This window comes from Labrus bergylta, chromosome 2 (genome assembly GCF_963930695.1).
Source record: "Labrus bergylta chromosome 2, fLabBer1.1, whole genome shotgun sequence".
Classification (NCBI taxonomy): Eukaryota; Metazoa; Chordata; class Actinopteri; order Labriformes; family Labridae; genus Labrus; species Labrus bergylta.
The window spans coordinates 10,293,203-10,437,381 of NC_089196.1; the positions used below are offsets into that span (position 1 = coordinate 10,293,203).

Below are 144,179 nucleotides of genomic sequence, written 5' to 3' on the forward strand. Positions count from 1 at the left end.
CTTCATCTGACCGCCTGACAAAGCGGACCCCACTGGGCATGCATGGACTTGACTTGCTGCGTCTTTATGCCTCACATTTCTTGATTAAGAACAATGAGCAGGGAGGCTAGCCAAGCGTTGAGCTGCCCGTGTTGGGTGAGCCGTGCTCTGGGTGAAGGGGGGAGACCCCATGGGCAGCACAGAAGGAGGCTGGAGTTGAACCCCGAGGAAGTCATTAGCAGACCAGTGACCTCACTGGTTGCAGAGCTCAAAAAAGCTGCCCAGTGGCATGATGTCATACTTCACATGTCAACCCTCATCACAGCCATGCAGCTAAAGGTCTGAAACTGTAAAAACTACAGCAGGTACTTGGCAGCTTTACCTTTTATATGCAAACAGACGAGCTACTGTGGTGCTGTATCTAAAAACAAAGAATCAGCCAGTAGCAGAATGTAAAGTGTATTCAGTTTCTGAGGATGTATAAATACAATACATCAGATTTTATAGATGATATAAAGAAATCTGCCTGTTACTCAGCTATAAGCAATAGTACTAGGAAACAAATGTCCCTGTGTTTATAAACCTTACAAAGCTAAATCACTCCAGCTTCAGAATACTTTTAAAGGCCATTACATAGCTGATAGTCTTTATTTCAGGACCTCAGCCGTCTCTGTGGGAGTTATAAAAGTCTCCAGCCCTACAGAATAAATACAAACACATCCATAGCAGCAGGTGGATCTCAAAGGTGGCACTATATTCCAACTCCAGATTGGGCCTTTAATGACAACTTACACAGTGGAAGTGAATGGATGCACAATTTATCTCCCATATTCCCTCACCCTGTTGGACCAGGAGGACTGAGCGTGGAGACTAATGAACTGCAAACACTCCTCCAGGCTTCCCTTTGTAATGATGGAACTACTCAGGGTTTTCTCTTTTCTTTCTTTCTTTCTTTCTTTTTTTTAATTTGGTCCTTAAGAAAATAACAACCCTCCTCGGTCCTGCTCATTACTGCACGGCTGTGGTGACCATTAGGAAATGAAAATAACTTTGCTCATTTCGTGCAAAAAAAGAGGCCTCAAGGCTGAGGGTCTGAGTAAAGAATTGTTTTTCTAAATCTAACTTCAGTGCTCACAGGCTGCTTTGCTCTCGCATACAGACATAGTTTGATGGGCTAGTTTACAAGGAGCCGAAATTGCAAATAGAATAATTGTTTGGTGTAAGTGCAATGAATTAGAGATTTAAGTCTAAATAAAAAACAAAACGTTGTGCATTTCCTTGTTTCCCGTTCATGAATACAGCAAGCTTCTGTGCATGACTCTCCAAGCGGGAGGATAGGAAGGGGATAGGGATATGAAGCCTGGTGATCTGATCACTTATTTGTAGTCAATTGCAAATATGGCTTGCAGGCAGTGGGTAATTTTAACTCCAGTGTTTATGAAGGCAAGTTTCTTTATTTGGAACATTTCAGCAACAAGGCAATTCAAAGTGTTTCATAGCACTTGAATAACTTTGAGAGCGGTCAAGTCAAACATCAACGCAAGTCCTAGAATCCATTGGTCCTGATTCACGAAGAACAATTATGTTGTCTTATTTAAACAATGAAAAGCTCCCATGATCCTCAGTGCAAAGGATCCATGTAACATCAGTCTGTAGTGAAAGTCATTTTGCACGGACTTTAGAGCTCCAAAGTTTTATTGTGAAAGAAAAGTTTGGCATTATTTAGCACAAAGGGTACTCAGAACAGTTAACCAAAGCCAAAAAAAACAAAAAAAAAACATATCAACTTTTGTGGCTTGAAACTCAAGACATGCTCAGGCACTTGCTTTAACTTTCCAACTCTTTTGTATTTGTCTCTTCATTTGAAATCAAAACGTAACACACTTTTGTATCGAAGATAATCAATGTGTAGTCGTGCTGTATTCTAAGACTACTCATTTGCTAACAATGAAATAAGCTGGTAGTATGTAACCATTGCTGAACATGGGTAACTGTGAGTCCAAGCCTGCAGGGAAAAGACTAGTTCTACAACAGAGTGTAGATTTAGCCCACATAGAGATGAGTCAGCAGACTCATTTATTATTACTGATTACACATGTTGTTTGCAACCTTACCTTCATAATATAGTGCACCAGTGCTTGAGAAAGGTCTGGCTAAACCCTTGATAATTTTGCAGTAAGAGTGAAAAAACACACTGTTAGATATTTTGGTTCAAATATCCTTATAGGATGCCCTTTCAAAAAAAGTTGTCTATGAGAGAACTTGTTTAGAACGTGCCTTTACTTTTCTACTGTGCTTATCAGGTACAATTGCTACAGGAGGCTCATTTTTCAACAGAGCTGTCAATGATGACGATAACTTCTACGAAAAACCACATTAGAGTAGAACTAATTCAAGTTTTTTTTTTTCTTTTCTTTTTTTACAAATTACATGATATTACATGATATTCTGTGTTTTACAGTTGATTCCATTCTCATTGCCAATTTCTGTGATTCCCTCCATGTTACATATGGCCCTACTAAACTAGCAACAGCAGCAAGCATTAGCTAATTCTACCAACTGTACTCTCCTGCTAACAGAAGACAAAGTAATGCAAGTTCCAAAAATGTCCCTATATGCATCTAGTGAGCTGATGTGGGTTTGATTGCTTATATATTTGCTACATACGAGCATACAAATGAAAAGACTAAAACATGCAAAATGTGAAAAAAAAAAAGAGAAAGGGAGCAGGCATGTTCTGTAACGTTTGAATTCATTGGGTTTAACAGTGACACTACACTCAATCTGCTCTTGTCAATACATGTGCTGAGATTTGTTTCATACAGTGTTAAGGGAACATGGCACACAAGCAAAGAGTCTCAAGGCGCTCGTACTCCATCGATTCTCTCACTCCAAACACAAATGTGGAGGCAAGCCTGCTGCATTTGGCAGAGACCAATGTCCGGTGGTTACTGGATGAATGGGCCACAATATTGCACTGAGTGAGTGCACTCCCACACCGAGGCTGGACTGCTGTTTAAATCAAGCGGGCGGTCACACTCGATGTGTACATCACCACTGAGGCATGGTGAGCAATGAGACGCCTGTACAAGGCCCCTGCTGGCCTATTGCAGGGCTGGACTGCTGAGGCCCCTGGGCTGCCTAATCAAATCTGAAACCATCACATTCACAAGCTCTCAGGCAAGGATGCATGCAAAAAAGGAGGAAAAAAACTACAACGCCAATCATACCCCTCCCCCGATGCTCTTAAACGCCACTATTAGGAAGGCATTACAAAGGAATATGTAAGTAATGAAAGTACTTCATTTGTTTCTGTGATCTCCCATCAGAAAGAAGCTTTGTGGTCAAACAGCGGATGGAGGACTTTTTCTGTGCTGGTTGATCCAGCCAGTGAGAAACACTTGTGATGTATAGTACCGTATCTCTATCATCAGCCATAAGCAGCTGATAACAACAATCTCTAACTTTCCAGACCTATGAAATTGATGTGTTTATTTAGCGTGTCCAAGCCCAGGCAGAGCAGTAATAGGCTTGTCGAGGGGGTGAAGATGGAATCCCGTCGCTTTACCATCGATGTAGGATAATGGCTTCCTTTGATGGAGATTTGGGCCATCCAAACATAATTAGGCAAGCGTGAACAATGATCTCCATAAAGTGCAGAGTACTAATTAAAACAGTTCAGCTTTACAGCATTTCAAACATGACAATAAAAATAACAAGAGGACCCAAATGGATTACACACTGTGCCAATAGCTGCACAGAAAACACTGTATCAGATATTCAAAGGGCATTGAATTCACTCTAATGAAAATGTGGCTGAGCCGAAAAAAAAATGTAATTATAGAAGAATATGTGTATTGAATTAATTGTTCCTTAGCATTTTCTTTTTCTCTGTGATTCTCTAAGCAAGCTGTAAAACAAAAACAAATTGTTAGATTAAATCACACACAACACAGAAGTCAGCGTTTCATTTATTATGTCGTAGTCGGTTTTATGCGTGATATTAACGAAAGACCAAACTACTTTAGTTAGTGTATAGATTCAGATTGTATTTTTAGCTGTGACGTTTTTTGGACTTCAACTAGTCTAAAGTCAAATCAAATCAAAACATTTGAAAAACAGCCAAAATTGAGCACAATATATTTTACATGGATAAAGATTGAATCAAAGCTTCTGCAGGCATAACATTGTCAAATAGGTTTGTGTGCCTAACGTTATCAGTGTTAGCACCACGAGCGTTGCAGGTTAGCCTCCACGTGGCTGTGCTGGTTATGCATTGCTGCGGTTGATAGGTTATACTCAAGTTTTACCTAACAGAGCCAACAACTTTATCTCCATTTTCTCGCTCAACATAGTGCCAAACTGCTCCATGTTACAAGACGACATCCATCCACTGTGCTAGTTTACATCCAGGTATCAGAGCATTACGGCAGTGTAGCAGAAGGAATTAACCCTAGCCAGTATTAGGCCGCTGCTAAGGAACCATTCTTGATTGGCATTGCCGGCCTGAATAAATTAAAGTGAAAAAAGTGTTTAACCGTCTAGTAACTGGAGCTGACTAGTGAGGGTCACTCCGTTTAATTGTTTAGTCGCCTTTAAAGCCCAGAAGATCAGAATAATAACAAAATGAGATTTCCTTTGTGTGTGTGTGTGTGTGTGTGTGTGGGTGGGTGTGTGTGCTTGTGTTTGTGATTTAAGTAGCTGGTCTCATGAGAGGCGCATTGATTCCTAAATGAATGCAAGGCTAGAGAAAAATGGATTTCCTCCTTAAGATGTGACTTTATATCTCTTCTTTAAATCCCTGCAGCACTGTGTGCATTTGATTACACAGTGAGAAGGAGGAAATCTTTGCATCTTTATAAAATATTCATTGGAGTGGATGGGTTAGGCAGGGCTCTGTAGATGGTTGCTTGGTGATGGAGGAAATCTTTGGAAGTTCAAGAGGGATAAAAAAAGAATGTGGTGTCTGCTGTGTAAATCACATAAGTAGGTCAGACGTTTAAAAGACCAAAACAGCTGAAAAACGGTTTAAATTTTGTCCTTTCATCAAAGATTCGGTCCAAGGCATTAAACAAAGAGCCTTTTTTTTGTGCTTTAATAAATGGTGTGCATCAAGTAAATGAGCTGATCAAGTGATTTAGTGTTGTGAGATGGCTTTTGTTACAGCATCTTTCATCCATTTCACACTGACAAAAGATTGATTTAAGATATGATCGTGATTAAATTACAGCTGGATCTTTTATTACACACTTGCCAGTCTGTGATCTGTGGTGCTCAATAGTTGGGGCTTGCTTAAAATGCCCCGAGTATATTAAACCATGAAATTGCTGAAAGAATCACACATTTACAACAACTATCTATTATAACACGAGTGTATTTTACTTCTCTATTGTGAGCTTCATTTGAACCTGTATCAGTTTCACACTGAAAAAAATCAACAACCAAAAAACATAAGCAAATTGGGCTCTATACAGATTGTTGATCTGATAATTGGCAGACAAAATGAATGGTGAGTAATGAGGTTTTAAAACACAAACGCAAAGGCAATTAGCTGGTGTCCTCTCAGGAGTCCATGATGGTAATTGTTTTTTTGGCATGGATATGCAGCCTCAGTATATCTCTGCTCAAAACTGTAGGTATGCATCAAATCATTGCTTAAGCAAATTTTCATCATGCTATCCTTACCTATCAATAAAAGAACGATGGTCTTCATAAGAAGCTTAGCAATAATATCATTAACCATGAAGTGTTTCCTTTGTCCCAACAACCTGTAAAACTTTGTCAAAATGTTGATAGCCAGTTCATAGAGCATGACTACACTGCCAGTTATACCCCCTATGGACATAAATGAATCCCTCTCTGTTTTTAACTAGCCCATGAAGATTTTTTTAAATGACAAATAAAAATATGTGTTGCCAGTTATAAGTCTGGTTTTCTTTGATGAACTTAAAATAATTGCACTCCAATAAAATCAGAAATAATAGAAGTGTGCAAGTGGCTGATTGGGTTGTGTTTTGAACATGCTCCTTATTGATTTGTAGTCCTTACATATTTCCTTAAATACTGCATTATGTGATTCCAGAGTTTTTAAGATGAAATAGACAGATATTGAAATTTAGAATCCAGTCATATTTAAGTTTTCAAAGTGCCAGAAGGTGTCACTGTTTATGCAACACAGCAAAGCAGCCTCTGGAAACAGCTGAAGACTGCACAAGAACAGTTAAGAATATAACTATGATAGTTAAATACACTGCTTCGAGTTAAATGATTAGCCTTCTTAATGGTATGTTCAAATAAACTTACTTAACTTTTTAAGATGGTAAATGTCCAAATACATACTTTATGTGAAAATAAATATATCTTTTTAAGCTATCTTCAGATTTGATCTACAAACACAAAAGACATTGCATTAGTGTTGATATCCACATTCAGTGTGAGCTGACTAAAAGACAAAAATGTGACCTCAACAACAGCTCTAAAAGTTAAAAACAGAAAGAGCAGATTGAGCAGAAAGGCGGACACAACACACCACCAACCCACACACACGTTTCACATGCACACACACAAACTCAGATTGAGTGGAATGGCTTGTCAAACGACTAATACTCCTTGCTTGGTATCTTCAAAAGTGACTGGATGACAAACATGTCTGTCAGCGCTGTGCCAATATAGTTTAGGGCCTCTCGTGATGGGGCACACACCCAATGACAGAAGCAGGTCATTTCCGCTCGCTGGCATCATAAATCCACCGTCTGGCCCCTGTCCGGCTGCTGATGCTGCAGAACGCCACACACGGTGGACCTGTCGGAGCACAGTGAGCTACTGCGCTGTCCCCATGGCACATGGAAACACACACTCACAAAAACATGCATGCATACACACACACACACACACACACACACACACACACACACACACACACACACACACACACACACACACACACACACTCACACACACACACACACAAACACGCACACACTGAAAACAGAAGTGGTGGCCAGAAAACTGTCCCATCTGCTCTGCTAAGAAACCACAGGTGAGTAAATATATCTATATATGTGTCTATCCAGATCTCTCTCTCTCTCTCTCTCTCTCTCTCTCTCTTTCGATCTTTATCTATCTCTTTATCTGCTTTTCTCACTCACCCTTTCTCTCTCTATCTCTATGTTCTATCTCCAGTTCTGTCTTAACTATTTGTATGTATCTCTCCCTCTCTCTATTTATATTTTCCATCTCCATCCCTCAATTTTTCTCTCTATATTTTGATCTCTGTTTCAATCCATCTTTTTTAATCACAACTTTCCTTCTCTCTCTCTCTCTCTCTCTCTCTCTCCCATTTGCATTCCTGTCTCTTATAATCTCTCTGCTTCTTTCCCTCCATTTTTATATTTTTTTATCTACTCTATACCTCCAATCCATTTGTATCCCTCCTTGTTAACTGTCCCTCTATATATTCTATCTCTATCTCTTCATCTCCATATTTTAATCTATCTATCCTTCTCCGTCTCTCTCTGTTTCTCTTTCTCTATATCTCTATTTTCTCTCACTATCTCTATACATCTATTTTCCTTGTTTTATATACCTCTCTATTTCTATCTCTGTTCCTCTCTAACTCTTTCTATACTTTTTGTTATAGCTTACAGAGCATCTTTCAGGAGTTTCTCATGTCAGTGAAGAAAGCTAAGCTGTCATGCTGCGGTTCACCTGTCCTTTGTGTAGCACCTGACACCTCCTATTCCTGTCTGCACTAAAAACTGCTCTTAATATACAGTAGCAGAGCGAGAATACAGTGTGAGCACGTCAGTCGGGGGATGAGGGATACTGCACGTAATATATTCATGTTTGCTTAAATCAGGCTCAAGGTTAAAACAACACCTATTTCTCTTGGCCTCACATCTCTTTGGCAGAACACAGAGTTTGGACGTGCCAAACATGACACCTCCACTCACTAATACAAGAGAAATAAAGGCTGAATGATGAATAAGTCTGCATTTTTTTCCCAGCCTCTCTGCTCCACACCTCACCCTCCTGTTCTCCTCCTCTCCTAGACAGAAATGCAAATAGGTCATTGAGCTTCATCCCCCTTTTGCCCTAACATGCAATGACAGTCTTTAAATTCCCCTTTGAAGCCACTCTTCCCTAAGAAGAAAAATATAAGGAAAGTGTCCCATTTAGCATGAAAAGGTATTAATGTTCCCCTTCGTAAGGCTGGGGATCAAAATGTGTGCTTAAGGGAAGCCGTGACCGCTTTCAGGAAGCCATGACCGGGGTTGAGCAGAATGCTAAATGCCATACATCCTCAAGGTTATCTCCGAAGACGGAGCCCTTTTGGAATCTGCCTCTGCTTTATTTTCTTCAATGCATGCATCAAGTCAGCTGAACAGAAAAGATGAAGGTGACTCCTAGAGCAAGCCGAATGCTCTGTCTCCCTCTCTCTCTCTTTCATGCCGTACACCTTGCTGTGTTTGCAATGAATGGTTGTAATTCGGTGGGTCCATACCTGCCAGTATACACTCTCTCTGTGCAGGTTGTGTCTGTGGACTGGGATTAGGCAGGGGTACAGTAAAAGCCAGGGGCTAATACAAAGCACTTAAATGTGAAAAGTGTCATTTCCATCCCCAAGTCCCTGAATATTGAAATTAGGTCATCAGTGTAGCAGAGGCCAATTTTCACCCTCATACATCATGGCTGCCCCTGCACCCAAGGTCTCATTACACCATACATGGTCAATAAGCCATTAACATGCAGCAGACAATATAATGTTCAGACAAAGACAATGTCTACTGTACAGTAACAGTAGTGAGCCATACAATCATTCACAGCCAAGCACCCATTTTTACAACATGCAGACAAAGAACTGACTTAAAAGTGTCTTGGATTTTTTTTTTTTTTTTTTATGCCAGTTTTCGTTTGAAAAGAAACCAAAAAGATTTTGTATGCACAGTCCTTTTTTTTCCAACATCAGTTTGCCAGTGTGATATTCATTTGTTGGAAGCTGTGCTGCATAAACAAACAACGCCCAAGGCTACCACTGGCTGGTTAAACAACCACAGGCTGTTTTCTCTTTTCTCCACCAGAGCACATTGTAAATTCCTTGTTGGACCACAACATGCTCTGCTACGTTTATTCAACAAATAGCCTACATGGAATGAATATTTCACCTTTATAATATTTACACCTCAGAAGAGTGCTATGTTTGTTATTTTGTTTTTGAGTTTAAATAATTCATGAAAAATGGGGGGAAATAAAAAAAAATCTGTCGAGAATGATAGTGGGGTCGTTTGATTGAATGGTTCCACTCTAAGTTGTAAGAATAAAAATGTTCCTTTGTTTGTCGGCATCCTACATTTCTTCCTGCCATTACCCTGCAATAAACCCAAAGCATCAACATTCCTCTAACAAACCAAAGGCAGATTGGGGCCCCTGCCAGTGCTCTAACAAATGGGGCAAATCATTGTCACGAGCCATGTTTCTTTGTGCTTTAACGTGGTTACACGACTGTGCCGGGACATTTATGGACTGCCTGATCCACTGCTGGCAGATTAAAACAAAATCAAGCCAAACCAGTTTAAACCTCTTCTGTGACGAGACTGGCAGCATACTGTGCACCGAAAAACAAACATTTTATTAACAATAAAACATTGCTTTATTTCATTTTCTCGCTCTGATTCAATCTATTTCCCTCCACATTTTTTTCCAGAGTACCTTCTTCCTGCTTGTGAAAATGGGGTTTGTATTGATGAGCTAGGCCTAATATTGATTTCCCATCATTCCTGGTGTGGACATTTTCTGGTCTATTATACTACAGTCGCAGCATATTCCCCTAGCAGCCGTAAAGTGGATATATGGACAACCTGACCTTGGCAATATGGAGATAATGAAATATCCTTAATGACCCTTCCTGAAAGATTTTACAGGCTGGACTATAGACTGCCAACCCATGTACAATAATAGTTAGCGGAGGAGGATTTTAGAGGCCCAACTAAATCTAAAGCTCACTACACGTATTGGGAGGACTGTTAACTTGTCTGTTTTACTAGGTTAATGTAACCATTAAGGGCACACAGTTATATGATCACTAATATTACAGACTGGTTTATATCCGAGGGCAGTGTCAGCCATTACTCTCTGGCTTTAACCATTGTAGAGAAGAGGAAAAGCATTTTCTACTGTATGTTACTATGACATGAACTGTCATGGTACCAATGTTTGTTCCTCTATGATTCACGCTTTGGATAACAATTTTGATAAAATAATCTTTCTTTCTTGAAATGTTATTGTTTTAACAGCCAGTTAGTTCTATAAAGACATCGTTCATGGTTTAGTTTAAGTTGGAGTTAGTCATTTTCACATGACAGAACCTTTTAAGATAGTGTTACACTTGTTTAATCATACAGAATATAAAAGCAGAATAACATTTGTTTCATGATTTTAAAAAAATTATAATTTGGGACATTTTAATGCCTTTTCTTAGATAGACAGTGTCAGTGTACCTCAGTAAAACGTTGCTAAAAGTTAAAAATAAAAACTACAAATAAACTAAACGTAAACAACGGTCAAAGACCATTGTGTTACCGTAGCTCCACAGCTTCCAATCAAACAATCAATTCAGGACTGGCTGCATGCTATGGGCTTTAACCAATCAGCAGCGAGGGTAGACTGCAGTCTTAACAGTAATTGACTTGAATGAAGCATGCTGCACTGGTGTGAGCAGATCACACTCTGAAGTCAACAAAAGATCTCTACAACTCTCATGTATAAATGGCTCTACCAGACAGGACAGTGAAAAGAGCTGGAAATTGTGGAGAAAGCGGGGAATGACATGCAGGAAAAATGGCACAGGTCGGATTTGAACCCGGGCTGCCCGCTTTAAGGACTATGGCCTCACAGAGCGCACAAACTAACCACTGCGTAAAGTATTTAATTTAAGCAGTTTATTAAAAATTCCAACACATCAGCATGTACAATAAAACAGTTTTGCCACTAATACAAAGAGGCTCTTTAGAAATCTAAGCACGTTTTAAACTGTTTTTTAACTCTCCAGCAATCATAACCACTGTATAAAAACTGAATGCTTAATACAGTAGACAATATCATACAAACAACTGTATCAAATTGTTTCTACAGTTGTCTCTTCTTTTTCAACTTTTGAAAAACCTTTAAAATAGTTTGTAAGGCAAATAAATGTTTCTTTGAATTACTGATTTGTGATTGTGAAACCACCAAAAGTTAAATTCAGCTCCTTCATACCATTGCTTAGTGAAAGTAAGATCATCCATCCATCCACTTTCTCCAAGGAGCTTTTTAAAAGCTATTTTCAATATATTTAAAGAACACTTTGCACAAAAGGTTCCTCTTTGAGTGCTAATAGTAAACAGTTGATTTTATGTTACTTCTGGGCAATTAATCGAGTTTCAGTTTCGTACAGGATTTTGGCCTCCAACGATCGTGAAAACAAGATGATTGCTGTGCAGTTTGCCCGATCCGTTGGTTATCTTAATCATGTGTTAAAGCAAATCTCTTTATCGCTACACTCAGTGAATCTTCATCCAATAGAAAATCAATAATCACAATTAGACAGAATGTTTATAAAATATATGCATACTTACTATTATCTTATTTAACGGCGTGACAGTGTAATAAAACAATTATTTGTTCAAACAGCAGAATTAAAGCTACTTATAAAGGAACAACTAAACATGATATATGTGATAACTGTCACTTTGCTATGAAGCATTCACTGACTGTTTATGACTCAGTTATACATGTTTCAATGATGGAGTTATGATTACAGGACTATAAGGGTAACCCTAACCCTAACCCTAATAAACGCCCTTCCTTATATCTGCTCATTACTTGATTATAAAGTCTGTTATCCAGTAGTTGTTTATTACGCGCATGAGAACAAAGGAGAATGGATGTAATTCCAGTGGTTTTGAAGAATTGTCTCAAACTGCAGCCAAAGAAAAGACGAAGGAAACGATGTCTGAACTGTAGTAGTACTGTAGGTATTCAGGTGTCAGAGTCGGTTAGGCGTCAGCAGGTGAAAAAGGGAGATCATTATTCACATGTCACGCTGACAGTTGTTTCAGAGATTCACGCCGATAGCAGCTGATAATCATCCCCAGAGCGAAGCAACAATGAACTTGCCCTACCACTCCACTGTCTTCAGAACACTTCAAACATGCTCCACTTCAAACACAAAAGCAGCCGTCGCCTTTGATGTCATTGTCAAAAAATGAGTTTTGTTCCATCGCGTTTAAACTCCACCCCCTCGGCTGAAACCTAGACGGAGACGTGCGAGAAACAGATTTTTGAACATGAAAAGAGCAGCTGTGTTGTCTGATACGGCCCTTTATCCTCAGGCTGCCGTACATCTCCCCTCACCTCAACAGAATAGGAAGTACAGTCAGGGCTGTGCATTACCACTCCTGTTTATGTGAAGGATATTTACAGAATATACAACATACATTTTTATCAGTAATTCATTCAAATATTATGCCCCGACTAGAAAAATGAACGCTATACTGAGTAGTGTAGTTGAAAGATCCAGTGTTACATCGCTCCTTTACTAAACAGGAGCTGGTTGCAGAGGCAGCTGGCTGAGCATGTCGGCTCCTGATGAAATCTCAGCACAGACACAGCCGCTTCATAATGACTATAATCACAGCAGATAAGCAACTAGTGCATGGGAAGGAGGGTGCAGATCAGAGGGCGAGAGAAAAAGAAGGAGAGAAAAAGTAATTGAATCTTTTGGAGGCACATTCAGATGAAAGCCATTGGCTGTGTGGGAGATGCTTTTCAGGGAATGACATTTAGATTACAGAGGTGCCCTGTTCACCATCACGGTCAATACCTCCTTCTTCACAATAGCACTCCTAAGTCTCAGCAACACTGCTTTCAGAATAAAGGAGGGTTTTTTTTTTTACAGAGTGGACTGTGTGGATATTCTCAGGATTAAGTAGGGGAAACACTGCAGAGTTTCTCCTTTATCATTCCCTCCTGTAGCTAATCTGTTCTGATTGCTGATGTTAACTGCAGTGGGACATAATATCCATTTATAGCAATATATTGTCATCTGGACTCATGTGACACAAGAATGAAATTGCTGGTGCCAAAAATATCGATATATAAACAGTGTTGTTTTTTTATTCCGGGACTCTAAATAAATTTGTCTTCCAAATTTTTATCACCAAGTAACTAATTCTAATGGCAGCTAATGTGGTGTTTATGACATGAATGAAAGTAACTGGAGTTCATTGGCAAAAGAAGAAGACTGTGGGATAATATCAGACACCATTGAAAAGGAGATAGCATAGTTGCTGCACTTAATGTTGTATTCCTCAGTTAAATCTATATTGTGATGAATCATTATATGATTGTCTTGCAATACATCAATGTACTCAGAATCACTGATATTATCGTTATCGTGGGCCACATTCATATAGTGTGTTGCCTTGTGATTCCCACCCCTAATAATTATTATCTTTCTAATCCTGATATACCACCACAAACTGTCCATATTCTCTTCTTTGTATGGTCAGTTGAAATATTCATTGCACCTCCTTATCAAAATGTAACCCACAGAACCCCCCCACCCACTTTTATCCTCCCTATCTGCCGTATTGACACAGACCAGCATATTCCAAATATTAGAGGGATCACATATCGGCCCGGTGACACACTTCAAATGTATCTCAGATTAATGATATATCACGGCGAGGGATCTACAAAAACCATTAGTAAGCCTGACACTTTGACATCAGATTTTAAAAAATTTCCAAGTAATCTTTTTGATTTATTAAAGTGTGTCCAGGTTCATCGGGAGTGATTCCAGATTTATCACATCCTGGTTAGAATTATTAATGATTTTCAATTTGTAAATCTGATGCTGCCACGTTCGCAGGAGCTCTGCGGAATCACCAAAGGCTGATATCAGAGTCCGAGCTTTGCTCCTGAAGCGTGATTACTTTATCAAAATATTGCTACCTGTGACTTACATTTCACTTATTTTCCACTCTTGCAGAGGCTTTTTCCTCCGTCTCCTTCATTTCTCTCACCTCACGTATACGAGTGCCATGCACATTTTTCAAAGCCGGCTCCTAAACACCAGAGCAGCCACAGCTTATGTCGTTGCTTGGCTAATCTTCTGAAGTTAGACGTTGCACTATTAGTTCAGAGTTCCTGACACATGCACTTTTAAGGACCTACTGTGTCAACATGTCAAATAGGTGCAGCGTGCAGACAGCTGTACATTGCAATCTTTCTCAGCGTTGATGAGAGGCACAGCTAAGATCATCATCACTTTCCAAAGATAGCCAGCTATGTGTTGATGTTCGCTTTGATGTCATGTCAATGCATCAGTACGACTACTTTACTTCGACTTAGAGTGAGCCCTCAGTCACAAGACTCCACTCTGTGTGAGGTGTCCTTTGTGTGGCATATGCCCACTCAGACATGAATAAGAATGGCACTTTGCAACTAAGCACTATGACCACATAACAAGATGTATGGGGTGACTCCTTCTGCTGAAATGCACATTTCCACTTCAGCCCTTCAGAACAAACCAGTTGGCGAGGACAATAAATTCATCAAAAGCTCACAGCCATGTTTAGTGGGCACACCTTAGTAATTACTTTAAATGCATTATTCCATCAACTTTACAGGATGATCATTTTTCAAACATTTCTTGCTAGTTGCTGTTGCTGTTCTTACATTCGTATAAGTGTTCAGTGTGTGTGGATGGATGTGTGAAACTGTTGCTTACCCTCTTCGCTCCCTATCCTGTTCTTAGATAATACAGTCCTTCACCACATCACTGATTCATCGCTGGTAGTGCCAACTGGAATGTGTTGGCTATAGTTTGTCTTTTCTATTTAAAAGGCCAAACTGTGTTGTTTCATCAGCTGAATACAGCAGACATCATGCCAGTATGACTGCCTACTTAAAAACCATGTAGTGGAGGTTAGAAATGTAGGGAAAATGCTTATTCATACTCATGTTTGCTAAATAAATCAGCTAGCCTTGTGCTAAGCTAGTGTAAGCTAGGTTCTTAGTGTAACTTAGATTTGCTTTAAAAAAAAAAAATGTTTTTAAAAGTCTGAAAACAGGAGGAAATGGCTAGCTTGGCTTGGTGTTAATGTAAAAGGAATGAACCCCCCTCAAGGTTCACAATTTATCTTAATAGTCTGGCCACCAACCAAAATCTGCACAGTCCAAAACTCAGAAAAATAGCTTCTCCCAGAGAAAAAAAGGCTCCACACCCTAAAAAAACTTGAACATTTAATACTAAAAATATATAACATATTAATTAGTTGAGAAGCAGCTGCTAGGTTTTTTTTAACCTGTGGACGGAGCCAGGCTAGCTGTTTTATCTCGTTAGCTTTTTGCTAGGCTAAACCAACAAGCTGCTAGATCCAGCTAAATATGTGAGCTTGAAATCTTTGTATTGATCTAAGAAAGAGAACATGTTTTGAATGTGTAAATGATCTAGTATCTTTTTAAATAGCTTCTGTGGGACATTGTTCAAAACTAAAGCTGAAAAGTATCACCCAGCCCTCTCTCAAACAGTTTTTTATACCATCACAAAACTGTGGCAGGACATTATGCAGTTCCATGACTCCATTATGACCTGACATTTTTCACAACTCACAAACACAATTGTCATATTTTTTTAATAAACTGGACTGAAAATGTGAGGCCATAAGCGCTAACTTGTTAACAGACAACTTGGCATTCATTTCCCTTGCTACTGTGCTACTACAGCAAACCCAGCCAGAGCAGTGTGTGTTTCACATTGAAGCTGGACCAAATTCACTTACAGACCAAAGTACACAATATTCTCTGGATTAGTCCCCACGCTGCCTGCTGGGCAGCTGGCTGTGTTTTAAAATTATAGAAAACAATGAAGAAAATTCTGCCACAACCCAGGTCTCTGTGCTGTGATTTCACATGGCTGTTTGTCTGCTTGCTTTCATTGTTAAATCAAACCTGCTTGTATCCAGGTGAATTTGCTCCTCAAATTAAGCAAATCTTAAAAAGCTTTTGAATAAGGCAAACAATAATTCAACAAGTGAAGGCAGATACAACACTGAATTTGTAATATTGTTCAGGAAACCATTTTCTCTATAATCTAATAAATGCTTTGTGAGATTTTGAACACTGCAAGTCAGAGTGCCAAAATGTGTTGTGCTCTGTAAAAAATGAATCTCATCTTTTCTTTATGAAATTACCTAAATCTTAGACAAAACAGAACCCATAAAATGTGAACACACTGAATAATTTAAAACCAGCACTTGAGGAAACTGGGTATAAAAAAACATGATAATTGTCCTCCGCAGACTTTAGACTCGGTCACATGCCACATAAGATTGCTAATACATTGCGCAAGGAAAACGAAGGCACTTTGGTTAAAGAATGAACTTTGATATTAAGATGAAACTGCATAAGTGTTTTTATAAAAGTTAAAGGACCTTTTAATATACATTAAAACTATTCCCCCACAGAGATTTAAGAGACGATTGATGCCACACTCATGTTTATTTACAAGACTAGTTATCAGATACTTGCTTATTTCACTGGAGGAACCGCCCACCTGGTCCTGTCTGAAGGAGTACCCCTAAAATTTACCAACCTAATTGACACGTTTTATATTCCATCAATAGAAAAACTTCACTTTACCTTGTGCTCCTTTTTGTTCTGAGTTAATTTACACATCAGCTGCTCGTAGCCTCCTGTAGTCTGCAAACAGAGAGGGGTATCACTCTTTGTATCTAAATCCAGAAACAGAAGCTTGTGATCTCAAATATAACCGTATTGATTGAACAAACTGCTACCTACTATCCAGCGCCAACATTTTTATATTCATGACTCTTAAGATTAACAATACATTTTTTTCCTTTCAGCCAAATCGACATCACCTGTGAATCATCCTGACCATAAAAACCTGTTTCTGGCTCTGATTCTAAGAAGTTTAAATGTTAACATTCAGGTTGTTGTTGTTTCTTTATTTGGTTATTTTTATTCCTGTGTTTGTTTGCCAACTGGTGAAGCAGTGTGATGGACTGTTTATTATTTGTGTAGTATAAGCAAGACTTGATCCTCACCATCCTCCAAGTTTTTCTTCTCTGCTGCTTTTTTTTGGTGTTCTCTGAATGTTGTCATGGTGTGCAGACTATTTTTAGATCCCACAGGACTACACTGGTATTATTCTCATATAAGCATTCTTTGGTCAGAATATAGAGGGGGGTGTCATTTCCCATCCCTCTCATCCCATGTCAATTATGCCTGCTTGACTGAGGACATACAGATGTTAACCCTGAAGAGCTGCCCACAAGTGAGACCATTATGAGTGTTACTGTGTTTGTAAAGATGATCTACACAAGCTTAAGAGAATTAAGATATGCTCATTACTTCCTTTAAAAAATAATGTGTACCTCAATGTGTGCATTTTCTTTGGCAAAAAGCTTAATCACAACTCTTTTAGTAGCATTTAGCATTTTCACCCCTTATTCAGTTTTACTAGTTTAGCATCAAAGTTGCATTTAATTTGAATGACGCTGTGCTGTAAAAGCCAGATGCTCGGAGAAGAAACAGACAGGTTGATTCCTCCAGGGGGGGAGAAAAATGGAGAAGGAAATATGTTCTCGCTAAGAGTAAAACCCTGTTCTGAAACCGCATTGTGTCATTTGCACTGTGTAGAATTATATTGAGAGTATAAAATGTTTATGAGCGAAGAAAAAAAACACACGCTCTTGAGCTATATTTTAGATTCTTCCTCAGAGGAGTTTAGTGGGACTTGTAGGTGGGATCAGAGTGTGGAAATCGTGTCGCTCTTGCTCACTCTCCCAGCCCGTGCCGTCCTGACAGGTTGACAAAGGGAGCTGCGAGCTAACAGACTTGACAACAAGTGCCGGCGACAACCATACAAATTAAGGATGACTTATGATGAAGTATTGTGGTTAGAGAGGCAGGACGGAAAGTAGCAGGACTTCATTTGTGTCAGAGTAGCAGTGATGCTAATGAATTCATGCGGTTTGGTTGGACTCTGTGCCAAGGTTTTCAAATTCATGCAGTGAAGATCCTCCACGACTACACGGCTGATGCTTTCATTTCAAATATCTTTTATTCTTTGTCTTCTATATCATGTCTTTGATTTTATGTCATTTTCAATCTGGTAAACAACATGCTATATTTGTTTGCAGCTAGCTTTGACCACCACTTCCAAGGTCCCGTTTTCAGCGCTGAGGTTCTAAGGCAATGGAGGGTGATCATTTTATCCATATAGTAAATGACCTTTTATTGAGAATGTCAATCGGAGGATCTGGTTACCTATGTTGAGGCAGAGGGAGGAACTTAATTGCTCCCAGCGAGTGCAGTCTGAGGACTTGATTAGACCTTGAACCACTTCTCATGTTTTTCATTTGTGTGGTGACGACCTTCCTCCTGACTGAAATCAGCCTCGGCTCATTCCATGTCCGCCGCTCTCTGGAGATTCATGCCCCAGTGACTCCAACTGACTGCTGACTTCATTCTGAGGAGGAAAAAAAAAATCTGTACACTCTTTAGAAAGCATACACTTCATTATATCCAATCTGAAAAAATGATATATTGTATTTTTGAGCTCATAATCAGCAGTATACAAATACAATTTAAGTAAGACTGAGGGGTTTAAATTCGCTAAAATCATAATCCTGATTTCATAAAGCTTAGATTCTAATTTGGTATAAAAGACGTTATCATGAATCAAACAAACTGGTTCAATGAAATGTGTATGGCATTTGAAAACACTGAACTCTGAATGTTGACAGTTTGATTTTTGCTTTTATCTGAAAACACAATTGAATTTACAGATCCTCCCAATGATTTGGTGAAACGACAGCGTTAACATGTCTTTAAAAGCTGGCTCTGCTATTTTTATTAGATCAAGGAGCTACAGCCGCAAAAGAGAGGGAGAGGGGGGGGAGGGGAAGCGGAAATCACAATTATAGCGCTCAACTGACCCACCTGCCATTAGCAAGATGAATTAGCTGGGTCCATGCTAGTGACAACAGCAACAGAGGGAAAATGATCCTGGTGCCTCACAGACCTGGGCTCCCAGACACCACCAGGAAGCAGACAGGGGCCACACGGACCCCAGAGACCCTGAGAGAGAGAGGGGTGGGGGGGGGGGGGGTAAACAAGATAAACACATTTACTGAGGCTGGGCTTGTGTGGAAGAGTGATCAGGGTTTACTTCTCGTGCAATAAAATAAATTATGCAGCACAGTGGTGCAGATTGAAGCACAGATCAACATAGCAACCACTCCGGTTAAAATGCTTTCTGAGGTGATTCTTTAACAACTGTGAGGCTTATTGCAGAGGAATGTGAAAGGTCTCAAGAGGTTTTTTTATGAATGTATAAATGTACACAGGGATTGTTGCGTGTCACTTCCTGGTTTGCTATAAAGCTTACAATTATTCTCTCTCAGGTTGAATTAGGGAAAAGCCAAAGTCAAAAGAATTATGTTTATTCATTTACTACTGCAAATGAAGATGAACCTGAAGATAAAATGTGTACAAATCAAATGTACAGTTCATAAACAAATACATGTATAGGAAATTATTATTCTACTCTAAGTAAGTAATAGTTCACAGGAGGTTTTGGGCCAGTTCCCACATGAAATCCCTTGTCTCGTTGTAAACACTGGAAACTACACATCCCATGATGCAGCTGATGCATATCTTGCATTCCGCTTTTTGATTGCAGACGTCTTTTGAAATCCAATCAAAAAGTTATTTAAAGTAACAGTGTCAAAATCCCAGGAGAAAAAACCGAGATGATTTAATCAGAGTTACTTTATCAGACTTCTGCCAGCCTGTGTTTCCTTTAATGTGTTTACAGTCAGTTGTCTCTGTAAGCCTTCCCACCACGCCTTCACTCGAAGGTGATAAAAATAGCAGAATAAAATAGCAGCAGAATCAGGAGAATCATTGGAAGTATGAGGAAATTGAATCCAGATTTTTACTGTTAATAACACCACTGATGCCCAGCAAAGAAAGAAACAGGCAGGATTTATTACATGTCTACTGCTTTAACATGAACAGTTTGCCCCAAATGAAATAACTTTGTAAAAAAAAAAAAAACATACTTTTTTTTTTATTTTTTTAAGGTATGATCTTGAATGTTTACCAGCTTTTTATTTTGCCACACAGTATTTAAAACTACTTTTCATGCCTGTTACTTCTCTGACGTGTGTGAGAGATTGTTCTGAAGGCCAGATGTGCACTAACAGTGAGGTGGCGGATTATGCCCAAGGGGTTGTTTTTTTGCACATCACTGCATTAACAGTGACAAGAAGTCTAAAAGTCGTGATCGTAAATCTGTGGTAATGAAACAATAAACGCAAGCTTCATTTTAACACGTTTCCTCTTTGTGATCTCAAGTGGTCAATATCTTTATGCTTGTCAGCTTTGATGGCCAGGGGTGCCGGGATGACTGATGGCATGTTAAATATGACATCATGCCAGTGGGCAGCTTTTTTTGAGCGCTGCACCAGTGAGGTCACTGGTCTCCTAATGACTTCCTCGGGGTCCGGAGCCGGCCTGTTTTCTGTGCAGGCTGGAGTCTCTGCATCCTCCCAGTGCATGGCTGTCAACACTTAGCAACAGCCTCCCCCCTCTTTATGTGCTTAATCAATACCGCTATAATCAATAGAATACAAAATAGAAGTTAATATCTTTGAAGTAATACATTTTTCTCTTTAGATTCCAGAGTTTTTAGCACATAATCATAAATGAAATTTACCCTAACTATACATGGATGATACATCCCTTGGATTCTGGGAGATATAATTGAAGCTGCTTTTATGAGAAAACTGGGTGATGTTTTGGAGCCAAAAAAAAACTATGTCCTCGGTACAAGCGCCTCACATCTGTATTTGTTCTGCTCTGAATCATAGGTGGCCCAAAGCTGTCTTGATAAATAGCTACTCCAGGCAAGTATGGTGTATGCTCCCTGACACTATAGGTCACATAACCTTGTTGTCGGGACTAAGACTAATGCAATGTGAAGTGTCAAGTTATTATACTGAAACTAGACTGTGGAGCGGAACCTGAGCCACTGCCGTGATAGCAAGTAGGTGAAACAAGGCAAGGTGAATGTAAAAAGGTCATAAAAGAAGGAGATACCGAGCAAATGAGAGGGCGAGGGAGGGGAAATATGCGACACTAAGTGGGTCTTGTTGGTAGTGAAAAGGGGCACTGAGGTTCTTCTCCGTGGTCGTCGTAAATCATAATTGGTTGCTCAGAGCCGGAGCGATGCAACACAACACAATGCTGACGTGGTGTAGTCGCACATGATGCCAGAGAAGGGAATGTGTTTGTTTATTTCAGGAGAACTAAATAATGCAGTAATAATCCTCCTCGCCGTGTCTCCTGAGCAAATGCCTCAGCACCTGTCAAGAATGTGCAGTATGTTGTCTATTGAGAGAGCAGCAAGAAGAAAACATGTTATTATTACAAAGCCGAGTAAACTAAAGTAATTGTCTGCAGATGGCAAAAACAAGCCACAGCTGTTAATACAGTGTGAAACATAAGATATGAAATATAAATGCAGCAGCGAGGGACTGAGAACAAACTGCATCAGACCAAAAGCTAATGACTTCCCATTACACCGTGTAGCCTATAGCCACGCTGCAGCAGACAGTGCATGGAGGAGGGAGGATGGGCTGCAAAAATTATTTCAAGTGATACAAGATTACAAGAATCGAAGCAGCTGGGTGCTAAATTTGAGGTCTTGATGTTTACTGTTATAAACTACACTAACATGCAGTACATCAGCTTCATCATGTTTTTTTTTTAAACCATGTTGTATTCTCTGAGTTATCATAATGAACATGAGAGTGAATTTTGTTGATACAACTCTTATCTCTGCCTTCTTAAAGGAGAAATATGTAAGATATCTACTGAATGAAATCATTAAATGACCTTACTATATGATCACACTTTCACGAAACAAGTTAAGTTGAAGTGCTGTCCTGTCTGACAACAACGCAGCAGCCAGTGTATCCTCCTTATTAGTTTCGATTTTGGTCCAGAATTGTTTGTTTTATAGTTTTGAACAGAGAAAAGTAGGCTGTTATAAGGTACCCCAACACGGCCATTTTGGACACCCCTTGGTTTGCCAGATATGTGACCAGTTATCACGGCAAACTTACAGGTTTTACAGCGATGGAAACGGGCAAGAGAACTGGTTCAGATAGAACTGATTCTCCCCGACCTTAAAAAATGTTTCTAATAAGCTAAGAAATGTGGTTAAAGGATAAATATTGGAGATGATTTTTAAAAATGAAGAGAGGTTAGAAAGCAGGTTTCAAGACCTATGCAGAGCTGGCTAAACACTGAAGCTTCAGTATCTGCGTCATGGCAACCTGCACCCACATGGAATCTAGGGAGGAGGGGGCGGGGGGGAGACAACTCTCTGATGTTTTGAACTTGGACTGCAGTACCCATTTTAAACACTACGTGTCAGAGTTATACATTTCTCCTTTAAGTATAAAATCCACGCTCTTAATGCCAAACTACGCTGGCAATAGTTAGAATGCCTCAACACCTGACACATGCAACACACAAAAAAACAGTGAGCACATGCCGGACAGAACAAACGTTGTTTAGTCCCTGTGCATATTGAAATAGGCATTTAAATGAAAAAATAGCTGCTCAACCTGTCTGAAAGATATAAAGTTATTGAAGCAGTAAACACTGATGAGGGTTTTCATCCAGGTATATCTCTGACTGTAGACTTTCTTTAACTACTCTGAACACTCACAGAAGCTTCTGATAATCTTTCTAAGCATGTTGTCGTACTTCGAATCCTCCCACCTCCAGCGCAAGAAAATGTAGCAAATGATATTTAACAAGCCACTTTATGTTTAGTAAGAGAGAATAGAAAACATCAGAGGAATCTATTCACAAACATGTTGTCACTTTAGGGGGACCTGTCACTTTCTACCTTTTCTAAAGCCTGTAAATGAATTTCGACTCTTGTCTGGGATACTTATTCAATGACCCACTTGCCTAATCTTGGATAACAAATTGGTTCAGCCGCTTTATCTTTTTTCCAGAAGTTGACAACAGGATCATTTGTTTTTGGCTGTCGGGACATATATCCTGGAAAAGACAGGGAGACAGACGAGACACAGCAGGGGAGAGAGAAGAAGAAGAGAGGAGGCAGAATCCTGGATGGCTTTAGAAACCCAGGAGATTTCATTTACATGTTATACTTAAGATCTGTAAGTCACTTGGAGAGTAACATGTTTTTAATACAGGCCAGTAGTTTGAGTATCTTCTCCTAATAACAAACTGAAACTGAATCAGTCCATATAGGAAATATTGTAATCAAAAGCAGATGCAGCATTCTACAGATCAAATGAATTTTGAAGCTGTCACCACTATACGTTTTATATCACGGCACCTGAACCTTTAGGGCTTAAAACTCTGCTGCATACTAGAAGTAACATCTGATCTGCTTTAGTTGTCTCACTTGCATTGTTTGAATTGGCTCTGTTATGAAGTCTGCATGAGGAAGGCCCACATCATGAATAAATGCCCTAATTCATTTAGTAAAGTGAGATATAGATATTGATTTGTGTGCAGGTTTTTTATGAGTGAAAGAGAAGAATACAAATCTAAAGACATTTACCTGTGCTTTTGGCTCTTCTCTTTTTGTTTTCAGATTTGGTGTCAGTGTATTTGAGCAGCACAAAGGCAGCCCTTGCTTGCTGACACGCGTCTGCTAAGAGGTAAGGCAAAACATCTGTCTCCTGTCACAAGCCTTCACATGCCTGCTTCAGCACCATCGGTTCAGAGATGAGGCTGCATGGTGATCCTAAAGCAATCTACCTGAGCCAAAATGGGGGGGAAATGAAATTGAAAATGAACTTGTAAAGATGTTAGGAGAGCTAGGATCAAATGTTAATTAACTCCACTGTTTTAAGCTCAAAGGCCACTCAGGACTCATCTCTTAATAGAAGTGAGAGCTGCTGCAGAGATCAGTGCAGAAAGTCTCGGCTCCATTATACTCCTGCTCACTAAATCAAACTACTGTACTCTACTCTCGGGCTCAGGTCTGTGGCTTTATGAGCGTCTCATGCAGAGAGCTCTCACAAAGCAAAATCATAATCTGTACAGGACCAGACAGACGAAACAAAAGTTAATGCACCAGATCTGTTAAAATTTATGTTATATCTGTGAAAAGCCTTGACGAAGCTTATTACTGTAACATGTTTTACCTTCAGTTAGTTAGAAAAGCACATGATTGCAGATCAACATCATTTTCAAAGTATTTTTTTTTAACATCTAACCCTAAATCAGACACACTAAGATGAGAAACATTAAATCTTTGTGTTACTCATTTTACTGATTGTAGAAACTTAAAGGGACAGATCCACTCTGAGTGATTTATTTCACCTGTTTCCACTCGTTTCTTACTGCAGGATTACACCCATCATAAACCTTTTTTTATAAATGTATAATACATTCATAAACAGTAGTAAGCATTTAATAGTTTTATAATTATAAAACAAGCTAAAAAGTTTGTTTTTATTCAAAATCTTGTATTCTGTTTGTGCAGACATTACAGAGTGATGTGTCAAATACAGGTTCACCAGAGTGTTGCACAGAAGATGAGGTAAAATCAGACCTCCAAGCACATATCAAACTAACCCTCCCAGCTTCCCATGGTGGTTGTGGCAAACATGCTATATAGTTGTTATCAGTGTAAGCTGTTGTTTATAAATGTATTTTTCAAAATAAAACTCCTCCTCAATTATAGACAAGTGCTGGTGTATAGACAAATAACTAATTATTGTATCGTCAAACAAGGTTGCAAAAATAAACAGTTTCTCTCTCTCTATATATATATATATACTCAGCATTTTAGTATGTAAGAAAGCATTTTTTTAAACTTTAAAAGTGTGATAATGAATGCTAAATGGGGGTATTTAGATCAAAGGTAAGTAATATTTTAACACCTATTATCTACATCTACACTAAAGACCCATGTTGATCATGAAAGCATTATTGCACCATGTCTTGTCTCCAGACACATGCCACAAGCTTGTGTCTGAATGCTGATGTATTGAACCGAAACTCAAATTGATCCTATAGAACTAACTGAAACGTAAATAATGTTGCAACACTTCATCTTTGATTTTTTAAATGTTGTTATTATATACGTGTCTCAGTGGCTGTGGGCCTCTACATTTCTTCTTCGCATGGAATTGGTTTGATTTGTTTTTGGCATCTCAAGTACAGTTTGTGTTTTAGAGTCAGTAGAGTGATACTGGTCAGGATAGCTGTTTGCTACAGGCAAATACATCAAATCTTGAAGTGCAGATTTCATAATAGCCTGTTATCTGAAATATCTCCAAAATCACTTCTATGAACTCAAATCTATAAGGAACAAATTTGTCCTTGTGTAGTCCAAATCTTGAAACTGAGATTGAGGCTTGAACATTTTGCATGTCTTTGACTCCATTAATACTTTTGTTTTAAATGTTTATTTTTAGGCTTTTTATGCCTTATTTTAGGACAGTGGATAGTCATAAATCAAAGAGAGAGAGAGAGAGAGAGCAAGGAATAACATGCAGGGAAGTAGCCACAGGTCAGATTCGAACCTGGGCCGCCCACTTTGACGGCTTGAGTCTCTGTACGTGGGGTGCACGCACTAACCACTAGGCTACTATACCACTATATACTTATTTATTTAATTTGTTTGGGATTCACCTTTATGAGGCTTTTAAAAAGCAACAGTCAGTGAAACCATAACTGAAGAACAAAGTAGCTGCAGACACTGCTGATGATTTCAGGGGTTCATGCGTACATTATTGTAAACAGAGTCATATATAAGAATAAGAAACAGATACATACATGCGTATGATTTTCAGTTTAAACCTCCTTACCATTTAATTTAGCAGCTGTGTGATACTATTACAGCTTTATCCATTTTAATACAAACAATCTCTGTATTAAAATCCAGTAAAACTTAGTTCTGTGACCAACATGAGCTATAAATCAAACCGGGAAAAACAATTAGATTTTCTATTTAATTCAATATGAACTCTACCTTAATAATATAAATGATATCTCTCTCTAATTTAATTGGCACTAGCTGTGCACATATTGCTAATATAACACTGGATTTCCATATTTAATGATGCATGCTTTTCATGGTGAATTTTACTTAGAAAATGTCGTCCTTAATGAACCCTAGAAAAATCTGTAATAGGCGTAATCTCAGGAAATGTAACTTCTTTATTGAAGAGGTTCTCAGGCCAATTCTGCTGAGTGCAGTGCTTAAAAGCCAATAGTTGAAGTCTTGAGGAGGTAAATGTATCTATTTGTAAAGGTAGAGTGAGCAAGTGGATTTTAATCCAAATGGTAGAGGAGTGCAGTGCAGGGCTACTTTAAGTCCTGTTAGAGGAAAAAAGTATGCACATCCACATGCACAGTGCATCTTTATTCCAAAAGAATGGGCTTTAAAGCTTGTGCAGGTTCACTTTGTGTGAATTAAAAAAATATTTAAAATAGTTTAAAATAACCCTTAATTCTATTATAATTAATCATAACAACACACAGTAGTAAAAGGCTATGATACACTATTTTTTGTACTTAAAAATTCTGTGGAAAAAAATGTGCTATTCCATGCATGTGGGAGTATTTGGCACGAGTGTGTAATATCAGGATAAAGATATGATTAGCAGAGAAAGGTGTTCAATGAAGTTCTGCACTGGTTGAGTGGACAAATCTTCTCTCCGGAGACACCGTCTGTGCTTTGTGCTTGAATTCAACTTGTGCTCTGATGTTACATCTCTTTTCTGTTCTATTGTTATTCTATCTTCTATTCTCATTGTTGAAATCAAAACAATTAGCCCTCCAGATATGCAAACACACCACGAGTGGGGATACTATTCTCTATTGTTGCCTTCTGCTGATATTGTGTGTGTGTTAGTGTGTGTGTTGTGCGTGAGACACAACAGTGGACGTGAGCACAGGAGGAAGACAGAAATGAAGAACTCTGCAGAGAAAATGAGGATAAATGGATGTCAATCTCTGTGTGGAATTGGTAACCAATGATCCATTAAGGCAGCCTTTCCACAACAGACAGACCAAATAGCCTGAATTAGAAGTGCCTGACATTTCAGTTAATTGCACTAACCATGTCAGCATGGCAGTAGCTGCAAACCAGGTTAAGTCTTTACCTTCAGCAGTGTGAAACAGGAGCTTCGATGTGCAGAGATGAGTGCATGTAGGTGAACACGTATTTGAAATATAAGGGTGAATTTGTGCGTTATGAAGTTAGAAAAACTATGAAAACACAACATTTAAAATCACACGATGCAGACGTTTTGGTAAGAAGCAAACGTAAACACTTACAGTAGTGTGGAGAAAAAAAACAGAAAAAAACATCAATGAATAGAGGCGCAACCTGCTGTCATGAAAGCAAAAGGTTTATTCATGTTTGAAATCACACAACTACCACAAGGAAGACTTTTCAGTCCAGGGCGTAGTCTGGTTAGAAAGAAACACTAAACATCTTTAATACATTAGAATCACTGCCACAAATCATTTGTCATGACTTTTCCGTTTCAGAATCACATACAATAGAAAAAAGAGAAAAGAAGTTTTGCACCCTGTTGAACAGAGCTCAGAATGTACAGTTCTGAATACTGAAACCTCTATGCATTACACTTTTTATACTCAGTTTTTCTTTTCTTTTTTTGCATGATTTAGTAACAAGATGAGCAACATTCAAAATGTTTTTTTTCTTCTTCTTCTTCAGTATTTACAACAGTTTTACTGTTTGGTGTTAATTTATCAACAATGTTCATCGCAACCCCTCGTAAAAGCCACAAACCAACAACTTCCTCCCTCCCCTCCCCCTCCCTCTCCCCGTCCATTTCTCATGGTATTAATATTGTTATCATTTTCATTGTTTAATTTTTGTCATTTTTACGTCGCTGTGCGGCCACAGCATTTTATTAAAAGATTAAAATATACATTAGATTACATAGAGAATGAAGAGTTTACAGTGTTACGAGATGGAATCCAATGAACTTCATCAAAACAGGAAATTAGAGCAAAACAAAGTGTGGTGGTGATGCTGTTTAGAGGTAGTAAGTGAGCACTCTAAGCTACAGAAATGTTGGAAATAATGGGTGTATGAATTTGAATGAGGTAATAAAGCTGTGTATTGATTGGTTGGATGTATAATTACTCTTAAGCTATATTATGTACAACTTTTCCTGTGTAACGGGGGCCGGCTCCTGCGTGCGGTCGCTGACGGGATGATCTACTGTTCGGGGGGGGGGGGATTTGTTTGATAAGCAAGTACAAATAAAAAAAAATGTTTACATATGTACATTCTAAACATCAAATTATAAAATATGGAATGGTGTCATGTTAAAGTCAAGCAATCAATTACACTCCTTTATGTTCCAGACTTTGAATAGTGATTTCCTTCGACTAATGTATACAGCTGTAAGGCAAAAATAAATCTTGAAAGGAACTACAAAGCTGCCATGGAGCTGTCAGCGGTAGCATTGTTGAGTTGCTGGACAAGATTGCGAGCACATTACAGTCAAAGAAACAGCTGCTTGAATCTATGTATTGTATGATCTGAATGAGAACGCAATTATGAGAGTGGAAAGCGGTAATTAAACCAGAAATCACACAAATTAAAACGTCTTAAAAAGTGTTGAATAGATTGTAAAGTAGTATATAAAGTACACATCCTCAAAATGTACTGATCTGTTTGCACGTGTGTGTGCTTACCCCTACAACACACAAATAAGAGCATGATGATTCATGACGACAGAAAGAAACCACTGAACAATCAGGAAACACTTAATAATGGATGATGTCCAATTGCGTGGAATCTGCTTGACATTGGATGGAACAGGGAAACAAATCTGTCGTGAAAAGTCTTTTTTTTTTTTGTTTTCTTGTTCAAAGAGTCCATTTGCCCATCTGGAGGCGCAGATGCATTAATAGCAGATCAATTCGAGGTATCCGAGTGCACACTTCCTGGTCCTTCTGTTGGAGATATTACAGAAGACGGAGTTGTTGCATCTTGCCACCCTCCATTAGCCTGGGACACAAATAGGAAAAAGGGTTGAGATTACAATCTTGTACTCTGCAATATGATCTTGCTCCATTTTCACTCCCAAAATGTAACACAACTCTCCAAAGATGGAAACAAGACATAGACGCTGGTTGAGTCAGCTGCCATTAAAATGTTTCTCACACACACTGATGCTGTGTGATGAGTCCTTTGCATTACAGTAGCATCAGCAAAGACACTCTCAGGAAACAAATTTGTCTTGTGTCCCGACCAATGGGAGCTCTCCCTGAAATCAGCGTCTAAGCAGATTTCTGCAGCGGCCGACAGCTTGTCGCTACATATTCTGCTGTCAGTCAGGGAGAGGGAGGGCTCGGGCCGGGTGAGGTGGAGAGAGCTGAGTGGAAGTGACAGGGCAGGGCCTCTCCCAGAGAGCCAGTCTTAGCCAGCCTGACTTTGCTTCGCTCCAGGCGTGACCTAGCCTTTACTGGATCTTTCTACGTCACCGCCAACAAAGCTAAAGGTTAGGCTATGCTAATACATCTATAAAGCACATTCAGGGTTCTTGCAACGAAACACGAGCATTGGAATGAAGCAAAATGTGTTGGTACTGTCTTCCTCTTGTGTTCTGTTTCCCTCTCTTCATGTGTCGAGGCTGTTCAGTGCCGTCAGTTGCTGTTTTAGTGAGGATCATACTGAGCCGTGCTGAGCCACTGGGCACAGGTCTACACTGCGCATGGAAGTGAGAAACCTTGTGAGAAAGTGAAAAACACTTGATCCTGGTAGGAGCTGACATGTCTAAAGAGCTTATAGCAACACGGCTTCAGCAAAGCCAAAATGACACCAAAAGCAGTGAACGCTGGCATCAGCCCCCACCATTTGTTTACATAGAATGTGTTAATTTTCTCTGCAGAAAATCACTTTCTTGATTTCCAGTAACACTGCTGTGAATCTAACGCCTTATTTTTTTTATGCTAAAGCTTTAAATAATATTCGACTGTGAAGATGCGTGTATTATACCCAACAGGCATGACAATATGAAGAGAGCAAACACTGAGCTTCTGATACAGTGGAAGCTGTCTGATATTATTCCCCTCCCCTCGCTCCTCATCCTCTCTCATCAACCAAATTAATCTTTACCCTGATAGCTGCAGATTATGTGCTGCTTTACAAAAAGGCGCCATATCAAACCTCATCAAGGAAGATGGAATTCATGTCTGGAAAGAGCTGCAGGCGATCACATGTTCATATTTTATCATGGAGATAAGGCTATGGAAAATTCTGTGAAGCATTTCTAAACAGCTAAATGCAATAGATACCAAGCAGAGAGAAAAATCTGCTTTTTTCCCATCTTAAAGTTTGAGTCAAACCAAGTATTAAAATATGTTTATTTCAGTAAAGCTGGACATTGTTTTCACCTGACGTGTTAAAGATTAACACTTAAATTCATACTAAGTTATCTTTTCTCATTTGGCACGTGTGTGTGTAATGTTAAATAAAGCACTGCTTCTCATCACAGAAAAAACCAAGGAGCAGAATAACTTAATAACAGCCTTTGCCTCAACCTTTTCTAGACTGTAATGAATAAACATCTACTTACATTTAAGCCATGTGGACTGTACATGGTGTTTCCCCTCAGAGCATCATTGTATCCTGCCGTCTGACTGATAACATGGCGCAGGGTATCCACCTGAGGGGACAGACAAGGTGGACAAGGCGGTCAACTTGTTGTCTCCGAGGCCGGTCGACACTTAACTAACTGTGCAACATGCTCAGTGAAGCAACAGATACTGACTAGTGTGAAATCACAAAGGGAGTCCTGCAGCAAATGCACTAACACAGCTAACATACAGCTCCTAAAAAAAAATTATCAGACCACTTCAAAGGTTCCTTCAATCTCCGTCTTTATACATGTGGAAGCTAATATACTCAAGTGTTTGTTGAATTTCAACTTGCTCTACTTACGGAGGTACTGTTTATGTGATAACCTGATGATACATTGAGTAAAACTAAGCGTGGCCTTATATCACCAGACAGTATTGTGAAAGACTGGTGGAGAAAATGCCAAGAAGCATGGAAGCTGTATTTGAAAATCAAAGTTATTCCACCAAATATTGAATTCTAAACTATTCCTAATTTAAAACATTTTGATTCTGTTTGTAGCATCACTTGTCTGCTTTGTTATCTTAATCAGTTGTCATATTCTGAAAATAAAATACCTTCATGACAGTATTTCAGTTAAGAAATGTTTCATACAGTAAAAACAAAACTGTTCCTGTTTACTCAAACACAAACCTATAAAAAGAAGAACTGGAGAGAAACATTCTTGCAGTGGTCACTTAATTTTTTTCTGGTGCTGTATTTTCTAATACAAAGGCATACTGACTTTACTCACATGCTCAAATCCATTATTTATTTAGATTGTGTTTATGCATCAAATACACTTCCTGTTTTAAATTAGCATTATTTTTACATTAAAAATGACTAAGCATGTTTTTTTTTTCCTAAGTGCATGGTAGTGATTATGTGTCAGTTGTGCAGCTGCATTAAACTTACAAAATGGAAGACATCAACAACACACAATAACAAGATGAGACAGGAAGATTGCAATATAAAATACAGAAAAGAAGGGGGGAAAACACGGTACCAAAAACCCAATACCAACCCAAGAGTTCAAGTCAAAGCCAAATGCATTCACTAAATGGTTACTTTGAATGTTTGAGTAGAAACTAGGGGAATTGCTTTGTGGGGTGGGATTATATTTTGGCTGCCAAAATATTCCATCCAAAGCGAAATAGTCGGTAAACACTTGAGTCAATCGGAGGTTTTAGGCGGCCTCGTGATGTTATTTTGAACTGCCCTCGCATGAAGCAGCGTGTCTTTCTTATTGGTCTATTTTTGGATGTGCTTCAGACTGCACTGTGGATGGCTCAGTCAGTACACAGGCAAGACAAGGACAGCTCTCTGCACTGCTAGAGTCAGGGACTGTCCCCGATCGTGGATCCTACCTGTGACTGTACATTGGCTCCGACTTGTGCCCCTTGGTAAGAATCCCCATTCAGACTCTGCATGCTCAAGAACATGTCCCCAGAGTTTGGGAGGTTAAAAGAACCTGAAGAACCTGGAAAGGGAGGATGTAAGTAGCTGAATACATGAGAAAGGCTATAAAAGGGGAAAGCACAGACACACAGAGACACACACACACACCACGCACGCAGAAAAATACACGAAAGAAAGACTCCAATAAAGCAAGCAACTACAGGGGTGAAGGAAGGAAAGGGAAAAAGAACAAGATATGAGGGAGTCAAGAGGATCTATTTTTTTCTTTTTCTAAATGCGATGGACACAAATGAAATGAAAATCACATGACACAGAGGGGACCGGTTCTATATGCGGGTTTGGTCGCTTAAGCTCCCAATTGTTCCACATCACCTACTTCCAATCTAAGGTTTGGCAGGGAGGTATCACATGGTAAATGACAAGGACAATAAGAAGCTTATGAAAAGACCAGTACCAGTAAACATGTTGGTTAAAAGAGTGTTTTTGCTCTCGGCAGAATCCAGCTGAAACTCTTCATCTTTCATCTGGAATCCTGGGTGCAAGAAAAAGGGACCACTTCATAAGCTTACCACACTCCGACGCAGGTCAACCAAGTCCACACCCAGCATCACATTACTCAGAAAAAAGTGGACTAAACACGCCTTTTAAGGCTTCTTATCTCTATATGATTCTTATTCAATATAAACTGCACAAATGCCATCTTGATATTCTACTATTACTGTAGGTAAAATGCTCCCAGCCATTATGTTTCAGTTTATTTTGCAGAAAAACAACACTACTGTTCAGGGGGACTACATACCATTAGATTACAAATGACATATAGTTGACAGAAAGTCGAGGGGAAAACAAATCCCAAGGCATCTTTCTGATTTTTTTTTTATTTTGCCAAAAATACATATGTTCTCGGTTCACAAGTCAGGAACGCTCTCTTTATGCATGAGTTTGCTCGGCATCAACTGTCTTATAGACAGGAGACACTGTGATCCCCGAGCTGGGAGCAGAGCCTGTCACTCTTCTCTGTGTGAATGGTGCATGAGAGAGTGAGGCTGGTAGGCAGCAGGTTAACAGCTGAGGTAGAGGGCAGATCTTTTTTTTTTTTTCTCTGTATGCAGAAAGGCCTACCGGAGTTGGGTGTGGTAGGGGAGTTGGCCTGGCTCTGCACTGCAGCGGCTGCAGCGTGTGCCGCGTTTACGGCGGTCTTGGCGGCATACAGGTTGGCTTCTTCCTGAAACTTGCCGATATTTTTCTTGTACCGGATCCTTTTGTTGCCAAACCAGTTGGATACCTGTGTGCGAGAGCAGAGGGAGGAGGAGCAGAGGAGTCAGACGTCAAGCAGCCACAGCAGCGTGCACTCAGCAGTGTGATTGTTTCAAGATGTCATGTTTGGGTCCATCAAGTACCCAATTCCCAGCCCCTGCAGTAATGTCCGCCGGGTACACAAGCTAATTAAGCTGTAATCAGGAGCCACTTGTGTCTTCTCATGGATGGGAGCATGACATGCTCTCAGATGTGTCTCCTGACAAAACTAAAACACAAGGGGCTCCTACAGCACACACACTAAAGTCAATGTAATATATACAGAAGATCTCTCATATCAGGGCTGATTGTTAAAGATGCAAATCCCTCAGTGAAATATGCCAACGTTCATATTTTACACCCTGAGGAATTCTCACTGATTCCAGATCAGTGAGTCTGTGTGATTGACACTTTATGTAAATGTTGAATTATGAAATATTATTTTGAAAAAAAACAGCGTTTGAACAGCTGTTGAATTTTAAAATAACTCTAAAAAGTGTTTATATCTTACACAGATGAAAGCAGGCAGATCACCGTATAGTCAAAACAGTCATTATTTTGTCTGGCTTTGGCAGCTGTATATGAGTGCTTTACTGATACAGCTGTGAGACATTTGAATGTGTGTGAAAGCATGTTTAATAATTGACGGAGCAAATTGTGTTTATTCAACGTCTTAGAAGTGTACAGACCTGCAGACATCAGAAGTAGTAAACACAGGTGATTGGTGTGTTCGGTGTTAATTGATTTGTGAAATAAGGAGAATGATTTAAATATGGAACTCTAAAGGCACTCTGAACATAGTCCTGAGTTCAGTTTAATGTCTGAAAGTGGGTGTGTTCAGCTTTCGAGAAGCTGGAAATGCTAATTCTGTTGAATTGAAACGATGACATAGAGCATCAGTCAGACTGAAAAGTTGTACCGGACTGAACCTTATATGTGAATGCTGCCTCTGCAATAACTGTGGAATAATAATGAGGTGATGCTTGTTTTTAATGGTTCTATAAATTAGAGTGTCTTGTAGCTGGGCCACTGCCCCCTGTATCCCCCCCCACATACAGACCCTGCAGCCCTCGGCTGGACCAGCCAAAGAGCAGCTGCCCCTAATGACGCTTTATTTAATTTCCACCCATGTGCTTAAATTTTAATATCCCCAGCAGCCCGCTGATTCTGCGGCGTGAAAACTGACTGGATTTGCAGGACATCAGATCATTTCTATCCTGCACGTCTCTCTGCTCTAAATCTTTAATATCTAGGCAATTAAAATTAATGACCATTCAGGCGAGGCCCACTGTTGGCAGGGTTTCCTTGACATCAATTGTTTGATGGGTTTACCTAGAGGTTAAACTAACAAGCAAGGTTTAATTGGAAGCAATGAAAGCTCTGGCCATCATCCTTTTTACTTAACCTGCTTAGAGTGGATTGTGGAGCCTAAGAGCAGGCAATATTCTCCCACTTTTAGATAGCTCACAAAGCGCTGCACAGAAACTCTCGTCATAGAAACTGTTTTCTAAAGCTCCTCAGTCTGTTTAATTTAACAACATGTTTGTGCAAAAGTTATATTAAAGAGGACATCATTCATGTGTGTATCTGTTGATAAGTTTGATATCCAGACAGACATTGCAAATGAGCGTAGGCTTTAAATGCTGTAGTGTGGCAAAAGGTTACTAGATCCATACTTGTCCCTATTCATATAAGCGGTGTTTGTTGTTTGCACTTCATAACTTATTATCTTCAAGTTGGCAGTGGCTGATTAGTTAACTTTTTACGTCGCAGCTCTAAGGCCATGATGCATTTTGATCTAAAATGTGCTTGTAGAAGCTAGTAGAAGTGAAGTGTGTTATAAATGTATTCTACCACTACTTGGTGTTATAAGCCTTAACAGACTCTTTTGGCATGAAATTCTGGAAGTTACACCATTCTTCTCCGTCCTACACCCACATTTCTCTCCTGCCCACTGAACTCTGGCTTTAGTGATTCTGGGGTTCAGCTAAATATTGAACAAATGCACTGCTCTGGAAGGTGTGGAGCACAACCCAATCTACAGAACTAATTCCCTTTTATCTTGTGGCAGGCGATGCATTCAATTGACTCCTATGTGTGGTGAGAAGCAGGTTGTGAGATTGAATTACCTGACATCAGCAGCCTCAGAGGCAGCGATTGTATAATGACCATGCAGACTCTGTGCAAGAACACGATATCCGCTGCCTACACTGCTGCTGCCCACGAGAGAGGCCGCCGAGCTGTGGTTAATAATTCAAACTATTTCACCCTATTTCAGGTCAATACTGCTCGCTAGTCAGTGTAAGGCAATGCATGATCTGTGTATGATCTCAATATATTCGAGGTTACAATTCCCTGAGCCTTAAATACACATACAAAGGTGGTCTCACTGGCTGTGATACCATCAATTATACAGGTCACATTAATAATGAATGAGAACTCAAGTCTAAGCTTCTCTAAATTCACAATGTTCTGAAATATTGAAAAGTGTCACTCAGGAGAAAAATGTAAGGGATCGCTGCACTGGAACCTGCCGTAAATGTCGAACGTTTCACACAATCTATAACACATATGGCCTCTGTAAATACTGACACAAACCATCCAATCACAGGCCTTCATTTAAGAGTGCAGCACAGCGCATGTAAAGCAATGATTCAGACACACTGACATAGGCGTGGGGAATATAGATACAGCATAGTATGATAGTATTTTGTTTGGGAATATGTCAATACATGAATTTATCCTATAAATTATCAATAACACTTTTTGATACTAGAATATAAACAATTGGTAAAAAGGAGGCATCAGTTAACACTTCATTTAACAGTAACTAACTTTTAAATCCCACATTTTTTGAAGACATTGCACTTTTTTTTGCACAGTTTTCATAATGTAAATCTCCTCTAAGGCCATACAATCTTGCATTCAGTTACATTGCACAATATATATTTATATGTCACACGATCTCAGTTGGTCAAGTGATTATGACAGTGATTGTCAGTCTTTTTGCTTTACAATCTCAAATCGCTGCAATAAAACTGAAGTGAGATAAACACTCATTAGATAAATACATGTTAAGATTTCTTTCTTTGGGAGCTTAATTTGCTATTGAGAAAAGTTTTAGAAAATCAATATATTTCAATGACTGTCCTCAACGTACTTAACATCTCGCAAACATTTTAAAAATGCCATATTTATATATCTTGACTAAAGTATCACGACTGTACCGCAGCATCAGGCCACTAGCAATTTCCGCCCACATTCAGGAAATTGTTCAGCATAATTACTTTACAATTAAAATATAAATAAAAACTTGATTTGAACTATAAGAATCTCCTGATGTAGGGAGTTTTTTCTCTCAGGGAAGACGACATGTGCATCACTTGTATATTTTATGATCCCTTCTACTAAAATGATGCAGTGGGTTTCATCAACGATGATGTATTGAGTGTGGCTGCAGACTGATATTGGCATAACATTCACTTTTGATGGTTTATACTTAATGAACTGCCTGTGCAATAAACAAAGTCCACTCAAAAAAACTAGTTTGGGGTGTGTGTGAAAGATTACTTAGCCCAACCCTCAGAGTAGCTGTGTGTGAGTGTGAAGGGACCGTGGCCCTGATGAGGGATAACACACTTACGGCATCATGTCAAGCCTCCGACTATGTTACTCACTTAAAATGAGCCAAAGCACTAAGAATAAGTCAATAAGAATGTCTGCCTCCTCCGCCTCCGCTCGTCGAGGAGTACGCCACTAATGGGGCCTGAGATGAGTTCAAGTGAATTTTTTAAAAGCTCTCTAATTTCTGCCCAGACTGATTTGTTCTCATGGGAAATGGTACAGTGGCCATCAGAAAACAGAGTGGAGCTCCATTTGTGAGATTTGGTGGCCTTTTTTTGTGTGTGTTTTTTTTACTGCTAGAAAGCACACAGTGATCACAGGGCTGGATAGATTAACCCACAGTGCAGTTTACAGGTTGAACAGACCACACAATTAGTTACAGCTCTACAGCAAACAGAGACATAATCATGTAAACAATAGCCAAAAAGTCAAATTACACATTTGTACACACATAATATAGTGATAAAATGAGTTCAGTTTAAACATATGACATACCAATAATATTCTGTGTTCTGGTGTGACTTAAAGGTGGAATGTAAATGCTAAAAAAAGATTCACATCTCCTTTAAAAAAAACTTTAAATAAAAACTTTAAATTCTGCAATTAATGATAGCATTAGCATTGTTCCAGTAGTGTGAGGGAGGGAGGCTCTGTGCAGTGCAAAACTGTGAGGCTATTACATCATACAGAAACAAAAGTACAAAGAAAAAAAAAAAAAGAGAACAGTGGATCAGGAGAAGTTATGACATACCTGTGATACTGTGATGGTGCTTCCCACCCCCTGAAGGCAAAAAAGAATGGGCTTTTACAGTATCTGACTCTTCATGACTACACTCAATATAACCCCTCAACACCCCCCTCCCCACACAGAACAAAAAAACACTGCAGATTATTGTATAGATTCATGTTTCTCTCAAATCGTGTCTCATGAGGACAACCATAGAACAATAGAGTATGAAGGAAAAAATCTAGTCACAATCATAGCAAGAAAAAGAGAGCACAGGACAATAATGCTGTGGATCAGGGGGGGTTAGGTGTGAGAGATATTGCCTTCAGGTTAACTCAACAAGATAAGCTATTCCCTATATATTCATAAAAAGTGGGAGAGTCTCGTCTTTAAATCTAAAATATAACTGTGAATTAGCAGAGTCCCGCAAGGTCACTTGAACAGAAAACATCCTAATAAAAATCATCCAGTGTTTTTGAAGCAGCGGACTTTAACTGCTTTTCTTATAGTAATGGATGATGCCATTTTTCTTCCCAGCTTATGACCTGTGCGACTGACCAGGCACCACAGAGAGCACACATGGTGGATGGGAATGAGGGGGAAAAATGGCAGGGGACCCGTGTAAGGAAGGACAGCATGGTGCTTTGATTGAGGCCAAGATGATATAGGCCTCCCCTCCCTGTGGCCCTGCTCTGACTGACTGGGACCAGCCTTGACTGAAGCATCATTAGGCAGCCACAATGTCAAGGTTAGCTAAGGACATTGTGTCTTGTCGGCGGTGCGACCTACGGTAACTATCCCTCTAGGCTTTCCCACCCTGATTACCCACCAGCTACTGTTAGGAGGAGCAACTACCCACCTGGGAAACTGTGATGCTGCACTTCTTAGCCAGCTCCTCTTTGGCCTCCTCGCTCGGATATGGGTTGCTGAGGTGCGAGTAGAAATATTCGTTCAAAATTTCCGTCGCCTGCTTGCTAAAGTTTCTCCTTTTCCGCCTGGGTTGAGAGAGAAAACGAGAGAAAAGGCCAAGCGAGCCCTATTAGCAGGGACCAGCATTAACTCATCCATTTGGATCGCACAAATTGCACAATCAATCTCACACATAAATGGTAAAAATAATGAGGAATGGGCTCTGAGGGCCCTCAGGAGCAGGATATCGTGTCCTGTTCCAAGAGCCTCGTCAACACACGGAAGACCGACCAGACTCTGACCAATAACAAGCACACACACACACACACACACCATCACAAACAAACACACAGTCACTAAACACATACAATGTTTAATTTGGTCTGTTGGTCTGCAATCTCCAGTCCAAGCGTGTAATGTGCAGAGTTTAGTGCAGCGGATGGGTGGGCTTTGTGATGAAGCGCAAAGCCCAGTCGGAGTGCATCTCGGTACATTATAGAAATCATGGCATGCACAGTTGAGCATTGTTCCTGAAGTGCCACAGCCCCAGGGATCTGCAGCAGAAACAAGCAAACTCTAACTAGATCTGGGTCCCCTTCCCTCCCAAGGGCACTACTTATCATGTTGTTGAGCATTTGCTTATTTTGCCTTGTTTACCGCGCTTCACACAGGCAGCGGGCAGCCAATGTGCATCCACTTGGCTTGTTTGGCCCCCAACTTGTGCAGAGCTCCTCACTGCACCACGCTGTTAGTGATTAGATTAATCCCAAACACCTGCTGATGACCTCCCCTCCATCCATTACACCCAGCTCGCCCCCCTGTTTCATTTGGTCTTAACTGCTATCAGGTGTGGGGGCATGATTGTCTTGAAAATGGATAAGGGACAGAGCATGGACAGTTAAAATCAAGCATCCCTGCAGTACTCAAACTGTGTTTTGTGCCAGAAAACTGGGAGAGAAAAAAAAGTTCAGACCTACACACAATCCAACTCGCCCACTGGATTTTGCTTATATGGGTCATATGGAAGCAATACAAGTTTCTAGATACCAAACACACACACATATACACTATACACACACGATCCACTGACCTGGCATCAAGGAATCTGGAGCGCAGGATCATGACAGCCTCACAGGTGCTCTGTTTCAGCTGCATCTGGATGGAGCTGAACTTACGGTGGATGATTCCCACCATACGCTCGATCTCTTTGGGGGAGATGGGCCGCGTGCGAGACTGTTCCCTCAGCAGGTTCATCACATGGGTAGTAAATTCATTACATGCCTGCAAAGTGACGGCGAGACAAAAGCAGCCAAAGTGAGTGTCCCAAATCACAGCAAGGAGAATCTTACAACTTACAAGAGCTCTTCGAAAGACATTCTGAAGTTATGTATTTTTTATAAAAGAATTGAGCTAATTAAATGCAAGCTCTTTTAGTTAAAAGCTTCAACACAGTGTGCTTTTTGTATATTACTTTGATGACATAATCGGTGAAGTCATCTTTGAATATAAATGCAGATTTGCAATTTGGCCGGTCCCCTAATCTAGAGTGAATTTAAACAGCTTTTTCAGTAAACCAGTAGTTCATACATGATTAATTAGAATAACTCATTTACGTAGTGCACACTTTAGCTCATTACTCTGAGTAAAATTCGTTAAGTATTTACATTTAGATAATTAAAACCTGGAAACACCCTTAAGAAAGATGCATTTACTCCCGGGGAAGTGTTGTGTGCCCCAGCGTCCCCACCTCCTCTCTCGCAGAGCGGTGAGTAAATTAGACTAATTTACCTCAGCGGCTTGCTGAGGCATCACTGTTACACCTTCTATTTTCACCCATAATGCCTCTGTGTTTAATGGCAGGCTCAAAGTGCTAGGTGAGGAAGCTGATCATACTTTCATTTAACACAGATGACTAAGGTGCTGCACTGGATCTCTATAATCAACTTCAACACAGTGAATAATCCCACAATTTTTCTCCAACTTGCTAAGCATGCATGCTCTCTGCAATTTTCTTGCTCATGCACTGATTGAGCCATTCATGGTGTTTGAGAGCAAATAAAAGTATGATGTACTACTCAATAAAATGAAACTGAAAATAGCGGGTAGTAACCTGTGTTTAAAACCTTTTGATGTCTAAGAAAAAGAGTAAAACTTCTGTGATACTCCTTTTCTTAGATGTCAAGGAAAAGTGCATGAAGAGCCAAAAACGTGAATTCCAACTATTTTAACCAGCCTCACCTGCTCGTATTTCTCCAGCTCTGTGTGGTAGATCTGTCTGATCTGGGTGAGTTTGGCTCTGTAGTCGGAATGTTCAATGGAGTTGTCGCCTGCCGCTCCGGAGGCCGCGGCTGCAGCTGCTGCAGCGGCAGATCCGCCACCTTTCTCCGGTCCCGCCACGCCCTCTGCCAGTAGCATGTTGTCTAAGCGCATGAGCTGGGGGTCTGGGGGGTCCTCCTCCTGAGCTCCGCGGATGCTGAGACCTGCAGAAAACGCACACAGAGACAGATGGTCACCAAATGCCAAAAAATCCTCAAAACATCGAGAAGGAATGTGATCAAACAGGCCCAGAAAGAATTCTGAGGTGCCATTAGAAGCATTGTGTCTGCATAGTCTGCCATTGTGCAATGTTTTCCACCGCAGGTATGAACTGGGTGCCTCCTGTGCATGTGCTGTGTTTCTGTCGCCTGTGTCTATGCCTGTTCTCTTTTATTTACACACCGCGCCGCACACTGTGTGTACGGGAAGGCTGACATGACAGCAACATCCATAAACTGACAAATGCTCAATGGTGAAGTGGCACTTCTACTCTGTGAGAGGATGCTAAACAGAAAACTATACCTCGAGTAAGTGTCTCTGTCTTTGACATGCTGGGAGCTCCGAAAAGTGAGGGCTGCTTTCCTCGTTTCTACTAGCTTAGGAGTTTTACAATCCTGGTTTTGCAATGTTCTGAGAAGTGATAAAAACGTACTGGAGAAATAAATTGGTAAATGAGTTCAGAGTCGATTTCACATAAAGTCCTCATTTCTGTATCATCAGTTTTTGCTCTCGGACCCTGCTGTTTTTTTGTCTCACCAGTCTGTCAGCAGGTCGTAATCACCCAGCAGAAAGCGTACATGCACACCTTGATGCACTGACAATGCAAGCACAGGAAAACAAAAAAAATCCACACTGCGGGTCAGAATTCCAACAAAAACAAGCCAGAGCAATCCACTCTAATAAGTGGATATAAATGTGGCTCAATGGGCAGTAAATACTGAGTGGCTACTCAAACGTTATGATTACCAGAGTTGTTTCAATTCAATAATCCCTCCCGCAATTCAGGGATTTTCAACAGCTCATTACAGCTTCATTAAGATATGGCCAGCCTCTGGATTCTAAATAAGAAGATTAGTGGCTCTATTGTGTCAGCCAGTAGGCATGCAATCAGAGGAGCCCTTTTAGCACGCTTTGACCGACTGACCCTGCACACATCCACAGGAGTAAACACCAGAGAGGGAGAAAATACTCCTGAATAAAAACAAATTAGGAAGCACATCATATTGTAGCCGCCCCTCTGATGTTTTCGTCTCTGTTGGTGTTTTTGTTCGGCTGCAGAGCGGCTGAAAAACAAATTTGACTCTATTTATGGATGGGCTGGCTTTGAGTCTTTTAGGTGTAATGGTGTGAGAGGAGTGGATGAATGTGGCTATTTGTGTTGGAGACATTGAGATGCTGGACAAGGCTCCATCAGGCTTGCAGAGAGCCAAGCCCATCCATGTGGACAATATGCCACTGCTCCACTAACCCTTATCCACATCACGCTGCATCTGCACCCTTACTCCACCCAAAGCTCTCATTCTGGACCGGCTCGACTGTTTCTTTTCCAGTTTGTGCAGCGGGAAACAAAATCATTCAAATGTTGGCTGCCCAGACTCCTGGCTACATATCTCAATGTGCTCTGAGAGCAGGTAGTTTGTCTGCCACTTCGGTCCATTTTTTCCTAATTCACTATTTACTCCCACTCTCTGATTCCATGCAGGCTCAGCAGGCTGCACCTTCCTTTGGTCTGCAGGTGGTGGTAAGTAGGTAGGCATGTTTTTCATGTCAGGTATATTAAATATAACTCTGGGACGCAGCGTACATTTCCACACGAAACCCAGTTGTCACTTTCACTCCACTCACTCTGTATCCAGGGGAAATGCAGCTGGGGGAATTTACAGGGCTTTTCAGCTAAATGGGCATAAATCACCTGTTTCATTCAAACTAAATAATCACAGGCCATAAACAGCTACCAGTCTCTTACCATATATTACCACAAAGTTCCTGTGTGCAATAATGTGTCCATTCATGGCAAAAGGAAGAAACCAGAGCGAGATATTAGAAAGCGACATGTAATCCTGTTAGTCCGGTGACATGTGGAGTAGCCGTGACATTTTTATCATACGTGTCCATTTCTATTTGGGAAATCAGCGGGATAAAAATGATTACTGTGCTCCCAGAGAAGCAGGCGGCCCTGCAGGAGTCCACCAGGGTGTATTTGTGCCACAGCAGCCGCAGCTGGCCATTCATAACGCACATGTAGGGAGGGAAGACGAGTCTGTCTCGAACGGATAAATACTAAAAATTAAAGAATAAGAAAACAGCCAACAGAAGAAAAATAACAGGTGCAGTGTGTCTCCGTCTGGCTGTCTCTTTCCCTGCACCTTTGTTAGAGCGGCTAAAGATTGTGGATTCACTGTCTAAGCTCAGCATCATCACACAACTTCCACAAAATAGGCTCAGGCAAGATAATATCTTTAATTTGCTGTGTGGTTGACAAATCTGTATAGTAACTTGCAAAGCCACAGTCACATTCTAGCACTGCCATGCTGCTCGCCTGCTCAAATCCTTATCCTGTTTTTGTCTGATGATATGGGTATTAAAACAAGTTTGGGCACCCGAGTTTAGCTCTAATCCACCTCCACAGTCAAAGTGGGATTAATCTCAGTGCAAAGGGAGAGTGCGGGAGTTGTGTCACCTTGGTACAAACTGCAAGCAATGGGAACTTAAGAATGAAAAATCTATATGTGGTCTGGTTATTTCAAATGGCTCTGATGATGCTGGCTCACCTAATTGCCCGAATGTAATGATGTAAAAGGAGGAAAAAGTGAAATTGTGATAAAAATGGAACATGTCCTTAATCAGCCTCATTTGTCACTCAACAATACAGGTGGAGAAGCTGGGGAGAAAGCGCTTGTCTATATGATTGTTCCTCATTCCTCCTGTGTGACTGAGACAAAAGGAGACGCTGTGATTAATCCATCCCTATCAGTCAGGGGTGGTTCTTCTTTTCATTTTTTACAGGTTTCACCATCACTATCAGATTTGCGGAAGTAACAAATTTGACAGATAAAGACAATGTGGCCCCTTCTCTCTCATATACTCTCCCCTGTTCTCTGTTTATAATCATTTCCGGTCCTGGGCTGTTGTCTCGTACATCATTCCCTGCTTGAAGCCCTGACAGTGATCTGAGCACTGCCTCGGGCCGCTCTCCTTTTTCCTCCCACCTCTTTTCCCCCCTGTGCCCTCTTTTATTCTGTGGGCTTAGCTGACCTTTGGCCCGCTGCTTGTTTACTCTCATCACTGAAGTGTGAGCAGGAGAGCCATAAAGGCAGAGCCCTGCTGGGTTAATGTGGCCTGCTGAAGAGGGAAAGGCTGGCTCTGGGCTTCTGCAGCCCATTCTGCTGCACCGATGCCAGACAATACACAGGAAGAGTAACACTTTTTGCAGAGGAAATGTTAGTCTTTTTTGCATCAACTTAATGCTTCTCTGAGAATGTATCTGGGCTGAAGAATGTGCACTGCACCACAGCTACTGCAATTACTATTTTACCCTCCCAATAATGATTCTGATACCTAGATTGAAACCTTTGCTATTCCCATTGCTTTAAAGAATATAAGTATGTTATGTTGGTGGAAAAGCAGCGATTGTTGACATTTGACTTGCTTAATGCAATCTTTGCTAACATTGAATGCTGTTATTCCTCATTGACACATATAATAAGTACATTAAATTAGATTTTTGGGAGGGAGGGGGAAAATGCATTTTCTTTTTAATGGTTCATCAACTGGTGTTCTACCTTGATGATACCAAGTAAATAATGTAAGGATGTTTAAGAGGCAGATATGGATATCCAAATTTGTCAATAGTCATTTCAGTATTGATACATGTCAGTACTTACACCAGTATCAATATCTGCTCATACAGATAGCAGCATTTCTATTGGCTAATACTGATATCGGTATCAGAACAATTGAACTTTGCAGTAAAGTGGTATGGCCTTTATGTTTTAACTGTATTTGAGGGTACACACTACATCTCTGTTACTTCCCCCACTGTTTCCAAAACATCCTGTTCATTACAAGTAACCCTGACCTCCCATGGCTCCTCTCTTACCTCCAGGGCCTCAAGTGAGCAGCCATAGCCACGTATCGACACTCTGTTCATCTAATTGCATTGATCCACAAAGGTCTCCCAAAGCTAACCAATCGAAACAGAATTTATTTTCTGTCAATATTTGCAAAGGTCATCTCTCTTTAAAGCCGTGAAGTAGACGGTGTGTGCAGAGGGGAAGAGAAGGAGGAGGAAGAGGAGGGAGACCGTGGCATCTAGACTGTTACTGAAGCTCGTCCAAGGTGAGCTTTAACTCCGGCTTGGCACTCAGGATCCAAGGCTTCTAATCCACCGTGTTATTAAAACCCGCTGCCAAAGCAACACACTAGAGACTACAGAGGGCTTAGAGTATCCATTTCACAAAGAGGCCAGTGTCACTACAGCCGCGTTCCACGTCTCCTTTGACTTCATATCATCTCCTTTGTCGTGGCGCCTGGATCAGTGACTTTCAGCTGCATAAGCGGGGGAGTGGGATCAAATTACCATTGAAAATCTTTTGTTCTGACAAATGAAACATAAGGATCCTCTTTCATCGACTTCTTAAAGGCTTTTTTAAGCTTGGCCTACATCCACATGGCACAAAGAATCTGAGAGAATGCCTGCAGGCTCTCTCTTGCATGTACAGTAATTAACATGCCATTAACACATTAATACACATTAACTATTCCCAATGTTAATGGCAGAGTAATTACCATACCTGATGCCGCACTGTGGGGAAGCCAAAGCACATTTGCCACTTTGTCTTTTCACTTTCTTTTTTAAGTGAGATGAAAAGAGGAATTAAGGAGGATGGCTCAGGTTTTTTCCTCAACACAGACAACATAAATGTCCTTGCATGTGTTGACACAGTACTTTTCGAGCGGACTGTATCAAAGAAGTGGATGTATCCACCGTGACACCAACCACTGGTTTGTAAACTCCCTTTTTTTTTTTAAAGTTTGGGGTTTGATAAAGCCCCACTTTTGAAACCAGACTTGGTCAACTACTTATTTACGCTGCATAATGTAGCTGTTCAGATTTTACAAGACATTTGAAAGGAACACAGTTCTAATTTTAAAGCCCAAAGAGTTGGCTTTAAAGTTGAGTCTAAAATACAATGATACAGAGATTCAGGTGATTAAATGCGGTGTAAAATCAGGCAGGGGATAGGCCCTAAACTGGGGAATCCCTGTCTAGAATGATGATGTATTTCCACCCAGTGCGGTGAGTGATAAGCTAATCAGCCACGCTGACAGTGAAGTGTTACAGCCCCTCAGTGCTGGGTCAAGACTTCTCCCATCATACACCACCAGCACACACTAAACAGACAGCACAAGGAGGTGGTGGTTGTGGGGGGGGGGTGTGACAAAAAGTGGCTGTGGTCAGAAAAGAAGATCTCTGTCAGTTCAGGTAGCCTTTGTCCCTCGATGATGATGATCAGCCCCCCCCTCCCCTCCCCCCATTCTCCCCCCTCAAAGGAGGAGGCTGTGACAGCAGGGTGGGGGTGGCTTGATGGGAGGGTGGAGAGGAGGAGGGCTTGCCACTCACGACCCACGACTCCAAGACATGCGGGGGTGTGCAAAGGGGGTGGGAAAAGTCAACCCAAACAAACATCTTGAAGACATTTTGCCAAGCACACCAAAATTAATCACTGTCCCATGGTGGCACTGACATTTGTGGGAAGTGACACACAACATGACAGACTAGAGGGAAAGGATGAAAGGAGGGTGAGTTGGGGGGGGCTGGGTAAACAAGGGCCACTGTCACTCGCTGTGATCACGTGTGCATGTGTGTGTGTTTATATGTGGACTTGTGAGTGTCCGCTTTGTTTCCTGCCCTCTAAGACTCGATGTGGGCAAACGGCCAAGTGGTGCAGTGATGGCTGACCAGGCCTGGTGGTGGCGGCCGCACGCAGCGGTTGGGGGAGACGGGCCAAATGAGTGGACAGGACCTCAGCTACAGATCAGCACACTGACTGACCCTACAGGACACATACAGCATGGGGTTGCAACGTTAGGGCTCACATGGTTCACATGGTCTGCTAGTCACAGAATGATCCGCCATCACTGAGACACTCGTGTGTTATCAAGGGCTGTTGTCTCAAATCTAAGAGGAACATGAATGAAAATGTGCTCAATGAGAGAGTGAAAGCATATTTAAATCGCTGTGCTGTAGGTAGAGATAGAGTTCAGACTGCCTCAGACATTTATTGTGTCTTATGTTTCAATATTTCATTTCATCCCACCTATATTGTGTTAGAATGTTTCGCTTATTCCCTTTCTTCACTTTCATTTTATATTTCATGTATTGATGGTCTAGCTGCTAGCCTCAATTTGCTGCAAAGGTAGGCTGATTTGTTATTCAGACCCCAAGCAAATAATGCAAATGTGGCACTGAAAGCCACTTATGAAATACCCAAAGGCAACTAATCACTCCTCCTCTCGTTCCAGCCTTTCTGCAGCCCCCTAATTAGAAGATGGAGATTGCATGAAACCAGGTCACACAGCAGGTCTTGTACACACCGATAACCAGGCAAACACACAGGCAAAAACTTCATCCAGACACCAAGCCAAGCATGCATTATTTTAAAGGCTAGAGGTGAAAAAATAATGCTATTCAGGTTATTAATCCCATATATTTCACTGTATGCTCCCAAAGAAAGGATTTAGGCTTGAAGCATTTTGTGAATGTGCTCTGTATTTGCATGGTTCTCTGTGCCTATGCGTGTGTCTATGTGTGTGTATGTGCATACGCTCATGTCTGCATGTGTGCGTGTGAAGGCTACATGCTCGAATAAACAAAGAAACGGCATTGGTAGCATACAGCCTACCATGATCCACTGCCAGAGAGATTATTCTTTGCAGTGGCATTTCTGCAAGAGAGTTGACAGTCCATCATTTAGATTTTGCAGTGTATCCACGAAAAGGCTGCATAGCCTGGAGCAGAAGGAGCTGCTCTTTCTTTCAGTGTCTTTTGTAGAAGAGAATTCAGCTCCAAATTGTGGAGCCAGAATCCTTTGCTAGCCGTGCTAGCGTGTAAGGACTCTGCTACGAGGCAATTGAGGTTACGAGACCGGAATAAGACTGCGCTTGACGTGCTGATTCTCAGAAACATCTCTGGGTGAGGACTGATAAAGCTCACAAAAAAACACATCCACCTCCAGTGTCTTAGGTTTGCACGCACCTGAACAAGTGTGCTGCCTCTGCATCCTTCGCCTGATGTTGTAGGTTAGTGCTAGGTCTGCAGAGTGCAGTGCAAGGAGTGGCTGGGCAGATCAGGTCCAGGCCAAACAACAACTTGTGACAGAAGCAGGCCAAAGAGGATGTTGAGACACGCAGAGACTTAACAGGCAGCCGGCCTGCCATCCACTCTTTTTCAGCTCTCCTTATACTCAACCCATCACTTCGGATCCATCGCAAGTGTCTCTCAAAGAACACGGCAAGAAGAATTTCATATTACACAGAGAAAGCAGTAAATCATCTGTGCACGTTTCAAAGCACATAAGTGAATATCATCGCCCTCATTCCATTTGACCAGCTGAATCTTTATTGTTCACCTTCAGATGATCCTCCACCTTTCCTTTTTGTCATGCGATACCCCGCGAACAAGGTAGCAGAAAAAGGTTATTTGGCGCTAATTATTCCCAGCATGTACTTTACACACCATTTAATGAGTGAGACTGGAGGCACAGCCATTGGCTGTTACTGGCTCGCCCAGTTATCCGAGATGAACCGTGCAATCTCCCTCACGTCACCCCTGTCATGTGCACCGAGTCCCCCTCCACATCCCAAACCCTGCTAGAGCTCAACTGGAGCAGTGACAGGGCGCCGCTGAAGCAACACAACAGCTCCCGTAGCGTCTCTGCACAGCGGCGAGGGAGGGGTTAGAGCTGGGAGCTCGCTCTCATAATTACAATAATTAACAGTTGCAGATTTAATTGGAAGGGAAAGCATTAACAGGAGGAACATTGTGGCGGCGCGTGCAGAGGGAACCTTTGCTGCGAGAAGCTTTTGTCTCCTCCGTACCTAATGGTGCCTTGGCTGCGGTTGCCGATTGCTGACACAACACAATGCGACCGAGCTGAGGGTTCAGACGGAGGGGCTTGTCAGGACTCAGACTGGAGGCAGATAATTAGGTGCCAGGTTAATGAGAGCACAGGCTCTTGATGGCATTTGGTAACTGTATGTGGGCAATTAATGACTTTGTTTTTGTGTTTTTATTGCCCACTTGAGTGGAAAACATAATGCATTATTCACCTCGGGCCTGTGTGTGGCGTTTGATGGAGTGACCGTGACTCTGGCTAAAGAATAAGTTCCATTCATTGAGGTGAATGGTCTCCCCCAAAACAATGCAGCATGCTATGTGGAGTTAGCAAAATGAAATCTCAGTTCACTCATGGCTGCTGCACTGTGTGACCTTTTCACAGTGTATTGCCTCACGGTGGATGTCAGGCAAACATTGAAGTTTCAGGTCAGGCACAGGACAGTGTATCCACAAATACACGGCAGAACAAAGAAACCAAACCCTGTGGCCATAAGTGTTCACTTAATTCAGCGTATCAGGTTTCATAATGTATTTGTGAAATTCCATACCCCCCCTAGAAAAGCCCTGCTTTCATTCCAGGGGATTTATTGGCAATGAATCCACTGAGAGGTCTTTAGACATCCTCTTCTTTAGCCCAACCGCTCGACGCCTCCTATTTTGGACTTAGTTGTTCTCTTGCCTGTGGTGGCCAATTAGAGTGCTATAAGATAAATGGGCACCCACAACTTTGATGTCCATCTTTTTAATAAGCTTTGGTTAAGATGACATCTGTGTGAAAGAGTTCAATATCTTCACAGTGGGAGAGAAAAGAGGTTTATTCTAAAATGAAATATCATCTAAATACTGCTGGAGGTTTAGGCTGGGTGGTGGGGATCAGAGCGTCGGCTGTGACTCGGGTGTTGCATTCATTATCTTCCGCTGCAGTTGTGCAGATTAGTCAGCGGAAGATGATTTTTAGAGCCTCGTGAAATCTGTGCTTTTATACCACTGAATCAGCTGCAGCATAAACAGGAAGAAAATGTTGTTTTTTTAATGCAGAATTGAAGCAGGATTTATTTATTTCGTCTTCAAAAGAAGAGTTTTCTAGTTTTTATACACATTTTAAAATTGAAAGCTAATTAATATGCCTTAATGCAAACAAAAAACATTCAATCCTGGCTAAAAGAAGCTGGAATGGAAGAAAGGCACAGTGTAACAATATCTAAAATGGTGGGGTAATATAATGGTGCATGAGTGTGTATGAATGTAAGCGAGAGAGAGAGCATATATCTAACGTAGCCTGCGGACGTGCTGCTTTATACGTGTGTGTAACTCAGTCAGGAATAATGTAAATGTCTGGAGAGTCTTAAGACGGAGCAGGCCTCCGTATAAAAGCACCCTGTTTCAGGCTAGTAAAACAAGTCAATAAATACAGAGGAGAAGCTGGTGCTGTCTGCTGCACTCGGCTGAATGAAAACAGAGGTGAACTGCTTATTTTCAGTCAGGCACCAGAGGTTGACAGGCGGCATAATGGGCGCTCATACATTCTGACTATCACTCGTCACGAGCTATATCTGTCAATACTACACTCAGCTGCTTGCAGATGTAAAACAAAGCACTCCAAAAGAAGGCTGTTTATGACGTTATGTGGTCAAGATGCTAAATAAACGGAATGCTTCCCACGCTGACAGTTATGACTTCTCTTTTTTTCTGTTTGTCTTTTTTTTTTTTGTTGTTGACCCGCTCTTACAGAACAAACAAAAAGACAGTCTGTGAGAAAGCAGAAGCGTCCTGCCCTGGCCTGCAAATGGAAAATTGATGACACAGACTCACACAAAATGGAAACACCATTATGTAGGCAAACACTTCACTGCGATAACTTCTACCTGATTACAACGGGAAAGTGCAGCCGTGCTTCTCCTTTTTTTTTCTTCTTAATACTGTGTCAACACTTTGGGAAAGCAAATATTTCAGTGACTCCCCTCCTTGCACTTTAATCCATATGGTGTGTTCTGTTTGTCACCACAGATGTTGCTTTCAGAAAAAAAAGGAGGAACGCTTCTCTACACGCCACAGGATCACCTGCTCCTCGCTACACAATGAATACACAGAGGTCACACACAATATCAGAGCGAGGCCAGCGTCAATCCTTTATTAAATTACCTAGCTATCTTCTTTTCTGTCACCGCACTGATATGAGGGTTATCTTTTTCATTTACGTACCGGATTTTCGGGGGGATTATGCATGAAAGATTAAGGGTGTGTATACCTAACACCTCAGCACAACAAAATGCAATAGCTCCGACGTGTGTGAGGCAGAGGGGAGGTGCTATATAACAAATCTTCTGCAGCCAGAAGCGAACAGGGTTTATTCTCCTCAGACAATACAAGCTGTGACTATACAGAATGTTTCAACCCCTAAAATACTGTGGTAAGCAATACAAATCCCTTGGACAAAATGAAATGTATTAAACATGTGGATTTCATAAATCTCCCTCTAGTCGGGCTGGGTCAGAGGTATATTCACTGTAGAGCTCAGCAGGCACTTTTCCCTCAGCATTGTTACCCCGAGTCGCTAGTGCTCCGAGTGCTTTCGAAATGAATGTCAGCACGTGTTCAGCAAACAGCAGATCCTCACAGTAAAACGGTTCAAATCACTTACCCTGCCCTTTTTTTTTTTTTTTTTTTTTTTTTTTTAAACTATATAAGAGCATTAGAGCGGTGTGGGGATTTAAAGGTCTGCTATAGGAATATCACAGCTGGAATAGTGACCTAGGAGCTACATTGTGGATGTAGAACAGGCTCAGAGGATGAGCAGTTCTCCAGGTTCACTCTCCACTACTCAGATAGTGTCAAAAAAAAGAGTGGAGAAAAAAAAAAGCCATTCAGGCTGTTAAACACCCAACTGGGATCCTTTAACCTTGAGTAGCAAACCAAAGGTAGAGGCAGCCTTGGGCTATGGGGGGGACTGGCTACCACAACTCCCAGTGCCATGCTGTTCCACAGTGGGGGCCCAACATGGCCAGATTGCCAGAAGAGGCCGGCAGAGGTGTTGCTACAGAGATATTAGGAGTGGATCATTCATCTGATTCATTTAGGTCCATCCATTATCCATTTGTTTAGTATTCCAAATGACTCAGTTACTAGTCACCTATTTATTAGTTTAGTTGTTAGCATGATGTGCAGACATTTGTTCACACAGGCATTCCGCTCCAGTAAAGTGTCAATCGCTGGATATAAACAGCATCCCCCCCTCAAACTGGCCAATTGCGTTCACACATACAGCTAACAACGACAAATCTTGCAAATATTCAGGAGTTCTGTTCATGTGTGAAAGCACTAAAAGATTTGGAGTAATTAGCGTTTCTTGCTAGTAAGTGAGGCTTTCAAAATGGCAGAAACTAGCATGGATGCACGCTTGAAAGCCATTTCTTTGAAATACTCTCCCGACTGTGCTGTTGTATTTTGATCTCCCTCAGAATAAGAGCGGGTAAACAAAGTATGAATGATGTATGAGTGTTATACATGGTTCTGCTTTGTGTGGGGTACCCTGAGAGAAAAGATGAATAAAGATGGAAGATAAATTAGGGTGTGAAAGTATATTCTTTCCCTCAAGCTAAGGCAAACAAATACCGAAGCCTACAACCGAGGAGTCACTTCAGTCTCATTGTAGAATTCAATCATTTCTTTGACAGCTGACGATTACTTCATCATCGCATAAAGACAGATTAAAAAGTTGTCACATTAAATATTAAAGAGGGACTGCAGGCAGCGCCGAATTTTTAAGGAATAACACAGATTGGAGATGAAATGAGGCACCTATATGCATATTTTATGCCATAGGGAATGAATGCATATATTTTCCTCCAGGCCACCTACTTTGTAATAAAGAACAGTGAGTGTATAGATGTGGTAATGCAGCACAGCGGAAATGATATGAAAGAGAAATTGGTTTTACATAATGATGTCAAAAGGAATATGGCTCTGCATGGTCATGCAGAATAAAGATAAGATTCTCTTTCTCCGTGTGAGTGAATATTTCACTAATGGTTTCTTCATTTCCCTTAAAGAATAAAGAAGTCGGCTTTGAATGAACCTTGAATGAGGTTTCCAATGAATGAAGTTAACATTTATCTTTCAATAGCGCGGGAGGGATCTGCTGGAAACAGCCATGCGTGGAGCAGAATACCCGATGTAAAAGCTTTGTCATGTGTTGAAATAAAGAGAAAGTGACAAGTGACAGTAATGCTATCACATTTTGAGCTGGAAGAAGGTTTGAAGAGGAGAACAAAGCGAGGAGATGTGATGCGAAGAAGAGGGTTAAATCTCTATGAAGAAGAGAGAGGAGGGAGCGTTTCACGAAGTCAGCATCGATTGGAGTAAACAATGACTGATCAATACGCACATAAAAGAATCCTTCTAACAAAGACCTGCATGTAGATTTCATACATCATATCTCACAAACACATCATGTTGTCTCCCGCCTGTTGAATTAGCAGCAGTGCTTCTTTTTATTTTTTTTTATTAACAATGTTTGCAGTTTTTTCCCTCAGCACAGATACACTGCGGTGTCCGTACACACTTACTCATGCAATAAGCATCATTGTCACAGAGGCTTCCTCTCCAAACGGTTCAGCCTCCACCATCTGCAGGCGTTCCCAGACACACCGCTCTGAGTCTGCCATAATGATGCATGACTAAGTACAGTTAAAGTGTTGCAGTCTGTTGGCAAAAAGCAGTCAAGCACTTTGCTATAGTGTCACTCCGGATAAAGCGCACAGCTGAAGGTTGACGATGGATAAAAGGCAGTGACAGGCCCTAGTGATGTGACTCTGTGTGTGTGTTAGTGTGGATTCTCAACTCTCTCTCTGTGTGTGTGTGTGTGTGTGTGTGTGTGTGTGTGTGTGTGTGTGTGTGTGTGTGTGTGTGTGTGTTAGGTTAGAAACCATGGCACAGCAGATTTGTAAGTGTACTTAACTAGGATGGGAAATAGGGTTGGACACAGTGACATAAAATGCTGTGCAGGAGTCTGTTGAAAACTGGGACACGGGTTTAAAAGTTATTCCCTCTGCCAATAAGCAGAGATCTCCCTCTGCTAGTGCAGGTTTAAGGGATTCACAACCTCAAAGATTGGTTCATAATGTTTGCCAAACTCAATTTTGGAAAAAACCATTAGCCGGCAAAATATGAAATCTTTAAATGCACATTATGTCGTCTTTACTCTGTTCATTAGGGCTCTGCGTCTGAAAACCACCTTTGTTTTAGATTCTGGATTTACAGGTGATAAGAAAAGTTTCAGGCTTACGCTAACAATAATTTCAACAATATGCAGATGTTTTCTCATTAACTATTTCATCTTCGGTTCTTAAAATGTAAAAGAAAAAAGGACCATGTCAATTTCCAAGAACCTGAAGTGGAGTCTTTGCTTGTTTGTCAAACCTACTGTTCTACGGGAGCCCGAAGCGGACATGCCTCCATAAATATAAGTACATTCCACTTGTTTTCTCCTTGACTCATGTTGTTTTCTTGAGGTAACAGGTTAGTTTTCACCACATGACGTCTACTTTCTTGAGATCTCAGAAACATTTTTTACGCATTATTACTTGAAACGGAATAATGCAATATAATATGTGGATGCATGTCCTCTTAGGTTTTCAGTGGTGTTCAAAACAACACAAGAAAGCAGCAAATCGACATATACAACTGGTCGGAACCTGCAAATGTTTGTCAAATAATGACTGAACCCATTAACGAAATAGTTGTAGATTTTCTTTTGATCCATTAATCGATGAATCTTTGCATCTCTACACTAAGTGTGTTCTCTCTGTCCAGAACTGGCACAGCACTCTTCAGCCTTGTACACCAAACTCCTTTGGTTGAATTTAGCAATAAGGGACTCAAGCCTCCCTCTCAGCTTCAACAGCGTCTCTCTCCTCATTTCTCTGTCTCCTCGGGTACTCTTCAGGGTAGATTTCAGCACACAGTGAATACAGAGGAGACAAAGAACACTCCATTCTACTGTATTCTGTTTGCCAAAGTCTTTAGTGTCAAAATCGCTCAGCAGACTTTGCTGCTGCTTTGTCGAGGTTCACCGCTGCAGCAGCAGCAGCTTTTCATGTAAATGATCTTGAGTTTTATTTTTTTTCTAAAGAATGCATTTTAAAGAGAAGTCCTCATTTCTGCCTCTGCATCTTGTCACAAACCCTTTTCTCTCCTATCTCCTCCCCTCCCTCCCTCCCTCCCTTCCAGCCGCAGCCGCAGACTGCATAATTGATGCAAATACTGTCACATGTGTCAGGAGTGGAGGCTCTTCTGGTTTACTTCTGTGCAACACTTTATCGCAGAACATTAAGTGGAGAAAGCAGCCTCATGCCGGGGGTGGAAAATCAGCTTGTCAGTGGTCTCATTCATGCAGCCATCGCTTCAGGATTGTTTCATCAAGGTGATTGAGAACAAAAATTGCAGCAGCAAATTCCAGCTCATGTTTTGGAGCCCTGGCACATACAATACATTATTTATATTTGTTTCCCACCCCAGTCACTCTAGTCACCTAAATACATCATCGCCTAATTCTTAAATATTTCTTCAGATTCGCGCTATATCCTTTCCACATCAACCACGCCGAACCATTAGGCTCGTGGCGCACTTTTTGTGTGTGACACAGACCTGAAATTATAGATAGCAGCTTTCAAAAGGGGGGCTAGGGCATGATGGGAAAAGCCTGTAACGGCTGTGGAGTGACTGGAGTGCAGTCAGGATTTCATTTACAACAACGATACATGAGGAATTATGTAAAATGGCAACATTCCATGCCATTTAATGAGCCATATTCACTAATGTCTAAGTCTAACGGTAATAAAACGCACCGCCTGCTACACTGTTTCTTTCTATTTCCAGCTCTGTTTGAAACAATGGTGCATAACAGAACAGGCAGACATTTGCAGTTCTTTACCCTGCGAGTGAATGCTCTGCCCTCAGACTGAGTGAGGTGCTTGTCTGCCTCCCTCCCTCCCTTTCTCTCCCCCCCCCCCCCTTCCTTTCCTCTCGCCTCCTTTTTTTTCTGTCCTGAGTCTGAGCTACAGATTAAGTGACTTGATCCTGCAAACATCTGAAGAATTCAGCTCCACAAAGGGGTCAGACAAAGGCCAGGGGATAGCCTTACAGGTCCTCCTCCATTAGCAGATCCACAGAGGTGTCATCAGCGGGGCTCTGCAGGCAACAAAGACGCCTCAAACAAGAGCAAATTGCCAACTGATGTTTATCTCTGGACTCATTATTATAACCGCTCACAGTCTTTGTGTAGTGTTGGACATAGGAGCGCCGAAATTAATGATAAAAATTGACAAGCCTAGCAAAGTGCACGTGTCATGAGTGATGATCATTTATTAGGGAAAAAAAATCCCCAACCTGTGAAATTGAATCCTACATATTTGCTGCATTTCAACTCACACTATTTTGCAAAACATTTTTTTTTTGCACAAACAAGTTCTCACTTGTGAACCGCAACACTCATGCCAAGTAAGCTGCAAATGCTGACTGTCTCTTTGTTCACACGTCTCTTGATATACACAAACAAAAAAAATACCCCATATTTTCCAGCATTCACAAAGAATATCTGGGGCTCCTAGAAAAACATTTCAACTGTAATAAGCTTTCTCCATGAGAGTCTCAAGCATTTCAGAGGGCTCCTTTGAAGCTCTCACTGTGTTGACTCTTCATATATAGACAGTGCTTAGAAAGCCGGAGCGCCATATCGCTGTAACCTCTCAGTGCTTCTGCATTAATAATTAATTGCCAATGTGAGTAAACACCAGTGTAGCTACAAGAATGCCCCATACAACACAATTTCCACTGCTCCCACTTAAAGCTGTATGTGCAACAAATTCACATACGTTTCCAGAAGCATGCTAATGTCGCACATACACCAGTTTGTCACATTAATGGGAAGAAAATTCGGGCTTTAGTGCATGCATAAAACTTTGCAATCAAACCATGTGTGGGCAAAGTTTTCTTGGAACAATTTGCTCGATATCTCCACACAGGAGATGTGAGTCGAGCAGGTGTCTCCATCTTTCATGCTGCAGACTCTCAGACCTGCTCAGGAGGAGATTTGGAGGCGTTGCTCTTGTGCAGTTACCCTTTAGCTTACAGGCAACATGCTGTGAGTTTACAGCTAACACAGCCTCATTTATATTACTTATAGTGAGGAATCTATGTGTAGAACATGCTGACCTTGTCACTGTTAGCAGCATCTCCCCGTGCTAGTGAGGAGCCTCGCCGGTGTTCAGGTAGTGTTACCCGGACGCTCGGTGTGCTTTCTGCATGTGTTCTACATAAAGGAGAAACTAGGGGCTTATTGAATGGCTGAGCAACATCACCCAGTGTGCTCTGATTCAAAGGTTTCATTTCACAAGTGCACATCATAGCAAAAGCAATATCAGCTTTTGAACATATCTTGTTATTGCATCTAATAATAAGAGGTAATGCAATATTTAATGCAATGCAAACGCTAATCTTATTACTACAGCTGTGTATGCATCACCAATGACTTTTATTTAGCTCCCAGTGCTGGAATATGACCAGCTATTCAGAAATCCAACTGCAAGGAGAGCGTCTTTTATCTTACTATAAATCCTCATTATTTCTAATAGCACTTGTGAAGGCTAAAGAGTAGAGCAGAGCATGTTCTCTTTATTCTGCACTCACTGACAGACATGGCCAAGCACTATGGGTTAATGTAATATCACAGTTGGATGCCTCCTCAACTCACTTACATTCCCTGTTAGCTTAAAAGTCCTTCTGTGAGGAGAAAAAAAGGAAAAAGTCTGCAATGCATGAAAGGAGGTGACGATTGTAGCGCAGCATAGCAAAGGGCCTGAAAACAAACTAAGTTAAACACTCCACGTCATGATCCTTCAGATATTAAGAACATAAGCAATTATAATTAAACGTTTTAAACCATCAGGATATGATCACAAGTTGTAAATAATGTCTGAAAAAACACAAAAGACCAGAAAATTCCCATCTGTGATTTCCGTAGTCCCACTTTGTCATGGGGAAACATTGGTCTAAGAATAGAAAAATGGACTGTAAAAAGTCCATGGTTCATCTACTGAGACTGGCATATCAATTAGGATTGTGAATAAGAGTGTAATTGAAAGCAACAGGAGCAGAAAGAAGCGGAAATTCATCAAGGCAAGCATGGAAAAGCACAAATGAGTTCCGAGCCAGACACAGTGAGCCTCGTCCCCATTCTTCTGCTCGCTCTCTCTCTCGTCTCGCTGTCCATTAGCAAACAATGAACTCAGCCAGCAAACAACTCTGCCTGCTGTAGTTTCCTTTAATAATTCTAAGCAAGGCTAATTGTTTTACCAGAGGTGCAAATAAATATTTCTTGTACTGTCCTCTCCTTGCAGCCTCTGCAGATTCATAAACTTGGTGTTAACAGCACATTGGGTACTAAAGTGTGCAGCCTCGGGGGCCCCAGTAAGTGGTAAATCTAGTTGTATAAAAGTGAGAAAAAAGGCGCTCGATGTGTAACCAATTACTGTTAGCTCATCAGTCGCAACCTGCTGAAGTGGTCTACCACTTCTAAGTGTGTAATTTTGTGCAAACTAAGAAATTTAAGTGATTTTGAGGTCAGGGGTCACCTTGCTGGGACTTTTATAGGTGCCTTTTATTGGGTTTGTGAGCCTGAGATTGCTCTCCAGCCCTGCTTTAGCACTGAAACCCTCACTGGCCAGCAGCATCTGTGTCTCCATGCACTTTTATCTCTCCTGGCAAGCGGGCGCACCGGTGCAGGCCTGCCACACAATCACTGTAGCACGGCTCCGCTGTCACTAAATGGCACGTTCTCTCAGCCCCAGTCCTCCCTTTCCTCGGCACGGGCTTCTCCAGCTGCAGCCTAATTTCCTGTGACTTGCCTAATTACTGTAATTAAGGATTAATTGCCATTAATTATTCACACATAAGCTCATCGCAAATCATGGGGTAAATGTCTTATGAAAGCTGCCATACAAGCCATGTATAAACACACTAGGATGCTCCAGGCTGCTGAATCGATCACTCAGCCCTCCAGCAAATCTCCACGCCACACTTAGGAAAACAGCGATAACTCTCCCCAAAATCAACAGCCTATCCAGGTGATGGAGGAATCAATTCGCATACTTTATTCGTCTCAGAAACATTCAGTTGCTTCCAGTTGTTCTTCTTCGAGACATGAAGTAGACAAAGACATTTTTTTTTTTTTTTTTTTACAGAATATGCTTTAAAGTTTTAATACAAAGGGTTCAATGTTTTGAAACTCAAGATAATGGAAGTGATGAGGCTATAAGTATAGGCTCGTTCTACTTTATCATTTTAGCAGCAAATGGATCCATTCCATCTGCTATCAGAGAAACATGATGAGGGACTCTGGTAATATTGTTCATATTATGTCGTAATATTTGTCATCATTACCCAAAAAAGTGCTGTAAAATCTTTGTGCGTAGCACTTCATTTTCAGTGTTTCTCTGATTTCTTGGAAGTCCACTTAAATCTGAAAGATTGATTATGGGTTAAGTAGAAACCTGTCATCAAGCCTCTCCTCTGGGAAAGGCTTTCATCTCTTTGAACTAAAAAGTCACTGCAACATCTGAGTTTGGGTTCTTCCTGCTTTTGGTGGGAAAAAAAAACTCACAGTATCTGCAAATATTTACTCTTGCTAGTACGATTCCCAAGCGTTTGAGGGAAATGGTTGTGAATATTTGTGCATCATAAAATCATAATAATGTCCATAATGTAAATCTACTGAGTATGAAATGCCTTTCAGGGGCCCTGCAAGCAAACGGTGTTTACAAAAATGAAAAGTTTTTACAAGGCTTTAAATCAGAAGTGGAGCCATGTGTTGATAGCGAGAGACAAAGAAGAAGTAAACTGTCTGCAGGGTCATACCAGGTCCGATGCCACAAACTCTATCATAATATACAAGACTGACAATTATTTTCTGAATCCTGGCGGTGTCTCTGGAAGCTGCAGCCTCAGCAGAGACCACAGATCTGCTCCTCTGCATTTTCGTTCCCATAAACACTGGTCACTGAGTGAGAGGGGTTTGGGACGGGAGGGGACTAATTGTTGGCAGTGGCAGATTAATGCAGGAAACATCTTCATTTTGGGTGCATAAGTCTGTGTGTCTGATTTAAACATTTATGTAAATGGGCCTTCTGGCAGCTCTTTAATGCTCTACACTCTCTTGTAAACAGCCTCTTTGCAAATCCATCACTGGGCCATCCTGCAAAAAAAAAAAAAAAAATCCCCGCTGCACAAGGAGAGGGGAACAGATAACACCATTCCACATCAAGACAAGAGGATAACAAGACTTCAGACATACTGAAAGTCGGCCTGAGCCAATGCTGGCAGAATTTCTCCTGATCAGCATTATTGCAGCCAGAGTTTAATTTATAGAGCTGAGCCAGTCCCGGTTTATGTGTTTGTTAGATTAATGTGCAGAGCCATACTTTTTTACTGCTACAGTCTTTGATCAAGTTCAATTTATTGGGATTAACCTGAGGTTCAAGTGTGGATCTATGATCCATTTTAAGTCATTATAAGAAGCCTCTATTTTCCCCAGCTGTGAATGAGTTTCTACTCCTTATAATTAAAGTTTAAACTGTCAAACCTGTCCTCCAACGGTGACGGTTCTTTTTCCTGGAACATATTAATTTCTGCTTATTTTGAACCAACTTTTAATACCTTTTGCCTTCAGCGACATGCCCCTTAAATTAGCACGTGTTAATTGTTACCTTAGCGCTGTGATAAATGCTACTTTTCAGCGACACACAAGAGACTTGCCTGATTGTTCTGTGGTGTTAATGCTGGAACGTGTTATACAGTCAACGTGTCACCCGGTGTGTCAGCATGTGAGTTACAAGACCCCACAGCCGGTGCAACTTTCTGTGGACCCTGCTGCCCCCACGCTTTTCACACAACCACCCCCCCCCCCCCCCCCCCCCGTGACACCTCCCAACACGCACATGCATCATCGCGTCACTGATGCCTAATTGATACTTCCCTATTTATTGTCACCTTCCCTCTCTGTCAGCTGACTCGGTTCTCCGTGTCGCTTTGCATTTATGGACTCCCGGCTGCCTTGATCTCGGTAATTAGAGTTTATGTGCTAATTGGTGTAAATACAAAGATGGGAGTTGCAGGCGAACACTTCACACCGCGGCTATAAATTGTGGCTCTGATAAGTGTGGGTTGTAGTGCTGAGGGGAGAGCAGGATGTCTCCAGGAAACTGATATCCCTGCCACCAGCCCTCGTTCCTTCTTTACACACTCAGAGTGAAGTACAGCTTGAATAATATTTGGACAGCTTCAGACATCTTTGCTTGGTGTGGATTTGAGAGAGTCATTAGCCGACGAATGTCAAATGTCACAGATACTATTCCAAGACAAAGTTGTTTCCATCCTGGATAAAATGAGAATACACTGTTTGGATCTGATCTGATCTGCAGCTTCCTTATTCAAACAGGGTTGTATTTAATCATACAAATGAAGTAAATCAAGAAATTCAAAGTGTCCAATAACTTATGGAAGCCTGCCTCCTCTATAGTACCAATGTTAACCTGGAAACCTGAGATCTGGTACTTTGTATAATGAGAATTCTTCATTATTTTCAGAACATGATTTATTTCTTATGTATAGCCATTGTTTAACAGATACTGTAAAACAAATGTTAGCATTACAAAGAAGACACCTGAGAATAAAATATACCGATGATGAGATGTGTTGTAAACACTTTTGAGATCATGATCCATTCAAATCAAAGTTACCTGTAACTCACTTTAATGAAAATGCATTCTTTGCACATATATTGCTACATGCAACTAGTTTTACTATTGAAAGAGTACTTGCATGAGCGTCAGTGTTATGATGCTCTTGAAATTGTTCAAGATTGTTAAGATAATAATCACAAGTAGTGACTTTACACCACTAGGTCATTCTGTATAAGAAGGAAAATGGCTGAAATGTTCATCTTCCTAGTCAATAACAGTGTGAATTATTTGGTGTACGTTTTAGGCCTTTCTTAAATAAAAAAATAAAAAATTAAGTGTAAATTGATCAAGTAAGTAAAGGGACATTCATTTTCTGAAAGCTATAACAGCCTTGACAGCGATGCAATAGAACTCAGACGGCTTCATATTGAGATAAAGATTGAGTACTGTAGCTGCTTAAGTCAGGTATGAGTTTAAAAACATAATGAATCAGAATCTTTTAGTTGTAAGAATATCTGACGGCTATTTAACACAAGTTTAAAGTCAAAAATAAAATACAATGTGTTTAAGTGCTTACATGATAATAGTTTCTTAAATGGTCTCTTTCAAAATTCTCCATTTCACTTAATGTAAGACACATTTACACAGATCTCAACAAGCAAACTTCTGCTATGGATATAACTCTGCTCAGTCATGTGCTTTTCACATGCAAACACAGAGATGTATGTTCCCTTCCATCCTTTTCATTTTCAACTTGGTTCTTTTTAAACTCGGTGTTGTCAGCAGATGTCCTTCTGACGGAGACAAAGAAAATGAGAGGGGGCTGGATATCATCAGCATAGAAATGAGCCTCCTCTCCATGCCCCTTCTAAGGCACAGCCACAGCGCCGCTCCAGCCACTGCACTACCTTTTCAACTTGCAAATGACAGTGTCACCAAATGCTATCCTTCCATCAATCAAGTCGAGGGGGTCATGAATATACAAAAGGCAAAGCGGAGACTGGCTGCCTCCCGCAGCTCTACTTGGCCCAATTATACGGGCTCAGCTTTCTCCTGCGAGCTTCCACTTTTTGTTTCAGTCTAAAGGGTACAGTCCTGGGAAGCCCCGGGCTTAATCAAGGTAGGTCACGCATACTGGACCTCTCAAGTGGACTGAAAATGCAAGTTAAATGTGGACACCAAATGTCATCTTTCTTTTACATCATTAATGCTGGGGGGCAAAGACAGCAGGGGCCAGATCCGTACCCCTTTTTTCGTGCCACATCCCATGTACAGAAGTCCTCCTCTTTACCCAAACACAGGAGCAGACTGGTAGGCCGCTGCAGCCCCCTCCTCTCCTCTCTTCTCCTCTCTCTGCGGCAGCCTGCTTGGCCCTTTCTTTACCCCAGCTGTCAGATCATAGTAGTGAATTAGCATTCTAACGGATATGCCTCAACCCAGGAATGAATTAGCACACAGGAGTAACTAATGACCTCCCTGCTGAAAGTGGACCTTATAATCCATGGCACAGCTGATCAATATCAGCTTGGCTTACCCTCTCTTTTCTCTCTCTTTAATCCTTTAACAGCTTTTGAAAATATGTAAAAGACAGTTTAATACAAAGTTAAACCACATTTCCGTATAAGTCGTAATAATATTTAAATAGAAAAACAAGGCTGAATCTCATCCATACACCTGAAGGAATACTGTTCAACACAAAGCATGTTGGTCAATAACGTCGCATTGTCGCATATTCATTATGATGGAGAACGTAAACAAGACAAATCCATGCGTTAATGTAAGTAATGTTACCTGATAGCATCCATCACAGAGTGCAGCCATTGTGTTCTTGCTCTGTGTTGACAAAGTGTTGCGAGACCCGATTAATCAATCATCTCATTAGAAGGGAAGATTCTAATTGTTTTTGATGAGTGTGGCACTGATGCAAAGGTTAAGACCATTTTGTTACTTTGAAGGTCTGCTAGTTGAATGAATAGGTTATAAATTTGTTACATTAAAGTGTGACACTGATGAAACAGGACTACATTTTTCTCACTAGAATGACTTATTTGTGATAAAACAACATTTGCTTAATATTCTGCCTCCGAAAAATATATATCAAAAATATGAAAGGAACTGGATGTCAATTTAGTTAATCAAAATGTAAGATCCACTGTAAACAAACCCACGGATGAAATATGCTCTCAAAATAGATGCGACAAGCTGTTTTGAACGTGCTTTGATCAGCTTTTCTGATGTGTTAATATATCAACAGAGGCGCAGCAATCAAGCCACAATAAGTCTCAGAGGAGTGTGAGAAAGCAGAGGGTTAATGTGGGCCTACGGCTGGGAAAATAAATAACTGTAAATATGTAAGTGGATGCTGGAATGGGCCCTGTAAGAACAGAGTGGGTTTGGGTAAACCAACAGTCTGTCTGCTGTAATTTATAGACAGCTATGATAAATACTATTTGTCCATGACAGTCACATGAAATAATAAACCATGGATGGTGATAAACATTACTAAATCCTGACACTATTGATTTATAATGTCTAACAGTGACATCAAACCAAACAAGTGACAGAAACAATGCCAGGGCTTTAGGAGCAGTTTGTCAACTATTAATTCTGTCAAAGGGGGTTTCGCTCTAAGCCGAGAGAGCTTGTCTTGCAGTTGTCAATCCCTTTGGCTGGAAACGACTGCAGCACGTCTGCAGGCGAGGGCCCTAGGCGCTGCTCCGTTAGCCCTAATTACCCCCATCCCTGCTTTGGCAACGACAAGAGCAGCCTCTATTTAAAATGCATGTTAATTATGCAAATTATTAATTGGGCTGGTGCTTGAGGATTTGTGTTTATGCCCGGATTAGAGTTAATAACTGTATCAAGCTACGTTTTAAGCCTGACCTATGACAAGTAATGCTGAGGTGCTGAAAGGGATATTTTCCAATACATTACCCTCTCTTCTCTTCCAAGTCCATTCCCCATTACAGGAGGCTGAATAAATGACACACAGATCCTCCTAGCTGGCTACAACAACCACACAGTTTGGATCTATGGTTTGCACTCTAACATCATACAACACTGCTGCACCACTGTGCTTTATTAAAAGATCTTGTAGGGCTGCAGCAGTGTATATCTACCAGCATACACACACACGCACACACGCACACACGCACACACACACACACACACACACACACACACACACACACACACACACACACACACACACACAAAAGCTAACACACCCACACAGAGTCACATAAACAGTTGAGGGTCTTATTTCATGGCAATCCAGGACTAGCTGTCAAGCTAATTGCACACACCTGCATTAGGGACCACACATGCTCCGTCACCACCTGCCATTGAGAACAGTCAACATTGGTGTGCACTCAGGTCATCCAGTTGTCATCAAGTTCAAGACGAAATCATAGGTTATCAAATATCTTGTACTCCATTCAAGTCATAAAATCTTTTGAGCACCATACTTGACATACATCAAGCAGCAGTAGTACCTCTAGTCTTAAGGAGAAGTTGCACATCATGCAACTATATCAAGATGTTTTCCTTATGCATAAGTACTGTAAGTGTCCCATGTAATTGTCTGTTCATCATAGATTTGCCTCTGCAGCTCCACAAAGTCCTGCACATCCTGTCTGAGCATGCAAAACCTTTCGGAGCATTGGGACGTGCTCCCTTGATAGGGTTAAGCTTGAGTTTGTGTGTCGACAGTCATGCATGAATGAAGAGCTGCTACACAATACCCATGAGGTATGACAGGAATATCAACTGCCAAAACCTTGGCATTAGAGCACCAGATAAACACTTCATTTATCATTGTGTGCTCTTTTCTTAGTTGGTCATTGTCAGGTCAAGACACAAAGGCTATCAACAAGTAGGCTAACACACTTAACACACTTTTCTATGAATGTTTCTTTAAGACTATGGTTGTTGTTTCAGGACGAAAATATACCCATTTTCTTTTTTCATGCTACTGTCTGCACAACAAAATGTGCTATCATACGTACAAAAACAGCTAGCCTACTAAAAACTTCCAGGGCAATAACAGTTTGCGTACTGAAACAGCTAGCTTTCAAAACAGCCTAGGCTACTCCAAGCCTATTAAAATAATTTGCCTACTGATAAAATAGCTTTTTATAAACAGCTAGCATGTTAAAACAGCTAGCTTATTTATCAGTTTGCCAACTATATCAGCTAGCTTGTAAAAAAAACACCTAGCTTATATAAATGTTTGCTTACAAAAACAGCTAGCTTACAAAAACAGCTAGCTTAATAAACTTAAACTGTTATTTATTTTCCATCAACTCCTTTAAAGCACTAAAATAGGCTACTGTTATGTAGCATTTTATTTTACTAAAAACAGACTGCAGAGGATGTCAGCCCCGGTGTCAGCAAGTCAGCAGTCTTTCCACTTCCTGCCACGACTGAAATGGTTAAGGGCGCATTAAGCTGTTTTGCTCAATGGCCCTTGACCAATATAAAGAAGTACTGAGATAGCATGTTCTGATTTATGCCCTGTGAAGACATTATGAATGCATGCAAGCACATGTGCTGGTGCATGAACAACAACACACAGTTGCTGAAAATAAGCAAGTGAAGATAGATAGATAGATAGATAGATAGATGGATAGATAGATAGATAGATAGATAGATAGATGGATAGATAGATGTGAATCAAGGAAAGCAATTCAAATGCAAATAGACATTCCATTTATTTTCAACACAACCTTTTGTTTGTTGGGTCTAAATTATAGTTTGATTAGAGCCTAACTGAGAGCTACAGTAAATCCTGTGTGAATGTTTGCTGCAGTTCCTCTAAAATGGGAAATATTGATCAGTATGATTTCCCTGGGTACTGGGGAGCTGTAGAGGAAGAGTGAGAGACATTATTTAAGGGACATGGAGACTCAGTTGAAAAAAAAAAAAAAAAAGCAGTTGGTGTGGGATTGGGTAGGGGGGTGGGGGAGACGTGACATTATGGTGTATGCCTTGAAACATGACTTAGTCTGAGTGGCCTTTGATGCTAAGGCGAAAAGGTAGTTCATCATTGTCTGCATGGGAACCAGGGGGGTGGTTGTCTTGTGTTGATTTTACATTATTAATTTGTGGCGCACAAGGTCATTGAGGCCGCTATAGTCATGAGAACCAGTTGTTATCTTAACACAGCTGTCGAGCTGAATCTGCATTGACTGATTATAGCATTGATTGGTAAGTCTGTGAGAAGGGAGCCCTGGATATTGCTCGCCTTTTCAGTGTCACCATTGCATTTTGATACAGAAATTCTCCTGTACACAGGCCTGAATATGTGTAGTTTCCTGTCTCTGCTGTGTTAACTTGCACTGGTAGCTCCAGCAGTATTGTATAACCATCACTTGGACACCTTCAATCTGCTGTAAGCACATCAAATGCAAATGTCAAATTGTTTGGAACATATGTTAATGGAAGGGAAAACCTCATGTGTGAGAGAAGGGGGGTTAAATCTAAATAGAAAATAAACATTACAAAAACTGTGAAATCTTAAACAAAGGGGGTTGAATCCTGAGCAGCTGGCATGGAATGAACTCTTCTGGAGAGGGAATGCCAGTTTCAGAGCGCCCCGAGCATCGATTTGGAGCCAAGGCAGTAAACAGCTTTTATCAGCAATAATGATGGCATAATCCCAGCTAAAGAGGAAAGTAGCATATGGTGCAAAGCTTACAACTGCAATCCCAACAAAGTAGGGGGGATTTTCATCACTTTGTCCACTTGAAAGCCACTCTGCCAATATATTTAATTTTCTCCTTCCAATGATCAAGATCTACACAGTAAAATTAACAAGACCTTTTTTCTTATCAGTTGACTCGGCACCAGCAGGTTATCTGTATCAATTCTTTAACAGTGCTCATAAATGTAAAATGTTACTATAATGGTGCAATGAGAACACATACAAATAGATTTAGTTAGGACAATTTTGGGCCTACAAGCTAGCAGGAAGCGAATTTGATTCTGTTTTAAATTCCTATGTATAAGAATGGAGATTGAAAGCAGGACAGAAGCAAATTAAAAAATGAATTTCAAACTGTGCATATAGCTGCCACCTACGCTGAAGTCAAACAATCTCTCCAACAATGTCTGTATCTGAGTTGTCAGTTTTATCCCAGCCCCCTTCATTAAACCCATCAAGTTTTCCTTTTGATCGGACAACCACGGCCACAAGACAGCTCTTTTCCAGGAAGAGTGTAACGCTGCCAAGTAGCACTCCAGACTGGCTTCAACCTCTGCCATTGATTTTCCTCCAAGCTGTGACCATTCATTGTTTGTGACATTCTCCTGTCGGCTCTTTAACACCATTCAACCAAATCAATTTCATATTTTCGTCAATGCTTCGCAACTGGATGAGCCAGATGGGAAGGGACGTCTCATGATTTAGGATGTCGATTTTCTGGCTACAGTTTTATCTGCAGTTTTTGTAAGAGTTAGAAAGCTGGCACGATGGGTTTATTTAAAGATATATACTGAAGGACAAACAAAAATAAACTGCTCTGCATTATTGTAGGGGTAAAAGTAATTCAATAAGATTTTGATTGGTTGATAGACAGAAAATAAAAAGGCAACGATTAACTATTCGATAAAGCCTTTTTTTAAAAGTAGCAGCTGAAGATTGTAAACTATTTGGATATGCTAATTTTCTTTGTCTTATATCTAAATAAACTGTATTTCTTTCTGGTTTGGACAGTAAAGATTTAATATATGGTTTATAAGACTGTAACATGTAGCTGTAAGCAAGTATAATGACATTTAAAGGATTTATTGATGTACAGTAAGCCTCCATTTTTACAACTTCACATAAGAAAACATATTTTTGGTGTTACAATAATATTTGACCATGCTGTTCTTCATAATTTAGCCTACGCATGCATAACAACAAAATAAAGGGATCTGAAGTCAAATGTAATAAAACAAATAGGGGTATTTTTAACAAGTTATTATTTGAGAGTAATAAGCAATAATGCATATTGGAAAGAAAATGTTGCTCATTATTTATCCAAATAAACCTCCACACAAAACATCTACGGACATTAAGCCAAGAAGATTTAATCTTAGGAAACATTTGTAGATCACTATCAAACTATCATGTTTATTGCTTTTCATTTGTTATCATATCCAGATCCATCCATACTTTCTTCTGTTTACTAAACTGTAAACACGTATAACACAGAAACCTTACTGCTTAACTAGCTTACTCAACATGTTTGCAAGATGTCTATTAATGTTGTTTTTCTGAAGGTGAATGTTTTGCACAACACTTTTGGTTGCTTTGTATTCGTCATTGCTCTTGTAGGCAGCAGCAATAGTCATGAATGTGTAAAATGGAAACCAAACGGCAAACCACTTCTTTCCTGAACTCTAACAAATGGCTGAATTTATTTTCTCCTCTTCATAAGCCCAGCACACCATCTGGCTTTGCCCTCTATTATACCCTCAATATCACACACTAACAATGACAACAATAATAGCAGGAGTGACCTTGACTTCCCGTCTGGACTTTAAGAATAATATTTGATAGTAATATTAAGTGCAACAATAATGAGATGAATATTCCCCATTTAGTGTGGACAGCTTCAGGACAAATTCTGAAGGGAGAGCTGCCTGCTGCAGCTACATGCTGGTCACTCTTAGTTGTCAAGGCTGATTTATTGCCTCCTAGCTGTTCAATTTCACATTTTGTCCTCGTCATATCCCCGACTCATGATCATTCTGCACTGACCCTTGTAGGGCAGGCAGGGAATATTGATAAAACAATTATCTGCTTGCCGTTCATTTGATTTTCCATTTCAATTACGGATTGGAGGAGGCAAAAAGAAAAGATTGCGCCATTGATTTTCTTCCCCCTACCTTACAACAGGAAGGAGGCAGGCTTTGATGGGATGCTTTGGTGACATGGAATAGAGGCAGGAGGAGTGCGCTTTATAGCTTTAGGGGCATTGCATCTCTTTGGCTGTTGTAAAGGCTTTGTTTTATGGGCCATTTGTGAATTAAGTATGATTTAGCATGGTCGACTAATAGTATTTTAAAATGTAAAAAGACATGCAGACTCCAGATCTTTCTTTATCTCATCCAGACACATGCGTCCAATGTGACTGAATATGATCTGACTGATTATTGATTCTGATCATTCTAATTTGACGCATGCAATGGGCCAGGCTTTCCTCCATGGGGGGACCGGCATGTTCACGCTGCTGCTGACCTGAGGTAAACACTGTATGTGCCGTGCACTCTGGAGGCCAAAGCACCCAAAGGTCATAGCAGTTTGTCAGCGACACCATTCCACTCTCTCCCCCTTTTCTGATGGTCTGCCACTGTCTATTTGTCACTCTTAAATGACAACACAGTTGCATCACACTTGTTTTTTCCTGCAGCACTGACACAATGCTCCAGCACCTCTACACTGTACAATATTGTACTGTGATGGAGAGCAGAGTGTGAGGACGATTTGAGGGCACAAATGCAGCTGCAACAGATAAAAATAAACCAAACGTAAAAGATACAGTAAGAGATTCAATTTAGGGAATGTGCATGTTAACTGCTGAGTTTTTTTCCCCAAGCAAGCCATGTCAAATGAATCCATTACCACATAAAGTAAATAGATTCTTCTGTAAATGATTTGGAACATTGGTAATGGGTAAAGACCTAATGGGAATCCTGGTAAAATAGCCTTTGGGGAGCCTGGGAAAGTCTGCTTCAGTGAAGTGGCCGGCTCTTGGCCAAAAGCCTGTGTAGAGGGGAAGAGGGGGGAGTGGGCTCAGACTTCACAGAGATGACAGAAATGGAAGGAGAGAGAGAGAGACAGACAGAGGAGAGAGAGAGAGAAAACTCTGAAGGAATCTCCACCCATGGATGATGTTAAGTTCCACTGTTGAGCATAATCGGGCAAAAATGCTGAAGACTTGAAAGGGCTGATGATAATGCTATTGCTGTCCAGTGATCCAGCGCGGTCACAGGCAGCGGCAGCAAGGCAAGTGCTGTACTACTTCCTATACTGCAGTTCGCTTCGGCGAACACGGCGGCTCCCAGGAGATTTCACATGGCTGACCTTAAATAAGTTTGGCTTTGATCAAAGTTTAGCACGATCGCTCCGCTTGCTACAAGCCAGGGGGGGACCAGGGTGAGAAGGTCCTGGCAAAGACTCCTTCCCAAAGCCCCCTTCCAACAACGGATTATGTTGGGCAATTAAGGTAATGAACTGGCTAACGTAACACCACATAATGATCCTTTTTATCCCTGTTCTCCAAGGTGTCTCTTGCAGGTTCTCAGACACATCTTTCTCTGGATCACTTTGCTTCCTATTTTTATGTCTCTGCCCAAAAAAGAAAGTGACATCACAGGTAAATTAAACTCACTGCTAATCATGTCTGAGGGCAAAACCTACTGATTCGGTGGTGCTCTGGATAGGCCAGGTAAGTATGCACATGCTTGGTTGGGGATATCTGAATTAGCACCTGTGTGGACATGCTAACATTCATCTGCTTTCACTTGCTTATCAGCCAGGCGTCAAGTCTATCAGTGTGGGCAGTGCAAGCCTCTATTCCACTTCCCCCCAATCAACCTCCCACCCCATCAGCGCACAACTTGTCTGCCTGCTCCCCTTTTCATTCGAACACATTTTCTAGCCAAAAATTTCACTTCAATCTCACCTCATCTCTCCATACTACATTAACCCCTGGCAATTGCCTTCCAAATGACCCCATTAAGCTGTAATTGCCTCAGCAGGCCTGCTCCCTCGCTTGTAATTCTGTGCAGCGAACCCACCAGACGTTCCCCCGGCATTGTTTCATGTTCTGGCTCCCATCAGCCAGTTCAGACACTGACCCAACCCCCCTCACCTCGCCTTTCCTCTCCTCCTCTTTTCTGTCGTGGCCAGAGCTGTTGGTGCTCACGGCTAGCAGTGCCACTGGCGGACTCTCCTCGCCTCCACAGTGAGCTCACACGGAAGACCGTGCACTCACTTTCTTCTCAATTGCTACACTCGGTCAATAACACAAGCACATACATTCAATACAAAATAAAACCTCAAACTTGCTTTTTAATGACACCCATAGGCCTTCATTTCATAAAGACACCACCAAGAACACCATATTTGATTTCACCATTCAGACTCTTCTTCATGTGTCCATACCAAAATTAACCATGGCATAATATGTGATGTTAAAGCATCATCCTACTCAGGTGTCATAAGGAAGCCGTTGGGTGCAGGGACTACAGCTTGCAAAGACGCCCGTCGTGGCACCTCCCAGCATAACTTCACCTTTTCTGTTCCCACTGGGGAGCTGATGTCAAGACCGCTCAACTTTTTGACGAAGGCCTCCATGGATAACTAACGCACAAATGCGGATAGGTGGAGAAAGCGATCCTGACATTGATGTATTGCAACTAGTTGCAGGTGTCAGAAGGAAGATGCTATGCCAGCCGTTGGTGTGCATGCACTAAGTATATGCATGCATGCACACGTCTTTGCCCCTGCATGTTTTTATCAATGTGCACATCATGTATGCGTGTATGTGTGTGTGTGCCTGCGAATGTTTTGACATGTGTGTGCATGTGTGACTGTTCATGATACCGCTAAGCCTTTACATGCGACCTGCTATGGAGGGACTCGGACTAATAATCCATTCAACACTCCCTCCATCTCAAGCTGCACATCCTCCCTGACGCCCATAACAGATTGGTTAGCTCATAAAGGCTAAACGCTAGCACACACACACGCACACACACACACACACACACACACACATACACACACACACATTGCCTCTGTCTGTGATTCAGGTTATAGTTTAATCACACCATGTCTTCACATACATATTCCCACATTTAACAAAAGCTCTTTTGGAAGGTGCAACAACATATCGACAAAATACAGCAACCTTGATTTTCCCTCTTATGCTACAGTCATTTACTGTGATTTGAAATGTGTTTTTTTTTTTGTTTTTTTTTATCAATTCTAAGCCAGAGATACACAAGCTTTCTCTTAACTCACAAACCTTCAGAAATGCTTTAGATCATTGCGTTCTCTCGTCGCCCGTTTATTTAAATTCATCCTTTTTCTCCTAAGCAAATGTTCCCAGGAATATCAAGGTGTTTTTGTTGCAAAGCTCTAACTGATCCAGGGGGATTTGCTTCCAACAGCCTGTCTCTCCCTCGCCTTTCAACACAAAACTCTGCGCTCCAATCAAAATGAACCACCAGGGACCCCCCCCCTCCCCTCCTCCCCCTGAGCTACGCCTGCTCCGAGTGCTGTGATAGCAGCCTCCCTGCCATTGATCGCGGAGTTTAGCACAGAGCATGCATGCCACCGTTAGCAGAAAACAAAGACCTCTCTCCCTTTAATAGTGGCGCGCGCCGCTAATGCAGCTAACGTCTTGTGTTTCCCTCTGCCCTGAAGAATGAATGAAAGAAAGCGGATAGCAATTAAAAAGGTTAACGAGGGTGCACGTCTCGTCACTACTCATCTTTTTCACACAAATCTTTTTAGCTCATAAATAGATTGATATCTTTTGGGGGATGCACGTTTACTTGCCACAAGTGATAAAAACACGCATTCATGTCTTTCTTCTAATTGTGTTCCACGTTACAAATCTAATTGTAGAAACTGAATTCAAAAAGGAAACACAGCGCTATTGATCCACCTAACACAGAGCAGGAGGATCTCATGAATTAGGAATGAGATAAATCACTATTAACCCCTGAGATCCCAGCTTGTGGTCGACCACTGACATACCGCACTAATCTTTTTTTTAATATACTGTGTATACATCTTGGCAATGTCTAAATATAAGTCTACAATGAATAGAGCATGTCTGTTTATTTAATCAAGGCCTGATTTACTTGTGACAGAGAATAAATTCTTCTATTTTCTTTGAGCTGCTATAAAATTGCCATCATTTTTAATTAATTCTTAATTAAAATATATTACACCACAGCTTCTACCCATCTCTCTTGATATTCTAACATAATCAATTCAGAACCATTTACATATCATTAATTAAAAGCTTTCCTCTCTCATCCTTAAAATCATAATGAGGGCCGATTCCTCATTAGTAACCTATAAGGGAGAAAATAACAATACAGCAGAGAATGGATGGCGCGTTCCACAGTGAGTCCTTTGTCTCGGAGTTTCTCAAAAGCATTTTTTTTTTTTACGCCCCTCAATTGGATTTAAGAATTACAGAGTCAATTTTGGAGACTCAATGAAAATAAGTGAAGCAGCACAAGCTCTCTTAGTATTTATTTGTTCCTGTATGCTGATTGGAAACGTGAAACAAAGTCAATCAGTGTCACCAGTCTTCATTTAAAAAAATTAAAAGTAGATTATTTTAGGACCTTTTTTTCCTTTAGGGTTTTTAGCCGGGAGATGAACAGATAATGTGTTCTAAATTTTTTTTTTTTTTTCATTTGAAAAAAAAAAAAAAAGAAGTCGTCCACAGTTTTCATGAACATAAATTTGATCTTGTCCTCTAAATTATAAACCTGTGAACACCGACTCCGAACCAATAAAATAAATGTTCTAACCTTGGACTCGGTTTTACAACGAGCCAGCAGACAAAAAAAAAAAAAACATGGCCGCTTGCTCTGAGTTATAAACAATTGTGCATGAACATAAAGGCCAATTTACTTGTTGATATGCCATCAGACTACATAATTCAATTTTACTGCCGTTGTAAGTGCTTGTATGCAAACAATGACCTAAGATCATTTATTACACACACTTAAAAAAATAAAACCTGTGCATTCTATCTCTCCATCGTGGGCTCTCCCTAAAAGAAGAGTAATAATATCAAGTAATGATAGGTATTGTTATGCTGAGGATCAGGCACATCCTGATTTTATCGCCCGTCTCTCACAGGTGCTCGGGCGCTACTTGTCAGGACTGCATGTCTGGGTTTTCCACATGTCAGATAAAAATCGCTGCACTTGGTGTTTCGGCAGCCTGACAGCAATTTATTTGAATGTTTTGTCACACTGGTGTTGGTGCATTTTGTGTGGGCTGCTCACCGGAATGGCAACAGCTTGTAGCTTTCCTGACACTTGTGCACACACACACACACACACACACACACACACACACACACACACTTGCACACATTTTTGTAACACAATACACACCTGGACTAGCACAAAATAGGAGCTGCACACTGCATCAGCAGCACGTCTGCTTCGGATAATTAAAACATGTGTGTGTGTAAAAAGAAAAAACAGAAATAGGTAGAGAGTGTTGGTAAACTGAATATGTTCATTAATATTTAACACTCAATAAGTGACACTACATTGTCAGCACTCGTTCTGCTTTTAAAATATACTTTTTCATTTGCACCTCCAGGACCACACTACACCTTAAATGAACCCAAAATCAAATTTCACACAAGCTGGAGAAAGAGCTAAGCTACATGAAATGACAATCCACAAATAGTCAGAGAAATAAAGAATATATTCACATGCGATCTTAATTATTTATCTCATTTCTCCTCCAGTGTCTAATCCAATACCATACATGATTCAAAGCATGTTAAACACAACCCTCGGTGCAATCTTGTGATTCTCCGAGCTGACATGGAATATTGAGTAAGTTAATGAAATCCTCTCAAAGACAGGAACTCTATTTTTACACCATGATAATTAAAGTACGACACAGTTATAATTTACAGCCCTCGCTTAATTGCATAGGAAAAGTAAAATGGGAGAGGTCTATGAGAGGAGATTAAATGTGTGTGTGTGTGTGTGTGTGTGTGTGTGTGTGTGTGTGTGTGTGTGTGTGTGTGTGTGTGTGTGTGTGTGTGTGTGTGTGTGTGTGTGTGTGTGTGTGTGTGTGTGTGTGTATGTGCATGTGGGAGGAAAAAATACAGTGTGTGTGCGTGCTTCACTCAAGAAGAGTGAACGTAAAAGAGCTTCCTGTGCATCTAAACAGCAGGACTGTATCTTTTTAGCATCGTGGAACGTATCAAAGATTAGGTAATGAAATATGCACCGTCCTATTTTTCTGCTGCCGGGCCCTTTGACAAATCGAGTACAATCCAAAATCTCCATAAATCACTATTAAAGACAAGTATATCATCACCAGCGCATATATCTTCCCCAGCCTGACCTGTAGACTAATGAGAAAAGGCCCAGACTATCTTGTCTGATTAATTAATTCAAAATGTCGGCTGTTATTCAAATGTGAGGCTGGTGTTATTTGAATAACACTTGACAGCGACGCCTGAAGAAATAATTTCTGGTTTGTGAGGCTGCTGCGGCATTACTGATGATGGCTCATGGAAATGTTAGAAGCCGAGGAGTATTTTCTCCCTCTTCGCTTTCCCTCCCTCACCTTCTCCGTCATGATAGCTCCAAGAAGTATTTCATTACTTCAACCAAGCAGCCCCCCCCCCCGCCCCCCCCCTCTCTTCCTCTTCTTCTTTACAATTATGGCTCTTACCGTTTTTTTCCACTGTCCCCCCTCTCTCTCGCTTTCTCTCTGTCTCTCTCTCTCTGTTTGTATTCCCTCCCACAGCCGGCCCAGATCTACGGGGCAGCGCTCTGGCTCTGCAAGAGACATGCTGGCAAAGAGGAAGGTCATGGTTTTTACAACTGCAGCTCCCCAATGCTGACAGGGCCTGCGCTGCCAAAGTGACACACTCTGTTTGGCTTTCCCACGTTCATGGAGCTCCACTGCACTTCGTCTTTATCACGGAGCACGCCACACACACACACACACACACACACACACACACACACACACACACACACACACACACACACACACACACACACACACACAGGTTAAATCAGCCTCAGAGCTGCATTTTCTGTCAGGGTGCAACAAAATGATCACACATATAGACATATGAATGAAAAAAGTGGAAATTATTTCAGCTATACGGGCATTTTTTCCCCCCACATTTCTTCAATTATTTATGTGGATTTAGGGGAGTAGGGTGGAAAAAATGCACCAGAGGAAGACAACCACGAGTGTACGTGCGAGGGCCTAGGGGCAGTGCACACCCCGCTATCGCTTCCCTCATCAAGCATGGATTCTAATCAGGGCTGGGGAGATATAAGACGCTCAGTCATTAAATAAATTAACTCTGCCACTCCATGCTCTCCTTCAGCACCCGCGAGAGGCCCGCCGTGCTCTGCATACTTACACAGGCTGCAAGCATCCCGAAACTCACCTTCACAAACACACGTGAACACACACACAGGTTAGGAACTAATCTTGAATATGCACAGACATAAAAAAAAAAACACACTTTCTGTTTCGGAGCTCTAACATAGTTGCATGTAAAAGGATGTATTCCTGCAAAGAATACAGATGTGTCCTGTTATTTTGCATAAAGAAATCTCTCCATTCGACTGATATATAAGCTCTGAGAAGACCAATGCTGATTCACAGTGCTGGTGAGACAGCGTAGACATGAGTTTTTCTGAGGATCTGTTCAGTCTGCTGCCATTCATCAAGAGGCAGCCAGAGCAGTGACGAACAGTAAGAGAGCTCAGTGTCGGCTCGGATCACTGACACAAACAATCAAAGCTGACACAGTCTCCGTATAGCACCTGCCACTCCGCCAACACAAATAGATCAATATGAGAGGGAACTGGCTCACTGTTTAAAACTCATATCCTCGCACCCGCATCATCTTCAGGAGCAGTGTGATGTAAAAAAATAAATAAAAAATAAGCACGCTTAATACATATCAATCACTCTGACGGAGGAAATGCTTATTTGAGGAGCAAATTCGCCATGTCAGCAGAATGTCCGTTGTCAAAACTTGCCATTTGAATTTTCCAACCGTATTGTACGGCAGACAAATGTCCTTAGAAAATCCCTTACATTGCAATTTATATCATTTCAATGCACGCTTTAATTCTCCATTACTTAGGGAGGAAGTACCTAGGAGGGTGGAAACGCATTAGAGAAAGTAAGAAATGAACAGAAGGGTCTGGGGATCTCTCGAGCAGACACAATTAAATATTCATGTGTCTCCTCCTAGGACACAACAGATACAGATCATTATCATGGCAACAGCACACCACCATTTTGTTCACACGTTTGGCTCCCAATCAATGTGTGTGTAGAAAAAGCATCAGAATATCCACTACCATCCCCCAAAAAATAAAATTGAAGTGCTTCTTTTTGGGCGCAAATCGTCACTTAAAATGATCCTGAATGAAACAAGTCTGTAATCACAGTGACACTGTTCATGCTGTTAATTATAATTAAGTTAAAATGATGGGTTGTGTGGGAATTTCTTTGCACAGGTTTCTTACGCAGGGTTGTGTGCGTGTTTGACAGGCTCACAATAGTTCTAAAATTCTCCAAAATCGCCTCCTGTACAAGGAAAAACTCAGAGAAGAATAGCAGTAATGTACTCTGGATGACCTCCACTTTCTATAGAGAGGAGGAACAGGCCCTTTTTTCTTTCTGTTTTTTTTTTTTTTGCTTTTCAATCCCCATCAAAGAGGAGCAAAAAAGGAGGGACAGCATTCCCCTGCTCACCGTCATTAATCATAGCTTTCTGGGAGCAAGCGCATATTAATTTCTGTCATCCCAAACATCATTTGGTATTGTTAGTCCACGGCTTAGTCCTCATTCAGCAGCAGACGCCGGCCGCTCGTCCTGGTTTGAGGGAAGACAGGGGCCTGTGTGGCTGTGTTTCAGAGCAAGAGGCCTTTATCCCCGGGGCTCTGACACCAATTAAGCCGTTTCACCGGGAGACGAAAACAGGGCCCGCCGTTTCACTGTAACATGAGCCAGCACCTAGCCGCTGGCCCCTCGCCATCTCTCCATTACATCAGGCACAAAAATCAACTTCAAGGTCTTAAGAAAACAAAAAGATGGTATATGGCGAATGACCATACTTTAGTGAGCACTTACAGATTTAAAAAAAGAGAGGGATTGTTTTGGGGTTTTTTTGCACAAATCCACAGCAGAAGCACTGCAGCTTGACGTGCTCGGCGATAGTTTAAAAAAAAATGTAAAGTTCTGTTTTTTTAATGCTCAGAAAATATCAGAACAGTGTGATAGTATTCTGCCACAGCTAGTGAGAAAAATGCTCAGTGTGCAGTTCCCTTTATATCTTTTCTGTCCCCCCAGTTTCCTCCTGGCAGGCAGCAGAGTGCAGCTTGTCTCAGGGCTACAGCAGAATAATGCAAGGTTTGTTATGAATTAAATATAAGAAATCTTAACACAGCAGCCAATAAGAATTATTTGCCTTATTAAAGCAGCAGAAGACGCTGATTAAAATTTCATTGCATTGCAGTCTTTTTCCCATTTCTGCCTTCAATTCATCATTCTAATGTATGAAACATGTGGAACAATGGCATTAGGAACAATGGGGAGAGGGGCTTCTTTTCCAAGCCTGTAAATGAGGAGGTGAAAAAGCACGGAATCTATTTTTTTTTCTCTGTTTTTACGAAACAGTAAAGAAAATAGTTTTTTGTCGAGTAACAGACTACAGACTGTACCTGTCAAAATATTACAAATCAATTTTAAAATGTGTACATTAACCGACTTCTGCTCCGATTTCCTTCATCACTTTACAGGAATCCCTCACCTGTAGAAGTAACTCCTCCACATGCTTACCAAACAATTCTGACATTTCAGCCCAAATATTGTAAGTTACAGTAAATCTTTCATGAAGATTAAATACAGAAGAGGTCACTGGGGCAAAAGCAAAAAATGGTGACAGCAGCCGTATTGTTTTCAGAGCTCTTGCTCTCACAAACGACGGGTCATTTAGTTGTCCACATGTAATGTGTACAGAGTAAATGAACATGGTGGTGTCTATTGTCCCAGGAGGAAAACTCTTCCCTGAAACACTAGAGCTAATGAAATAGGGACCTATAAATAGCAGAGTCATTACTGAGAGAGGAGACGCATTTGCACCAGTCTTTCACTCCGACCCTTTTTACACTAATAACCCCCTCTATGGCAGAACATACACTCGGCCGGAGACGGACACGGTAATGAACATCAGGATGCAGGAGACTCTGGGACAAGTTCATGTCAAAATACCTTAAAGTGTTTTTGATTTTCTCTGTAGCTCAGCTTGTCAATTAATGCAAGTTACAGCTCAATGCAACCTGAATATTTGTATTATTATGATCATTAGAATTTAAGAAATGAACTTCATGTTTGGCTGGATGAAGTCTTTTTTGTGTTTTTTCCTTATGTATTTATGTTATTTTAACTTTATTTAACCAGGAAAAGTCTTATTGAGATTAAGAATCTTTTTTACTAGAGCGTCCATGTAAAAGTACTCTAAAGGATACCTTTGAGTCTCATTTTTAATTCTGCCACATAACATGAAATCTGAGAGGATTAAATGTATGTATTCATTTACTTTATTTAAAACAGTGGAAATCTGCACATTTTTTAAATTTAATTAAAGGATCATAATAACGTAACTTGTTTGAGATGATGTTTTTTATGATTAAATGGATGAAGGTTTTTCAAACTTTTTTCAGGAGCAGAGAATCATTTTAGAAAACACTAATTGAGACTTTTCTTTTTAATTATGCCTCATAAGATGATGGCAAAAAAATCAAAGTATTGGTTGTTGGAATAAACTTTATCTGAAGCAAACTATATAGTATATTTAAACTATGTCAGTCTGGTCAAAGGATTTCTCCTTTTTTTCACCAAACTACTCCCCGGCTGAGTCGTAAAGAAAATCTGTGCTAACTGACAGTGACAAGACAACAAGTTGTATCCTCCACTTTGCTGTTTACATATTTTCTTTCAAAGGACACAGAAGTACAGGCTGTTTCTACGGGGGGGGTCAGAGTTGAAGAAGCTTCAGTTTCATATATTTTACCTTCAGCAACAGGCAGACACATCAAAAAAAAAAAAAAAAATTGGCGTTCAAAGAGCCTCCAACAGCCCCGCTCCTCCTGCTGTAAACTCATTTCAATCAATCCTTCCTTTTTGCATCCCAAGCAGCCTCTGCTGGCTGCCACCGCCTGAAGATAACTATTTCACCACCTCTGTCATGCCTAATTAACAACTCAGATGTACAATTCAGAAATTTTGCAATTAACCTACTAAAATATTGTTGGAGGATGCTAATTGTTATGCCAGTTGCCATAAAGACTCATTTGCATAACGTATGTGCAAAAAACAATTATGAGCTGTTGATCGCGCAGGAGCCCGCGGAAAGCGCTCCGAGCGACGGAGGGGGAGCGAGGGAGACGTTTGCAAGATGGGGGCTCGTGTGTGCAGATGGAGGGACAGCACTGAATCACCGTGCACATGAAGGAAAAAAAGAAAAAAAAGAAAAACTGATTTGAGGAGCCGTGCGTAAAGATACCAGAGCGCTCCGGCACAGAGGCATCTATCTGCACAGCACAAAAGCATTTTCCCTTCCAAATGAAACTGATATGTACACTCTTGTTTTTTCTCTCTCTCGCTTCCTGGCTCTCCCTCTTTTCATCCTTGCTGATGGGGAAATGGAGGGTATTTGGGAGCTACTTAGATAATAGCCACATCTTCCCCGGTCCCCCTCGTGCTTTAGAGGAGGAAGCACAAGTGGCCCTGCCATTGAGCCAGTCAGGAACCCAGCTGTGCGCAAGCTATTCGGCACAACACTATCTAGTCTCTGCAGCCGCATCACTGGGGCTCTGTGAGACAAAAAGCAGCCAAAGTCAATTGTCTCTCCTGCTGAATGGCTTTCTGTTCTCTGTCAGGCATTTACTGGAGATTTTGGAGGATGGAAAAAAACTCTCAGGTGGACGAATAAAGTAAAAAATGAATTCTGTCCCTTTGCTTTTTTTATTTGAACTACAGCTACTAAAGAAATAATAATAATGAGTTTGTGTTAATAATTATAACCCAATTGGAATTAGAGGGGTCATTAAGTTTGTCAGGAATTATTGAAATTAATGTTCCCTGTAGATTTCAGAAATGCTTACCTCCTCAGTCCTAACTCTATTTACTGCAGGTAATGCTTTTAGTCAGCCTTGCATGTGGTTAATTACAAGCTCATCCTGAACTCTATTTAATTAACACACTCTTCTCCCAGCTCAACAATACATATATCGAAGACGAACCCACGAAAGCATGTTTAGCGCTTTGCAGAACATGTGCAACAATCACTGGCTCCGACTCCCTCTCTAATCCACTGCTCTGAACACTGGGTCGGAGCATTTATCAACCTTGAATCTGCCACACTCTCTCTCTCTCTCTTTCGCTCTCTCTCTCCCTCCCCTACCTCTCAAGACCCCCTGTTTCTGAACCTGGCGAGTCAAAGGTCAGCAAAACAACAAGTCAATACGCAGCCAAAAGAAGCGCCGTGCAGCTGAGAGAGCTGTGGAGAGGGGCTAAGCCTCTCTGTGGCACTCCGTGATTTAGCCTGTAATAGTTTTCTGTAATCTCTTTCTATTGATTAAACCTCACATCAAAGAGGAGTCCTGCTACAGAACCTCTCTTTTCCTGGTCAGAAATACCATATGGAGGTAATCTTTCACCTTTGTTATTCTTGCCGCTCCCGCTGCTGCTGCTGCTGGGAGCCTCTCTTCCAAGCCAAGCATGAGAGCAGGACGAGGCAGCAGGATAAAACAAACCCCGGCACACAGGAATAACTGCGAAACTCATCTGAATCACAGGCAATTTTACCTCAATGCCTTCATTGTCCTTGCATGCAGCCTTCAGGGAAACAAAGGTACAACATGAATGCATCCTTTGTGCTCAAACATGAGGGAATAAAACGTTTAATTTCCAAAAAAAAATTCACACGTGCACAGACAGAAAAAACATCACACACTGAAGGACAAAGAGCAGCTCATGCCAGCCATGTCTCACATTCAGCTTATCAAAATGCAAAACCAAGAAAATTTAAGGAAAAAAACCCTCCTGCTAAAAACACTCAATTTAGTGACAGGCAAATGACTTCATGCTGCCACTTAATCTCATTTCTTGCATAATGCTCTCTAATTAGCATATCAAAGTGAATTAATACTTCTAGGGCATTAGCAATGCAGAAACACACTGCAGCTCTACAATAACACTTAAGGGTGCCAGAAACTTCTAAAACTCTTCAAAATGTCTTGCCATTACTGGAAAAAGCACTCCTTTACCTCTCTTGTCTACAAAAAATCTCGAAAACAAGAGCGATTTCGCGCTCCTTTGATTATGTGTCAGCAGTGATCACAAACTAAACATTTAACACAAACACTTCTGCAGCTTTGAAGCTGAACCCTGGACTCGCTTTTCATCCTCATGCCAGACAATAAGGCTGGATAACATGATACATGCGCGCAGTAATTACACCCATGATTCTTGGACCGCTTTCAAATTTATTATTAAAAGCCATTTTCAGCTATCGCTGGATCCCACGGCTAAAAAAGACAGTGTCCCCCCCCCCTCTGTGCCATCGGAACGGACATGAAAGGGCCGAGGATGCCCTGAGAACGGTGCAGCAGGAGCCGGTGAAAGGATCACTGTGTGATGCAAAAGCAGGCCGGTCAACAAGGCCACCAGACCAACTGAGCTCTGTCAATGGCTGAGGGGTGGGACTCTAAACCACAGGTTAACCATGCACACATAAACTAAAACACATACACACACACACACACACACTTCGTCCCCCTCTCCTCCCATGTCTCATCTCTTCCTCAAACACACTTACTCCCCAGGACAACCCTGACACATGCACACATGGACATATATATTTAATTTAAATTTCATGTCATTAAATCATTTGTTTTTATCCTATTTTGAGTCACTTATCTAAATTCAAGAGCTCAGAGACACTCAAACTGGGGAGTCGTACAAAATTGTAACAAACAAACTGGTAAATCATCTGATGAAAGTAACTCACAGAGTAATCCCTACGTGACAAAAAGGAATTTTCTTTAAATCAATATTTTTCTTACTGACTTCTACCATATTCACATTCAGCAGCACTTCTCTTCTTCTTTTAAATCAAAGATTGCATACAATCAAAATGTGTGTGATATGTGATCCCCCTCTTCCATTGTCTAAACACCAACACACACACACACACTAACATTCACACACAGTAAAGGACCTCGGCTCGACCGGAGACCCTCTGCCTGCCCCTGTGGACACCACCTGTGTTAGGAAGTTCATAAACTTTTATGATCTCTCTTGAGCCAGGTTCCTCATAAAGTGCACAAAGGTCACAAATCTGACCAGGGATCAGGCCTGTTAAATTACACCAATCTCACAGCATTGTTTTATTTCTATTCTGTTTTATTTTTCCTTTGGAGAGAGAGACAGAAAAATGAATTGAAAAACAACTGACTGATGGGTTTGGAATAATCCGAGCATTGGTTCAATTGCACTCTGAATGCAATAATGGAACGAAACTAAAATATAAGTACAAAAAAGTGAAAATAAAAATGAGGTGTTCACTTAATGATATTAATTAAAGCTAGGTTATTTCCCTTGCACATTGTGCTGAGGTTTAGAAACAGCAATCTGTCTGCCCAGGAGGTGACTTTGTCATAATAAACTACTGCAAAGTTAGAAAAATATCAAAAGTTTTGGCATAAAAACGTTTGCAGTATTTGCAGATATAAATGTCTCTGCATATATGTAGGTATATGTGCGCTTACTAACTGAAAGTTTTCAACCTTAGTACCAGAAATCTTCAGACTTGATTCTGATAAAGAGCAACTGTGCAAAAAGAAAAGAAAACTATTTTCTGCAATTTTGGATTATTTTCTACTATCTGATGACTAGCTTCCATTTTATCAGGATTTACTGATAGCTGTGTGAAGAAAGGAATCAGCATCCAGCTACAGTGCAATTATTGATTGAGGGTGTAGCTGCAGCTTTTTTTTTTTGTTAAAATGTGGCCTTTGTTGTCTGGTTTTAGATAGCATAAATTCACTGTGATCTTAGCCATGTTGAGCATATGCTGCGGGATCTCCCCATCCTGTGCAGTGCCAGAGTAGTGAGGGTGAAAACTGGAGCGCACTTTCTGTTTTAATTCATGCAACCAGTGCTGGAGGAGATGCTTCTGCAGAAATGAGAGCATCTCCAGCGTGAATTCCACCTCCATTGTGACAACATGCTGTTTCTGCTTGACCCAATGACATATTTAGAGAAAGTGACTGATTTATCTGGACAGGGGTAACCTGTAACCTGGATGTATCAGATCACTGGGAGGTTAACATGTCTGTGTGCAGGTGTGATTTGCCTTATATTTCTAATATGTTAAAAAAGATCTTACCTGTCTTTTCTTTGATTTCACAGAGAACGCTGAAGAGTGCTGGTTTCATTCTGTGACAGTTCAGTCCATGTTTCCTGTTTCAGTATAAGACAAGATAAAATACTGAAATAAATTCACTGAAAACCCATATGATACATACTAACACCTTGAGATTTTAACTTTAGTTGAAGCAACCTCAGGTCTTTAAATGTTACAACAAAAATATGTCTCTTATTAAAAGTGATTCATTTCTACTGTACAGTGTTTGCTTGAAGTTATCATGGAAATCTATTTGTTTGGTTTGACCTTTTAGTAGGCTATTGCTTCTTTATAAATGTAATGAGTAAGCTGAATGATGCAAAGACTATTTAAACATGAATTTTCAGCATTTGTCAGAGTTTCATAGCATCAGAAACATTTACTTCAGGACATGTGTGCACAAACTTTTAGAACAAGGCAAGCTGGCACACAAGCAGTTTCTCTAAAATGCTCACGTCCCCTTACTGACAACTTTCTCACTTGTTAAACACACCTCAGTGTGAGATTATCATTAAAGCCACTTCAGCCTATTGTTATGCATGGGGGACTTAAGTTAAACGGGCCACATCTCAATAATGATGCGTTCAGCGTTTCGGGGAGGGGGGCCAAGTTAATAAAACATATAAATCAACCAACTTTGCTTGCGCCTCGTCCAGACTCTGATCAGTTATGGTCATGATTTGATGCAGAATGTCACCAATGTCTTGTTTTCTTCCGTCTCCGTCCGTCCCATCGTGTCCATGTGGAGGCGGCAGTGCCATGCCTCCTTGTACCGAGTGGCCGCCCAGACTCACACCGCCGAGGGACTGCATGATCCGGGCTTGATCGTCCATAGTAGCCGCTAAAGAGTCTGTGCACTGAGCCACACAAATTGAAAAACTCATATACGAAATGGGTTATAACATGTGCCGCAGACAGGAGGGATGCACGGTTGTGGGATTTCTTCAGCGAAACAGCACACACACGTTTCTCTGATTAAAAAAAAAAAACACCTAGCAGTGGTGTTTTAGTGTAAATCTTGAGTCCAAGTTCTCGCTGTCCTCTCGCTTTTTTACGCGCGGTCCAAAGTGCCAAAACGCGTTAATGTGTCAGTAGAAAAACGCATAAATCTTCTTTCTTCTTTGAAACTTCTCTGTCAAAATTGCCGGTCCATCGTTCCTTGCGCGGATCCTCGTGCCAATCTGTCTTTTCTCTTGGATTTGACGGCTGCTAGAGACAGAAACGCTCCTGGTGATCTCTCATTTATTAGCGCTCTTCGTGGGATTCCCGGCGCATTTCCTTTCCAAAGAAAAAAATGTCCAAATCGTCCTCGCGAAGCACCGGCAACAAAAAAATATCCAATGTGGAAACGTGTAAACACATAGAAAAATCTTGCAGGTGTTGCCAACTATAAATGTGTAGAATTGATTCCCGCGTATAAAAAAAAAACACGAGCTGCGGCGTAAGGTGTCCAAATATGACTATAAAAATATGAAATGTAGAAAAAAAAAAAGTTGTGTTTAGAAAAAAATGAAGGAGAAATTAATGAGGACACAACGCTGTGTAAAGGCGATGCGCAAAAAATATGTTGCCCTGCTGAAATTTATGAGCTCCAGCCTCTGCCTGTGTGTGTTTTATGTTGTTTGATGGCAGCGGTAGTGAGCGATTGACAGTGTGCCAATGCCACTCACTCAGTGCAGACGTGTCAGAGCAGGGAACAGGGCTAGAAAAAAAAATAAAAAATACAAAATACGGAATGAAAATGCACGCTCCGCCCTGCAGAGGAGGGGTCTATATTCTTGTCACTTCTCGCCTGAACACCGAAAAACAAAATGTTAAGAGCTAGTACTTAGGGTGGTGATTATAATGATGAAAGCTCGGCACAGTTCCCTCTCTCTCTCTCTTTCTCGCAGCACCGGCAGCACGATATCCTCTTTTCCTCAGGCGTGCACGTGCAGCTATGTGCATATTCTTTAGCAATAATACAGATTTAGCCCTGCAACTACACAGGCAAATACATAATGAGAGTTTTTATACAGTTTGATGTAGAACTGCATAGTCCCTGTAAGCCCTGGTTCAAGCCTGGCAGGCAGTAGACATGTTTATATTATTGGAAAGTAAAGCTCGTCGACCAATCACAGCAGAGAGTGACGAAGACTGACGATCAGCGTGTCCTATTACTGGCAGATGCATGATGCTGAGAGCCCACCCACTCCATCCCTCCGTCTTCACACCCCTTGTATAAAAGGATGGGAACTTCTGATTGGTCGTTGCCACGAGTGACATCCATTGCACAAGCAGGCGGCGCTGCTCCGTGCTCCTCCGCAGTTGCTATGGCAGCAGACAAGTTGTTGAGCTGGATGCAAGGCAGCAAATATACTGTGCACCTCTACAATAAACAATAAGAGCATGGGTTTATTTAGAAAATGTAATCAGATATATGTATATATTCATTTTGGGAGCATTTCATGATAACAGATCAGAGATGTAAACTGTGGAGGCACTTTTTTTTGTATTAAAAGTCAGTCTGTACTAAAAGTAGGCCTACAGTAGGTCTTGAAAATTGCAAAGCATTGATGCTGAAGTTTTGACAGAAGACTCAAGATGAACAGTATGTATTCTGCTGCTTCACCACAAAACTGTTCACATTAAATATGTTCTACAGCAAAAACCATGAATGAAATTAAATAAACACAAGAGTATCAAAAGTATCAATATGAGAGATGTAAAGATGGAGAGACAGAGATTGCCAAAAATACATTTTGAAGATATTTGAATTAGTTAGTTTAAACCAAACACTCTTTCCTCTCTTTCCACTTTCTTGTTTTAATTTCGGTCATATTGCACTCTGGTTTTAAGCTGTATGTCGACAAGGCGAACACAGATTGAAGTCTTGTCAGTCTTCATCCTTATTTATTTAGTGACCTGTACTGATGGAGAAGTAATAACTGTAGTGTTTTTCACTTATACCAATGGCAGTGAGCTTTGGGAATTTTAAGAAAATCTTAACTGTTCAAAGATTCAAAGTGTTTTCCAGCATGTTGATAATTGATGTGCTTCTAAAATGTTTTAAATAAGGAAGTGAGGTTTTCATTATATGTACTTGTTAGTTATCGACACTATTTTTTGACACTATTAAAAATTCCATTGACAAACTACTTTGTGTTATAAAACAAAATTCTCATAGGTTTGTTCACTTGGTAAAAAAAAAAAAAAAAAAAATTACAACACAGTGTGCAGAAAGTTAATCCTGTAACCTGTCAGAAATGGGAGCTGTTTCTTTGCATTGATTCATTTTGTGGTGTTTTCCCAGCTGTTACAAAGAGTTAACTCTTTCTATATTTACCCCCACTATAGACATGAATAAGAAATGTGATTGGTTCAACATTTTTGTATCTCATTTTCCGAAACACCTTTTAAATACTGAGTGAAGTGTAAACTTATTAAAACATTTTAGTCAGCGACATTCTTTAATATTTTATCATCTGATTTGTATTTGAATAGGTAAAAAACATCCTGGTCTTATGATTCATTTTTTTCGAACCACAACTAAGCAACTAAAGAAAAGGAATCCATTTTCAAAGAAGTTTAAAGTTATGATCCATTAACTCACAGCATCAAAAAAAAAGTATTCAACATCTGTTCCTCCTATTAGAAGAGGGAAAACGTCACTCTACTGTTATCTGACCAGGACTCAATTTGCAGTTTAGTTAATAGATGAGAACAAGTCAAATTTCTTTTAATATGACATACGGCTATTGTAGCACAGTTTGATAGAGAATAGATTAAAAAATGCAGGTTTAATAAAAAAATGGCTGAGCATCATGTATCATAATAAGGTGTTAAATTTGACATATAAACTATATATTTTAGGGCATCTTTGACGTTAAAAGATTTTAAAATTGACTAAGAACTGAGATCTAAAGTTAGTCATTTTAATATTGCAAGTTTTCATTACACAAAAATAAAATTCTCTTTAGCATCGTGTGTGTGTGTGTTCTGCTCATTCATTTGACCTTGAAGTATGGGAGCAGCACACATTTGAGTTTAGCGTCTGGGAGTCCCAGGACTACTGCATTTATCACTGAAATACTGAGCTGTCAAGTCACACTGCATACCTGTCAGGCAGGGCTCAAAGGTACAGCTCGGGCTCCTCTCCTCTGTTGCAGTGCATGATTCTTCATTGCATTGCATATAGCTGAGCCTATTCACCGCTGTTTTCAGCCATATGTCAACATAATTCATTTCCACATGTGACAGCTCCTTACAGTCAGACACTGTGGCGCTACAAGTTCACAAAACCTTGTTTACGTCACCAAGAAGATATGCTCCCCAATGTTTTCAGCGCACTTCATTTAAAAACCATATTACTGAATGCCTGAAAATGCTACTGAGATAAATTACATGTAACTTGACAAGTTGTTTCGGCGTACTCTGTACATTAGGTTAAATAAAATGACAATATTTTTACAAATGAGCCAAGCCAGGCATAGGAATTAGCACCTACGAGTGCAGAGACAACACTTTGTCATCATGCTTCTCGTTGTGACATCTGAAAAGACCCACAGGTGCTGTAGAAAGTGACTGTGTTGTCATATTTCATTTAGGCATCCTTCTGCAAAGCTGTAATTGCCTAATTAGCTTGTTAATTAGGAGATTAGCATTTACTGATAGAGTGGCTTGCTCTGTTGTTATGAGAGTAATACAGATTAAGTGCGAAGTTATGGGTCCATGATTTCGCGATTTCGCTGTCCACAAAAGGGTCACAAATCATTAAAAGATTTGAGAAGTCGCTGCGTGTTTAACATCTGAAGATGGAGCTCATATTTTCTCCCACTTTCCTTCCATCAGAATTGGTGTTGATGGCAGTGTCTGCAGCCAGTCACACAGCAGCGACAGAGCTCCTGGTTTGAGTGTGGGCTGTTTGGTCCCCTGGTGCTCAGAGGGATCGGAGGAAATGACGGAGCAGACGGTGCCAGAAACATTACTAACCCAATTATGGACAGTCTTTTATTTGGTTTGGATACTTTATTGATATTTATTTCCTGGTATTTGTAGTTGGCATACGTTTACTTTGTCTTCATTACTGTTGAACACATAAAAGTAGAAACAGTTTGCATGAAAATTTGTTGAATCCTTTGTTTTGTGTAGTATAATAATATCTAAGGAGTGGTGCCTTGAAGAAGTCCAGTGAGTGTTTGCAGACAATGGAAGATGTATTCAGATCCTTAACCTGCAGTACCACAGTGAGAAAAAGCGAAATGACAGTGCATTGAAGAGCGTTATCTGCAAAATGTAGATAAAGTATCCAAAGACTCATTATGGATACAGATGCAGAAGTGAAGAAGGGGCAAATTTGGATAATGTATACACTTTTTGTCCCTCAGTCTTGAGACCTACCAAAAGAATCTCTGTTTATTCCTGATTCGGCTGTAAAACGTTTGTTACCATCCAGTGTTTGATGTCTGCAATGCACTGACTAAGATCACTGATTGGTGTAAGTTATTTGGCAGTGATAAATATGTATAGCTGAGTGTCATCAGCAGAGGAATGATATGAAATGTTATATTGCTTGGGCCTATCATTTAGCTCCAAGTGGGAGCTTATAGAAATGAAAAAGCAGAGGACCAAGAATTGACTCTTGCGGAATTCCGTATAAAATGCAGATATTGTCAGTTGACACTGTAAAAGATCTTTCATTTTGATGAAAACCAAGAGCCTTGCCGCTGAGGCATAAACATTGTTCAAGGCATTGAAGGAGAATGAAGTAGTTTAATCATTTCGTATGGATAATACAAATTTGCAAAAAAAATATAGTGGTTGTCCAATACAATGGACTAAACAGTACGTTGCTATTGAATTGTACTAAATTTATAGTATTTTTGCATCCATCTTCAGGTTGCACACACTGTTTTGGTGCTTGAAAGGTAGATAACGATGTAGGAAATATTGCATCTGCTAATGAGTGTTGTTAACTCCCCTTGTGGTGATTAAATCATTTCAAGTGTTAGTGTGGGAGGGAAACTAATAAACTGTTAAAAATGTTTAATGCACAATTAGAGAGTTGAAACGTCTCCAAGATGTTTGTGGGACAGGATGGGGTTTATCTGGTGACTTTATAGGTTTTTAGTTGTTTATGGCTTGAAAAAAAAAGGTTGACAATAAACATCAAAACAGAGAGGTCTCCTTTTGAATGTCCTTTATAAATTCACCACATCGACTGTAACCTCAGCTACTCCTCTGTGCACTTCATACATGTGCATAAATGAAAATCAGGATTTTCCTCACAAACTTGACCTTTTGACAAAGTTGTTATCCCAATAGTGAGAAGTATCATATCTAAGGAATCTGTTTCTTAAGGAAGTCAAGACAGATGTAAGAGATCAGGAGCCGGCAGTAATCGGGTGGTGGTGGGGGCTGGGGGGTACGCAGCTATACCGCTCACCACGATCAATCATACTCTACTTGTCCTCCCTCGACTCTCCCGCTGTTACTGTCTCCACTGAATGCACTTCTCTCTTTGCTTAAAATTATTACACAGGCCATAAACCCAGAGAGGTGAGTGTCCTGCTAATGTGGGTACATGTAGTGGTTGCAGCAACCTTTAAGATGGGCTGGCTGGTGGGTGGAGGTGGTGGTGGTGGTGGTGGTTTGGACACGGGCCATATACTGTAGTCAATAGCAGAGACATGGATTGACTGGAGGAGGCATTTTTAGTCGTAACATTTTAATCGACGTCCAGGATACAGATGAAATTGATTCTAAGGAGCAGAATAGTGTAGTGCTTTAACTGCAAAGAAATGTATACATTTGAGAGAATTGTTAAGCTCTTCTTCTTTGTGACAAAAGGCTAGAAAAAGAGGGAAAACATGTGGACTGCTTTGATCACCCAGGATTGGTAGTTCAAGAGGTTTGATCTGGATAAGAATGATCCTGATTTAAAAATACACATTTTCCCTACCCAGGACCAGATAATCCATTCCATTGTTTTTATCCACGGTTTTTTTTTTCAAGATATTTCCAACTATATCCAGACACAGACTTTTAACAATGACTAAATCTGGATTAACAATTCTCGTATTCAGGGGACACCGAAATCCACACTGAAAGATTCTGATACCGTTTATACACATCTGAGGGGTCTCAGGAGGCAACACATGTATGTAGATGTGTCATTACACGCACAACAATCGCACCGGTCGCCCAATGTGAGTGGTTTAAATGATAATGTCTCCTTTCAAAAGCATATATATTGAAGAAATGTGTTATGTATCAGTGTCTTTGTAAACATGTTGTATTGTATGTCCAATTATAGTATTTAAACTTTCCTGTTACACATTTTCAAGATTTATGCTGATGGCTTTAATAGGATCACATAACTGAGCCCAGATATTTAGCAACGAAAAAAATCGTCTGGATTATTTAAGCAATCTTAATATTAGATTGCAGATTTCAGTAGGATCCATACATTTGCACAAGTGTTCAGATTTATCTGACATTATTCATAACAATAACATTTTTAATAAAAGTCCAAATGTGTGGCAACTGCTCAGCTTCAATCTACATCGATCTGAAGCGAGTCTACATAATATTGACTTATAGACTTGATCACATATGCTCTATCTCCTTCATATATTTAATTGTAAGGATTTAAACATTACATTTTACAACTTTTTTCCTCCCTTCAACATCAATTTGTGTGGTAATGAAGAGAAAATCTCAGAAGAGGTCAGGGTGTAGCGTGTCTAAATCACTACGGCCAGACTGCCCTCAACTCAGCTTGAGTATTGACATTATGCCAGCCATGACACCATAACTCAGCCCTCTGCGATGGTCATTTGATAAATGGTATCATAAATTGTTGACAAAACAATTTGTGATGTATTATGTTACCGATGGGTTGTACTGCTTATCAAATCAAGTAATCTGGCAGGGCTCTCCATTCATCAGCAAAAAGCAAGCGCTGGCTGTAGATAGTGATGACTTTGTTGCTTTGTCGACATGCAGTTCAAATGTAGTCTTGTTGGAAGCAGAGAGAGCAGCTAGCATCACAGTTTCATTATTTTTATGAGGCTCTTATGGAGTGGAAATGCTGCTATCTTTTTTCTCTATTGAGAAAAAGCATGTAGCATGAGCAGTATATTGTGCATTTTTCAGAAATAACCTGTCTTATCTAACAATGTCATTATACTGAAAATCCTTGGTGCATAGAGCATGGGGTGCAAGCAAACATCCCACTTTGGATTAGAATAATAATCAAAAAATAGCAAAAAGAGGCATAATGGATTTATTGTATGTTCCCAACAATATTTTCAATGTTGAAAAAGTGATGTTAAAGTCTTGACATTTTTCAGTTCTTGCAAAGAGTCAGTCAAGTCTGTTTGAACAATAGCTCAACAACAAGATGAGTCAAGTTCTTTATCTAAAACACAAAAGGCAGTGAGAAATGAAGGACACACAAAGCAATTAAAAAGCTAATTGCAGTAGGTCATAAAAGAGTAAAATTAGTCAAATAAAGTAAATAACAGTACATAACTGAATTGAGGGGGGTGAGTTTGGGGGAGTTTGGGGGGATTCCAGATTCGTGGTGCATGAAACTTGTAGTTGCTTCTCAACGTTTACTTTTGACTCTGGGGACTTCAAACAGACCTATCACAGACAATCATAGGGGTCATGGACCACTCTGATATAAACAGCCCACAAAAACTACATGCGCAACTCAATATATATAGTACATGCTCCCACTTGTTCATGATGGAAACATTACATTCAAGTAAATCTAAATTAATTTAAAAAATGACTAAACCCATGTTATATATAATTTGTGTTGAGTACTTGCATTACCTTAAATATTTCCAACATTTATGGGGGGGGGGGGGTAGCAGAGAGAACTCCCATGATTCCCCGGGTAGCCTTAACGTCATCTTTTGTTATTGTTTTGATTGAGAGCCCCCTGGCAGCGGATTTTATTTAACATTAAGGTAAATCTTTGGAGTTTGATATTTTTGTTGTTGTTCATTTTTGTGGTATTTAGGTTAATATTTTTGGGGGGCTATATTCCACAAATTTTCAATGGATAAAGAAATTACTATTTGTTGAATATCTTATGCAATCCAGTCATACTTACAAGTTGAAAAATTGTGCAAGCCTCAAATTGTGTAATCCTGGTTGAATTGGTTTTGGTCTATTTCACTACAATACAATATGTTGTATGGAGGTACTGAAAGTACAAGCTACTGCTAGCAACTGGTTAGCTTAATTAACTTTGCCCAAGATCTGGAAATAAGTTGAAGCAAAGTTTTTTTTGCATACTTTTGTATACATCAAAAATATGTTTTAGCATGTTAAGAAGTACTTTTTATTTTCACAATTTTAACATCTAATCGTTTTTGACCCAGCACTGCAAGATTTTTCTCCTGTTGCCAAAATTGTGCTTCATTTTAAAGATACATGTGAGTAATATGCAATACATTTAAGAAGATTTGTAACCATTTTCTGCATTAATATCAAATGATCAAACATGACCTAAGTTTAAAAAAAAAAAACAGGCCTTTTAAAACTTGTTCTCCCTGGTTCATTTGATACTCCTACAATATTAGCCTGGCATTTCTTTTTAAAGTAATCAGGAGGTTCTAATGGTTCATTTTGGCATGCTGACACACATGTCAAGCTGTAGTTAAGACAGTTGTTATTCCCTTTTCCAAACATTTGTCATCCTGTGTTTCTCATAAAAACATGCCAGATAGAAATAATCTCATTGTGCCTTTAACTCAACAGTGAGTTCATTAGCGATGGACTGTGACAAGCAGTGGTGCGAATGTGACCGTACTCACCAATAGCTGTCTTTTTTTCCCTCTTAAGTGTCCTGTATGGAGAGCTCAAAGAAAAGAAAAAGGAAAACAAAAAGAAAGCAAGAAAAAGATCAGGTGTCTCTGAGCAGTCAGCCAGGTTTGTGTAATCAGGAGCTTTTTAATAAATGCTAAAAGCAAAATATTCTTTATTTTTAGCCTCTATGAAGTCACAAGATTACACTTTTTATTGTCAGCATGCTTCAAACATCTCCAGGTGAGTATGTCTGTCTGTGTCCCGCTCGTCTTGTTAGCAAGGCATTCATGTGAAAACATACACTACAATATTTATGAAGTACACCAGCACACAGCCTCTGCTACAGCCAATTTTCTGTTGAATTATTTGATCTTAAAAGCCAATGCTCAACAGAAGCTGCATGCTCTTGATCAAGGAACAATGTTGTGTCTTTTCATCATGCCGTTCTTTGCTGGAAGTCGCTTGTCCATCCGTTCTCTGACAGTGTGCGACCTGCTGGGCTTCAAAGATACATTGAAGTTGTGCAAATAATCTGTCAAGCAAGGAGACCAATGACTATAACAACATCTGTCCGGCACATCTCAACCAACCTATTCATGAATGCAACGTTTGTTGTCGACATGACGGAAAATGTTTGTTGTCATCAGAGTATTTTAAAGTATTTTGAAGCCCTCAACTGCATCTCAGCCGCTGTGTATTCCTTATCATTGCTTTAATGCGGTTTGTTGAGGAGCAGGGATTAGATGACCCACTGGCTTGTGACATTTAGTATCCGATATCTCACCAAGGAGGCGATGGGATTTATGAAATGGGTCATACACTTGCACATGAGTCTTACTTAAGCCTCCAGTTAAAGCCACATGACCTTAAGAAGCAGGGAAACGTATCACTGGAAAATGCTAATGTAGTGCATTTGGTGCACATTAATTCAGGACGTGAATACGACACATTTTTCACTTCAGGAAAAAATAAAAACTGGAGCTTTAGAGTGATGCATTGTTTACTCATCGAAACATTAAGGGAATCTGCTCTTTATCAATTAGGACTACATGGCATTTGTTAATTGGTGATATCATAAAAGCTATAATTATTCTTTTTGCTGTGATATGTGATTTAGTAAAAAATGCTGATTTGAATGTTTTTTTGTGTGTGTCAGCAACAGCATGTAGGAACTCAGTAATTAAACGGTGTATATGTAAATGTCAGTCCCCTGTTTGTGCAGCGGAGAGTTAGTTTTCAAAGCAGATTTAGATTATTTATGTATTTGCATCAAAAGCATATGACCTGATGAGGTTAGTAAAATATGTTCCAAGTGAAAAGCTCAGTTTTTCTCCTCAACTTGCAGCGCCAATTTCTCCTGAAAGTGCACTAAGATCTCAAGGTTAATGCTTCTCAGGAGCCTTTACCTCTGGCCTTCTGTGCAGATCACAGTAATTAGGCTTTTCACATGTGAATTAAAACTGTATAAAAGGAAGAGATCAGCTTTCATCATCTGACCGTGTGCCCTCAGAGAGAAGGAGAACGCAGAGTTCAAAGGTTTCATATTACACAAAGTCTGAGGGGTGAATCATTTGACATGCACACTTTGAGCTTTTACTGTTTTTCTTGCAGAATTGTGCACAGTTTCAATGTGCTCAAAGGATAATCGTACTATACATTAAATAGATGCTCTGCATGCAATCTTGTCCTTAAAAAAAATCAGTATATGTAGCTGTTATTTTTGCTCAAAGTAACATTATGAGGGGGAAAATAATTGCAGATGGATAGTGTTAAATTTGACCTTGTTTTTTTAAAACAGAAAATCATTTTTAACTCAGTTTTGCTCTCCAGTCCCTAAGAGAAATATCTGATGATCTGGCTTTGTTCATTAGCCACTGTAGTTGTGAACATTGTGGTCCGGTGTGGTTATTGGTCGAAGTGTACAGCAGCGGCCATTTGGCTGAAAACAGCTTCCAGGGGCGGCAAACAACAACACTACACAAGCAGTGACAGTGTACGAAAATACAAAATCTACGAGTTGAATTCTAAACTCTGCGCTATAGTAAAAAGACGATTTCCACCATATTGACTGAGGGGAGTCATGGGATGAATCTCTAAGAGCACATCAGTACAGTATGTGCCATCCTCCTGCAAGTTTAAGTAGACATGTAATTCGCTGTTTGTATAAACATATTGATTAAAGCTGCTTTAATGAAGTGCAGTTAATGCCTATACACTCTGTTTTATAAGTTTGATCATGATTTAGAGCAGGTAGAATCACATAATGTATAACAAAGCAAGTCAGAGGAAGAGCATGTTGGCTCCAAATGTCACTTGTCAATAAATCCTTTCAACGGGAGATCCTCGGTGTGCTGATCTTTTTTGTTTCTTTACCTGGTTTTTGGGGTCCATCACCCACTCAGGGATGTGCTTTTCTTTTTTCGATTTTTCACAGAATCACGTCATGTAACAGAACTTATTGACAATCCAGACCCAAACTCTTTATGCTGGAATTAAATTAGTTTCCAATCATGAGTGCATGATTTACACAGCGGTCTGGTTTTTTTGTATGAAACTACTCCGTGGAGATGGCGAGCTAAACCACTGAGCTCTACCCTGCTACAAGTTGGTAGGATTTAAAAAGACATTCTGGAATACGGACCGAAAGACATTTACTTTTTTGTTTTGTTTTTTTGAATGGACCCAAGGAGAGCTTTTTTGATTAAGAGGACATTTATGTTGTTTGTTTGAACTTATTGTTTTGTTATATTGAATTTTTTTTTTTTTTTGTGAAATACAATAATTATTATTTAAACTTACCTGTGTTTGGATTTTGTTGATATTCACATCTGAGCTCCTAGAGACGTACCTTATTTCTTCTTCAGTTAAATTTGACTTAGATGCACATTTAAAAATTAGCCCACATGCTACATTAGCACTGCTGTGCGACACATGCAGCATCATTGTACTGAAGCATGGGTTAGCTTGTTTGCCACTAAAATGAAAAATGATAACATCTTTACCTGAGGAGTAAAATGAAAGAGCCGTAACTGACTGTAACAGAATGTTGGAGAAAGTGATTGACGAAGACAACATTAACCAGATTGACATCAATTGTAATTAAGCATGCTAACCATGTGTCTATTGATATTCTGAGAAAATAGTGCACTGTGCGATTCAATGTATTGGAAGCTGAAGATGGAGGAATGTGTGAGGAGAGATAGCACAAATAGTTCTGTTGATCAGGAACAATTTTTTGCCGTTTCATTGTACTGTGACATATCTTTCATTAAGGTTTAAGTGTTAGATTAAACCAGATCCAGTATCCAATAGTAATTAACTTGAGTATATCGGGAGGCCATTATTCACATTAAAGTAACCTTTTAATAGCGGAGCCTTTAACTCCACTGCAGGTAATGACTTTAAAGAGTGCTTATTAAAAGAGAAATGGTAATGAGCTTTAATAAAGCAGAACAACTTTGAAATGAAGAGCGCTTTTCAATAGAAAAGGATAGAGGGATTGGACCTGTGATTCCATTAACGAGACTAATGATTCTTTATCAGGCCTCTTATGTGTACATGGAGTTAACATTAACAGTGATTGAAGATGGGTTTCAGAGAAAAGATGGCCCTTTTCATTGCCCTCTAAAAGATCAGATAAGAGAAAAAGAACTTTAGTCATTTAAATCATTGAGAATTGATAACATGAGTCCTACGACCTCAAAGTCAGCGAGCAGGGCCCAGATCTCCTTCAGCACTTATGGACTGTAACAATACAGTACATCTGTAATTACAAAATGAATCTGTCTCATTATGTGTGAAAATGAAGCGAATGAAAGGAAGTAGATTAAGTGATACCAGAGTCAAAATTTGGCTTTGAAAATGTGAGCTATCGAGTGTTCTTCAATTTAACGTTCTCGACTCTGCTATGAAAATGTGATGAGCGTGGCGCTTTATATATGTATGAAATTAAATATAGAATTTGAATATATATGATGTATTGTTTTCAGCACAATAGACCTATGGGTTTTCATTTCTATGTAGAGAGGAGCGTGAGAGAGGAGCCAAAAGGCAACAAGGTAGAGAAGACAAAGAATTTTAGAAATACAGGGACAGAGGGAATGGAAATAATTAAATCAATCTTTGGCGAGCAGCTGGAGCAGGACTCCAGCTGACAACAGCACCTGGGTGTGCGGCACAGGCTGCCTGGGGGCTGCGCTGCCCCCCTCCCACCACCTCCAATCGCAACCCCCCTCAAAGCCCCCTTACGGCCCCCGGCCCCTGCTGGCTGGTTCCTCAGGCCCCATCTCTCCGTGTTTTCAGAAGGAGGCAACATCGTCACTCTGACGCTCCCAGACTAATTAAAGGGATGATTTGTGCAGTGCCGTCTTTTTATTCAATTAATCACCAACACAAAGCCATAAAAGCCGTCATCTAAAAATATTCTTGTTGGTTTGCCTTGTTTCTAATAGATTAAGGTACATTAAGGAAGCGACGGGGTGATCTATTTTAAAACATGGCGCCTGGAAAGGTTGCCAGACCTCTGAATATTTTTAAGGCCTGTCAATCTGCTCGTTGCGTTAGCTTCAGTGCTATGATACAAACGACCCGCGCTTGCTATTAGTGACAACAACGTGCTCCGTGTTCGTACATCACTTTGCTTTCTTTAAACAGAAGCCAAACATACGTGTCTGAATGAATGACTGTGCACTTCTCAAACAAATGCCTCCTTCCTCCATGTTCCTCCTCATCTCAACATGTTTTAATTAGTGGTGAAAAATGAGTTCATTTGGAAGACAAATAACGTGAGCTGTGCGTGTCTGTTTTAGGTTGGCAGGGCTAAAGATGGCTGTTTTTCAGCCCCGTCACACAGAGGGGTAGAGAGACACAATTAGCATACTTAAAGAGAAGCACTGATGTCTTTTAATCTTTTAAAATAACTTAATATAGACCAGCCTGCAAATAAAACAGAAAGTTTGCAAAAGGGATTTATTGAAAATATTCTTAAAATGTTGTCATGTTTACAGGGTAATCATCTTCCCTGATATCTGATTTAAGTGCAAATAAATGGATATCTCCAGTGAAAACACGATTTTGAGATCAGCTTCAAGGTCACTAATACCCGTATAGTGCACTCCTGAAGATTTGTCTTGGTAGGGTGCATGTGTGAACACAAATGGTCGAATCAGTTAACCACATACTTTATGCAGACCTTTTTCTGCAACCCCCAAAGTAATAGTAGTAATAGTAGTAATAGTAGTAATAGTAGTAATAGTATGAAAGCAAGTAAGTTGGCAGGATTATGACGTTGTTTACATTAAGCAGACGTTTGCTGCTTTATAATCTGTTCTGCTCGCCTCAATTGTCTGTATTATGTACTTTGTGTTTACCTTTGGAAACATCCTTTATCATGTTGCAGTGATATTAACCTACCTTTAGTTGAAAAATAAAACCATTGCACTAGTATCCACTCGAGACTGGCTACAAAATCCAAAAAATCCCTGTAAATCCCAATTTGAAAATGCCCGATGTCAGCAGAAATAAACATGTTTACAGCATTTTAACTCAACCTGTCAGCTGTGTTTGTGTTGTTGATGCGTTTTTCTTTTAAACGTATATTAGACAAATAATCCGTCTTACTGTGTGGTTTGTAACACAAACTTTGCGCCCAAGAAGTTCTGGCTCAAGCTTTTTCTGTTCAGGAAATTCCTGAATTGCCGTATCTTACATTTTTAACGCTAGGTAGCATTTGGATAGTTTGCTTGTTCAGTTTTTTTCCTACATTTATTCAATTGTCTGCCTGTGCTTAGAAATCTGGATTGTTGTCAGCTTTACCCGAGAGAAATTTCGGCATATAGTATGGACGAGAAGCAACACATCTGTTAAGTTTCACACGCTCTCTTTGCTTCTTTAGTTTGATAGACAAAGAGTTGTAGTCACCACAAATACAATCTCACTCTTTTGGAAACATGACTGAGACTATAGCTTAGAGACAACATGGTGACGGCCAATTGCCAAACACAAGGCTTCATATACGCAGTCAAGGAAGTCACAGTGGCTACGTCCATGACTTATACGGTCAGGATACAGTCACAATTATGAAAGACTCACCCTCCTCCTCCTGACTCTACTCAGACCCACACCCTCTCAATTATAGCAAACTGTGTATTTCAAGCTGTGCGAGTGAGTCTGACATTAACAATCTCCAGCTGTAAGGTGTATATATGGGGAAGACAATTCTGGCAAAAATACAGGTCCTAAATGTCCTGTTTTTGAAGATTTCTGCCACCAAAATGAGCAGCATCATAAGGGAATAAAACTTTAAATGCTGCTTTAAGAGGGTACTGAAATATTTCATAACCCCAACATCCATGGTGTATGTGGTCCATGCACAGTACAGTGCAATTGTTTTACTTTCAGCCTGAGATCTTAAGACTTTTCCACCCTAAGGAAATGCCCTCGGCTCTTTTCTACATTCTGCCTGGGAGCATTCTCTTTAAAAAAATATCGAGCGTTTTGTTGCAAAAGTTTCTTCCATCCTTGTTTTTTTTTTTTACTTAAAAAACCTTCACCATATGCAGAAGACATTACACATATCATCAATAAATATTTATTCAGGTGTTGTGGTGAGCAATGGGTGTGAATTCAGGTGTAATTTGGTTTCAGTCTATCAAGATTAATTTTGTCAGGAACGTGATGAATGCAGTGCGGGCCGATGCTCCGATGCATCAGTGTCATTCCAGATGAGATTTTTCACGGGAGTTGAGAGTTTCTAAGATTAACTGCAGTATTAGTCAATGTTTTTGGGATAAGGCTTCACACTAATTTAGTGAAGAGCAACAACCTGCAGAGGAGGCTCCATTAGCAATGACAATGAACTACAGCTCCGGTGGGGAAATCTGATTAACGCTGCTTGCTGGAATTGAGAAGTCATTTTCGCTGGTCGGGCGATAATTCCACATTTGGAGGAACACAAGCTCGTAAAGTGCTCGTGTCCATGCCAAAGTCTGACTTCACTGGAGTATTGTCATATTTCAGGAGGGCCCAGAAGGAGATACTGGTTGGTCTTGACAATAAATTTAGAGAAAGGTCAGGGGGATTCTTTACTACAACATAATTAAAGAGAGGTATTTGTGAAAGATGTTATAGATCTCATTGTGAAGCAATGGACTGTGCCAAAATTCAAATAAAAGCAAAGGCAAGACAGGATAGAAAACACAACAAAACATTCTGGAAGCTCAGAGCTCACAAGCAAATTCTTCTAGTTTAACTTTATTCACAATAGAATTGACCTTTCACTACCAAATATCTCTTCATTATTCCCCTTTTCACAGAGAAGTTTCTCTATTGAGATCAGATGTTCTGAGTATCCAACACTGACAAGCTGCTGTCAGCATTGATTTCCATTTCTTGCAGAAATATGCTGTTGAAATCCTCTCCAGGCAGATAAGTATCTTTACACATGACTGCCAGATTTGATTGCCTTCTGTAAAAGGGGTCCGTGTTGGAGTCGCTCTCGATGCGTGCCACACTACATCGTATTCTTCTTCTGTTATCCCGCACGATGCCCCTCACAGAGCCCTCATCTAAATAAGAATATTTCTTCCATGCTTGGCTGTGCTCAGAAGGATTGGTGTGCAGCAGGGCTTGGTTGTTGGATGAACAGGGGATGAGGTGGGGAGGTACAGTGGGGTGGGGTGGTGATGGGGGATTTGGCTCTGTGTGTACTATAAGAAAACATGTGACCTTAGCAAACAGGAGATGTCTGCTTACAGTATATTTGCTATACAACCTTTTTTTTTTTCAACTGTGCACACACTTAGGATTTCTATTTTTTTCTCAGATATGAGCCGCATTCCTGTATAAGAACCAAACCACAGATCCACCTTTGACCGAAAGAGATAATATGTAAAATTGTACTAGAATGGTTAAAATATATCTTTTATATTAATAAACTATTGATTCAACCTTTTGTTGTATAGTTTTGCTGAGTACTTACATTCAACAGTTATCAATGCCAGAGAATCCTTAATTTAATAGTTGTAAGGGGATGTTTCTTGTCATGGCAACCGCCAGTAATAAGCCACCATGACAGACACAACATGTTTTGTTGTTGCCAAGGAAACACCGGATGTTACGTCAAAAAACGTGTAATATAGAATCGGGAAGCGTTACATCAAGCTGCCGTACTGTTGATATGTGCGGCTTTGATAAACAAAAGTCACGGGGCGCTGGTGGCGCAGTGGTTAGAGCGCGCGCTCCATGTATGGAGACTGTAGTCCTCGAAGCGGGCGGCCTGGGTTCAAATCTGTGGCTTCTTTCCCACATATCATAGCCCTCTCTCTCCCTGATTTCCAACTCTATCTACTGTCCTATCTCTCACATAAAGGCACAAAATGCCCCCAAAAAAATCATACAATAACAAAACAAAAAAAGTCACGTAAATCATCGCTAGAGAGCTACGATTCTCGTGATTCTAATCATGTAAACCATTTCAAGTTCCACCCAACACCCAAGCCACAATCTACACATATGTCAGACCACCAACAAACAACCAAGTCTTTGGATTTTGGATTTAATCCAAACCATTTCTCCACAAACATCCACGGATTGCTTCAAACGTTTCCTGCTGTTCACAATTTTCAACTGTATGCTCTATACTAATTCATGTAATCTGACCTTTTGAGTGACACCTCATTGGGACCTTCCATTCACTGTTCCATAGGCTACTCCAGCCAATGAGAGCACGAGTAGAAACAGGACTTTTCTTTCTTTCCCCTCTATGGCCAGCATTACACATAATACAGATGTATCAGTTAAAAAGAGGACGACAACAGGGTCTGCATTCTCATCTCCTCAGCTGACTTGTGTTGGAGAAGGAGAATTTAAATAAGCCAAATGAAAATTACGTTAACAGACACAAAATATACTGTAAATTAAATGTTCCGATATTCTTTTTTCAGATTAACTTCCACATTAAAAATAAATCTACAAACGTGTGCCCGGCTCTAAGCATTTTACAGAGTAAATATTATCAATGTTTACTTGTAATGCAGTTTGTAATGGTTTAGATTGTCCAAAGTGTTTATTTGTAATACAGTTCTTTACTTTGTTCACAGTGTTCACAGTTGTTTACCTCTTACCTTTGTAGAGTGTCTGAACATCTCCTCCCTAAGCTGCTCATGTCACATGAGAGCTGAATAAAGGAAAAAAACTGCTCTCTGCTTGTATGATGACACAATGTCACTATTAAACAGAAAATGACTGAAACAAATAAAACAACACTTGTTAGGCTGAAGTTATTTTGTATGATAGACTGCTAATTTGCTTTTGAAAGTAATCAGAACTCATTATAATACATCTTGAATCATATTTATATTCTGATCCTCATAACAATGTAATCTTTCTTATGAAAAACAACATGCACAGTTAACAATGGAAACTATATCTGGAATAATTTAAACATGCTGATGACATTAATGAGCTTGCAGTCAGCCATTACACTCCGATCGTGTTGTTTTTGAAGCATGAGTAGAGAAGTACTTCTTTAATTTTTCATGTTTATATATACACTGATCATCACATATAACATTTTTTGCAGTCATATCTTTTATTCAGCTCTGAAATGCATGTGACTTATATGTTAGAAATATCTTGAAGAAAATCTAGATCTAACGGGATAAAAGATGATCGAATGATGTGATTTTGCAAGTTTCTGCAAAAATCATCCTAACTAGAGACTTTGCAATGCATTCAGTCTAACATTATTGATTTAAAATCACTGAATAGACATCGTGGACGCTCCTCTACAATATAAGGTAAGGAAATCAGAGTTCTTTTATGAGTTCAGCACTGAGCTGATTGTATGTACTGTATTTCATGTTGGGTGAGCTTGAGCTGTGTTGTGATGAGGGTCTCTGGGTTTGATGGCTCCAGCTTCACACAGTGCAATAATAAATTTGGGGCTATGGGGGTCTGACATTGTCTGCGCTCGGTATAATTAAGCGGTGCATTAGAAAGAGGGCTGGAATAAAACATGAGTATGTAAATGCAGCCTGGAGCTGATGTTCTAGTGATTATTACAATGCAGATAAAGCATTCCTCACCACTGCCTGTGTCTACTGAAGCCTCCGAAAACATCTGGACCTTTTAATTGAAAAATGACGTGGTGTTTCGCTATGCTGCTTTGTGCTAAGTGAAGTCAACAATTAAGACGAAAATGTAATTGATAAGAATTGCATTGCTTCATTATTTGGTGTTCTAGTCGAGAAAATTGATTTATCAATTATTTACAGGTCACAGAGCAGAGGCCATGCATTTCTGTTCTCGTTGCATCATCATCTAAGAAAAAAAAAACACAGAGCGGAGAACGTCTCTGAGGTTCCTCCACATGAAATCAATCATAACACGCAGATCATATTCAAAACTAATTACTTTTTGAGCTGGTATCACTACACATGTTGAACTGCAATGCATGGATTGTTTTTTTTACTCATGTTAATGTTTAATTATAGCCTGTGTTCAGTGTGAAATGATGAGAGAAAGAAATGAAGTTCACACATGAAGAAATTAAGCTTTACAATGCAAAACATACAGAACACAATAATGACAGAATCTGTGTGTGGGGTAAATGCTAAAACACAGATACAAGTTCAAATGAACCCCAGTGCCAGCTGAAGTATGTTCTGGTAATGACATCACTTTTATACACGATTAAAGATAATATAAAAAGGCTAACACATGTTGCATTATAAATATATGAATCAGTTTATCACAAGCTCGAACCTCTGGTATTGAAAAATAAAGCTGATGTGGAAGTGCAACATCCTTAAAGGGTTGAGGCTGGCCACAGAAGCTCCAGAGGTCACAAACACACCCAGTCAAAAATGTACATGTGTTGATTAGTGAGTTAACATGTCTCGATCGGCACGCATTGTACAGTAGGTGAATTTTTTTTGACAACTCATCTGTTTAGATTTTATGAAGGATAAGCGTTATTCACAGTAAAACACGTAGCTGACCTGACTGACAGGCGGGCACAATGTAACGGTTTGTCAAGTGGCTTAAGCCCCTCTCAGCTCCAACTCTTAGCCTGTTGTTAGGTTGACTGAAAGTTAGGGTGAGACATCATTTCCAACATGGCTACAGCCAGCGATAGATGGGTGACGTCACTAAGGCTTCGTACATTAAAATGTACAGTTTATGGTTTATTATTTGTGTTCATAGCTCAGTCTGTCAGATGAATCAAAGCCCCACCACAGAAATGTATGACGCAAATTATGAAATATACAATTTGACTACTCCAGTGAGGTGAAAACAAAGTTTCTCTGCAATGAAATTAAGTTTCCTCAAATCAATCAATACCACCATTTAGATGTTTAAAATGAAAGCGTAACAAAAAAAGTGAAACTATAATCAGTTTTTTTAACGGCTTATTTTTGGGCTTTTCAAGCCTTTATTTTTTCGTAGATAAGACAGAGGATAGAGTCAGAAATCGGAGAGGGACATTCAGGGAAAGTGAAGCACAGGTCAGGTTTTACCCCTGGCCACCCGATTGGAGCACTTTAGCCTCTGTTTATAAGGGCGCACACTAACCATAGGCTACCAGCTACCCTCTACATATTGCTTTGACCAGGTGCTCTGCAGTTCTTCCTGTGATTTCAGGGAAGCAAAGAATTAATGATAAACATTCAAACTGCTGCAAAACAAAGTGATAAAGAATCATCAAAGAAACTGGATCCTTCTACACCTTTTTCCTTTAAGTAGTTTTAAAGTAGGACAACATCATCTGATTTCATCATGTCTGACAGTATACATATATCAACTCTTCAATTAAGTTGATGTTTACGCTGAGTGAAGTATCGTAAAACTCGAGAGGCCATGTGTTTTATGGCTGCAACTTACCATCAAATAAAAAAAATGGAGACGACTGGAGCATCATTTTTATAGATTTAAAGTCTGACATACAAGAGTTCCACTAGAATTATAATGACGTACTGTATATCAGGGGTTTGGTAACATTTTGGGGGGGGGGGTAAGAAATTGATGAACTCTATTATTATTTGATGTCTCATAATGTCATGTCTTTTGTGCTTTCAGGTCAATACTTTATTCATTAAGGTTTTAAGGTTTAAGAGTCCAAAACTTTAAAATGCACTCTCTTTGAATTGTAACAGTTGCAGCTATTTTTGCTCTTCTTTAATGCACATTTATGCTGAGTCTTGTACATTTGGTCCGTCTGTAGTGAGTGAGTCCAGTCTTTTGGATTCTCGCTGAACATTCCTTCATCCTGGCTGTCTGCAGGCTGCAGATTAGTGGGCCCGGGGCAGAGGCTGTTCATCTGCCAATATGGCACCAGGCTGAATGATGGGCATGTGGCGATGTCACTAATGATCAGCCCATAATGATTCGCTGACAGGGGAGGAGAGCAATAGATTGTCACTGGGGGTTGAGTTAAAGAGGGGCCCTAATGATCCGCCTGCAAACACTGCCGCAGCACCTCCTATATCACTCCATCTCCTCACCATCATCAGGTTCCTCTCCAATGGAGGGAGCCACCGTGTTGTGTCTCAATGCCATCTCGCGACGCACTGTAAACATCTGTCACCTCCGTATCTATATTTCATGCTATTACCTTTTAGGCCTTGGGCTGCTCGCTGTAAGCCTCGGGGTACTTGATTTCCGCCAGCGTGAGCTTTCAGAGGAGGAAGGATCAAGTCGTAATCATGGAGCTGCATGGCCGTGTTTTAGCAGCGGGTGTCCTATATACCAACTTCCCAAGTGGCTCCAATTCTGTAGCACTCAGCGAAATGAGGAATACCTTATGACCTCTATTTTTATCTGATGCTCTGTTTCTGCCGTTTCTCTTCTCGATGCCTGCTGGAGTTCTTAACCTGCATGAGAATAAATTCAAATGTATGCAGTATTTGTTTTGAGAGTTTACATATGGCAAACATCAAAGCCATGTTTTCTGATAATATTAAATCAATTCAGAGCAGATGACTCATAATACAAAACTGTTTTGTCTTTAATAACTTCATAATTGTCTCATTCATCTAATTAATCATTGCCACTGTGGTAACACTATAGCTATATCATTTTAATATGATTATTGATAACTCACTTAGCTTTAAGGTTAAGGCAGGATGATATACATCAGTAATATTTAATTATATTTATGATTGAACTCAATTAAATGATAGCACAGTAACAGTTGTGGATATTAAGACACCTGACTTTGTTGTGGGCAGTAAACGTCCTGCCACAGCCTCACACTGAAGTTGTCCAAACCTGACTGTGAGGCTGAGTCATCGCCACTGTCAGTCAACAACATGCTGATTACTGTGATCATAATAGGAAAAATACTTTATGATGCCTGCTCATCATCCCTGACCCCACTTGTGTGTTATTATTTATTTTAAAGTTTGGTTATCTTTCCCCACTCAATACCCTGCATTACTGTAAAGATAATAAATCGTTGATTGTTCTTAAAACCTGAACAGAAGGTACATTATTTTAAATGAGTATCATTAGTTCATCAGGCTTGTGGAGGTTCATACTGTACGTTCGCAAAGTTTCTCCAAACACCTTCATGATGTCATTGCAAAGTTGTATTACTGTCCCGGACTGAGTTACCATACACCTCCAGTCTCATTAGTGTGATTCTTTGTATTGTTTTTTAAGTCAATTCTACGTTTGACACATTTATGTTAAATCAATTTTACATCTAGCATCAATCTTTTCATACACAACAAAGGTTTGTCAAACTGTTTTTTCCTATAATTAAATCAATATGCCCTTTATCAACATGTGAAACTAATAACAGACTTTAACAGGCTCACTAATGAAAGTGGAGAAATGCGACTTATTTGCACTTTACCTGAACACGGATTCTTTGTTCAGGACTTATAAAAGATGTTTACAGGTGAATGAAATAAAGAATCATGTTGGACTAATCAAATTTAATGCAAAAATCTACCATTTTTGTGAGTGTGATCATTAAAGGGTTTATAATGTCTAGTTGTGCTTATTGCTTTTTTTTACTTCTTTCAGTTTAAACTCATATGCTTCATTTCTCTGGCACAGACAGCTGGCTGGATTGAAACAGAAGTGCTTCACGTGATCTTAACTCACAGCAACATTTTCAAACAGCAGAGAACACTTTAACCCCATCAGGGTGTTTAATTATGGTTGGACTTGATTCAACGCTCATCCTCTCAATATTATTTTATCTCATTTAGGAAAAAAAAAAAAGAAAGGTGGAGGAGGAAAAAAAGCGGCGAGTACTTTGGTAATTTAAGAGAGTGTTAATGAGTTGGTGCTAACCTTTCTCAGTTATCCATCATGTGCTAATGGAGGCGAGGATCCCTTTTCCAATCTGCTTCATTAAAAACTTTCTATTAAATCTAAATATGACGCCACGCAGGCTGAAATTAATAGAGTTTCTGAATGTCTAATTCATCCTTATGGTGCTCAAATCCTCCTTGAACATTTTAGCTGCATTGATTTTATATGAATGCCATTAAGGAAGACAGAGGTCCTTAAAAGCAGGTCTGAACAATAAAATGCTGAAACAGAATGACTTTAGACTGAGGTTGCGTCATGAGTATTAAATGAATCATAGCTGCTGTGTTTCAGTCGATGGCTTCTGTCTTTGTCAGTTGATGCCTCAACTTTATCGTCCAGTGGAAGTAAATGTTGATTGTCTGTTTGACTTGACTGATGATCTGAGGACACAGAGTTTACTTCTTAAATGCTACAATTCTGTTAAAGTGCAAAGTGTATGAGTCAGAGAGGGAGCTCTTTGGCGTCACAGGTTACAGTGTATACTAAATGTAATGACTTTAATAGATACACACCCCTATCCTCTCTTTAATACCTTGTCTGTTAGAAATTTGAAATCAAACAAAAAGTCAGAATTAAATAAGTGGAAAAAAAACCCCCGTTGTTCACAATATTTACTTTGAGGTACTTATTGTTGCTCGCTAGTTTTCCCTCTTTAAAATGGCAATTATATTCCAGTTGAGAAGTATAAGTAAAAAATAGTCATTACAAGATTACAAATACTGTGTTACTAAATAAAAGCAATTAGTTAAGTAGTTAAAAGGCTCACTCTAGCAAAGATATTGATGTATTTTCAATAAACTCCAAAAGTAAAAGATTTTACAATGCAGAGGAAAAGCTCCCGTAAGTTTTATATTTTTTCAACATGATTTTTACTAATATGATGAATACATCCAGCTGTGGCAAGGATTTTAATTTAGAAAAAAATCAGAAACTATCCCCTTACTTTAACTGCTGTCAAAACTGTAGTGCTAACCAGTCAAATATTAGTGAATAATAGTGTGACAGAAAGTGTGAACGCTAATGTCCGTCAGGTAATGTTATGGAATGCAGACACGTTTACTTTAGCAGCCTCCGGTACTTTAATTAAAAATGTGCTACCTTAGCAATATGTACTTTGCAACTCTGTACTATAAACAAGAACAAGGTGATAATAACGTGTGTATGGAAAACGTGAAGTATTAGTGAGTGTCCCTGCTTTTTTCTGTTATTGTTAAAAAGGAAATCACATTTCAAAGAAACTGAGAGCAAAGGAGCGTATTTACGTCTCTTTGAGTAGAATATACTGCCATAGAAGCCAAAGGTGAGTCTACTTGCTCAGCACTTGCTTTTCTGTGTAAAAAAAAAAGAAAACAGCTGATTTAGGTAAACTGTGGCTACTATAAATGCATCACAGTTTGACGTGTTTTCCATTTGAGGAAGAGAAAAAACCCAGACTTAAATCTCCCAGTCAGTCAAGTTGTCGTAATATTTCAGATGACACACTGTAAGAAAACCTGCACTCAGCACTGTGACTTGATTCTCCAGTCAGCATTTCATGTTACTGTTTGAGAAATACATGCTTTAAAAGAGATATCCTCTACATAATCTGGGTTAACTTCGAAAAAGCCCACAAGCACATTATTCTTATTCTGAGTACAAGAAGACTTGACAACAAACTGCTGAATCCAACATGTGGGACCTTTAAAGAAGCACTTATAATCTCCGTCATGGATACATTCCTCTCTTTTGCCACATCATATTTCCATTTCCCCATTTCCACCTATATTTCCTTGGACTGGTTGTTGGCTTGAGAACGGCCTTTGCTGGATCTCAAAAACCAGATGTGTGCAGTTGCTGTGTCAATCCTATCCCCCCCCCCCCCCCCCCCCCCCCCCCAAACTCCTCTTGGTCGCTGTGGAAAAGTGCAGGAGGGCAAATGGTGAAGTCAGAGATTCCCCCCTTCTTTTCTTGTCATAAATCATGCTTGGCAGCACAGAATAAGCTACTTCTAGAGACATCGCTGCTGGCACTATACCTATTGCCATTCATCACCTGCAAGGAACTACAAAACGCTAAAATAAAAAGAAATTCACCACAAGTTACCAATGTAACCTCAGGACCAGCAGCATTAGCAGAAACGTATTCCTCTTCTGAAGATGAGACGATGTTTGCCACCTGTGCCGTTAATTTCTTTTTATCGCCAGTGTGGCCTTTTTTGGAGATTTAACACAGCTAATTGCTCTTCATTTACTCGCATTGGATCTAATATAATGAGGCATCCGAGACAGAAGAAAAGACTTTCTCACGTGGAAAAATCTCTAAAGTAAATCTCCTCCTAAGTGTTGAGTGCTAGGTTCAAGGACGACTTTTCTGTGGTAGAAAATGTGCTTTTCATTTCACCATTTCAGTGATTTTAACTTTTATGAGCTAATCCTGACAGCCTATAAAACCAAACCCCAGAGGGTCTGTTACTTTCAGAACTGTTGCTTCAGTTTTCCGTCTTTTCGCCAGTAACCTTTTTTTAGATACTAAATTCAGAGGCATTTTATGAACTTTCATCGCTCTGGTATGCACAGTGCAATACAGAGTCTACCAGCATGGGAGACACACACACACACAGAAAAAATGTGCTAGACTCCATCTACATGAACTAACCTTTAGCCCGCACTTTAAAATGACTGCTGTTTTTCATTTCCCTCGAACAGATCTGACGGCCATGGCAGTAATGGCGCTGATGAATGCCAGAATAAACAGACGGTGGGAGACAAGACAAAGAAGAAGATGAATGTGTCTGAAAGGTAGGATTCTTGGCAGTTCAAAATTCAGCGAAAAAAACCAAAACAAACAAACCTGGATTTCATTTTTGGAATTCATGTGTTTGCATGAAAAAGACCTCCAGTGTTTGTACAGACAGACGTGCACTTTAACAAGCTTTGTGCGGACACGTTTTGGACAGGGTGGTCGAGAAATTTGCCAAATTGATCATGCAAGTGTTTCTGTGTCCATCTCTCTCTCTTTGATCATGCATTTCAGTTGATCATTTTTGGATTCTAATGCCAGATCCAGTAAAAAAGATTTAAAAAAACATAATGAAGGATGGAGTTAAAAACACATCCATTACTCTAATAATAAAAACTATTCTTTGATTCTGTGTGTTAAGAAAAGCTAATAATAAAGTTAGAGTATTTTTTTTTTTAAATAACTAAACAACGAAAGCTCTCAAACTAACTCAAATCAAAAAGAGATCAAATTATCCTTAATAATTATAAATAAAACAAATTGAGATTCTGTATTGTTCCTCACTGCTTCACTTTTGGCCTCTGTCTCTTCATCTCCGTTGCCGCCCTGCAGCAGACGGGGGGCCTGCCCCGTGCACACACCGTCCATGTATTTATTTGAAAGTGTTTTCCTGTTGCTCAATACTGTAAATCATCCACTGTGTCAATCTATTGCTGAGCTTTGCAAGCTCTGTTGGCCCTCAGATTTATTTATTACCTACAGTATTTATGTAAAAATATTTACATCAGTGCACATCAGCAAAAAGTATCATCTGTCAGTCATGTGTAGACGGCTTAACATAACTTGAAGCAAGGACGGCCGTTAACTGAGAGTGACAGCTGCTCCTCATCTCATTTCAACTTTTCATATGAAACTGAAGGGCCCTTTTAAATAATGGCCGATCCTGCCGCAGAAACTCTGAAAGCAGAGTTTTGTGCAGCTAAGCACTGTTTCTCACTTGCTGTTAGAGCACATAAAGACATTGGTATTATGTGTTAATCTATTTTCTTATAAACAGGTTGAATAAAGTCTAATGAACCATCAATAACTGATTATTTATGGTCGATTATTCACATATAATGACACATAGGAAAAGGTCTAAGTACAAGTTAGTAAGTATTTAATACAAGTTGAGTTTAAAGGTTAATTGTTGACCCTTGGAAACATTACTTTGACACACAAAAACGTATCGAGGAATGAGTGTTCACTTATTGCTCACAAACATATCTACATCCTGTACTCAGTTGTCAAACAGTGAAGTTTAAAAATAAATTCTCAACTACCTATACATTTGTAATATCACACTCATTTTCAACAGAACATGTTTGACAATTGATTAACTGGTGGTTGAAAAACAGATCTTAAATGTCCTCATACCTGCTTATACTTATACTACTTTAAATGCCTTTGCTCCATCATTAGCACTGTTGTCTCATACCACCACTGAGAATAACAACAAGTATTATTGTGATTTTTTCACATCAACTATTTATCACCTACATTAAGAGGTTAAGTGGTTCATCATTAATGAGCCTGGAAGAGATATCCAAACACAGCCCCTCACTCTCAGGCCTTTAGGAGCAGCTGTATTTGTTGTCATAATGCCAGTTTCCAAACATCCCTGTAGGTCCCTTGGCCCCTCAGGGAGTAACAACCAAAAGGGAATTCACAGACCGGGAGTGGAGTGCAGTGTACTGCTGCAGTATGGGACTGTATGTGTTTTATTTGTGTGTGTTTTTAAATGATATGAGGCAGACTAAGAGAGGTTTGCTGTATTGTCACTTAAACCTGGTCTAATAAATCAGAGGTGAAGAGACAGAAATGGGAAATGTACTCCCAGCATTGTAACAAGTACTGATAAAGATGAGTACACTGAGTTAGGAGCTTTGAAGGTTTACATCATTTTATCCGCTCTTTTGTTTTATACATAAATCTGCATTCATGGTGTTCTTGATGTGCTGCAGGCTTTCTCTTATGTTCCTAAAGAGAGCATGCTTTAAAAATGTATTCACTTGATGTTGTACTTTTTAGCACCAAAGCGTAAAGTAACTTGTGACATTTCTTTAAAAACTTGTCCTTCACCTGTCCACCTTGACTAATTCACCTGTAGCTCATAGAATCAAATCTGAAACACATCACAGATACTTGACCTCATGAGGACTTCCACTCTAATTTGCATTAAAATGTGAAATGTAGACAGATTTACAGTGACAAATGTTCTCGGATTGGTTTCTGCAGTGCAATATGAAAATTTACAGTTGGCATTAATATTAATGCATCATTATCAGCTGTCTGATTTCATAAATAAGTACAGCAGTGTCAGGTCTGGTGTAGATCACTTGGATGGGGCACACTTTGCAAAACCACACTTTGGGAATTTAATTGGTAATATTGCAAATCAGGTAGTGGGCCGTATAACTCATTGTCACATTTAATCAATAAACTTTGTAAATCAACTCATTTAATTTATAAATGATCGTATATAGATCAGGCAACCAATTAAACAATTAGCATACACTTAGCAATTCATTAATTTAAGCATTAATCACGCCATTACTGCTGAAACTTTGAGCCGGCAGGTTTGGGAGAGGACATGCGGGCTGGCGTCGCAGCTTTACATCATGCCTGGGGAGGGCAGATTGTGACACAGCCAGATTTACTGTGCTAAAAATCAATGCAATTAGGAGAGAGGCTGGAAGCTGGCCTGGGGTCCAGCAGGGTCTTTAGTAAATTTTTGACACACACACACACACACACACACACACACACACACACACACACACACACACACACACACACACACACAAACTTTGTCAAATGTATTTTGGACACACTGAGGTCGTTATGAGCAGCAGCAGCAGCAGCAGTGATGCTGAATGTCCAGAGAGAAGTCTGCTACATATTTAAAACAGTGCTTAAAGGTGAAACGTGTTGTGTCTTCCAACATCAATACGTCTTTGTCAAATTAATTGTGACACCTCGGTATAATTACCACAAACAAATGAGACAACGGTTTGGTTGATTGGTTGCCCCTGTCTCACTCCACCTTTATTGATGTTAGCATTTATCACAATAAAGACCACATCCCCCATAAACCCTTTCTGCTACAATACTTCTACTCTGGTTCAAGCGTTAGCCAACATGCTGCCTTATGCGTTTCTTTCTGACCAGCGTCTGTTATTGAATTGAAGCTTTACCTTTGTGAAATACGAGCAACCTCCTTGCTTTATAGTAATTCATGAGGGAAAAACCAATACCAACATTTACTCTTATTATCTCTTTTTAATCATTCAGTTAATGAACATGCTCCTTTAATTTTGTTCTGGTTTGAGAAAAAAGGAGCTCTCAATTTGAAGCATTATAATGTTCACTATCTACCCTTAGCACCTTGTGGACCCCGAAGGTGGATAGTCTTTTTTTCCTTTCTAACACAGGGTTCATTTCAAACAATCAGTACAGTTACTGATGGTAAAGAGGAAAAATGACACACTTGCGGTTAGGAAAAACATCATGAGACTAGCACTGACCACTTAGTGAAGGCTTGTGTTGTTGGGTCCCTCCATCAACCCTGACAGCTGGAAAGGACTTTCTCATTTTTAGATAAGCCATTTTAAAGAGTCTATAGCCACAAATGGGTTTACTTAAAGTTTGGCGCATGCAAAGACTTTTATGCGTGAGACGGCAACAGTTCTGACAAAGTTTTGGTTTTTCATTGCCTTGAGAATGAACACGGGGCGGGCTCATAATGCTAGTTGCTTACTTTCAATGTGAACCTTAAGGGTTGGGCCATAAGCATTCAGTGTGGGTAAAGAAAACTCTAAAAAATAATAAAGGTGAATACTGTATGGGCAGTACGATGCCAACAAATCAGAAAAGTACAATCTGTTTGATAACTCTTTGAAACTTGGCTTTGGAAAATGATTTTCTGCCACCCCTCTCAAGTTAAACAAATTAAATTGAGCCATTTTTTTTTTTTTTAAATGAACACAACTTTAACAGTAAGCTCAGTCAACAGAGTATCTCACGTATCTTTTATCATTTGATGAAGTAAAGAACTTTTCTGGAGCCGTGGTCTTGTATACACACTGCAGCAGAGTGAAAGGAGTGTTCAGCTTTGAGATGTTGTGGAAAGCTGCCCTCAAACTCAGGATGCGGCCGGGTTGAAGAACTGTCCGGGGCCTCGGCTTGCTGATTGTCTCATCTGTCTTGGCTAAGTCAGCAGGATGTGACAGCCGCCCTCTCTCTGTTACCCACTGACCACTGGGCTTGGCATCCTCTCCGCTCACCTGCCCTATCACCGCCTCCACCGTATCTCCAGCCTCGCCTCACTCTCACCTCAAAGTCTGTGCAGCGAGAATGAGGATCAACATCTGGGTGTCAGAGAGGCGAGATGTGGGCTAACTATTTCTTGCTGTGGACTTATACATGTATCAGTTCCGGGCGCTGACTTCGCTTCGTTGGTTGTTGATAAACTCCGAGTCTGACAAAGTGACAAACCTTCACTTTGAACGCCAGTTACTAATCAGGTACAATTTACCATACCTTTACAATACAGGGTTTCTTCTTAAACTAAAAGTGTTAAAGGACAATATTTCTTCTTTATTAATTGCATGCATTTGATAGCCATATTTTGAACAATAGTTTAAACTTGGGCATTGACTGGACAACTTTCATTCATTGAGTTTTTCTGAATATGTTTCAGACAAAGCTTCTTCTTCATCCTGACTGAGCTGCAGATCATCATCATCACCACGGTGATTGTATTTCAGGTAACTCACACAGTGCCATCTTGTCTCCATGCCTGTCATCCTTAGAGAAACTGTACATCTGTAAACTGTTAGTGTTTTGTTTTTTAGTTACAGCACAGGATGTCAAAATAATATTAGGGAGTGTTTTGTTTGATTACTCTGTAACATGAAACATCATTTTAGGGTGGTTTAACTTGTCAGATGCCCATTTTTATCAGCCAGGATTACAATCTATGTTTGATTTTATCTGCATGTGGTCTTTCAAATTTGACAGAAGCATACATCCTCTGCTACCTGCTTGTTTTTCCAAATTGGGCTTTAAACCTCCTGGATATTTTGCTCATGAGCTTTTTTTTGCTTTTCTATAAAGAAACTCAAAAATATGAAAATTGTCTTTGAAATCTAATTTCAAAAGGAGATATCGTTCGCATCTGAAGATCTAGAATTGATTTTGAGTGTGTGTGTGTATGTGTGTGTGTGCACTTCATTCCAGCTCCTTTTCACTCACAGCTCAGCTCCTTCCTGATCCCAGACTTGAAGCAGCGACAAACAGCGTCTCGTCAGGGATAACAGATGAGCGCAGATGAACAGTGTCAGGTAAAGTGCTGTGAAAGACATTTAATGTGTTTTATATCAGTGTGTCTGAATTGTCCAGGAACACTTGAATCACTCAGTGTCAACCAAATACGGCGTAATGAGACTCGCCTCCTCTCATCTGGAGACACATGTCTCTCTGCTGTCACTCAGGCTAACGGGGGAAAAAGGGCTTTTCAAGCCTTTTGAAGCACACAGCTATATATGATAGTGGCTCCGCTTTGCATCGGGAATTGCTCATGCGGGATTATTTCATTACGAGTCCCCCAGAGAGAGGACAGAGGTCACACTCTGGATCTCATTCAAACATCTGGAGTTCAGGAACATATATTATTAAATGAGGCAGCAATCTGGATTGAGGCACCTGAATGTTTTTTAACAGTGCACTTTAAGGTATTGGATTTCCAAAGGCTGAAAAACATTACATTTCTTGACATTTCTTCAGTTTCTGTGTGTACAAAGCTTGAGCTGTTTTGAGTGGTGGATTAGTCTTGGCTTTAGAAACTCTCCCTGAGTCCTTCCACTTGTGGTTCTGCTGTGTTTCTTCCACTGCAAAGACATATCCCAGCTTGACAGGAGACGGTCTGCTTAGGAGCTTCTTTTTCCAATGTGTTGTTTCTTGGTGTCTCTTAGAAACTAAGAGTTTCCTCCAAGGTTGCCAACACAAACCATTGGTAGCACGGGCCAGAGGTGTCACTGACTATACAAGAGAAGCAGTAGGGACAATGTTTTGTTGTTCTTACCAAGGTTGTGATGGAGGTAAGGAAGTAGATGATGAGTTGGCTGTAGACTCAAATGTTAGCCTCCTTTCTTGGAGTCACAAGTGGTGAAGAATGGACTTGGAGCCAGGAGAGAAAGAGAGATCTCTAATTATCCCCACCTGTGCCCAGCTACAATGGGAGGGTCGAGATGAAGCCATTAGCTGTCTCTCCACTGGCACCACCAAGAGTTTGTATACATCTGTGTCTTATTTTCTTTTCTGGCACAATCAGTCCAGCAAACTAAGCAGGCGTGACCACATTTGGCAAGTTCCAAGGACTTTGGCAAAGTTAGTCAAGGAGGAAGCGGTGAGATGTAGAGAGGGGGATGAGCTGGCATGGGCTCAGTGTTTGCTTTCTCCCCCTGCCTGATACTTGAGCTGGGTGTGTTGCTTAGAGATGCTGTGTTGGTCAAAACAACCCATAGATCTGAAGGAGGCGAAGGGAGTTGCAGAGACGTTATTAAATGACAGTCCTGATAATGCACATCAGGGAAGGGAGTGGCCTGGGTGGCATGAAGAGCCCCCCCCCCCAAAAAAAAAAAAAAAAACTGGACTCGAAGATGTTTTGAAAGACTTATTATGAGGGTATTTTGCTTAAACCAGCACCTAGTGATGATCAAGCTGAAACCTCCAATAAAGCCGATGCTGGAGTGCGAAAGAACTGCAGTTCCTAGAGTAGTCACTAGAGGCTGGCTTCAAATGCTAAATAATCCCAATAAGGCCACATATTGACGTGCAGATTGTTACACAGAGTTAAAAATGTTTACAGGCTGATTTCTGTGTTCATAAAAACGGTATGGGGTTGAAATGTTACAATACCTATTCCAATAATACTAAGCCTAAACGCTATGGGATGTGGATGCTTTTGAGTAACAGGTGGATCCTGCTAGCAATCTGCTGGACATCAACACAGCCAATTCAGTCACTCAATTTAACTTCTTGGTTGTGTAAGTGATTTTAGGTCAAGTAGAATGTGTTGGTCACCGGCCACTCTCACTGGAGTCTCAGGTTGACTAAATTCCCAAATGTCCACAAAATTTCTGATCTACTTCTGATTAAGAAACAGTTGAGATCAGCGGAAACAGAATCCCTTTCTCCGAAATTTGGTAACTTCTGGCTTTAAAAAACCAACAAGAAGCACGGCCAAATGCTGACCTCAAGGCTGCATCCAGGCATTCAAGCCAATGAAACATGTAACAATTAAACAGTGTATGTATGTAAAAGGCTGCAGTTCTTCTGGCATTTAAATGTAGCACTGTGTTAGATTATTTGTTCTTTGCTTTTCTTTTTGTGTCCTTAAAGAATTAAACATCTCTTGCCATTTTGCTGTGTTATTCAATCTTTAAAAACTATTTGGATCTTTTTGGGCACTTCTTTATGTTAACCTTGTTTGGATCAGTGCCAATGTTTAGCCACCCAAGTCAAAAATAAAATCTGGACACACCCCTACACATTAGACGGTGGATCCGTTAATTGTGGTAACAGGCAGCAGAGTCCTCCCAGTCTCCAGGTTATCTGTGTTGTCCGGGTGCTGTTCAGGATTATTGCGATACTTAAACTCATCTTCCATTTGCGTCATAGTGCTTGATAGAAAAAGGCTCATTGTGATTTCAGTATTGTCACTTTTGATTAGCTGACTCAAGCCTTTGTCTGGCCCTGAAAGTGTGCATGTTGTCAAAGCTGTTTACGAGCAATGACCAGTTATGAAGGCCAGACTATTGCGCTCATGTAAACAGCCACATCTGTTTGAACCCACCTGCTCCCCGGTGTTTACTGGCCCTGTAAATAATGAAATAAGTCTGTCGTTTTACTATTCCTGCATGAGACATATTACAGCAGCACAGACTTTACATTAAATGGCACAAATATTAATCCTTGTAAACACACCACTGCGTGAAGTTAAATTTCTTCCAAAAACATCATGCACCTGCACTATATGACCACTGCTTTTTTTTCTCATGTTCATTCATTCAGGCCCTCATTCATTCATTTCCATCTTTATTTCTTTATATATCTCCCTGAGTGTTTGTTTTCATTTTAGTCCCTTGAACCTTGCCACCCCGCGTGTGACACCCGGGCTCTGAGTGAAGACGGAGAGGCGGGCTGGTTCAGAATGATCACTATCATTAACATTCACGGGGGGTTCACTTATCATCCCTGACTGGAGGGACATGGCAGCCATTATGAGACGTCCGCAGGTGGAGCGCCATGATACATATTGCATCTTGCCACAATGGATTTATGTATTCAGTAACAAAAGAAAAGTCTAATGAAAAAATACAGAGGGCAATCCTTTATTCCTCGCTCCACTTCAACTGAGGCCACCATGTCCTGCTGAAGGAGGAGGGGAGTGGGGGAATTCCAGAGCAGCTTGCTGACCTGCCAGTCAGACTGTGTGCAGGGGGGCCACACCACACCTCACATTACCCCCCCAGATTTTTTTATTGGTGCTCTTAACCTTTCTCCTAACCCGCAGGAACAAGGACATGAATAGACTTAGGCTTTAAAGAATAGTGACAAAATTAGTTTAAAGTGGTCAGTGGTAAAATTGTGTAATTTCTATTGTAGAAAAACACCAAACAGAAATATTATGGTATAGAGTATGGTATGATATGGTATGGTATGGTATGGCACAGTTTGGTATAGATCCTAACATTTTCAAATCTTGTAATTTCTGAAGTGTTGTTGTGTTATGACCACCATAGCACTGCTTCAAGTTAGATTCTCAAAGGCTAAACAACTACAATTTTCGAGGTAGGGTTAAGATAATTGGTAAAATGACAACACAACACTTGCTGTAACTTGTGACTGTGCATCTTCAATGTTTACTCTTTCAATACATACAACACTTTTTCCTGCGTTTGCACTTAATGTTGACCCTAGCCTTTAAATGTGAGGTTCATATTTGTAAATAATGTAAGTTCTTTGATTCTCTGCTGAGGAAAAGACCACAACTAACTGTGAGTACTGTTTCATTGACCCTTGATCTCTGGAAAGTGCAGTACAACTTCCCAAGCATTGACCAAACCATAATACAAAGTCTGACACTGCAGCCATACAATTCCTCATGTTGTGACGTTATTTTGACTTTGATTAAAGGGCACATGTTTTACTCCTTTTCAACAAGTTTAAATAAATCTCAGAGCTCCTCAAAACATATTTTTTTTATTTTTTTTGTTAAAAATCCTCTCTGATTGTGTATTTGGCCATGCCTATAAACCCCTCTATTTCAGCCCTGCTCAGAACAGGCTGTTTTTGTGTCTGTAGCTTTAAATGAAAATGAGCTGTGTTTGGCCAGGCCCCTCTATAGAAGGGGATGTGCCATGGGCTTTCTCGCACGATGCCCTATTGTTTACGATGGAAAGGTGGACCTGGAAGGCAGAATGAACACCTAGTTGTGGGAGTGCCACTCACCTAGGGAAGGGGTTACTGCCCATTGTGATGTCGTAAAGGGAAAAAATTCAAATGGCCTGTTTGAGCACACATTTCCTCATAAATGGAGTTGGCAAAGACGGGGATGATGAATTTATCTCATGATTGGAAGGTTTTTAGACAGACTAGAGGCACATTTAGTGTTAGAAAACCATGGTAAAGTGTATTATACACAATATGTGACCTTTAAAACAAATAATGAGTACATGGAAGTTATATTGGATTAGTCAAATATTTAGTTTAATTTAATATGTGAAAGTAGTGACCTATCTACAGCATTGATAAGTGCATATTTTTTTTCTAACTAAAAGAAACAGCTAGGAAAGAGAACTATCCTTTGACAGATCTCCTTGCTTGATTAAAGACACAATTTCTATTCTGAAATTTCCTTGAGTAAAAAGGCTCCCAGACCAGTAATAACCTAATTGGAGAGAAGCCTCTAACTAGTGTTGCTCCTCTGTGTCCCTGTGTATAAATAGAGTCTATAATGGACCGAGGTGTGATGCCATCATTCATCTCAGCTCAGAAACACTCCAGGTTCAGGTCTTTGCTCATTTTCCTAATGATGCTCTTGTTTTAGGTATGGTTTCACTATAAGGTTTGTGAGATTCCTAGTTAATGGATACTATTTATCACACGCTTCTGTACCCAAGTCCAGTTTACCCAGCAAACTTGTTTGACATAACAAATTGCCAAAATGAAAGGCTTTTTAGTGGGGAAATTGGTGTATTTTTCAAACCAATAGGTGTGTTACAAGAAACTCATCCCAGTCTTGTCTTTGTGGTCATTCACCACTCCGTTTAACTGTGAGCGTTTATCTACTGCAGTTATGTGATGATTGCAACATCACTGACAAAATGAATCTATTGTTTGCTAATTTACTTAACACGGCCATGTAAAGTGCTTTTTAATTTCAAATCTTAATTGACTAAAGAGGCTTTCAGTGCCAACTTCCATTGGCACCAAATAATGGGAGGTCTCATTCAAAAAAAGAAATAATGTCTTTTGGGAGGCATATCCCGTATGATAGCCCCCGGTTATGCCATGCCTTTATGTGGTAGATTACTCCCTGGCTTCAGCCCAAAAAAGCCTGCTTTTTAACCACTGCTTCTCCCATTTGCCTCGGGATGCTCATGGGCTGGCAGGTTGCACAACACATTACCATCCTGCAGCAGCTCTTAAAACACATTTTAGCCCTGAAACACAGCTGGCATCTTGGCCCGCACTGCTGTGTTGGGCATGAAAGGAACCAAACGTGGATGTTAGAGAGGAATTAAAATGGAACCCAGTTGGAATAATGAGGTGGATCGCCACTGCGGTGGTTTTCACCCCCACGCTGAACCAACAGACATTGATTATTGCAAGCTGGTTCAAAAAGCTTTATATATTTATTTGAGATCACAATAATGTAGTGTGTGAGAGAGTCTTCACATGCATGGCTGGCCCGTGTGCACGAGTGTGTGCAAGCTCATGCCAAATTCAGGGTCTATGTGCAGAGTTATGTGTTGCTAAACATCTCTAAGATCCAACAGCCCAGTGTGATGCCTTTGGTTTCCAATCTCATGCTTCACGCCCGCTGCCCCTCTATCATGGATTCTTATTTACAGGCAGGACCCTTGCTCAATCCCCCTAGGAGTAGATGATGTGCAGGTCTAGGTAGAGAGCATATCCCATGAATACTGTCCCCATCACTATGAATACCATTCAAGAGTTCCAGTAAGTGATCCGACCAGCTCCACCATGTGCGGGGCAACGAATGCTGTCAACTGTCAGAATTAGGTTATTTCATATGTGAGAATGTGTGTATTGTCTGCTTCAGGAATCACCGTCTGAGCTCTCACATTATTAATCCTTATGATATAAATGAACAAACGGCATTGACAGATTCTTCCTCTACATCCTGGAGCTGCTGTGGTTTTATTTAACAGAGCATACAACTGTGCTTCACATTCCCTGTTTTTAAATGCATCATAAATTATGTCCTATCTTTAAACATGCCCAAAATGAAATGTGCAGGAGGAGGAGGTAGTAAATATGAGCTGTCCACTGCTCTTCTTGTCCATGTCATCAAGATGAGTGCACTCAGAGGCACCATGGAAAGCTAATTGTGGATTTCTGGCCCATGCAAAAACACAATACTCTATAAAAATCCTTATTTATTTATGGATGTCAATGATTGTTTGGCTCATAATCTCAAGACAAAGACAAATTATAGCGTAAAAAATTGGTGCAAAGGTGCTTCAACCCAGAAAAATTATTTTGATTTGGCCGAATAAGATAGACATTCTTAAATAAAAATAAAAAACATTGAAGATTTGTCTGTACTACTCTTCAGAAAACATAGAGAGATGTATTTACAGATGATCTGATACTGATATAAGTTTTCCTTCTTCATACCCTTTTCTATTTAAAGATTTGAGTATGGCTTGAAACGGAGTGACATACACTCCTAAATACCAGAGCAGGAAAATAAAGTATATTATTAATCATTTTTAACTACTGCATTTTACCTACCCTTTATGGATGTGCTGTGGTTGTTGTCTTTGGCTAGTTCAGTACTGAAGAAATCCTAACAATAATACAAGCTGAGCACCTAGCAAAAAGCTACACAACGCTAACTGTAGCTCAGGTTGTGGTCTTCCTGTTATCAAAGAAATCTCGATCTTTAAAATGAAGCTGTGTGTTCTTGAGCTTTTTACTTGAGTTATTTCTCAACTTAAAACAAAAATGACCTATATCTCTAGGAAAAAAGTAAAAGCTGATATGTAGCTAGCTTTGACTATATGGTTACACGCAATGCTAACAGCACACTGTTGTTGTTTTAGGTTACTTCTCACCAGTTTATCTTTTACCCTCTTCAACAGTTGTTATAATGGCAGGCTGGCAGCCTTTATATGTAATATTGCAATATCTCTTTTTTTGAAGTCAAGGAAACAATTCACTTTTTGGGAGATTGATAATGCTGATCATGCTATCATCATGTTTCTTTTATTAAGCCTTAAAAGAACCTTCCAATTCATAGCGAGTAGCTATACTTTTTTTCTAACAAAGAAGCCATACAAAAGAGAAGGCTGTTAAAAAGACATTGAATAATGATTTACTCTTCTTAAGATCACAGATTTAGATAAGACCACAGTGAGGGGCACCACACAGAAGTAATGGAGATGCACTCTGAATAACTTTTACAACGACACGCTCTGTTTTCCGCCTTCAGATGGATGTAGGAAAGTTTGTTGAAGTAACCTGATGTGGGGGGCTGAAGGTGGATATCCCACAATGCTGCAGCCCGCCACCTCCCATTGTCTTGATAGGGGAGCGAGAGATGTACAGCGGCCTCAAATGGAGGTGGCATCTGGTGCCCAATTTGTCATGCCTGAATTACCCGGGAGCAGATAAAGGCTGAAGTTTTAATAAAAGTTGGGAGCAGCAGATAGCTGGCTGAAGGACACTGATGAAGTGTCTGGGGGCCTATTTCCAGCTCCAGATAAGAACCTACAGAGAGAGGTGGGTCGAGGGTCTTGCTCAGTGTGATAATACGCTGATTCTGAGGCAAAAGAAATCAAAATAAAAAGTGCTGTTGAAATGCAACACAGCACATATAATGGAAAAAAATAATAAATAAGCAAATAAATAATGATGATGATCTAAACGAGGAGAAGCCAGGGTGGAGGCTGTGGAGTCCTGAAGCGTCTCTGCCTGTAATTTGGCCTCCCGCCAGCAGCCATTGCTCACCCTCAGCTGCGACGGCAAGCTCCAGATGTGCCAACGGCACGTTTTGGATTTTGCCAGCTGACTGCACCGTTTGATAGCCCGCTCTCTGGATGCCCATCACCGGCCGCAGAGATAGAATTAAATGATGATGATCTTCCCACAAGTTGGGTGAGGAAACAACGCATATAAATCTTGATTTCATCTCAGCGTGAGAAGTCTTTATCCATCATCACTCTTAATGAACAAGTCATTAGCCGCGATGAATGGCGCTCTGGGCTCCGGCTCGCCACTGCTGCTTTTGTTTGCAGCTTTCAGGGGCAACTTCCTGTGCCCTTTGAGAGGGTCAAACTCATTTCTCCAGATGTGGGGTAACCTCTCTGCTCCTGGGGTGGCTGCACACCCGTGTACTAAACAGGGCCGGGAAAAATGAGGATATACTGGAGCTTTTTCTGTGTATGCCACGTTGTCTGCTCCTCAGCAAGCCTCTGCATGCCCCATCATCCAGAGAAGCACATTAGCAGACTCAGTGTCTGCCTATTATTGTAATTGTATGTGCACAAGCTGGCAATGTAAACAGAAAAAAAGGCTTTTGTTGTACTGTAATAGAAAACTACTTAGGAGATGTAAACGCATGCTGTGCTGCAGCTACACTGCAATACAAATATATACCATCTACACTGAGACTGACTGCACTGGATATTTTTCTCTATCTGCAAACTTGATCGTTCTTTTATTCTGTGCTGATAATTCCTGTGTTTGAAATGAATGACCTGTTTGTTGTACAGAATTTCTTCAAGACAAACATTTCCTGGGAGCTTTCTTTCTTATTTACAATCACTGTGCGGTTAAAGGCATTGTTAAAGAGTTTTACAGTGTGCAGCACATACCCCGAGGCTAGCAGAATCTAAAACACCGACATAAAAGTTGGATGAAACTGTTGTGATCTCCTCCTCCTTCTTTTTCCTCTGAAGTACAACAGTGCTTGAAATATGAAAAAGGAGAAGCATCAATCCAGCTGTACAGCAGGAGATAAAGGTTGACACGAGATAATTGAAAATATCTGGCACTAATACACCAGAGTCTGTGTTTGTATTTGAACATAAAGGCGAAGAGTGGCATGTGACTTTCCTTGTTAGTGACAGCTGCCATGTTCCCGCAGTCTGCAGGGACGCTACTGTACTGCACGATTCATCTGACTCGTACAGTATTTCTAAAGTTCCTCAAATCCCACGAGACACATCTTTACATGTTTGATGATTTTCCTGAAGAGAGGTTCCAGTTGAATCAGAAGTTTTGCGCCTTGAATTCCCTTAGCGTTTAAGTCATAGAAAAAACAGAGAGGCCAAACACAGAGTAAAAGAAGTGAATTTTGAAGCTACTGTTTTACCCCCTGGGATTATTTCTGCTCTTTTAACACATTGTTATGATTTCAGTTTAATAGCAGCGATGTTTCCACTGCTCTGTGGATTTCTGGTGATCAGTCTAATGCTTCAGTTGATGAAATAGAAATTTACTGATGTTGTGGATACGCACCATATTTATCTGTGTTTCCAGTTCCAGCATGCGCTCAGTATAGGTGCAGAAGTGAAATACCCATTACTGCATGTGTCAGTGTCATAAACAATAGCGTCGACTCCTCGGAAGGAGGCAGGGCGGTAATGGAGGCAGTGCATCAATGTTCAGCACAAGGTCTGCAATTCACACCAGGAGAACACTCACCTGAGCATCAGGAGTGCTGTGAGGAGACGCCATTACCAGGAGCAGAGGGGTGGAGGAGGACCGCCTTGTAAAACGAGCGTCAAACACATGCTGGAGCATGGCTCAAAGGGTCAATTCACTCAAAACACAAAGAAATCACATGTTTTGTCAATAACATCTGTTGGTATCCAGCCATGTAGATATTTCAGATCTATTAGTTGAGACTCCAATACATTGGTATAATAAGAATACACGGATTATTTGGAGGGCTTTTGAATTGCCTTAACCAAAAGGGATCCTATTATCTATGGATCTTACAGTAATGTATTTTTTAAGGTTATGTCTATAATACTTTCCAGTAAAGTGTAATGATTTAGAATTAAAGGTAAAATTACATTTCAGAGACAGAAGAGGTCACTGGGGTTTTATTGTAAATAAAAAATACATTTCCAAAAGAAAAATCCAAAAGGAATTTGAAAAGGTTTACTTGGATATATTTGGTACATTTATTTTGATCCTCCATACTGCTGGCCAAAGAGTCTTCATCCACTCTCAGTTGTAGTAACGCTCTTACAGTTCAGCCATTTTATAATAAATAATAGAGGTGCTAACAGCCTAAAAGGGGCTTAAGTCTTTAGGGGAGCAACATACTGTAGGTCTCTCATGACCTGAAAGTGATGGTGCCTGAGGCAGAAAGTTCAATTACTCTGAACAAAAAAAAAACACAGAGGGGTTTCCCTAATCAGCAGGAGAACATGCTTAGAAGTTTTATCCAGATTATGACATGAAGAGAAAAAAAAGCTGAATCTGAAAGGATTCCTGTCTGAGATGTTTCTTTAAGTGGTACTGAGAGGAGGATTCTAAACAAAAATATTGATCTGCAGTAAGGACTTTTTGCAAAGTTCAATTTGCCCAAGTCTTTCTTTTTTTTTCAACCTGATCCACATAACTGAAAATTTGGTTTCATCTCTGGATGCCTCTTCGCTATCAGGAAGTAGAGATCCAAATCAAGGAAGTGCTCCATCTACTGTAGTAAGAGCTAAACTCTGTTCTTCATTTCCACCACACAACAGAAGTAGGTAGATATCACTTGAATGTTGTCTTGTTTGTCATAATGTTTTTTTTGTCTTGTTCTTGTGAAGCCAAATACAATTTTCCACTCTGTGGACAAATAAAGTTAAATTCCATTCTATGCTATTCACTTTGGGGTGTCTGGACAAAGCTCTCAGACTCTTTGAAACACATCTCTTTTACCAACTTGTCAAACATGCAGCCCGGCTTCAAAATATGAGCATTTAGGTTCCACTCTAGCTTCATGCCTCATGATTTTTGCATGTGCAGTAGGGCTACATGGTCAAGTGGGCTATAAAAAACATGTCAAGACAGTAAAAAAGGAAAGAAAAAAGTAGTCTAGATACTATGAAACTTCAATTATTAGCCCAAGCTTTTATTTGCATCAGTCTATGAAAAGACCCTGCCTTATTTGTGACATGCCTCAATAGGCCCTAAATTATTTTCAAACAAAACTGGTGTATGTACTGTCTACAATATTAGGATAGCATTAAACAAATGAAATTGCAAATCACTAATTTGATCTTGCTTTGTAAAAGCAGGTTCATCAATTCCAACCTGCTGCACTGTGGAGGAGACAAGGAGAGACCCCTGGTAATATAATCCCTAACGAGTTCTGTGCTGGCCTTTGAAGCTGTGTAAGCATATCTGTACGTCTTGAGTTGTTGTAAGCATGTTGTTTTACAACTTGGCCAAAGATGTGTGTTTTTATTGGTAATTCAACATTTATTTCCATCTCTAACGCCACCACAAGCAGCAGGCTGGTCCCTGTCCTTCCTGTCTCTCACTGAGGTTGACATTTCTTTATTCTTTATTAAGATCATCATGTACTCTGAGAGTCAGTGCTCACATTGTCTGTGGATACAGTATATACACACACACAAATGAATCTCCAGCTGATCTCGAATCCATCTTTCTCATGTATACTGTCCTTATTCTGTCTTTCTCTGGACAGATGTTGAAGTTCATCTTTATTTTTTTCTTGTTGCGGTCTTACTTTCTTTTTGATCCACACACCATTAAAACAATAGATGCAAAGGGGGCCTGTAATTGAGACCTGCCTTTATTTGTCAAAATGTGCGGCAACAAGTAAAAAGGGAATGGGCCTATTTCAAATTTTTCAGTACATAATCAAACCCTGATATAAAGTTTTGGGCATGTTACAACCATTTAATAGTTTAACATTGCAAATTGGTCTCTGTTTAGTGATGCAGACACAAGAACTAGCTGGTAAGGATGATCTAAAAATACAACGTTTGGAATTTATTGAGGTGCTAATTAATATCTGCTTGTTACGTATAATGTATAAAGCAACACCACTGAAATTAAAGTAAACTCATTTAAATCAGTAAACAGTAAAATAATCGTCCTTTATATTATGCCCTGGTTCTTTAATGCCACATAAAAAAACAATAAACTAGAAAACAGCACTGAAATGTCACTAAAGGGCCCCTGCAGGTTCATATTTTGACACATTGGGCCACAGACCAACAGGCTCTATTTGACAACCTAGTGGGGGTGCAAAGTAACCTGGTGGTATACCGGGTGTTGCAACTTTCAGGCAACACTTACAGAACCTGCAGGATTAGGCTAAACTACAATGAAAATACCTCAGGAAAAAACAAAAAACCCAAAACACATCAGTCCTATATATGTCCTTATCAGAAACAGATTCTCTATTAGAGCTTAAACACCCCGCGATGGAATGTCTTTACTTAGCTTTATTGACAAACACTTCTATCAGTGGTCATATACACCCTTTACATGTCTCTTTCTCCTTTGCTTCTTGTTTGTCAGTGAGCATGATTTTCCTTTAGGACCTCCTTCAGCTGTCCTGCTGCCCCTTGGACCACAGTCTCAGGAGAGTTGCTGGATCTTTCAGTGTGTGATGATAAGTTATGGGTCCTCCTACTGCTGCCAAAGTGAGCTCATCCCTGTTGACCTAAGTACTAGCTAGGATCTCGCTAACTTGGTTTGCTGTACTGTACACTCATGGCTTCTACTTGATATTCAGTGAAGACGTCAAAAGTCTCAAATTTGCTATCAACTGTTATTTTGACTCTAATCTGCACAATACAACAAAATCCTTTACCATAGCAAACTAATGGAAGACCATTTCAACAATTTGCTGTACAATGGACCACCAGCAAAATCTGTGACCTTAAAGAACTCATAATATTTAAATGATGTGGGGAGAAGCAGAACAAGCGGTTGATTTATAATCATTACAGGTGAAAAGGTACATGACAGAAAAGGAATATTTAATCTGAGGAGTAAACTACAAAATTTAGAACTTTCGTTTTTATGTTGATTTTGGCGCCCCCTGTGGACAAAGCCTTACCTCTTGTCTTTGCTCATCCTTTTCATGTGTAAGTAGTGATTTCTGACGAGACATCTCATCCTGCTTATTTTTCAACAGTTAAACGTATATCACTCACTGTGAATCCTTTATGTCAAAAAATATAAACAAAGGCTCTTCCGGTTTCTTCCTGGTAAATACAGTATTTTCTATATGACACCAACATAGTGGCAGCTATAAGAGGCATTACAAGTAAGATAATTAGTAGTCTTGTTGATGACCCGGTTTATTTTGTTGCACATATACAGTAGAGGTATCAGGATTTATTACAGTCTACTGTTTCAAAACCAGATGAGCTCCTCACAGTGAGTTTAAAGCACAACAGAGTACAACACAAATTAAGTTTTGATCCTGATTTTGATATCTAGATAAATAAAAATGTTGTATCTTGTATTTTACAGTCCACTAGAACAACAATAAGCAGAAATGCATTCTGCCAGAAAGAGACACTGTCATGGGAGTTTGAGGCACACTGGATCTAAGCTGCCTTTTTGTTCCCACAGAGCTGTTATTTCCTGCTTTAAGGTGAGCGTAATGCAGCCACTGATGGAGCGAGGCAGAGCAATGTGGTGACGACTGTGGCCTTGTCAGTAATTCAGCAGATCAGATGACACTTCAATAGAGGAGCGGCAGTGTGGGCTGGAATCTGAAAATTGAGTTGACAACACCAACGATAAAGGCGTTATGGTCTCCGGTATTGGTCTGTAAATGGCCGCTGATTCTGTTGTTGAACAATGTGCTTCTGAAAGATTGCTCCATGAAACAGCCGTACTACCTCTTGTGCTTCAAAGTTCTGGCTTTAATATTTTGTGTAAATGAGTAATGGCACAACAGGAAGTCTCAGCAGGTGTGAACAGAGTCTAAATGTTACATTTGAGCACGGCTTGTGTTGCGTGATAAATGCTCGTATTCTGTAATTCTTATGAAAATAAGTCAGAAAGCAGCAGCAGTTTTGTTCTCTAAGACCATCAAAGAGTCTAACTGAACACAGATTATAAACCAGCAGTGATGCAATGTTTTAAAGAGGTGTGAATGTGCTAGATTTAAACAAAAGCAGCTGCAGTGTAACATTAATGTTGCACCATCCTGTCAAGATTTCCGTTTAAAGTGTTATTTTTTCGCTCTCCCTCTCGCATTTCTGTCTGATTTAAAACGGTTTGGAGGAACAGTCTGCAAATCCTCCTTGAGCGGATTACAGCTGAGGTTGGAAAACTTGGGGCAATTTCTTGTACTTGCTAAATTGCATAGATATCAGTGAGTCAGAGGCATATAATACTGCAAAGTCCATTTTCTGGATGATATTTCTCCTTAAAGCATCACTGTGACTCTGTTGCCTCTGTGCGCTGAATTTAGACGTTCATCCAAAACCTTTTGTCGTTTTATATCGTCTGCTCATAATAGGAAATGTGTTACATTTCATAAAGACAATGTATTGTTACCATGTGGATATGCTTAAAATAACAGTCCCGTATTAACAGATGAGCATTCTGCTTGCACTGAGAGGTGTGATTTTCTAAAGGAATTGCGTCAGCTTCTGAAGAATGCCTTTATGTTTCCAAACGCGCCTTTTTAACACACATTTCAGAGGAGGCCTGTCAGCTTATGGCATATTAGCTGGATGGGTCTGTTTCCCCTGGGATGCGAGTGGCTAGCTTGGAGGGATCCCAGGGAAGAAATGGAAGACACACTCTGTGAAATGCTTTGCTCTGTCATTCCAATTCAGCACAATAAAAATCAAACACAGCCTGGCCACAGACCACAGCTTCACCTGGAGCTTTAAACAGTACAGTACCAGCCTCAGACACTGCACACATGTTGTAAAAATACTGCTGTCCACTCTCATTTTATACTTTATCAAACTGTGGACTGTAATTGAAAAATAAGCATTTTCCTTCACAGCAATAGCTTGGACTTCACACACTGAATTTATTGCAATGTTAAACTATGAACATATTATAATTTAAATAGCAAGGGATTGGATGTTAGATCCGGAAACACACATTCATTATTTGATTACTTAACGTTGCATTGCATTAATACTCCTGAGCAAAATGTGTAAAATCACATTTAGCCTTCATTCTGTATTTTCTTAGCAGTGCAGTTCTCATTGTACTCCCCATGTTGTTTTCCACCAAGTACAGTACAACAACCTCCGCCACGCTACTTGCCCTTATGGACCCAGAAAAACGTGAAATCAATACTGCATGCATTTCAAGCAGGAAAATTCTGTTATTGAGTATACTGCTTTATAATGGTTTCCATTATTGACATCTATGAGTTATGAAATAAAACCTAATGCAATGAGGATGAGGAAAATGGTATTTGAGGGTTTTTATTGGATCAATTTAAAGTCAGAGCTGTGCATTCTTATGACAGCAAAATGCAAATGTTGTCCTATACACAGAACATCAACAAACAGGTCGGAAAAGTGCATAGGTATCAAAAATGTAAAGATGACGGAGCAGGAGAAATAATCAAAACCAAGACTTATATATATATATTATTAGCTGGATGGGTATATATATACTGTACGTATATAGATGTAAATATTTATATTTTTAAGGAAATCCATTTAAATGTAACTTGACAGCAGGGACTTTGGCTAGGAAAATATGTTGCACACTCAGGTATAGAGAGTTGATGTGATAAATCGTAAAATTATTAAATTATTCCATTATATTTTGCAAAATAGACACACTTTTTTAAAGCTTGTTTTACTCTTGACAAAAGAAGGATGCAAAAAGTCAAGGGCTTACTGGTTTGATCTTGTATATGACAGGAAGGTCAAATCAAATGAACATCTTCATGTAAGAATGTGGACCTGGAGTGCACTTTGCAATTAAACAACAAATTATAAAGCAAAAGTTTTGTAGATTTTTACAACTTTAAAAAGGTCTTTAGTCTATAAATATATTTATAGTTGTCAGCATAATGGTCTTCCTGGCCGGGTTGCCATACAATAATCCGGACCATCCCATTGTGTTTATAACAATCTCCTCTCATAACAGAGTGTATAGGCATACAGCAGTCATTGGGATTGGGCTATTGATGCAGCCCTCTGAACATGGCTGATCTCAGATGACCCTTCCTCTATCCTCCCCCCCTGTAGCCCCCCCACAACCACTACCCACCACCCCCTTTCTTATCCATTACATGGGAGCTGAATGATGGTGATTTGGTTGAGGCCCAGTGAGTGCCTGTAGAAAATTGGTTGGTTGATAAAAACCCTCCTATCAAAGGGGGCTACTTTCTCATTTACATTTAGATGAGTATTGATTATTTATTTACTCAGTGGAGTGGGATTCTTTTCCAATCTTATCTCTCGTCTGGGCCTGTCACCTGGAAAAAAAGAGATAGAGTTCTTGACACCGCACTAAGATAACGGCATTTTGTAGACCAGATAAAACTTGGGATGGTGGTCTCTACTTCTATATCCTGGCTTTTCTCCTCCAACCCAATTTTGACGGAAAACCGAAAGTTAGGGAAATTAAAAGTGAAAGCCTGTTTTTAAAAAAAAGGTGGAGCAGGTGAAGGAATCTCAATTTGTAAGGGGGAACGAGTCAAATTGAATGTCTGTATATGTTCAGGCTTCTTCCACAGGGAGATATTTGATCTTTGTTGTTTCAATGTTTAAGGTTTTGATCAGATATAATCTAATATTGTTTGATAATTTAATGTGAAACCGAACTGTACATATACTTTATCAAGATAATATCACATTCTGCGTGTTGAGTTACATATGATCCCAGTGTTTGCAGACTGTGTGGAAATGAAGCCCCCGGACGTGTCTGTCATGTTCTAAGTGCTAAACTCTGCTGATGTTTGGGAGCTGGAGCTGGGGATTGGTCATGCATTGCCAATGAGTCTGGAGGCTTGTGGCAGCGTGAGGAGCTTTTGCGAGACTGACTAAAGGTGTTTAGGGTGGGAGGTGCAGCATGTGGGTGCTTGGTAGGAATTGGGAATCCCTGACAGACCCTGCCTCTTCTTCTCAGCACTTTGATGGAGAGTGAAGAGTCTCTTGAGGTGGCCTCTGTCAGCTCTACTCCTCCTCAAAGCAGACACACGGCTTCAGAACAACACTGCTGCGCCTTCTCACCCTTCACCCCTCGGGCCACTCCCATCCTCTCATGGTCACTTTTCATCTCCTCTGTCTCTGTGCTGAGGATGTTGCCACATGTAAATTGACTTGTAATCACTCTATTTATTGTGTATCTAATAGGGGGGCTTGCATATGCTTAGAGCCCAGAGTCCATCAAGGTATGCTGTATGTTGAAGGTTGGCATAAAGAAACAGAGCTACTTGGACAAAGACTCTTCACTGCTTCCTCACAGAAGGTGATTTGTTAGTCTGCTCAAGGATTGAAGCCCATTTTTCTTTGTTAGCCAGTCAGTCATTAGCCTAGTTACACATCTGGATCCCCATAGCAATGTAAAGATATAGCGGGTTCCCTCAAAAAAACCTAATTAGTCCAACTGGAGAGGAACATCTTGTTTTCCTACACCCCTAATGGATTGGACCAAGGTCTTTTGAAATGCAAACCCATCAAGGAGATAGCTGAAAAACAGCCCCCACATCCATCTCGCTTCAGAGCAAACATCCGTACAGCTAACCAGCCACTTACATTCAGTGCTTTGTGGAGCTAATGCAGCCTTCTGTAATCATATAATTGTAAACGTGTAGGTGAAACAAGAAATCCATGAAATTAAATTGTAATTTATGTCATAATGTAATATGTCATCATGTAATTTAAATTGACTAATTGACACATCATCTGGGTGTTTAGAATTCAAAAAACATTATAATGCATATTTAAGGCAACTGTGACAAGGAATAATTCACATATCAAAAGTATTCAAAGTCCAGCATGTAAATGAGAAAAACAATCTTTCCATGATTATTTAAAAAATGGACGAGATGATAAACTCTATAAATCATGGACGTAGTCCCAGCAACATCACCCAATGATGGTGGTCGCCATGTTGGAAATACTTTCTCAAACTAACTTTGATTAATCTAGAAACCAAAGAGCAAAAAGGTGAGGCTGAGATCAGCCCCCAACCCACAATTAAGCAAATGTGTAATTAATTCCTAGGCTTAACATATTCAAAACGTATGTTAGACAAAAAATCACTCCACTGTGTACCAATAAAGAAATTAGCTTTTGATACCAAATTTGCATTTTGAACCAGGCTGAATAAATGTTTATTTCTGCAGTAGAATGGACCTACTGGGAATTCCTTGGCTTTTATATAAATATATATATGAATAAAAGTTATTATTATTATTTTTATTATTGAGTGAGACTCAAGTGGACACTCGAGGAACTGCAGTTTTTTATACTTCCACATTGGCTTCATTTTTGGATCGCCAGAGGTATAAGCTTGGTAAAGACATGTAAAGTAATAATTATTATTATAATAATGAATTATAATAATAAAAGCAGCAAATCATGTACATAATAACACTTTCTGTTAACATTATGGATGACGTCACCTCAAAAGGTCGTGTACAAAGAGAATAAAATGGGTCTAAGACCAGAGCCTTGTGGCACACATAGTGTTGACTTTCTTTCTGAGGAGAGCAGAAATATAGACTTTATTGTTGTCATTTATTTTCATCCCAGAATAACTTTTATTTCCTCCTTATTTGAAACCATCACCATAAGCTCAATCAAGACCAATAAATACAGTGAAAATGTAATGCAGGGGGAAGTGGGTCACTTCAGCAGACAATTTAGGATACTATGAATATACAGTAAGTAAAATATAAAGTTCTGGCAAGGACATTCTTGTTTGTGCTTGCAATGTATAGGTTTACAACAAAGAAATGTTTTCCTGAGCTAGATAAATATGATCCATATAAGTTAGTTTGGTCTCACTTATCATATCTCTTTAGAGCTTGCCACAGTGTATGAATGTTATCTTCAAGCCTTTGTCACACAAGAGCTTTTACAAAAGGCCTATAGCCTGGCGTAATAATGTTAATGAAGTTTGTCAGATACTTGCCGGACGGTAAAGGAGGGCCAACAAAACTCAGTAGATCATCATCAGTCAGCCTGTCATAACGCTCATATGAAGACAAGTAAACAAGCCAGAGTCTGTTGTAAGTCACCCACATACACTCACTGTTTGTGCCCACAGGAGAGGACCACGCATGTGACTGGAGCTGTGTGGCATGACAAGTTGCCACGTTGTGAAATGTGAATGTAAGTGACACGAAGCTGCACTACATTTCATGGCCAAACACATTAAGATCTTGGTTATTTTGGAACACATCCTCTTGGCCTTTTCATTTCATTCTTCTTATTTTGAAACATGTAATAAAAAAGTATTCTAAACCAAAAAAAAAAGGCACATCCAGTACTGTAAATCACCCACACCTTTTACACTTGGTGTTGTTACTGTAGCTGTGAAGAGAAGTGGATTGGTCCATCAGCTTTCCAACAACAACAACAGAGAGTGAGAGACAAGGTAAGAACAGCACAGACTCGGTTAGCTCGCTGATTAGATGACAAGCTGTAAGGTTCGGTCAATCAAGTACCCTTCACAACTGCTCATTTAAGGCTCCCGGTTAGAAATGACGTTCTCAGCTATCCCCACAGGACAGCACAAATCCAAGACGAGATCTCATGTTTCTATCTTTTCCGTCTGACTGTTGGTACTCCAGGACGACCTGAGGGATTTTCTGCTTCTTTTTAAATTCAGCTGAAAACAACAACCACAGACTCTTGTTTATCTAAGAGGATTACATTTGAAATAAAAAAAAACTTTATAAAAAGAATTATAACAAAGTAAAAATATAAATAATATTTATTTTACAATGTTAGTACATCATTGAACTAAGATAATCAAAGTACAGTTCTTGTGTTAAGAGAAAAAATAGACCTTGTTATTTCTTTTTATTCATCTACTTTTATGACTAAATATGGCCATACATATTAAGATCTTATTATTTTGTAACGCATCCGCTTGTCCTTTTCAATATTTATTCACTTGCCTTCCTGACTATTTGTTTAGTGTCATATAAATAAATGTTTTTTTGTTGTTGTTGACTTTATTATTGTTTTCATATTATTGATTTCATAAAATTACTGTACATGCCACAGTGTTAAAGATTTAGGGTGTAAAAATGGGACCAAGAGATGATTTTTCCATAGAGAAGGGTAGGATGTGTTACCTGTTTCTCATCCCTAACTAATGTTTTTTCATTAATTTCAGTGCCAAGGTACCATGAAAGTCAATCTGCACCTACGTTCATTTTACTGTTTTGTTTATATAGTTGATTTTAAAATTAGGGCTGTCAATCGATTCCATTTTTTAATCATTTATAATTGATTATAATCATTTCAATAGTTGATCCTAATTAATCCGGTTTTAATCAAATGTTTAAAATTCTATTGTTTTGCATTTAAAAAAATTAACATTATTTTGAATGTTTGCACTGTCTTGAATGTACTTTGCTGTTTGTATTCAACCCTGCTTTTATTTTGAAATAAAGAAAGGACCTTCTGGTAGGACATTAACTTAAGCACAGAAAAAGAAACTTGTTACGGATCAGAAACTGAATGAAATCAGCTAAAAGGAATGGTAAAAAAAGTCAAATGTTTAATGTCATAAGGTGGATATGTCAAAGATGCAGCAGTGTCACTCTTTTCCGTCACTGTGACTACAGGGAGACACAGAGGGAGGCAAATCCACAGTGTGCCTAAAGGGACAAAATAGCATGCGATTAATTATGATTTAAAAACAGTAATACATTCATTTCAGACCTCAGTTCATTGGGATTATGCTGACATCCCTGGTTAAAATATCTAATTTAAGTGTGATACCTTGAAAGTTTCAAAGCTGCTCTGGGTTTCTTACTCTGGAAAAAAAAAGTTTACTTATGACAATTTTCCCTCACTTAATAAAAAATGTACTTCATTTCTTATATTTTCTCAGACAGCTTTTGAAATTGTTCACTTGTTGTCTGCCAATTGTACACACAGCTAGTCTCTTTCGTGTGTGCTTAATTTTACATTTCCTGCCTGTGTTTCTTTATGATCTCTTCTTTCTTACAGTCAAGTATATATTTTTATTCTTTAAACTTTGAATTGTATACGTTTGATCAAACTTCTGACAGATGTTACTGTAGATCTGGACCCCTGCTACCAAAGTTTTTTAATGCACCAGAGATCTCATCTTTGTTTCAGACTCGCACCACCCTTCCTCTCTCAGCAAAGGAACAGGGCCAGAGGTTGTGAAGAGGACCTGTCTGAAGCATCACTACCTCCATTCCTCATGCCTACATCTGCCAGAGCCTCCTCCCACCTGTCTGATGCTGCTTAGATTTATGTGGCTGTATGCGAGGAGGCCAATCCAGCGTGCCAGGCCATGTGTAGGCTTCCTCTTATACTGACAGTTGTGTGTATGATACTGTAGCTGGCTCACGGTGAGGCTTGGCCCGGTGCGTCTGAAATCTGTCATGAGTGAGAGCTTGAAAAGGTTAGGACAGTTCAGGGAAGATAAATGGTGGATTGGGAGGACAGCTGATGTTGGAACACAAACACTTCAAAACGATGGAGTGGACTGAGGCCGGTTTCTTTATCCCACAACACACTTTTTGTTCAGCTCACCCTCGTACAGCAGCAGACGAGTGAAATCATCCATCGTGCGCTCCTCAGAAGTTTCCACAGCGCGAGCCGTCCACATGAGCCACTCTATTACTCTCATCAAAACAAATGATAAAGAATGGTTATTGGGTTTTCACAATGTCTTTTGTATAATAAAGCTCGTTAACTGCATTGCGCAAAACAAATGGGCAGAATAATCAGTATGCTTATTGACATTGTGTCATTTCTAGTTAGAGCAGGAAGAGGACTCTCACTGTGGCTGCGGGCTGCGCCTTCTATCTCTCAAGAGGAAGAGCACTAATGGCTTCTGAAAGCAGGGATCGAAGGAACTCATAAAGCTCTGCAGCACGAGACGAGAGGAGGAAGAGCCTTATTAATCCTCCTTCATCTGAATACACAACACTCTGTGCTGTGCAGCGTCCAGACCTCAGACCAAGACTCTGCTGCAACAAAAGAACTGAGTGCAGATGCAGAGTGTCTTCATGGTGTACACTCTAAACATCATAAAACTTTGACATTTGTCTAAAATTAGTTATAAATCAAATGTATTATTATTTTTATTACTTTGCTAAGCTAACTGATTAGCCAGCTGCCTGTAAATATATATTAGCTGTTTAAAGATCTTAGGGGTATCGATATTGTAATACAACTCTTGGCAAGACAATTAATAAGCTTTTTTTTTAAGTCATCTGTTTTTTGAAGAATTTTCTGAACATAGTTTTATTTTAACGATAACTTCTCCGTATAACTCGTGTTTCACCCCATGCTGCATTCATATTTGCTAATAAAAGCTGATAGATAAATCAGTGTGTGTGTGTGTGTGTGTCTCCGTGGCCTCACAGGTCAAACTCCCGGCGAGCAAGCTGCTCTGCTCCCGTCATTAGGAGATGATTGACAGCTGTCATGTCTTCATCACTGCACACTGATATTTGTCAGAAGCCATCTCAGTGACAGAGGATCTGAGACTCTTCTTCTGCCTCTGTGAGAGCTTCGGCTCGCTGCGAGGCTTCACCTGCAGGAGAGCCATGCCTGTAACTAATCAGCCTGTGCAGAAGAAATTATGTCTGGATTAATTTACACTTCATTCTGTCATATCAAAGAACAATATATCTCCAGCTTTTTTATTATTATTATTATTATGCACTTTATTATATCATTTGATCACGTTGTTATTACTGGAGAAGCATTGTAGCATGAACACACAACTGGATTTACGGTGATGATTATGTACCTGGACTACATTACTTGCAAGGAAGACAATATACACACCTGTAATGTGTTTCTGCATCAAGCTGTTGTCTGCTTTTTAATGATGCATACTTTTTAATTTATTTAAAAGTCTATCTTTCAGCACTCGGCTCTGCTGGGTGTTTATCATCATTTATCATGAGCATCAATCTGCCTGTGCACAGACCCATGCTGGGAGAACGAGTCTGTGTTGCTTCTATTACTTTGCACTGCTACCTTAACAACCCAATCAGCTGGCCCCCGCTCTCACTCTTCTCATCAATGCAGGCTCCGTAATGTATGATAGAGGCCTGATTTATAATCCATGCTCAAAATTAAACAGCATAAATTACTCTTATTTACTCTGCAGGTGATAAAGATCCCGTCAAATAATGTCACTCGAGCATAATTTTTATAGAACAAATGAAATTTGTTATCAGGGGAAAGCAGGTCAAGTTCATCAATTAAAAGTCTGCTTCTTTTTTTTTTCTCCTCCTGGCGTCGCTCTAAATGGTCCGGCGCTATTTAAAATGATTGATTTTATTATTTCTTCATTTATTAAAGTACTACGCGAGGCTGTAGCGTGAGTAATCAGGACAACAGAAACTGACTCAGCATGAACGTCTAAAACTGGGACCTCACATTTTACTTGTCTCTTCTTTATGACTGATTTGGGTCTTATCCATCAGGCAAAAAAAAAAAAAAAACCACAAGGCTTTAACAAAAATGAAATTTAGGATACATTCTAGGAAAAGTCAAAATTCATTTTTAAAGAACCCATTGAATGGAGCGTTTCTACTTTGAGTGGAAAATAAGTGCTTTTATGTGTGTCTAACCTTTGGGAAATGACTTTGTGAATAATGTATACAGCAGAGGGAAGTGGAAGGATTTGAATAAATGTCATGTCACTGATTCAAAGCATCCTGTAAATGAGACAAATCTATTTTCTATGTATGTCTTCAAAATTTTCATTTTATTATGTCAATGTTGTCAGAAGTGATCACTTATACTTTAAGAACTATTGGTACTGATTGAGATAGATATAGATGGACAGATGCCCTGACATGAGAGTAGTAAGAGTCTTTTGATTTAAGTCTTGGCGCAAAAGCAGGTAAGCATGTTTTCCAAAATATCAAATTCTTTTTTTAGCCATATTCTGCACATCGTTTTATGTTCTTTCTTGTTCTTTCTGAATCTCTTTGTTGCCCATTTCAAAAAAGGGAAATGGTCAAACACAAATCCTGAGGATAGGAATTTGACTTTTTTAAAGAAACAAACAAGGTGAAACATTTTCACAGGTGCTGTTAGCTGGATTTTGTTGTCGTCACTTTGAGCCATGCTAGTCTTTACGCTAAGGTAAGCTAAGCTAAACCAATGCTCAGCTATGCTAAGCTAACTAGCATCAGGCTGTATACATTTCTCTTTGTTGCTATATAGTAGAAGTAAGAGCGTTAAAAATCTTGTAATTTAAGCCTTGACAAGAATTAAGTATAATTTCTAAACCATTAAAATACTTCACTTAGCATACTCAGCACATTGTTCATGTTTCTGTAGTCAGAAGTGACCCCTCCCTGCGATGAAAGGGTTAAGATCTGTGCAACTTGGAGTGTGTACACCCCCCCACCTCCCCCCACCTCTCCGAGAAAAGGAATGAGGTCCCGGGGAATGTTTTACAGATAAAATAAAAAGAATCAGGAGGAGAATGAGGGAAAGAAGAGAAGTTGAATATATATTTCATGTGATAAGAGAAAGATGAAGCGCGAGAAAAAAGATTCCATTACAGCTGCGACAGTTACAAAACTGCTGCTGTGTGGAGTAGCCTCTGCTGAAAAGATTGATGCAATAAGGACTGACCTTGGCTTGGAGCAGGAGTCGGTGATGTATGTATGAGCATCTCCCTGCTAAATGGACCCAGATTTGTAGCACTAATATACATGGAAGCCCAGTACCAAACTGGCTGCAGCTATAAATCAACAGCCACTTTGGGTGTCATTTCTGGTTTATATTCTACGATTGTTCTGTTCTTTTAATTCGTGTCACTGCCATCTGTTCATTTGATGCTCCCTCAGACTGTATGATTTGGCTGTGGAGATACAGTGCAGACAAACCCTGTTAGACCATCAGAGCAGATTAACTGCAGTCGCTAAACTCTACCGAGGATTTCTCTCAGTTCAATGTAAATAGATTCTGATTTGAGTGAAATTTAAACACATTGGCTCAGTGCAGAAAAACAGGAAGGGAAAGGATTCAGTAGAGGACAAATGAGATGAAAAGGAAGAAAACTCAGCCTGTTAAAATGTTTGATATTACATCCAATGTGCTGCTGATTCACAGACATTCTTCTATCCAAACACTAAAACCTTAACTGAAAGTTATACCTTTCTTAAACTCAAGGTGTTTCAAAATGTATTGGTTTATATACATGTGTTTGCTGGAGGATTATTTATTTTTGCCTATCATTAAGGTTCATTTTTTCAGAAGTTTTAACTTATCCGACTGTATTGAGGGTATCTTATGCTGTACAGACTGTTTACGATAATCTTTTGGTATTGGGCTGTATGAATAAAAGTGACCTGACTTAAAGGTGCACTATGTAGATTTGGTAGTGAAATTTGAAAGGTGGAGAAGCGAAACAATTCTATGCTATATTTTCTGAACTAAATACACAAACTTTACTCAATGAAAAAAATGGGTCCTTGGACACTGAGCTTAAAAGCTACCAGGAGAGTTACGGTTTCTCTGTTGCAGCCACCACCATAACTTCTCGCGTATCATTTTATCTTCAAACAGTGGTACAGGGACCAAATGTTCCTCTGAGGACAGTTTGTGTATAGAGTTATGAACATATACCACAGAATCTGTACACTTCTCCAACTTTCACATTTCCCTACCAAAACTACATAGTGCACCTTTAATATTGATGCAATGAATGCATTGTAAACAACACAGAAATCATTGCATATTTTTAAGTGGGTCTGTATTTGAGTGACATAAATCATACTTAAAATGGTTAAACCTCCATACTTACGGTATAATTTGTATAATTCATTAGGACCAGTGGCCTTTACTTTAAGAAGTCTTAAACAGAGAAGTAATCTAAATAAATAATGTAAATAACAGGATTGTTCTTAAGCTGTGATTGGTGTTAAGACTGTGATTGGTCTATTATATCTGAGTGCTTTAACAGTTTCTTCATAAGAGGTTTTTCAAGTTATTACTGTAAACACACAGCAACTGTAAAGTCAACTTGTTGTAAAATTCCATTAGCAAACGAGTGCTTCACATGCAGAGAGAACTATGTGACTTATTAAAAGAGTTATTACCAGACAAGATTAGCTGCTGCTCAACCCTCTCCTCATTTGCAAATATAACATGCCAGAAAGTCTGACATGAACTGAGAGGAAATCTGCAACCAAGGAGAGGTACGACTTCATTTCAATGAGGTGTGAAAACCATCTGCTCCTTAGTATGGGAAATACGCAGATAACACACAATTAGAAATGAAAAATAAACAAAACTCAAGAGCAAAAAGTGACACTTTTCATGTTGTAAGGTTCCTTTCAAAACTTTTTAAATCTCCCTCACTTGTCCTAATCTTAGATTTATTTCCTTCCCCGGCACATATAGGATAATATTTCCTCTTTTATGTGTGTGCTTGGGGGGGGGGATACACTGACAGGGGTCAGAGAGGCCATTTTTGTTTTCTTTTTAAATCCCTCTGCACTGTCTCTGCACTGTCGCAGGACATTGTGTCTTAAATTGTGTGCATCACCCTAAACCTAAAATCATCCTCTGCTGCCTTTAATAAAGCCCCCGATAAGTCCCCTTTCATCCCATGGCCGCTTCAATTTTAGTGTGCCACCGAAGTTATTTAATCAGCGTCGCAGTGTCCCATTCACAGTGTATTACCAATTCTGTCTGTGATCTTTATCAGCACAGTGATGTATGTATGAGGCACATGTTCACAGAGGAAACAGAGGCCATGA

General features: G+C 40.0%; 1 protein-coding gene across 10 annotated transcripts; it reads right to left on the minus strand.

Annotated features, from left to right (window-relative positions):
* Positions 1–27,454: 27,454 nt before the first annotated feature.
* pbx3b (pre-B-cell leukemia homeobox 3b) lies at positions 27,455–87,159 on the minus strand. Of its 10 annotated transcripts, none has more exons than XM_020632998.3 (11): positions 85,733–87,159; positions 85,079–85,158; positions 40,935–41,176; positions 39,787–39,977; positions 38,647–38,782; positions 37,812–37,841; positions 33,263–33,425; positions 32,595–32,672; positions 32,089–32,201; positions 30,681–30,770; positions 27,455–29,110 (listed from the first exon to the last, which is right to left on the minus strand). In XM_020632998.3, the coding sequence occupies exons 1-11, from the start codon at positions 85,978–85,980 to the stop codon at positions 29,018–29,020; spliced, it is 1,464 nt and encodes a 487-aa protein (XP_020488654.1). In that variant the 5' UTR covers positions 85,981–87,159; the 3' UTR covers positions 27,455–29,017. The 10 variants fall into 10 exon arrangements, with proteins under 10 accessions (XP_020488654.1, XP_020488655.1, XP_020488656.1 ...); XM_020632999.3 differs by having other exon boundaries at positions 85,079–85,152; positions 85,733–87,158; XM_020633000.3 differs by lacking the exon at positions 37,812–37,841.
* Positions 87,160–144,179: the final 57,020 nt, after the last annotated feature.

What these genes read in the sequence shown, in the direction of transcription:
- pbx3b (XM_020632998.3), bottom strand. Translation starts at nt 85,980, where the DNA reads ATGAGTTTTTCAATTTGTGTGGCTCAGTGCACAGACTCTTTAGCGGCT. An exon ending in CTGGACGAGGCGCAAGCAAA is followed by an intron (nt 85,159 to 85,732) that starts GTTGGTTGATTT and finishes TGTCTTATACTG; the next exon opens with AAACAGGAAACATGGACTGA. An exon ending in TGAAATCAAAGAAAAGACAG is followed by an intron (nt 41,177 to 85,078) that starts GTAAGATCTTTT and finishes CGTTTTCTGCAG; the next exon opens with GTCTCAGCATCCGCGGAGCT.